Below are 144,179 nucleotides of genomic sequence, written 5' to 3'. Positions count from 1 at the left end.
CACACGTGTCTCCAATATACAAAAAAACAACTCTTACACTTCCAACTACACATAAACACACACATAAATATACACCAGACCACATGGGAGCCCCCCCTCAACCTCACAGGAAGTGCTCCTCCCCTGGACTCCTATTGGCTTCCATAGTAGCCAATAGGAATGGAAGCCCAACTAGGAGTGGAGCTCTGGTTTTCTTTGAATATCTTATTTTTACTGTCAGTCTGTCTCCTCATCGCTCTGTCTGTCTCAGGGCTCGACTGTTTTTTTTTCTTCTGCATTTTTTTTCCAAGGCTCTTTCTGCCCAAAGGCATCATCTTTCTGTTTGGTTTTTATGTAACTGCCATTTAGGGTGAGGGAGCAGGAAGAAAGCAGCTGAGGAGAAACAGATAGCGACACAAAGAAGAGGAGTCAGCAAGAAGGGAGGAAGAGAGGCAGTGACAAAGACATGAGTGTTTTCTCTTGCTGGATGACTGGCAGCAGAACAGTGTCTGCGTTACCACTTACTCCAATGATTTTGGCTTTAAACATGTTTCAGTTTTTGACTGAGAAGAAACTTTTCACACAAAGTTTCGCATAAGACAAATGGTTTATTGCAAATACACAATGTCCATTTTCAAAGGAAAACTATCAGGTCAGTTGGTCTATCACCCTGAGCAGACTTTATACCATCTGTTAAAGTCATAATAAAAAAATTTAAAAAATCTCAAGTTTTCATTCTTCACACCCAATATGGCTCTTGGTCATATTAGATGCTCAGAGAAAGTGCTCCAGAATTAGGAGTTCCAAACTCTGCCTAAGGAAAGAGTTTGGGGTGGTGGATGGGTCAAACAAACAAGTCTTTCACAAAGGAGACTGCGGTTCTTGTCCCGTTCATGTCTGTTACTTAAGCTGCGCTACAAATGCACTTATTTAAACTCCACATGCAATCTTTCCCTAACTCTAACCAAGTCATTTTGTTGACTAAACCTAACCATGTAGTTTTATGTGAGCTCATAATGAAAAACAACCTGTTCCCCGTGTTTAAAACAGCTACCGGGAGCTTCACACGTTTTACCCGCAGGGCTGCCCAGGACATTGACAAGTGACATCAAAGGCTCCTGACAGAACGGCAGTAACGAGTTGGGATGGAGAAGGAGATTGGTAAATTTGTAAAACCTCACCTCAGTGAGTCTGACCGTGATTTGCAGCACACAGGAGAATATAGACTTATGTTAGGTTTTTTGATAGAAAGGGTTTATTTTAACCCGAATCACTATCTTTTCCTAAATTGAACTAAGTTGTTCTGTTGCCTAAACCTAAGAGATTTCTGGCAGAAAAGACTTTTTAGAACATTGCCCATGTGTCGACTTTCCGCAAGTCGTTTTATTCTATTACTAAGGCGCAGCTGCTCCAGGTATGTTTGCTGCCCGTGTTCACACACAAAACAAATGTTTCCACCTCTTTTTATTTTTCATCGGAGGCCTTAGAGATGGAAATACTGAGGGGTTTGTTTTTTAAGGCTAAAAAAACATCAGCCAGGATTCTATTGACCACTGAGTGCCAGTCAAACATCACCTCTTGGCATTTTCCTCCTGTGTTTGTTTGTATTAGGGGATACGGGTCACATAGGAAATGCAGCGCTTCAGGTTATTTGTTTGTCTGTAGGTGCTGAAGATAGGAGGGGGTGGTGGGCATGTCAGTGAATAGACTTATTATGTTTAGAGACAAATAAACGGTGGATACAACACAACATGTGCACATAAGCCCACACAAACTGGGTTAGAGTCGCTAATTCGGTGAACTTTGACATGGAAAAATAACAGGGCGGGGGCTGTTATCTACACACACACACACACACACACACACACACACACACACACACACACACACACATACATAAACACACACACACACACACACACACACACATACACACACACACACACACACACACACACACACACACACATTTCTGTCCGACTCACGCACATGCTGTAGGTCAACTGACCCTTGTTCTCTGCCCCATGGCTGCCTATCGTCCTGCTGACTGGCCTGTTATAAGCAAAGGTGACATGAGAAAAACACCTTGAATTGTAAGCGTTTGTGTGTCTCCGAGGATGATGCCGGTCTTTACATTTTGGTTGGACATGTGTTCTCATGGTGACAGGGCTAATAAGTACATAAGCAAAACTTGAAGGCTGTTCTGAGTCTCTCCAACAAACCTGTTCCCTGTTGAGTTCTTTATGTCACAACGGAGTGAAACCACATGTCATTTTAACACACCTCATCGTCCTTTTTGATCCTTCCTCTCTTTACCATCACATAAACGTCTTCCTGAAATCCACTTCCTGCATTCTGCTTTGACAGACAGATAGAATGGCTTAAAAAAATATGCACAGAGAATTCTACACAGAGGATTGTTATTGACTGGGGATAAAAAGGAGTAGTGGAATGTGTGTGTGTATTACACAATACTCTGATTATAGTCCTGTCAACACTAGTTCTGGTTTCAATCAAGACAAATGTGATGATCAAAGCGTCATCCCCCTATTATCCAATGGAGGGCAGCAGAATGGACGCCTCACTAATTGCTTGGCAGGATGTAAGCAGGAGTCCATTGTGTGTGCGTGCGTGTGTGTATGTGTGTGTGTGTGTATGTGTGTTTGTGTGTGTGTACTTTTTGAGACTCACTTTAAATTGTAGACCTTGAAGGTGAGGACATTTTTGAACAGTGAGGACTTTTGTCTTCTCCTCATTTCTTCAAAGGTAAACTGTGCTAAAATTCAGTTTTGAGCTACTTCTTCTTTTTTATTATCTAGATATGTATAGTTCTACTTTCACTACATAACAGAGGTAAATATACCTTTTTACTTTTTTTAACGGCTTAATGTCAGATTGACATTTTACATACAAAACATATGATCAGTTAGTAAACTATAATTCATTTTAATAGGTTAAACTCCCCTTTTTTAAACTCCACATTGACCAGCTACAACATTAAAATATTTCTTACTATTTCTTACACATTTATGCACAGGTGATAATAATCCAACAGTAGAAATATATAACACAAATCTGAGAAGTTCTTTAATTTGAATACCTTATGTGCATATAATTCAATGCTATATGTTTAGTTTGCTTGTGTTCATGTTTATATTTATGTAGGCACTGTCAAATCAAGTCAAATTACTTGTAATGAAAATTGCCTGGCAATAAACCTGATTCTGATTCTGATTCTGATTTTGCACATAATATCTCTGCAGAGCCTGTAAAACTCCATGAGCTTCAAACTACCAAATTATTTTAATCAAGTATTTATAAGAGTGATTTGCATGTGTGTCAGCGGTCTTTGACCTTTGACCTTTGATCTCTCTGTCTCAATGCCACCCATCAGCACAGAAAGTAACATTTATTTGTGTGTGTGTATGTGTGTGTGTGTGTGTGTGTGTGTGTGTGTGTGTGTGTGTGTCTACATTTGGTCTCCCATCTGTGAGTAGGAGAGAGAGAGTGGCAGTGATATCAGTTGACTCTCTGCATTCCTGACCGTAACCACATGGTGTAACGGAGTTTCCCATATCAATGACTCAGCCAGCTGGTCCCTCCGGCCCCTGCAGGGTCTTCCTGCAGAACCTTTTCGAAGAATCCCATTGAGCTTTTATAAGCTTGATATTATAAAGCTTTTGTTGCATTATTGCCACATTGATGGTCAAATAAAAGCATAACTATATGACTTTTGCTTTGGAATTTTCACAAAATCATGATTTCTATTTCAAGCCATTTAAAGGACACTTCTGGTTCACTACAACCCGGGTCTAGTTTTTGTAGTTTTGCCCACCATTACAGCTCTAATAGGAAAAATACTAACGTAACAAATTGACACTGTGTTTAGTTAAACAGATGTCTATATCATGAGGCAGATTTTGACAATGGCTACAAGTGTATGTCAGTAGTTATTTATGTGTGTGTGTGTGTGTCTGTGTGTGTGTGTGTGTGTGTGTGTGTGTGTGTGTGTGTGTGTGTGTGTGTGTGTGTGTGTGTGTGAGCCCTTAAACACCTGGTTCTCCTCTGATGTCAGACATGCTCAAAGAGTCTGTTGCATAAGAGTTTGACGTATGTTGTGTACTGTTATAGCATCCTTCAGCATGTTAAATACCCTTGAAGAAGAAATGTGTGCCAGACGTGTGTGTGTGTGTGTGTGTGTGTGTGTGTGTGTGTGTGTGTGTGTGTGTGTGTGTGTGTGTGTGTGTGTGTGTGTGTGTGTGTGTATTTGTGTGTGAGTGTGAGTGTGTGCCAGGTGGGTATGGTGTGTTCTCTAACACATTGCATGCTGTCATGGCAGCATTGCAAACACACACATAAACAGATATGTTCCTACTGTTAAGAGGCTGCTTTCTATAAAGTGGTGACTTCAGCTAACTTTAGTGTTGACAAGCAGGAATGGCATGTAAGTATGTAGAGTCTGAGTTTTCTTCCTGCTTTCTAGTGAACTTCAATCTCTTGAATATACAGCTCAGTCAGGCTAGTGTCAGGGAGACATCATATGGATCTGATTATTGTGACAGAAGATTTACAGTAATAGCTTCAGTGTACTGTACTGTAACTTTTCTTCATGCTTGAGTTTCAGACAGAAACGTAAGACTGCAGTTATGCTGCAGGTTACTGAACACTTTACACAACAGATAATTTGTGGCTCAGGTTAGCAAACATATCACTTCTCATCTAACTCATGGTAACTCAGCAAAGAAACCCACATTTTCCCCAAATGTACTCATTTATATTATATATAAAGTGAGATTTCCCATGTCTTTTTTATTAGATATAAAGCAGGTGTAGGCGCTTTATAAATAATAATAAAATAATAAAAATGATTAACAATTCCCCCCTGGGATTATTTAAGTATTTCTGATTTTGATTCTGATTCTGCTGTGAAAACGCTCAATCTACAGAGAAGGATTATTCACAAATTTTGCCACTTAACCAGCCGTCAGGAATTAATAATAATAAAAATGCTGCTACAGTGTCCTTATAGTCTTTACCCAGGTTGCAATGATTGTGGAGAGACACAGAGAGCAAATATGCAGAAATGCCGACCAATCAGAGCCGACTGGGCTTTTTCAGGAGGGAGGCTTAAAGAGACAGGCGCTTAAACAGAGCGTTTCAGACAGAGGGTGAATAGGTATATTGAGACAGACAGTATGAGAAAATATAATGTGTATTATGAACATAAAAGCATTTGAACATGTTCTGGTAGTACAAAATACAAGTATGAACCTGAAAATGAGCACAATAAAGGACCTTGAAGGGTTTTTTTCCCAAGAAGGCACACACGCATGCACGCATGCACGCACACGCACATGCACACGCACACACACACACACACACACACACACACACACACACACACACACACACACACACACACACACACACACACACACACACACACACCAATTCCTACGCCCTGCAATTAGGGGAGGAAATATACATGTGCTTTACACAATGGTATGTAAAAAGACCTTAATGACCTCTTGGATGATTTGTAGAGTTGTAAAAATTGACTACTTATTGTTGAGTGTTTGCCTGAAGTTTTTATCACAGGCGAGGCATGTTTGGAAAGTGGACGGCCTAAAGTCAAAGAGTCTTTGTGAGGACGAAGACAGCAGGAATAGCTGGAATTCCTTGTTTGTGTCTTTGTGGTGTTTAACCTATCATAAAAGGTGCATGTGGGTATACACTGTGTGAACCAGAACGTCACATATCCTGAAACGAGCCTGTTGCAGAAATAAACCTTTGTCAGTCATCTTACAATAACAAATCAGACCTAATAATAATGCAACAATGTTGTTATCGAGCTGTTAAATTGCTTTTTTTGCTTGCCACTATCTTACAGGAGATCAGAGGTCAACAGTGAGTTGCTCAGGGTCCCTTCATTAGTGCAGGTGCAGATGTTTGCTCCTGTGGAAGCTGGTTTGAGACTTTCACTTTGAAGGAATGTTGTTTCTAAACATGTGCCACTCCGCTGCTGCAGCGCACAGGTCATTCTGAAAGTGAAAAATCGTAAGAAACAAGGTATAGACTGAGATAGTTAAATGTTTCACTGAAAAAGAATGTAGGACTATTCTTACTCTCTCTCTCTATTCAGTATTCTTTCTCACTAAACGGCCTTCAGTGTTCTTGTGAAACGGACGTTTACGGGCGGTCTTTGCAACAATGCTGCAGTGCTGCATTCTAGGATGACAAAGGAGTGATGTTAAAAGTGTGGCATACTTTACAAAAAGGTTAAAAGTGCAGCTGTTGTGTTTTTCGCTGTAGAGCAACTTTACAGTCAAAGATAACGTAACATTCATTTAGGTGTCTTGAAAGATGTGAGATGTTGGATCGTTAAACTGTGGTCTCAGCTCACAGCATATTACTGTATGACCCTCATCTCGAAATATCTTGGTGAAACATTTTTATAGGTCTGTTTTATGATCCAAATGAAACAAATGCAACACCACATGAATTTAAACACAAAATTGCAACCTGGTATCACTCTTTAATTGATTTATAGGTATATCTGCACACAGACGTTTGTCCTGTGTTAGCTCATTTGGGCATTTTATTGGACTTGGTAAATGGAATTGTACTTCTATAGCGCCTTTCTAGTCTTCTGACTACTCAAGGCGCTTTCACAGTGTTTGTCACATTCACCCATTCACACAGACATTCACACTGATGGCAGTGGACATCTATATACCATCTAATCTAATGTAACCATTCACACCACATTTACACCACATTTACACACCAATGCGCAGCACAGGGAGCAATTCGGGGTTCAATGTCTTGCCCAAGGACACTTCGACATGTGGACCGGGGGAGGCAGGGAGCGAACCGCCAATCTTTCGAATGGAGGACAACCCACTCTCCCACTGATCCACAGTCGTGGATATTGTTATATGACTATTCAATTTTTTGTAGATGTGGAACAGCTGAAATTTTAATTTCTTGAATTCAGGATCAATAAAGGATCAATAAAGTTTCTATCTATCTATCTATCTATCTATCTATCTTTCTATCTATCTATCTATCTACTGTATCTATCTATCTATGTAAGGTTTTCAGAATATAAACACAGGCCTAATCTACGGTATATTGTCATTATAAACGTAAAGTCACACTGTACAGTATGTGCCTAGGCCTCTAAAATCATGAATATGACATGTCAGATTGATACAGGATTAAGTGAAAAAGAATTAATAGGCGAAAGAAAAAGGTTAGGGAGAGCATGAGGCTGGTGAGCAGGAGAAAACTAAAAAGGAAGAAGGAGAAAAGGAAGTGAACGAAGAGGAAAGATGGGGTGGTGGTGAAGTTAAAATCTAATAAGGTCCCTAAACTATTCCATTCCAACATATTCCACATTAAAATGACACCTCAACCACTTTTCCATGAATTTACTGAAAGCTTGTGTAAGTACTTCCACTCAAACTCACATAACAACACCTTTCATTGCTTTCAGTTTATTTTGCACTTTGTATTGTTCTTCTGTTCATTCATATAAAGTCAGTTCAGCTAGGATTTTGTCATATATGCAACCCTGAAAGAAAGAAATGTGATCAAATAATAAGCCAAGCTGTAGGATTGGAAAAAGTTACGATCGTATTATTTTGACATGTGGTGAAAGGAACCTCACCATGTTCTATCGTCACCCTCTTTCTAATTATTTTCATCCCAAGCTGTAAAAATGAATGTGGTTTGTCTGGAAAACACCAACAGACAGTTGGAAACTTAAATGGTAAACAAATCCCTCTTCTATCCTACAATTAACACCTACAATACCACGCTACTCCTGACATTTAAATAATGCAACACTTTACCTCCCAAATAAACTGATTGTGTGTAGCTGTGTATATCATACTGTAGGTATGACAACAACAAAAAAATCACTGAAGCATAAAAAAACAGCAACAAACTCGTTAAAAACCTCAATCACATGAGTCATAGAAGAATCAGGGCACACTGTAAAAACATGAACTGTAAATAAACCAACTGGCAGCAAAGTTTCCAGACGTATACTGTGAAATTACGGTAAATAACCGTAGTAAATTATAGTATGTATGCATTTATTAACAATAATATTCGGTAAAAACATGAACTGTAAAAAAAAAACAGTAAAATGACTGGCAGCAAATTTTCCAGATGGATACTGCAAAATGACAGTAAATAACCATGTTCAATTACAGTATATTTAATGTAATTGAACCGATCTGGCTTTTTTTTTTTTTTTTTTACAGTTTATTTCATTAATTTATACACTCTGTGATAAGGGTATTTACTGTAATTTCACGGTGTCCATCTGGGAACTTTGCTGCCAGTCTTTACCGTTTTACAATTTTGATTTTACAGATTTTCTTTTCCAGTGTACAGTAACAGCCACTGTGATTACATACCGTGTCCTAACAGTGTTTGTGGTTTGCTTTAATTATAATTCCATAGACACAAAAAGTCAGTTTGCCACAATATGATTGACACTGGAATGCCTGTATCCAAAACAAACACAACAGGGAGGGCGTGGAGGTAGGCTGCTGCAGGATGTGTGTGTGTGCTGATAATATACTGTAAATAGCTGTACATTACTGTGCATGTTGCTTTGTTTTGGAGTATAGCCTCAGGGGATGAGGCGTGGTGTGAACAGGTGCAATGAAAAGAACAGAAGATGGAAGAGTGACACACTGACGTATTGTCTTTGTTGTGTCACTCTCTCTTTCTGAAGCGCAATTTTTCTTTTTCCACGGATCAGTCGAAGTCTGTTCCGAGTTTAAACCAATCCTCAGGCACACAAGCTTTCAAGCTTTTAGGCCTGGGCCACGTGTGACATCACAGGACATTCCTCCAGGAGGCTTCCTGGCTTTTAACGGCCTTCATCACTATCCACAACACACGTTTCCTTCCTCTGTGTTTGTGTGCATGTGGGCATTCCCACTTCCCGAGTTCCACGAATGCCGCTGTTTTGTGCCAGAGCTGTGTCCCAAACCGTGCGACGTTTAAAGAGACAGGCAGATGTGAACAGTGCCTGCGGTTGAAAATATGTAAAAAATGTGGAAATCGGATCTCTGTGTATTATCAACAGATGAATTCTACGGAAGAATTTTAGCAGCTTTTATTTATATTCAAAGCATCAACAGTGAGCTTTTGAGAGACTGGAGGATGTCCTGTCCCTTAAGGGTACCATAACAAAATGGTGTCTCTTTAAAGACCTTTCATCAGTCACGAAGAGACAACACAGCACATAATAAACACTCAGCAACAAACGATAGTGAGTTGCAATCTAAGCGAGTAGTAAGTATTTTTTTCTGAGAAAGCCTAAGAAAAACACCCTCAATAAGAAGCGTCACAAGCTATAGGGGTGTGGAGTTTGAAATACCCCATTCCAGTATAATAATTTGCATGCATAAATGACATGGTGTTTGTTAGCGAATACACATTTAAGATAACTAATAGCCTCACTGTTAAAACTATTTTACGAGACGTATTTTACACTGCTGATGTGTCCTTGAGCAAAGAACTGAAAGGTTAGGAGGAGGGCTCAGGACTTGTCCTTTTTAACATGAACGGTAGTAAATAATAACTAGACACCAGGTTGTGATGGCCCCTTCCATTCCCTACTTTCTACCCCCCTACTTCTGACAGACGGGCAGACATACAAACACCTAAATACTCAAAACTGCCTCTACGGTATTTCCCGCAACAGCGTGTCATCATCATTTTGCCATGATGATGACACTCAACACACTCAATAAGCAGAAAAACTATGGTATTGTACTTTAAAGTTGGCATTTTGAATTTCCATCAACGCCCAGATGTGACAGAAATCTACTGACGTCAGAGGTTTGACAGGTGCTGTGTGCGCCTCTGTACACACCTGTCACCTGTACTTTGGATGCCTGCTCAACTAGTCAGATATGACCAACTATGCAGAGAGGTCACAGCCTTTTCCTTCCTGTTTACACACACCTGAACCTTTACTTGACTTTACTGTTACGAGTAATTCTGAAGTGTGATTGACACGACTAAGTTGTGTGTGACAAAATATATCATATCAAATCAATCTTAATCATATGGCACTTTTCATACTTTTTACAGTAGCACAAAGTGCCTTACATAAAATAAAAGCAGAACAAAAAAAAATGAAAGAAAACAGAGATACACAAAGACATACACACTCACACACATACATAGCTATACACACACACACACACACACACACACCCACACACATACCCTAGCTGTTGCTGAGGAGACATGGCTGGGCACCGAGATCTGAAGTGAGCAAGAATCCCCCCAGCCCAGGCAGACAGGAGGCTCCACACCACGGTGTTAAGCTCTCAAGCCACCCGGCCAGGGCCATCCACAGGACAGCAAACCATCGCTGGACCAGAAATAACTCCCGGTGTGTTAGGCCCCCAGGAAGAAACACTGGGAAACTGAGGGGCTATAACAGTCAAATAAGATAAAAGGTATAAAAGCTAAAAATAATAATAATAATAAAAAAAAAAGAAGCATAAAAGGAATGAGAAAGAATTAAACAGGTCGGTTTGAAGCCTGATTAAAAAGGTGGGCCTCTTTTTTTGTATAGGTAGATTTGTACCTATAGGACACTACCTGGAGGGGCGGAAGTGACACACACACATAGACTTTGAAGTTTCAAGACGCACCTGTACATAACATGTCAGCTCAGTAAACATACCCGTGTCACTGACACCTATGTAACTACTGCAATTCAGTAGCCTAAAGTATGTTCGTACATACATAAGGAAGTACGTAATTTATTATAGTAATAATTGCCATGATGATATACTGCACTGTGATAACTGTATGTTATTACAGTGACTGTAATCAGCACATATGCCCAAAGAAACACAAGAGAAGAGAAAAAAAAAATCACAGCTCCCTGGTTACCACAAGAGTTATTATTGCTGTGGCAATGTGGTAATGATCAACATGGATCTAAGAGCTCTCTGATCAAAGCTACTTCAACAGCTGCACGTGTAATTTCAAATGACCACAAGACTGTGATGTAGTTCCACTGTTGGGAATGAATGTGTTTAATCGTCATGACGGAAGTTTTCCACAGAGACCAACCTCTCAATATTCGGTGCCATGTCTGTTTTCACTAACAGTTAACAGGGTAATAACCAGCTAACAAAAATATGTAGGTAAATGTCAGTGATGCATTACCATCCAATGGACCAGTGTACCCTACATGCAGACAGTTGTAAATGAAATTCACCAGAATAACAAATCGAAGCGTTCGATCGTCACGGAATGATAATTTATACAAAAGTATGTACGGAAAATCAGTTTTTAAAAGATACATTTCGTCCTCACTCAAGACCATTTACTAGGCCACACCCCTGTGACCTCTCAACCACAGTCACATAGTTTCGTCAAGTCAGCTAGCTAGTTTATCCGGGAACGTACATATGTTCCCTGGGTCCTATGTTCCCCGCTTTGTATGTGACTGAGCAACATAGGACCCTTTATGCTTAACAAACATAGGACCTAACCGTAACCCGAACCCGTTAAGGACTTGTGGGAAACATAGGACCCTTTTTCTAAAAAAAAAAGGGTCCTATGTTTCCCAGTATGTATTGCAACCGGGGAACATCGGGATGACTCTGTTTAGGCTCATTATCCTTGTTTTGCATCATTATATCGTGAATGAAGTGACATGTCTAAGAGAGGTATATGTGCTATACACACACACACACACACACACACACACACAATATATATATATATATATATATATATATATATATATATATATATATGTAAGGACATAAATATACTGTATATATAAGGACAGGTCAAATCTCAGCCAGAATGTGTCATTTGCGGTGAGAAGCTAGTTAACGACAGCAGGTAGCCACGCAAAAATCAAACAACACCAATGAATGGAAATTGATTTTGACCTGATGACGGCACTATATGAAAAGTCAGGGGATCATCCGCTGGGGACCATGAATGCGTGGAGCGCATTTCACAGCAATCCATTTCACAGCAATCCATCAAGATATTTTGATGAATAACAAAAATATCAACCTGCTGTGGAAACTAGAGAAAAAGAGGATCATAAAGTCACTAGAATGTGTGTATGTATGTGAGAAGAAGTAAATGGCTGTTTGTCGAAGGGAAGTTACTGCTGTTTATTTTCACTGGAGAGGTCAAAGGGTAGATGGATATTCCTGCACGCACGCACGCACGCACGCACGCACGCACACACGCACACACACACACACACACACACACACACACACACACACACACACACACACACACACACACACACACACACACTCAAACATGAATGCAATATATCAGTAAAGGTGACCCGACCTCAGCTGGGGCATTTAATTATGTCCACAGAGGCTGCTAAACATGATGTGTATGTTTGCACAAATAGGCTTATGTAGACAGAATCCTGAGAAACAAATACTGTGAAACATTTTATGTGTCCGGTCATGCGGAAGTTTTAAAATACAACATGTGAGATGAGAGCTATATGCGTGTTAATAGCCAAAATATAGATTTATATAATAATATATGCATCTATAACTCCTAATTAGCAACTTCATTACCATATTTGTTTGATACAAAAGCTGTCCGCATCCGTGTGCACGTATGCAATGATTTTTAAATGAACTAAACACTAGTGAAAATAGAAAATGTATTCCAGACTTGGACGATGCCTTTGTGGTTTCACACAGAGAACAATTAACAACAGAGAGCCTTTGTTTCACTTTTAACGTGATCTCATTGTGTTAAAATCAACAATAGTCCCACGAGCACCAGAGGCACCGGAGGACATCAGCGACCGAGACTGGATGAGGTATGACAGAACCTCACCCACGTCCCCCCACACACTCGTCTATCCACCAACCCGGCCCTGCTCCTACTTTTTTTCCCCCCCTGTAATACATTTGAAATCACAAATGACCTCACACAGCTACATCATTCTATTGCGTTAACTGAATTGCAACAGTTGTATGCTGCACAAACCGTGAAGTGATGCTGTTATGTCCTGGACCCCTATACACACACTGGCAGCCACGCGAGCCACACGATTCCATGTGCACAAACATGCAATGTACAGGACAGTTTATACATACACATGCAAGGTTTGTATTTACCTTTAGATTCACACAAACACACACACACACATACCCCATACTGGCTAGCAGCCCGCCGCATAGCAACACGCTCTATCAACAAACACAAGAGGTCAGATTCTGTGTGTGTGTGTGTGTGTGTGTGTGTGTCTCAGTTTGTAGATTTTCCTGATTTCTCGCTCTCCTCCCCCTTTTTTCTGTTTTCTATCAATACGCCCTCTCACTTTCTTGTTTGATGCTAAGGAATAGTTCAACATCCAAGTATTAAATGAAAGATAAACATTGAAATCATTGTCACATCTGTGCGTCAATTTAGAGGTTTAGAGCAACTGCTACTGTGAAGCTGTAAGATGACGTCGTATGAAGAGCGAATGTAAGTTAAAAGTATAAATAGTGAAAGTCAACATAAGGAGGAAGGTTAGGGTGAAACAAACACGTGACTTACACCCAGGAGACTTGTGTTTGTGTCCCATGTGAAACTAAAAGTCAATGTTGACTTTTTTAGGCAAACTAAAACTTACTTCCTTAGCTAACGGCACAAACGTGAATATTTTAAACCAAACATGGTCTTTTCCTTAACCTATCCAAGCAAGATAGTTTTATTTTAATTCAAACTGGGCATTACTATACGACACTGTCACTTTATACCACCACTACATCACTTTATTTATTTATTAATGGTTTACTGTAACTATCTGCTGATACACTTACTGTGCTTTAGGACATGCTGCTACATTTCACTGTGGTTTACTGTAACTTACTTAAGTACGAAATGCTGCTACACTCCACTGTGCCATACTGTCACTTTAGTTCTGTAGGACATGCTGCTACATTTTTAGCATTTTCAATATTTTTAACACTTATAACTTATCGCTCCTTCTCACTTATCTAGTTTGTACTTATTTTATTTCAATCTGCTGCTAAACTGCACGCTGCATATTGTTGTATATTGTATATACCTACGCTTAACCACAATGTCTGTTGCACTCTGTCACACTTGGTTCATTGCTTGATTTATTTTACGTTAGCTTTATTTTGATTTGATTTATGTTTTATGCTTATTGTTACTATGATCCTTTTCCGCCTTTGTATTGAAACTGTTGCAAAATAATTTCCCTCGGGATAAATAAAGCTTCTTGAATCTTGAATTGAATCTTGAATAAATGAACCAAGGGTTCCTGATGACTATTATGTGAATAGATGATAACAGCCCTCTGAACCTACTGGGAGAGCCTTTTTCACCTATGAACCCTGGGCAATGTCAGGAGAATCAGGTCCAGAGATAGCCTGTAGTTTCTCTTTCACACATGCAGCACACAACTGGAGATTCGCCGTGTCAGACGCATTCTCGTTGACTGGAAATACTGCTACATTTGGTTTAGGCGGGGGGCTGGGTAGAACATGCAGGGGGGGAGGACACGAGGAGGATTACAGGCTGTTCATGGAATTTGTCAGATGATTTTAGCGATTTCGGCCCTTACCACCAGAAGTTCCTGAACCTCCTAGTTTCTCCAGTTAGATATTTTTGTTACAGTCTTTGTGTTTATTTTCTTTTGCACCATAGAAACACCATCAACACAACCCATTCAACCTGTGTGAATACACCAGAGAATGAGCCGCTGCATTCACACACGGGCCCACTCCGAGATTAAACTGTCTTTTTACTAAGGAGCTGGGTGGTGAAATTCGGCTTCATGCCTGGTCTGACTGACTCGGACATTTGCATGCTCACAAACAGCCCCGCCGGTGTAATGTCTAGATAATGTCAGGTTTGCAGTGCATGTGTGAAAGGGCCTTAGTTGTAGTGGGTGGCCCGCTGCAGGCCCCTTCCAGCCCATGCGACTGATAACCCCCGGATAAAGCCCATTCAAAGCAGTGTTAACATTTGAAACGGCTGGTATTAACTCCTACTAAATGCACAGTCTTTGTGCATTATATCCCCACTACTCAAATTCTCTAAAGCATACACCTTATGTTTATGGTATTGTGTATGTTTATGTCTATCTTCTGTGCCTTTACACAGATGTGTGTCCACAAAGTGTGTGGCTGTGTCTATATGTGTTTTGCTGTGATGCAGCCCAATGCAGTAGACCTCTGTGAGTTACAGATTTAAAGGAAGTGCAAGGCACCGCAAATTATGCACAGTTGATAAGAAACAATTCTCTGAAAATAAATCCATCATTATGAATTCTAAGAGAAACATTTTACAGCTACATGTTTTAATGAGAAGGGTGTGTGAAAAGACTGACACAAAGTGAACTTGAATTTCTAAGTCTGGCGTGCATTTTTGATTTATGTGTATCTGTGTGTGAGTTACAGTGTTGTGAGTTATGGTATCCCAGCAGGGGAGCCTCAGCACTAAAGAGGGGGTTTCCTGTACTTTCCAGGCGAATAGGACTAGAGCAAGTGGATGAGGAACAAAAGTGTGACACAATACTCTTGGCCTAAAGCTGCAGCTAGTGATTTATTTGTGTAGTAATCAGATCAAGGTTTTAAAGTTGATTGTTCAGTTAGTTTGACAAAAACTGTCTTTTGGTAGTATATCATGCAGAGTCTTTCAGTGAATATAACAGTTCGGGAGATGTTAGGGTCAATTTTAAATCCTGCTCAAGTGGAAGTAAAGAAGTTGTGTCTATGATGACAATGGTTGGGCTTTATATCTGCTGTGTTTCACTCTGTGACACAATAATTGTGGGTTTGTCAAAGAGAGAAAGAGAGAGAGAGAGAGAGAGAGAGAGTGACAGAGAGAGAGAAAGAGAGAGAGGGCAGGAGACACAGAGTCTGGTCTGTGTGTGTGATAATTTAATTGTTTATATCTGGTGGGATCTAAGGATCTAAAGTTTCGTCTGGTATCACTCATTGTGGCTCTTTTTGCACACGCTCGAAACCTTTCTTAAAACCTTTTCACGTTTTTGCAAACAAGTGGCAGCGAGTTGGGCTCTATTCCCTTAAAGCTGTTTCAGATTCAAACCGAGCCGGCTGTCATTTCCCTCCAAAAATGAAAAGAAAATACCCCACCCCCCCAGACAGAGGAAGAAGACGAACAGGGGGGATGACAAGAGGAATGTTAATACAGAAAAATAGAGAAGAAAGTGAAGACGATGAAAGAGAGAGTGAATTGAAGAAAGAACATAATGTATATACGTATATATGTATAAAGAAAAGCAAAAAAGAAGACATAAAGTACTGTGTATTCACCTTAAAAATGGTATTTTCTCACTGGCACACACACAAAAAAACACAAATTGATAAATTCTCCTGCTTGGCAATAATGTTAAAGGGTCCCTACTGTAATAAATGAGATCTCCCTGTCTTTTTTATTATTATAAAGCAGATTGAGGTGCTATATAAATACTGTGAAAGTATCAAAACACTCAATCCACAGAGAAATGCTCACAGCCTGTATCCAGAAACTGTGTCTTTAAACGAGCGGTTAGGACTTCTGTTGGATTGTGATGTCACTACTGAAGACGCCTAGAGTGCAGATGCAAAAGACCCAGAAAGACCCTGACTAATCAGAGCAGACTGGTGTTTTTGACAGTATGAGAAAAAAACTGTGTTTTTTGAACATTGAAGCATGTATACGTGTTCTAGTTTAAACCAAAAATAGAAGTACGACCCTGACAATGGGTATTATTTATCCCCTTTATGAAGCCAGTATGACAGTATAGCTGATTACGCAATACAGGTGACATATGTTTCTGTTATATGATGACTGTGGGGACAACAACAACAACGCAATGTGGCAAAAAGAAAAAAAAACATGAATCTGTAATACTGTTTATTATTTGTGTAGATTGGTGAAGACATTTTGGTCGTGAAAAAAACTAAACAATTAAATGAGGAATAGTCCAGGACTCCAAATATGTTACTGGGTGTTTTATTAGGTGTGTCGTTCGATTCATTCAACAACACTTTTGGAAAATTGGATCGTCCAACCCTTTTAATTTTGCAGAGAGAGGAAAAAAATCGATCAGAATGGAGAGTTTCATTATTCAGCCTCAGCTCAAGGTCCACTTAGTCTTTTTCCTATCAACTGTATTACACATCAGATTGAAAGCTCAACAACAACTAACAACAACGAGAATAAGCTTACCTTAAAGCCAACAGGGACAAAAAGTCCTAAAAATGCTATGACAAAGAAGTACTTACAACTGATTAATCTCCATGGCAACTGAGAAAACTCCATACGCTGATGGAAGACAGGTGAAAGCAAATCTGGTAACAAGTCACATGGGACAGACTTGAGACATATTCTGATGATGAAGTGGGAATTAGTCAATCCCAACTGCGCACATCAGGTAATCTGGACATTAGACACTACAGTACACTCACACTGTAGCTATATATTCTGTTTATGTCTAAACATACAATGACTGACATACTCACACACAGCCTGAAAAATATACTATGTACTATGGGGAAACCGCAAATATGACATGATGACACACCAATTACACAGCAACATTCATTTAAAGGCTCAGTTGAGTCTCGGAGGAAAGTTCCCGGAATCACACACATGCGCACACACACACTTTCTCGTACTTCACACCCACATGGCAAATGTGGCATTTGCCATGTAGGGGCCAAGAAGGGGTTACACACACACACACACACACACACACACACACACATACACACACACACACACACACACACACACACACAATGCCAAAGAGAGGCAGCAATGTATTCTGAGAGGTGAGAGAAGTTGAAAGGAGATGAGAGGGACGGTGGTCATGGAGGGACACACAGCACCAGACGCTAGAACAAAAAAATATTCCGGTAGGCAAGTTGTTTATTCAGAAGAAACTGGATTCAGGAGGAACAACACCTGAGAATACAGATAATTACAGTGGTAACAATTGTTGTGACCGGATTTTAGTGACAACACAAAAGTTAAGTTACATTATACCATCCATATCTCTGTGAGGAAAGTAAACAAACGTCTAAAGGCAAGAGGCAATGAGGTCGGAAAACAAACTTGTTAGATCAGGTAACATTTTCTTTAGCTCCTTAGTTTGTTTGCATTGATGTTTGCACACGCAAGGCAAATACCATTAGTTCTTTCACCATCAGGTTGTGTTTTTAATATGCTAACTGGCTAACTAGTGCCTTGAGCCGTCCTGTTGGCCTTCCAGTTTCCCTTTTGGAATCACGAATACAGACTACTGCGGCCTACTCGTTTGAATCATGGACTGTATAAAACCAAATGGACGTAGCCTCTACGTTCTCTCAACTTGATCCTATTGTCCTCACCTACGAGAGTCGCTGTCTTGTCAGACTTTGACTCTGTCTCATTTCCTCTTACCAAAAAAGGGCGTTGATGGGATGTTGGGGGGAGGGGGATACGTCCATCTTGCTGACGTAAACCTCCGAGGTTAAGTGAGGGATAATTATTTAGAAACTTTAACCTCAAATAAAATCAAAACTAGCCAAGTACAAAAAAAGTTAATATATGACCTAAACATAAAGACTAGGATGTTTTTTTGTACCAGGCCTTAAATGCGTTTAATTACACTGTGAAAAACAGCCTGTTTAACATGGGGGTCAATGGGGAAACTCACTATTATGAAACCTACTCCTAGTGGCCACTAGGTGAACTACAATTTTTGGCACTTCGGTATTGGATCAACTAGGATTTCGCTGTGGTTGGGGCTTGTTATGAATTCAATACCTCTCATGCAGCCAGAGAATGTACAAACTGGTCGGCTGTCGGCTCTAATCTTTGCGCTGTGTTTTACTGCTTCGTTGGTGAGACACAGGCGACATGAGGCGACCCAACTGTCGGTCTTCGTCGGCTCAAGCTCTTTAAAGTCAGCTCAGTTTGTCCCTGCCTTTACACCATGATGGGCTCTATTAAAGCTATTTCACTCTATTTATTATTAAAAGGACCCTAAAGTAGTTTACTTAGGCTCGGGATCAGGGCCATGCCTCAATCCCACCTCCCATTACCTGTCAAACCTATACCTTGTTAACCCTTACTGCTCTGTTTGTCATTTGACCCACCCTCCCTATCCACATCCTTTCTTCCTGGGGGCCTGAAATTTCCTCAGGGGGGCTGATGCACACTGAGTTTACGACATCCTTCTTTCTCCTTCACCCCACCCCTAGAGACATTGTTGTGGCCTGGTCCTTGCTAGTGTGAACAAATATCAAACATAAGTGGTGTTCTTATCTTTTACAGTGTCATTTAACCACTAACGGACCACCTAAGTGTGAGCATTCTCTGTCTGCTTGAAGAGCCTATGATTCAGCACTCCACGCCCTGTTGCTGTGCTCTATACATAGAGGTGTAAAGCCTTCGCACCATAGAAATAGATTCATCATGGCAGCTTCACCAAGACCCTAATTGAAAAGCTCATAAATCCAATTTTAGCAAATTACATACTTTCCTTTGGACGTGATTTAAAGCTACAGAGTGCATATTGCATAGATGTTGAGATGTCACAAACTCAGAAGAATCCATTCAAAATCAAGCAGATCAAATAGAAATCCACCAGCAGCAAGCTGTATTTGAAATCTAGTTTCTAGTTTCATATTCCAGCTCATATTCTAACAGTAAATGCAGATTGTTTTGGTAAATTTAATTGTGTAACAAAAATCTATATAGACATAACAACAAAATATGTGGACTATGAGCACTGTTTAATAACCCTAACCCCCCATGTGGGTTAAATCCAGGTAGAAAGAGGCTCAGGTGAGGGAAATTAGGTAATTAGACCGGAAAACAGGCAGGGAGCTGATTGGCTGGATGAAAGCAGGAGAGGACTATCAAGGCTAATTCAGAGCAGCTGAAAAGATGGGCAAAGGAGGGGAAGGCAGGAACACAGGAAAAACACAGAAAACTCAAACTCAAAACCTAGAAAAGAAAATGAGCACAAGCTGTGCCGCTTCAGATCGGAGCAAAAACAAAGGCATAGCAACCAATATAGACCTGACCACAATGTTTGTTTACAAGAACTTCCAGGTAGAAAACCCCTGTGTTCTGTACAGACAATTCAACGGGGCTTAGCAAACGGGAGCGACGAACAACTGGATACTCTCAGTCTCATTCATCTAAAACACATGTTTGATGCTGTCTCATTAATAGCAGCACTTGCACTAACATTATGTAGGAGACTTAATTTACCTGTTGGGCCACAGACTAAAGAAGAGCTGTTGCTGTTCGTAATGCTAGATTTGGTTGGTAAATAGCTCATAGCCAATCGTATCAATTATATCAGATGACGTATGTAGAGCGACAGTCAAAGACATCCTTCTTGGTAATAAAATAGTTTAGTGCCAAAAGTTTCTCTTTTTTCAACGTCGTCATCATCTTGCCGTCCCTCTCCGTTCTGTGATTGGTTCCCTGGCTGAGGCGAAAATTGAATTCATGGAATCCAAGCCGCTGACCAGGGGTGAAATGAAATCACGCGCAAGGCAGCATGGGTATAGCCTAGAAAACAGCAGGAGTGGAAAACTAAATCAGCACCTGCTCCACTCTCATTATGTCCCTTTTGATCATATCACTTGATCTTCTCATCCAGTTGATTTACAGTAAAAGTTGATAGAAAGTTCATTCTTCACCTTCCAAACAACAGTCATGGTTGTTTATGCCATCAGCAAATTTTAAAATTCGATCACATGTGATGTCAACAAGCTTAAATACTTGCCATATCAACTGTAGGTATAAAATACTGTGCAATACCAGTGGTGTTAGATTGTAAGTAAAACCACATCTAATTATATAGCCAGTATTCTCACACTCTACATCTCTGGTTCTTACTCTAAATATAACACACCACTAGACCTGCTGCATCCTAAGCCGTAAGTATGGCAAAGACATATGTGCAATGTGATGATGGCTTCAATCATGCACATACAAACCACTAGCATCATCTGGCATTGACATACAGGATGTGTATCATGCTGATAGAGCGATTTTCAAACACATGCAAGTGCAAACGCATACACTCATTTCCACTTTTCTGGGGATCGCGTATTTCTCTCTTCACATCTGCCAGCATGATGAAGCAACCAGAGTTGAAATTAATAGTTGTGGCGTGGACTTGGCATCTGTGAACGTAAACATTTACATTCTGAGCCACATGATATGATCATTACTGCCATAGCTAGTGGATGATGGTGACCAAATGGTGCTATATGCTCTCAGCTTATCTGTGATTAAGGGTGTTATTTTATAGGCCTCCGGCTCTGCCAACAGTTGCGGAAGTCTTTATAATCAATCATCCATGTTAGTTATTATAATTCTTGCTAATTGCTGCTAAAACATAAACCAGCTACTGTAACAGCATCCTGTGGTAACAGTTCTAACTGACATAAATTACATTACAGACACTACAGATATACTCTATTTTCATAAATAGTAATGTTGTTCAAGGTCTCACTGATGTCCAAGTGTGACTCATCAAAACACAAGAGGGGAACTCAAAGTGCATGTGTGTCCATGAGTCCTGTCCAGGAGCCCAGAAAGGCCTCTTCAGACTCGCCTAGGCCAGTGATACAGGCCAGTCCATTGAATGAATGAACAGAACCAGCATTCATGAGTGGTAAATTTGGACATGGTTAACAAGCAGCAACGCTATTTTTACTATATACATTTAACCAAGTAGATGCCACTGAAGTGAAAGTTGAATTTTTTACTTTTTATCACTTATTACATATATAATCTATTACAACTTTTTATTTCCTTTGTAAGGTTTTTTGTGAAAATGACCCAAAATAAAATATGAAGGTCAGACACATACACGATATTCACAAAAAATAAAAAAGTATATTTCGGAAGAAAACTGATCTAATTTTGCAAACTCACCAGAGACAATTCACAATAAATCGTATTTGAAGTTTAATTTTTGCTTTAGGTTTCATATCATCAATAAAACTTTAAAGTACGGTATGTTCAATATGGATGACCCTGAGCGAATGGGACTTCAACATATCATACATACCTACACCCACTCAGCTACACCTTTTCTACCACATCTGTCACTGTCTCACTTACTCACTCTCTCTCTCACACACACACACACACACACACACACACACACACACACACACACACACACACACACACACACACACTCACTAAGAGCCTCCCATGAGTAATAGCACGTTCTTCACTGGAGACTGTGTAGCTAAATATACCGGTAACTGATAGCCCTGCTGGCTGATGGGCAGGAACACTCCTGGCCCTGACACTGATACAGAAGATGAATCGTAACAGACCCCAGGGTGTGTGTGTGTGTGTGTGTGTGTGTGTGTGTGTGTGTGTGTATGTGTGTGAAAACGGCAGTCAGAAAAACTACAAAATCTGATGATTCAAAAATAATACAAAATATGCCTTAAGAAGAAAAAAGTGTATTCTCAAAAATGATCAGGTCCCCAACCCTTGACCCCTATTCTTTGCATTTGTGAGTACCTGCTCTGTTGACCTGTTGCTACATTAGAGGACTATATTAGCCTTTGCACCCAGGCCCTAATTGATATTTGATGGATGTTGCGATTGTAACTTGGTCCCAGAATAGAGTACGGACATTCAGCCGAAACCCAGAGAGGCACACAGCAGCCCTATGATCCTCAGCTCTCACATAGGCAGGACATACCACAGCTCTGTGGCAAAGCTAAGACAGGAGCAGCGATTCAGAATCATATAGATAGACAGGGGGCTGAGAGGAAGGCAGATGAAAAAGAGTGAAGGGAAGAGGGGAAAAACAGAAAGAAAGAGAAAGAGAGAGAAGTAGGAAAGGCCATTGCTAAACCGACAGAAAAATGAAGCTATATTACAACTTAATTCACATTATTTATTCTGTCTGCCCCCTTTGTCCCCCGTCTCTCCCTCTTCTTCACACAGTTACTCTCTCTTTTTGGGTGCACTAACCTGCAGAGGGCCGCTGGCTGGCATGGTGGATCTCAGCGACGCCAGGTCGATGTCTCGGCCCTGCTCTCCTCTCTCTGTCTTCCCAAGTCCCTGCATAATAAGGCCCGAAGCGAGTTACCAAGCAGGCGCACACACACACTTGAATGATACCCCCACAGTGGTGAAAATGCTAATGCAAGGATGGCAGTGGTCGTTATGAAAGGAAATGACCCTGGACGGCAGGCACCAAGCACCAGGCAAGGCCAGGGAGGACAGCTGAGGGAAAAACAAACGGCTTATTCAAACCATCCTGGTCTCCCCCACTCCCTCTCTCTCTCACTTTCCACTCTTTCAGCCTGTCTCTTTCCCCCTCTATTCTCCCCGGTACCAAATCTAGGTGGTAAAAGTGCTGAAATACCAAATTAACCATCATGCGGAAAACCAGGCAAATGTTATCCAAGTGTTAGACTGTTACCATATTTAAAGTTAGTCTTGTCCATATATATGACTCACTGACCAAATCAATGCACACCAAGTTGTGTCTATTTGTGCTTGTTTGCTCAACAAAAACATTCTGCTGTATTTCTGTTAAGTTAACTGAGGTCAGACGTCTTCTCGTAAAAAGCACTGAGACTCCACTGTTAGGAGTTTACAGCTCTCTAAATCTGGGAACCCCAGCCTCTGTAACAGGGATCCAAAGATGCGACGTGTGTAGGGATGGAGGCCAAGTGATATCAGGAGTTAGAGATCTCAAATCCTGCATGCTATACAACTACAGGTGAGTAAAAAAGTAGCCTATGTTGTGTAATTTACAGAGACAATCTAGTCAGTGAAGTGACTCTGGAACATCCATGGATACAGCAGTATCTGTCTAAAGTTTGCTAAAATAAGCCACCATAAGCTACTGGTCCCACCAGACTAAGTATGACTAGAATAGCAAAACCTAGAAGGGGTAATGGTGCATTGTAATGCTTACGAACTCTTTTTTTTATTTTATTTGTAAGTATACTGTAGACTGCATAAAAGAAGTGGACAAAGCCACCGTGATTTCACCCATTTGTTTGTGGACTATTGTTTAGCATTCTGGCCATCTTGTTTTTTGGAGCCAGAAGTGACCATCTTTGGACGAGAGGGTTGAGGGAAATTTATTAGCTAACACTAATGCTAGCTAGCTAACTCGGTTGGCAAGGTGCATCCATAATTCATGGTAACTATGATAGATGCTTATTTTGGCTAGCGAAAGAGCTCCATTGTGTTTTACTCTCAGATCAGTCTGGTAACCTGCGGCAGAGAAAATCTGGAGAAGGTTGCCCAAGTGACCGAACCAATCAGCGTTGGTTTTGAGGCGGCTCGAAGTGTGATGCAACAAGAAGTGACTGTTAGTGTAAACAACGGGGGCGTCCGCGGAGGAGATGAGTGCAACTATCGAGCAAGCTGCTCACTAATGCTTTTTTTCTCTTGGATCCTTCTGTTGGAATATGGACCGGCACCTGAAATTGTGCCTTTTATCCGTAAATTCACGTTACACAAACGGCAAATATCCTTTAGTGTTTACTTTGCCTCAACGCGCTGGTAGTAAGTCATACGCTTTATTGATCTGATTGGTAGTTTTGGCCTGTCTATCATCAGCATAGGTGGTGATAGACAGATTATTTATCTAATCAGCAACCAGTATTTCCGCCTCTTCCCAAAAGATCTCCAACGGAGAGTTCCAAGATGGATATGCTGAGCAAATGCGTATCATGCAAATCAATCCATCTGGCGGAGTCAGTATAGCGAAAATAGGCTTTAAAAAATGATTAATATAATATAGGCTATTTCCTGGAAAAACAAACAAACATCCGACACCGTAGTGTGTTTTTTAGAACGCTGATAAAGACATCTTTAGCCGACAAAAATGTTACATTTAACATTTAAGATGATAACATACCAAAAACAAGTTTGCCTATTTAAATGTACATAGTGCTGGATGGATTTGCTTTGCTAGGTCTCTATCATGAGCCCTAAAGCATACCCTGCTTAATCGTCTGTTAATCTCTAAATGGGAAGATAATTTACTAAATGAACATCATGCTGTAGCGATTTAGACCATGAACGCATTAGAAACATGTTTAGCCTCCTGATGTAAAAAACCAAGTGGGGTCATTTTCCCATTGACTTCTATACAAGAAGACTAATTTTTGCAACAAGTGGAGACGCCCCCCTGCTGTCATTAAAAAGAGTTTCAGCACTTCCGAATTGGCTTCACTTTTCAGACCCGGAGGCTGCGTGGACTTCTTTTATACTGTCTATGTAAGATGAAGAATGTGTTATCTCGCTTAAATGTAAAACAAGCGTAGACATGTGTGAGACTATATAAGAAAAATATAAAATGTTTTGAAATGAAAATTAAATTTTTATTAGATTATCAGAGTGAATGGCCTTTTGTAAAACTGAGGAGACACAGGAATGTGCTGCAAGGAAAAGGGAAAGAAAGACAGACAGAAACCCTTCAAACCCAGTTACTGACCTGTCAGCATGGCTGGGAAATGCTGAAACTGGAAAAAAGGCTCTTAGTAGACACACAAAAATAACACACCACAAACAAATACAAATGTCACCCATTTATACAGGAATTATTGGTCTCTTTTTTCGTCTCTCTCCTTCTTGTTTAAATAGAAACACATACGGAGTGTCCTGAGGGAAAGGATGGTTGTCAAGGGTGATTAAAGACTCACTGACTCACAGAAGCTCATAATCCTCAAAAAATGAGCTCTTCAATGGCAGAAATTTCATTAGGTTAAGTGTACAGAACATCACACACACACACACACACACACACACACACACACACACATACACACACGCACACATACACACACACACACACACACACACACACACACACACACACACACACACACACACACACACACACACACACACACACACACACACACACACACACACACAGCGACTACAGCAAACCTTTGACCCACTTTGTAAAGACCAGTGCTACGGGTGAAAAAGGAATGGTTTCAGTGTTTGGCCCCCAGGTAACTATTTTTTTAGGTTTTTTAGATTATGAAAATATATAGCTCCCCTATTCCACATCTATCTATATATTTAAATGATATCACATCCAGGCGTGTGGCCTTATGCAATCATAAAGAATTGAAGAGCACTGTAATTAATTCCTGACATCAGCATAGCTTAACATCCATTAGCTGCAAAATCAGTTTGAAGCACCCTAATATGCTTTATAATGAACTGTAAACAACTTCATACAACATCTATGGTAAGCACAAGTAAAAATATGTTGTGCAACATACCAGTTTTTCAACAATATTTCTATTGCAATTCATTTCTACCATTTATTCATTCCTTTTAGCTACCTGTTTAAACTTCTGTGCTCGCTTGCTAACTAGTTTTTACACACTTACATAACTGCAACACGTAGTGTTCAGGTGTTACAGTTGATCTAATGGCAATATGTGGATATATTATGTTAATCAAATCATGATTTCTATTTTGTCAAATGAATACAATCTTTCCTACCTACCCCCTGGCAACTGCCGAAGTACTCTTTGTTGGGAATCACTTAAGGGACTGAGCTGTTGTCAGTTTTTTCTCCTGAGTGGATAATGTGTTTTCTCTCCCTGTGGCGTAAAAGTTTAAACATCTGTCCTTTCAGTTCTTTTTTTTGTTCTTGGTACATTTGCATTATAAAGCTTCCAGGAACTGTCAGCTGACACCAAGAAGTTATTTTGTTTTTGCGGTTTTCTAAAATTACTCTCCTGCTGTCTTTCATTTAACCATTAGTGGCACATAACTGACTTCTGCATGGATTGATGGACTATTTGAGCAATAGATTTCCAGCTGATCCCAAAATGAGAGGTTAAAAAAAATCACGCCTACATGAGTTACTCAGCCAAAACCTCTTCATTCTTCAGTTCCTAGAACCAGAGTCTTCAGAAGATGCCAATTACAGCGTGCACCGACTCTCCCCAGTGCTTACTTGAAAGAATAACTGCTGTGTATAGATAAAAATTTGAGCTACATGGTAAACAAACTTTACTCCCTCCCCTGGCTCACATAGATTTAAAGGATTTGGTTTTGACAGCTAACGGTGTAATCCTGTTCTTGACAAAGTTGCTCAGGTTGGTACACAGTGTTAGGATGAACAGGTGGGGGGAAGACTGTGCTTTGAAAAGACAAAGTTAACAAAGGGCATTATGTCTGTTCTGTGCATGTTTCTATATGTGGAAGCTAAAGCAGAAGCTGTAAAGCCCGGACCTGTAATTTAATTTAATCCTTGATAACATTTATGTCTATAAATAAAACATTTGTGCTGCTTTTGCCCTTGATGTAGCAGTTTTGCTTGACAGTAAACAAAGTTGCGAGGTGTTGCGAAACACTAGCAAAACCTGCAACACAGGCTTTTTGTTTCATTGTCCGCTCAGATGGATGAATGGGAATGACTTTCATTTGTGTACAACATAGAGGTTAACAATACTCTCCATGAAAGCATATTTCTGTTGTGATTTGCCTCCACTGAGATATTGATTTGTGCTGATTGTGAAGGTTAGAGTGAATTCAAAGTTAAGTGAAATAATGGAGGTTAACGTGTATGGAAATGAGTGGATTCCTACTAACATAACAACTTCAGGAACTCGCCGGTGGTTGTATTATACACAGCGTCACCCCGTTTCTTCTTCTCATAAACTGTATAAAAATTGGATGTTGCATACCCAACTCTCTCAACTTGATCCAATCATTTCTCGTCTACTGGAGTCGCCATCTTGTATTGAACTCTTACCAAAAAAGGGCCTTGATGTGACGTTGGAATACATCCATCTGGCTGACGTATACCTCGGAGGCGAAATGAAGGCCAGTGGCTAGCTGCCACTCAAGAGGCAGCGCCCCGAATTATTCAAAACTTTAACCCTACAATAAAATAAAAACTAGGCTGGTACAAAAAAATTCACCCCCCTCAGTTTTGTCATGGAGATATGACCTAAACATACAGACTAAAATGCTTTTTTTTGTACCAGGTTTAATTATGCTGCGAAAACGGCCTCTTTAACATGTGGTCCAATGAGAAATTGCTCTTTTATGCAAACTACTTCTACTGGACACTCAGAGAACTGCAGTTTTTTGGCACTTCTGCACTTCTGTACTCTTCTTGAGTTGAGGTTGTGTGGATGAAAAACTTTTTAAGAATGACGGGGTTGTTTTCGATTGTGTGGACGTACCCTAAGCTAAGTTTTAAGCGTTCTATAATATAGCCATCAGGTGCACATTACTTACAGGGTTCCCTTTTTAGAATAAGTCAACTTGAAATGGTGACAGCCTTTTCATCTAACGCGTGTAGCTAATGTATCTAGCTACAGCTAATACAATCTGCCAACATTTCTTTCACTGTTGAAAGAAACGTGGTAAAAAATAATCAATTATATTGCCACCATTATCTTCGTAAACTGCAGATGGGCCATGTGAGAATGCAAAGCTTGACAGGCATAGCAACAGTAACTATGGGTGGCAAATGGCGAATGGACTTGGAATGGACGACACGAGACATTGTGCAATGATACTGGCTGGGACCTATACAATCCTCCATCTTTGTCATTCTGTGTTTGCTGTACTCTCATTCTCTGTCACTATCTATCCCTGGCTTTCTTTCTCACACATACAATTGCGCGCACACACACACACACACACACACACACACACACACACACACACACACACACACACACATACACGCACACACACACACACACACACACGCACACACAAAGATAGGGCTTCAGCAGTTGAGTACCAGGCTGAGATGACCTCTCGCCTTCTACCTCTGTCTGCCAGACACACATGCACATGCAGACACACATAAGTCGGACAGTACCAGTCACTCATTCTGGCAATGATAAAAGGGCCTTTATGCTCCAGGAATTTTTAATGTGATGCGGACACACACACACACACACACACACACACACACACACACACACACACACACACACACACACACACACACACAAACTGACTCAACAGGTAACCAACTTCAAAGTTCATAGAGCGACATCTAAGCTTCTGATACCAGCTGATAACATTATCAGGCCAAACACTCACGTTCCCGCACACACACACACTAGCAGATATGTAAACACCTATTATCACGCCCACATGCACATGCAAACATATACAAGTAAAGGAGCAGAGTACCATGATGAGGGTCTAACAAATAGCAGGATCCAAACATACAACATCAGGCTCTCTTCTTCATCGTCGAGGCTAAACAAGGCATTACAGTATATGAATACTGTGAAAGTATCAAAACATTCAATCCACAGAGAAATTCTCACAACCAGTATTCAGAAACTGGCTTTAACCAAGGCGTCTAGTCTTCTGTATGGCTGTGATGTCCCAACTATCCTATATAAAGGGAGAAAGTGCTGCTACAGTGCCTTTAGAGTCATTCTCTGGGTGTGTGTACATGCATGATACTCAACCAACAACAAATAAAAAGCTTTTTTCCCCCTCTCTCCCATTTCCTGTCAACCTCCAGTTGTACTGCTGAAATAAAGGCCTGAGCGGTCAATACAGTTAAAACATCCCGTGGCTTTAAAATGATTCCTTTCCAGGAATACGTCACTTGTTTTCCTGGGAAACAGGAAATTATATTTTAAAGCCTAATCAGAAAATTGTGTTTTCTGGTCATTTGCAAATACTTTATGCAGTAATATTGTCCACTTGATGAATACCCCTCTGTAATCTAATGGTGGAGATGGACACATGCATGTCTTATTGACCCACTTGTACATTTTATCTTCCACTTACAGATTTTTTTTTCATATATTTTTCAAGCGAGAGCTGCAAGCTGCCGTTTTAGCATTAAAAGTAATTGAAGGAAGCAGCTGCTGACTGAAATGTTTAGCCTTGCATTACCCTAATAACTGAATTTCAAGACCATACAGCATGCATGACAAACGACAACTGTGATAGTGCTAAGTGTATCTCCAGTCATAATGCTGGGTTCCCACAGTTTCCCATGGAGAAAAAGAGTGATTTTTTCGAAGGGGGGGAATCCCTTAAATAATTTGCAATACTTCAAAATTGGTTCCAAAGAGGTAAAAATAAACAGACCACAGGCAATTCATTACACTGAACTTCCATGGAAAGTAGTTAGAAACAAAGCCATTTCCAGGCAATGGGACTAAATCAAAGTATGTAATTACTGTATCTTCTGTTTTCTCTTTTTTTTAATTACTCTCCATGTTTAATGACTTTTCTCTCCTCTCTTCTCCTCCTCTCCTCTCAGGCATTTCCTTCTTATATAACTGTATTTAATTACAGTTCAGAACCAAACCACCATGTCATATTTAACCTACTCCTCTCCCCTCAGGGAAATAGAGAGAGAGACCTCATTTACGTTAATTGCCTCCAATTTGGACTGTCACCGGGGGGAATTAGAACGGGTCGATAAATTTTGTCTGGCACCAGAAGAATAATAGGTTTCTCACAGGTCCATGGGGAGAAATGTGGAACCACGGAGGGAATCAGAGGTGGAAAGGTGGAGAATGAAGGTTTACAGTCAGATCAGGTGAAATGTGTCAAACCTCCCCTCTGGACTCTTTAGTGACACTATCTGGTAAAAGTATGTACTGCTGAGTGATGGGGCCCTGATCTTTGTTCTATACAATGCCACAACAGTTACATAGGTTTTTATTTGGTATGTTAAGTTCCCTTTATTGTGTTATACATACTTTGAATAAACCAAGGAATATCCCTGTATAATATACCCATATATTACTGTGTCACTATAAATGTAACCATTGCTATATGGAAGCAAAGATTAAAATTATGTTCATGTGCATTAAACATAACACCAATACCAAAGTAACTCACCTGTTTGCATCAAAAGATGCCCTGATTTGTATAGGCTCAAAACCACAAACAATAAAATACAGTATGACCTTAAACTAATAGATTTATTTATTATATAGTGACATTGCATATTTTGCTCTCTGGTATCCAAGCTTCCATCATTTATCTTTTGCAGGTTCATACTTGTATTTTTTGTTTCTACTAGAACACATTTACATGATTTAATGGTCATCAAAACACATTCTCCCACCCTCTGTCTGAATATACCTGTATTCACCCTCTGTCTGAAACGCTCCATTTAAATGCCTGTCTCTTTAAGACCACCTCCCAAAAAAGCCCAGTCTGCTCTGATTGGTCAGCATTTCTGGGTCTTCCACATCTGCACTCCCTACACCCTCAGTGCGGCTGGGGAATGACTGTAACGGCATCCTTTTTTATAATATTGTTGTGACATCACAATAATAACCTCCTGACAGCTTGTTCAAAGACACTTTTTCTGTGCATTTCTCTGTGGATTGAGATTAATGATACTTTCACAGCAGCTGGACCTGCTTCATAAAAAAAAGACATGGAAATCTCACTTTTTACAATATGGGACCTTTAAGATGAAGAACGAGGATGTATGCAGGCCCTAGGGGAAACGTTGAAAATGACTGTAAAATGGCCAAATACTTAATCACTATCACTGTGAAGAAGAAGAATTCCTTTATTAGTCCCGCGAATGGAGAAATTCAATTTTCACACACAGGCCCGAAATACACACACATGCACAGACAGGACCTTTATACATGCAACCAATGGAGAGATGTTAGAGCGAGGGGGCTGCCAGTGACCGGTGCCCAGAGCAGTTGGGGATTCGGTGCCTTGCTCAACAGCACCACGGCAGTGGCCAGGAGATGAATTGGCACCTCTCCAGCCACCAGTCCACACTCCCTTCATGGTCCACACAGGGACTCAAACCAGCAACGCTCTGGTTCCCAGCCCAGTCACCTATGGACTGAGCTACTACCGCTGCACAGTGCTAAAATACTACCATAGTTTCAGCACAGTAGTTGAGTCTACAATTATTTTCTTCAATGTGACTTCTAAATGTCAGCATGAGCATCATATATCCTACAACACGCTGTGGTCTCGAGAATTATGTGTCTACAAGACTTCTCCGTGGCATGCATTGTCACACAGAAGGGAAGTGACAGGTTCCCTGTTGCAACATGAGATATTTTAAAACACATCCTCAGCCCTCACCACACATACAGCACAGTGAGTTATTGGCATGCCACTCAAAATGGAAGAGATAGAGCGAAGTTGAAGATTAAATGCCTGGGGGGGGCTCGATCAAGGCGCTGAACCAGCTGCTTGACTTGTTGAATTTAGTTGTACCACAGAGCTCTTTGGTGTGTGTGCCAATAATGCGTTGAAACTTAAGGTAGAGTGATATGTAATAGGTCAAAGTTTCAGTCTCTAAACAACTGCAGGGATATTTCCTTCAGTGTCCACAGCAGCAGGTGGTTTGAATGATTCTCCAGCTAATTTACGATCATTTGGTGTTCTTATTTTATTAAACAATAGCTCTATCTCTCCCACAGGAACCATTCCCAGCCAGGGTCCCATTTTTTTATTCAGAGGTAAATTCACCTCACAGATGAATTGAATTGACTGTCAAATGTCTGTGAATGCATGTTTATGTGCAACAAAGAAGAAGTACATGCATGACAGTCTGGGTTTTGATTTTCAGGTAGTTTTTTACATTTTTCATCATTTGAGAAAATGATCTGAGACACAGTGCAGCAAATATATTACAGAATACTGTATATACAAAAATCATTTTATTATATCACATTCTCTTTATCACTGTAAAATTGCACCTTTAATGGTGTTATATGATGCCTAATAATGTTTAGTTATCTGGTCAAAGTCAAAGAAAGAGAGAAAGAGGGATGGAAAGTAAGGGACAGGTGGGGGACAGGAAGTGAGAAAGATATCAGGACAGAGAGGGAAACGTGTTTATTTGAGAGAGAGAGAGAGAGAAATAAAGAGAGAGAGAGAGAGAGAGAGAGAGAGAGAGACAGAAAGAGAAATAAAGAGAGAGAGAGAGAGAGAGAGAGAGAGACAGACAGAAAGAGAAATAAAGAGAGAGAGAGAGAGAGAGAGAGAGAGAGAGAGAGAGAGAGAGAGAGAGAGAGAGAGAGAGAGAGAGAGAGAGAGAGAAGGCTAATTTGCCTGCCTGAGCTGAGTTTGAACAAGTTCTCCGACCTGTTGTAGCTTGTGAGAAAAGGTAAATTCTCAGAAAGATGGGTCACTACAGGTTACACTTAAAGAAGAGACTGTCAGTTCTCTAACTTCCATCCACACACACACACACACACACACACACACACACACACACACACACGCACACGCACACACACACGCACACGGAAAAAAAAATGTAAAATGTTTTTCTATTGTCAGTGAGGCATGACATTAATTTGTTGAAATTCGTCACCATTTCCATTTAAAATAATTGGTCTTTCTTCAATTTTTAAGTCTAAAAGAATGCACGCCTTCTGTGGAAGATGGCAAAATAAGTCGGAGTTACAGCGTGTTTGACGAGAGGAAAAATAAAACTAGGTGACAAAAGGGGAAGAGGTCAAAATGTCCCTTTTGGTTTATTTCTCAAAGCCTTCCAAGTCAGTGAGCGAAAGCTTATGTTGTCAGAACCCCTCAGCTAATGAAATCCAGCTGTTTGAGTCAGTCAAGCTAACGAGACCTGTTGCTTACAAGTCCTGTGACTGCCTGCAACACGGGACAGCCGTGAAAGACATTTCTATTGACTCAAAAGCTGTACATGCCATTTGGATTTCAGGCATTACACTGGCATCCAAAGTGGCTTGCAATGAAATAAATGAGCTTCAGTTTCTAGGTTGCTCAAATACAGTATAAACCAATGACAGGTCATTCCTGAGTCAGCTAAAGATTAACATCGTTACCAGTAAAATGTGATTCACACTGAAATCTTCTGCTCTGTTGGACACACATTTAGAGCATCATTTGCAGGTTCATACTTGTATTTTGGGTTTCGACTAGAACATGTTAACATATTCAAACAATGCATTATTTCTCTCAAACTTCTTGATACCACTCATGTGTGTACGTTCAATATAAAGCTACAGCCAGGAGTCACTTAGCTTAGTATAAAGACTGGAGACAGGGGATTACATATAGCCTGGCTCTGTCCAACACTTTGCACTTTGGTTTTTGTAAACAAACAAGATATATGAGGTTGATTAGTGGGCATTTGAGTGTAGAGAATTAAGTTGCACTGTATAGCGGAGTAAGGTCAGGCTGTCTCCTTCAGAAAGAAAGACATTCAGGTGCAGTTTTCTAGTGTACTCAAGGAAGAGTCGAAGGTGGTGTGTGTGTGTGTGTGTGTGTGCGTGTGCGTGTGCGTGTGCGTGTGCGTGTGCGTGTGCGTGTGTGTGTGTACACTGAATAAATATTGAGGCCAAATTCTTCCAAGCACGTTCATGCTGCTTTCCAGGATTTTTGGTGCAATTGTTGACTAATAAATGCCAATGTGAGGCAGTGTGATGATCTTATATCCAAGGCCCTTGTGCATCTAATTTAATATAATACTAAATATTTAAATGTACATTTACAGTACCATGGTGAAAGACCAACAGAGACAGAGTTATATTTAGTTGTCGTTTTTGGACACATGCCACCTGTCCAGCCAGGGGTTTTTAAAGTGAGATGTGATGCGTGAAATGCAAAACAGACCAAATTTGAATAAAGTGTATCAGCATGGTCCTAAAAATAAATGAAATATTACTTGTACAATGAATCTCTCAATATGCCAACATATACAGTAGGTTGATATTATTTCTATATTTTACATTACCTTATACTGTATGTACATTTTATGCATTCACTAATGCCTTTGTGCACTCTCCAAAAGTGTGTTCAGTCCTGACTTGCTGTCATGCTGTTGTGGCAACCTCGCATACTGTTTCACCGCCTTAAGCAAAGTGCAGGATAAACATGTGCAGCGTGTGTGTGCACACACACAAAGCAGCACACACTCACACGCATCACACTCCTTTTTCAGGTCAAGACTGAAGACCCGCAACTGAATGAATTGCTCTGTACAGAAACACAAAGACTATTATCAAACTCTTGGTGGTCATGTCATGTGAAGATCCAAAACAACAAGTCCATGACCCAGTTTGTGTCCTCGCCTACACGGTTAACACTGGAGTGTCTGAGAGGCGCAGGTAGGAGAATGTTCACAGGTACTCTTTATCAGCAATTTATCTCGCTATTAGCAGTGGAAGCCTAGATAACAGCTATATTTGATAAGATATGACAATGATTGTATACATTTGTCAGTGTGGTTTACAGCCCATAGTCAAGTGGGGATACTTATGGCATTTTCACAATGTTTGCCATTGTGAAAGAACATTTGCATAAATATCTGTACTAAGGGCCAAGTGTGAAGTATGTTAGTGTTAATAAAGCTAAAAGCTACCGAGGGAGTTTTAAGCCAGCTGTTAAAGTATTCACCATTTCATGGGAAATAAGTCATTATTGTAAACAAAAGGGGTAATCACAGGCCTACATTTGAGAAAGAATTCTCAGGTTCTGTGCCAACATAGTCATATTTAAAATTAAACACCAATAAACTTTTAAAAGATGAACCCATGAAAGAGTTGAATGACTGATAAGACGTGGTTAGAGCTAAAAATGGCTGCTCTTTATTGAAATATTTTAATTTATTCAAAGGGACATCAGTGATCCACTTTGGTTTATGTTCATTTCAAAGGCCTTGGTGTTAAATAGTTTGGACCCTTGCTGTTAAATACAAACATAAGTCCCACAGAGGAAATGAACAAAAGTATGAACAGGAACTCTTCCTCCTTTTTTTTTTTAGGAAGGAAGGATGAGCAGTTAAAAAACATTATCCTGTTTTGATTATTCTTGCCAGAGGTGCTGATAGATGAAATGTCAGATACTTGTTAAGTAAGTATGTGACATCTTGCACGATTATCCGACAAGTGACACAAAGTGAGGGGCCCCTTGCTCAGATCACACCCGTTTTCTTAATCGGCCTTAATTTTCGATCTAAACTACACCTGTGAGGTTTCATGACTAGATCATGATAGGACGCTCTGTGTTTAGTCTGCCCACAGACTTATGAACATATAAACACAATGCAAAATACTCAAAACGGCCACTATGTTAGTTCCTGCTACAGTAAGTGTCTCCAGGATAACATTTGGCTATGATGACACACACACACACACAGACACACACAGACACAGACACACACACACACACACACACACACACACACACACACACGCACGCACGCACACACACACACACACACACACACACACACACACACACACACACACACACGCACGCACGCACACACACACACACACGCACACACACACACACACATACTATACTAGCGGCTGACAATAATAAATAAGCTAAAATCCACCAATTAACAACATTTCTGGATATTCCACTCCCCCTTTTGAGACGCATTCTAAGTCTGAACTTAATATTGTGGAGATCTTTCATGAGGAGTAAAGAGCTTGTCTCATACTAAAAGTGATGATGAGGGTCTAAAGAGTGAGAGAGAGAGAAGGCCACACACACACACAACATACTGAAGTTTTGTCAAGATAACCACAATAATCAATAGGACTTCCGGTTTGACCTTTCAACATAAATGGTAAATGGTAAATGGACAAGTACTTATAGAGCGCCTTTATAGTCTCCTGACTACTCAAGGCGCTTTCACAGTGTTTGTCACATTCACCCATTCACACAGACATTTACACTGATGGAAGTAGACATCTACAGACCATCTAATCTAATTTAACCATTCACACCACATTTACACACACGTGCATAGCACATATAATTCTTATGAATTCATTTGTTGCTGTCACCAAAAATAATAATAATGATAACAATTACTGTGATTGACTGCAGCTTTTTTTGGATCAGCAAGGATAAGTTCACTAAAACAAATGCTTTTACTAAAACAACAATCGTGCAAGTAGTTTCCCCTCTTTTCTAATTTTAGTCAAGACCAATTCCCTCTCTGAAAAATAAAAACAAGTTATATACCCACTGATCAGGGATCAATTCCTAATGGGTTTTTTTTTCAAAATAAAAGAAATTTTCTTTCTCAACGACCTTTACTCAACCTAAAGACCTAAACCTTAAACCTTACCCTCAAGACTAAAATGGCATATCCACACATATTAGTGTTAATAATAATAATAATAATAATAATAATAATAATAATAGATACATTTTATATAGTGCTTTTCTCAGTACTCAAAGCATCTTTGAGTACTGAGAAAAGCACTCCCGGTATATAAAATGTCTTTGAGTACTGAGAAAATGCATTGTTAGCTGTATAGGCTATAACTTTAACTGTTGTAGCACACCAGGGGAAAAAAGGTGAGAGATGCTTCCTCTCCTTCCTCTGCTCTGTTTGTTGGACACAGCAGGGGCACAGCTGGGTCTCTGTCAGATCAAACAGATGCAGACTGCTGTCTCTATGAAATAATAACACAGGACAAATAAGAGGTGTGGCGCAAGTAAATGGCGTGAGAGCTGCAGGATGTACTCACAAACACTCACTGCCTAAAAAAATGGGATTATGTATTCAACAATAGCACAGTTCACTAGATTACACACGCTTAGATGGGTTTATGTGACTTCATTGTTAGCTGTTGGTGGAAAGTACATTCCTCACACTTGAGTACAATTCTGTGAGACTTATACTTTACTTGAGTTTAAATTGTATGCTAATTTATACTTTTACTCCACTAAAGACGGAAATATTGTACTTTTTATTCCACTACATTAATTTAATACCTTTATTTTTTGCTTTACAGATCCAAATTAATGATACAAACTATATTCAAGAAATAAACTGTGACGTATTAGTAGGGATAAAGATAAAACTTCAAAAAATTAATGCGCTATAAAAAAATAAAACAAGCCTTATTTTTACCAACAGCAAGTGGTGGAAGAAGAACTCAGAACTTCTATTTAAGTAAAAGTAGTAAAACCACACTGTAGAAATACTCTGTTACAAGTAAAAGTCCTAGATTCAAATGTTACTAAAGTAAAAGTACAAAAGTATCAGCATCAAAATGTACTTTCACTGCAAAAAGTAAAACTTGAATGCAGAATGGCCCGTTTAAGAGTATTATTGTGTTATAATTATTGATAAATGAATGTAAATATCACTTTAATGTTGCACCTGATTAAAGTGGGGTTAATTGTATTTCCGGCATAAAGTGCTACCTAGCTTAATCTATAACACTAAATTTTATGTAATTTGTTAGTAATATTTTGTATTAATGGTTAAATATGGAGAAAGAGCAGAAAATTGCCATCTAGTGTCTCAAGATCGTGGTCGCAACAAAAAGAAATAGTTTAAAGCAGTCACGTTGCCAGGTTGGTCAGAAACGGCCCAGTAGTCTACAACAGACCAGAGTTTGTTTGAACCTGTTTGAGTCCATTCCCTCGCGAAATCACATCATAAAAGTATCCGGCTGTTAAGTCTGACGTGACACCCTTTCAAAATACGATTTTTCGGGTTAACCGCTCCGTTGAAACAAAACAGACACAACAGCCGAACATGTGAACAATTATGATCACCTCTTTTGTCTTTCATCGATAAGAAAGAGGTAAAATGACAATTATGTTGTTTTCAGATAAGTTTAAACAACAGGGAACACAGCGTTCGGTGTTGTAGAAATACGAGGCTTGGAACGGCTTGGACCCGGAAATCATATTTTGAGAGGGCGTTACGTCACAACTTAACAGCCGGATTGCAGAAGAGTTTGACTGCAGCCGTCACAGCTAAAGGAGTAACGTTGCCATTTGGGCATGCGTTTTAATGCTGTTGAACTCCTTTATCTCAGTCCATCCAGTGAATGCTCGGCCTATATCGACTCTGGTTTTTGCCCGTCCCCGGTTACTCAGCTGCTGGGACAAATAACGCAGCTGCAGGATTGGCAAACTCCATTTCACCCAGTGCCAGCCTACAGTAGCTGCACCAAACAACAGACAACTCTGGCAATCCGCAATGCCGGCCGCTATTGGCTGGTACAATGTAAACAGGGCGTCATTGTCAAACCCTTCAAAAAACGCCCCATAGGTGTATTTATTATTTATTTTTAAATTTAATTCTACATATTCAACCTTTAATAATCCAAATCTGTGAAGTAACTTGTAACTAAAGTTGCCAAATAAATGTAGTGGAGTAAAAAGTACAATATTTACTCTGAAATGTAGTGGAGTAGAAATATGAAGTCGATTAAAATGGAATTACTCAAGAAAAGTACCTCAAAATTGTACTGAAGTGCAGTACTTGAGTAAATGTAGTTTGCTACTTTCCACCGCTGCGCAGACCACATCACAGTGTCTGGTTTGGAGGATGAAGCGCGTTTTTGTTTTAATTTGAAAGAACACCTCTCTTTTCCTGTATCATCCGGGTTAACGGTGCGTGGTTTGACGCGGCACGTCCGCGTGAAAGCCCTGCCGTCGCCTTGTCGAGTCATCGCCAGAGAAGAGCAGAGAGCACACGGAGCCGTGGTCCGATGGGCTTGAAACAGGGAATAACTGTGGATTTATTTGCGCCAAGGGAACCAAGAGGAGCAGAAACGGCGGTCACAGGAGCGGACTGGACGCTGACACGGATAAGGACATAAGCATCTGTGAGTGAGACTGTTGCAGACCCGGACACAGACACAGACAGAAACAAGTACCAGAGCCGTCGCGACACCAGCGAGCGAACTTGGCTCCTCTACCCAGTGGGAGGTGTCTGTCTGTCGGCTGCGGCTTGCTGCACGTACCGCTCAACCATAACACGCTTGTTTGGACCTTTTTTTCTTCTTTTTTTAGAAGGACAAGGTTGTAGTTATGTTTTTGTAAATAGCTTCTTTTTCGGGGGGTTTCGACAACCAACTGTGGCTTTAATGTGACGCACTATACTTGCATTTGTGCTGCTGTGTCGGAGCGGACCCCCTCTGCAGAGGAGTTCAAAGGCTTTTTATAAATCAAGTTTTTTTTGTTTTACCTTCATATTTCTACGGTGCAAACACAGCCCACACCAATGTAAAGGTAACATTGCTTTTTGTTCTATTGTTTTATTATATGCCTTTATACAAATCGTGACTGGTTGTTGCTTGTGTCTTGTTTCTGCCTCGTTTTTTGGAGTTCCTCAACAGGCAGCAGGGAACCCCTCACTGCACAGTTGGATGCTCAGTTTTCCTACAAAGCTGTCGGTTCATGACATGTATCACTGGTTTGCAACTTGCATCTTGCACACTGTTTTTTTACCCAGTTAAAATTCATACTGTTACACAACTTGAATATACATGTTGCAATTAGTTACCCTAAATGAACAATGAGCTCCTTTAGTGTCTTTTCTCCCAAGACTTTTAATTGCTCCTGGGCTCATTTTTACAGTGTGACCATATTTCTTCTCCATTAAGTTTTAATGAGCCGAACAAATGTAATTGTAATTGTATTTTTTTAATACTGGCCATCTATTTCTACATGATAAGTGAGTTTGACCATCCAATTGAGGCCATGCTTGAATGTTTGTGTGCATGATAGTTGGCAGGGCGTCTGTTAACTGAGGAATTGACACCTGTAAAATACAATATTGGTAAAAAAAAACAGTTTTATTTAGCTTACACTGTAATTTAATTCTTTATAAGTGCTTTAAATGAATATTTATATAGTATTTTTGGGCGGTTGCAATACATTTCAACATGTGTGCTAAAGTGTAAGTCATCCAGACTGGTCTGAGCATCACACCTGTGATAATTATGTATCCATACTTGCATGTCACGCAATAATCAGGCAGTATTTATGTTAATTAAAGTTCCAATGATGCACACTTTACCTTTTTAAAATTGTTATAGGGTATTATTGCTGTTATTTTGGATTTACATTTTATTTGGCGTTTCTGTTCGGGTTCTTGGCTGCCTTAATTGTTAAAGTTTTTACACTGCATGGAAGAGGAGTTATACCTAAAAACACCCCTTAGCTGTTGCGAAATCACTGCACAACAAGAAATAAATATGGTCAAAATACATGACTTCTCTTAACCCGTAGAGCAGCCATAAGAGGTGCTATGCAATGCAAAATAGACTCTGATAGCCACCCTCCCTGGTGGCCTTAAGGCACATACCTACTGTGACCTCTTCTGTGCTCCTTCACCCACTCGTGGGTAATGGAGATGATATACAGTTGCAAGTAGCAATCTCTGGTGTTGTGCATGGTCACCAGTAGGAAACCATCAGGGTAAATTTAACCCAGTTTACTCATTTAAAGTATCCCTTGACATACTTCAGATATTTCTGGTTTTCTTGCAGACATTGCGGCTCATGTTTTAGCATAAAGTAGTCTTTACAGAGACACTCAAAGTCACTTAGTGCAGCTAAAGTCCCCCTTCGTAGGGAACAGATTTAACTGAAGAAACTATACATGACTAAACAAAAATGTGACAATCTGCGTGTTTCTTTGTGCGTAAGTGTCGAAAAGACATGTGAAAATGTTTTTAAACATGAATATTAATGGACTGTGAATGAAGCGTATTTCTTACCGCTTTCTTAATATCTGTAATGCAGTAATCCAAATGCTGCCATCATACTGTGTGTACACTGTCCGCAGACGTACATTTCTGTGTAGTGGTTCAATCTGTCACTCTAAGTACCCCCTCCACTGTCATGCTAAGCTGCTGAATTGCCCCGGAGTAGCCTAACCTTGAGGTCAGCCCGTCAGTGGTGACTTTGGGCTAAATTTGGAGCATGGAGCAATTAGGCCCACACTCTCCTGCATCACTCCACTGCATTAATTACACAGAGGCAATTGGGAGGGAAAGTTTGGGGCGATCTCTCTTGTTAACAGTTGTAGTTGGAGATTAAAGATTGTGCCTGGCTCGAACCAAGTCAAACATTCACTGATAAATCCCAAACAAAGACTTTTATGCGGGCACAAAGTCTGACTGAATCCCCTAAAAGACACTTTTTGGTGCATGTAACCCTACTGTCTCTCATACCGATGTAGTTTTGTGACTTTTTTACCAACCAAATTGTTTTCGGAAAAGAACATCCAAATGAGGGTAAACTTTTTTTGCTTAGTGGTTGGAGGGACTGACAGATTAGTCAACTAAAACCAAAAATGATGGTAGCATTTGGCTGATTTTCACCCCCCCCCCCCCCCCCCCAACCCCCGTCACTCATACTGCTGATTACTTGCCAAATGGTGGTAAAAATGTTACATCTGATAGCTTGTATGTTCTTTCAGCCATATTGGCAGCGAACCAAGTGGCTTATCACTTAGGCGTTCCTTGAATTTGGTTGGGTCGGTTAGTCAAGTGAAAGCAGATGGTGAATTTGGTTAAGTATGGTTATATATATATATATATATATATATATATATATATATATATAAAGAAAATACAGTTTTATCACACAACTCTCTCTCTCTCTTCTCTTTTTTTATTTCCAGGGACAGGGGCCGAAGCAGATCAAGCTGGGCCAGGCTAGGCCAGGCTTATCTAGCCTTCTGTCTGGCCTTACCAGACGGGCCAGTGACCTCTCCAGGGAGTCCTATCATCAGCGAGCAGTGGGGCCTGTTCTTACAGAAGCTTCACTCGACCTCCACGTCAAGCTGTAACGGATTGGATTCCTGTCATACTTTGTTTTATAGGCCATACTGGTCTGTTATCTCCAGTCCTTCCATGTCGTGGATGTCCCTCTCTGGATTGTGGCAGCAGGATGGATTCGAGTGTTAATTTGACAGTTGTCACCTCATTGCAGCGCTTGCACCCCCCCTCATTTGACTGGCTTTCGTCCCTTCCCTCCCCAGTCTTTAAGCGAAAGCCCCTGCTTCTCTCTTGGGGCTTCCCTGAGCCCTGTACAGAAGGGCCTTGCAGGAACTGTAGGTTGTCTTATTGAAACAATTGGCATTTCAAAGAGGAAGTAGAGTTATCCCTTTTCTTTTCCCGGAGTTTCATTGGAGATTGGGAAGCTTTTCGTTTGAAAGAGAGGGATTTGTGCCTACTCTCACAGTTTACACATAAGTTGGTCTGATTACTCCAACTTCCCTATTTATACATACAGAATTCCTTTTTTCGTGGTCTGAACCTCAGGGTGGAATGTCTGAAAGCAACAGCAGCAGCAAGGCGGTGAAATTCATTGCCCCGGCCGCCCCTCCTCCCTCTGCCTCTCCCTGTCCATCACCCCAAACCCCCCATAAGAATGTGAACGGCTCTGCCAGTTCAGACACGCATGTGGTGGAGAAGCTCAGCGGACACCCTGAGGTCCAACGTCGGCGGCACACGATGGATAGAGACTCTAAAATAGCAGAGCACCGTTTCTTCCGCCGGAGTGTCATTTGTGACTCCAATGTGACAGCTTTGGATCTGCCCAGCAAAGCAGCCGTGATACTCACCTCGCCGCCGGACTGTGGAGGGCCTCCAGTGTTCCTCCTTCCACAGCCCTCAGGTCCTGGACCCGGGGTACGAGATGCTGAAGGCGGGGAGATCCCAACAGGTGCCTATGTGCAAAGCTTGATCCTTCAGCCTGGACTTGGGCTTGGCGGGGCAGTTGCGGAGGGGCACATAGAAAATGCAGAGGAAGATTTAGGTGAGGGCAGTGTTACGATTGCTGCTCCCACCAGTAGTATTGTTGAAGAACATAGCGCAGTAAAAGAGCCCAGCCCGACAGTATTGGATGTTACAGACAAAACGATAAGCAAACAGCCTGCCGTCACATTGCGTCCCAGAGGGTCAGAAGACAAACAGCAGGCGGCAAAAGACGGAAAAGCAATAGAACATGTGGACGGGGGTAGTGTTAGTAGTCCGACCGAGGAGAAAGATAGGGAGACTGAAGAGGAGAGGGAGCTGGCGAAAGCGCGGGCAGAGCAGAGGGAGGCCGAGAAACGAGTGCAAGATGATATAGAGGAGGTGGAGACAAAAGCTGTAGGGACATCTCCAGATGGGCGCTTCCTAAAATTTGACATTGAGATTGGAAGAGGGTCCTTTAAGACTGTATACAAGGGACTGGATACAGAGACTACTGTGGAAGTGGCATGGTGTGAGCTTCAGGTGAGTCCAGACTCATTAAACTGTCACCTCTTCAGTGTCTTTGCTCTCTGTCTCCTCCTGCTCATCCGACTGTAATTAGCCTAAATGTCAGTTTGTTGTTGTGGTCATCCCTGAGGTGTCCAGGTGCTGTCCTCTTTTTTTATTATTTCTTTGGATGTGCTATTTTTACCTTGAGATCACAGGAACTTCCTGCTCGCCCACATGCTTTCCTGTAGAAATGTTGACGAAATGATCGAGATTGAGATACTGGTGCAGAATACATCCTGGCTAAAGTGGGCTTTTGATGTTTTGAATTTTGCTGCGCTTTCAACAAAAAATATGACTAGGTAAGAATAGGCGTATAGTCCTAACAGCAGACAGATAAGTGCAACTGTTTTATGCACCAACAATGAGATAGTTCAGGCTCAGAACAGGAATCAGGATTAATTTGGTTTGAATCAATTCGTCTCACTTTTGAGTTGTATTTCCTTTTAGGTTGTGTGTCATGAGTTAAGTTTTTGTTTCAGTGGATATCACTCTGACTCTGACTACTCTGACATCACAGACCACCTCTGGAAATTAGTTGCTTAACTGGTTATTCGTTTTTTATAAATGTATATTGACCTGTACCTGTAACAACTCTTTGGGTCAAATTTGTGTTCGCAAAATGTTGAGACATATTTGTGAGATGCAACATTTTGCCAAAACCATCTCCTTCGTTACTCAGAAAAATATGGTATGGTGCAACTTGACCGCATGTCACTGTGGCTCAGGTACTTCTTTTCTTATTACTCATGGTTTTGTTTTGTCATTGCCACATCCCTACAGTTTACCTGCTCAGAGTCTCTGGTACTAAAGTTTATTTATTCTTTTAAAATGTGTGTGAACGGATGCTGTGGTGCGTCTACCATCACTACAAGTCACATAAATGAGTATTGAATGACGGAAAGGATGTTGAACAATGAAGGCCTAAATCTAAGCGTGACCTGAATGCTGTGGCAGCTTGATATCTGTAGAATGTAGGAGGAATTTGTCGGACAGCACAACATTATCTTTAAGGTTAGTTAATGACTTGAAACTTCAGGGAAATTTAGGGTTACTGTAAGAGAATCAGCACTGTTGCATCTGTTACCTTCATGTCCCACTTAGGTGCCCTTGAGCAGGACAGATAACTTCCTGGCTGCTACAGTATAGTTTCTTTGTGGTTATAACCAGACCAACCAGCTCTCAGTCTGTAGACACATGAAGGTTAACAAAAAAAGGATGACATCTTGCACAGCGTGTGAAACATGAGACAGGATGGCACACAGTTCACCACAGGATGCTCTTGCTACATTACGGTGCGTTGATGCAACTTCTGCAGTGAGTGTGTTTGTTAGAAAGAAAGAGAGGGATAGAGAGTGTGAACAAGACATGGAGAGGACTTATATGTGTGTTGGTGGGCAGACAGAAAGTGGCAAAATAGTGTCTTTGCAGCTCATCTTGTTGACAAGTTTAGTGTTAGAGGTGTAGAATCACAGTCTCAGCTGGTCATACGACATCCAATGACTGAGCTGAGGTTTTAGCACAGGAAGAAAACAGCAGAACTGCTTGCCCTGATGAAACACATGCTACTGTGCCAGAGAAGCAAGTGTACAAGATTACATTTTTCTTTTTCTTTATCTGTTATTCTGCAGTTATCCACTTACTAAGGCTAATTTGGAATAGAAATCAAACATTGATTTAAAGGCATGGGTATTAGGCTAGCTTTAGTTGTCTGCTGCATCTTTTATCAGTAGTTAAATGAATTAGAACCAGAAAAGTCAAAGGTGAGACACGTTTTCTGTGCAGATCTGCACATGTTTGTATTTCTTAGTGTGCAGTTATTTCCTGCGGGGGTGCACAGTTGCTTTCCTGTCATCTCCATCACAAGATGCTCCTTGAGTCCTCCTGAATCCCAGGAGCTAAAATCAGCTTCGCCTGATGCCCTGCGTCAAGTGAACGGCAGTTTGCTTATCAGAAAACAAACTTCTAGTTCCGATTTAGACCTCAGATTGATTTTGAATGAGATTTTTTTTAAAGTTTTGTGAAATAATCAGAATGTCAAGTGGTTGATACACTTTGCTTTGATGCAAGTATGTTATTTAATAATGCCCTGGATTACTGGAATGAAAGGTTCCATTAAACATTGTATACTGCTAGGTTATATAAGTGTATTGAAGGCCTGTGGTGATGAGGCCTTATGCATGCAGAGACAAGTACTTTTCTACAGGGCCTAGCTGTAATCCTGTGAATATTAGTGTGTGTCTCTGTGTCAAAGATGACTGAGCAACTGCTGACATGTGGCAGAATGGTGGGAGTTAAATTACATACGCACACATGCACGTACACAGACACACATATCAACCAATCACATTCACTCACTGGGTGGGCATGGGAACTAGAGATCTGTGGGAGTCAGGATCATCTGGAACTTGTCGGTGTGTTTGTGCACGCGCATGTGTGCATTCGTGCGTGTGTGCGTGCGTGGGTGTGTTTGTGCGCGCGTGTCCCCCTTTCCATCACTTTCACCCACTGCAGTATGCATATGTTTAAATTTGTGTGTTTGTGTGTGTGTGTGTGTGTGTGTGTGTGTGTGTGTGTGTTTTCAAGATAGATGGGGGGGGGCTGTCCTTACATTCTTTGGCATCTGATCCAAAGCAGGTTAACTTCTGTTTGTGGGACAATCCAGAGATGGATGGAAACGGAGGAGGAGGAGGAGGGAGATGAAGAAAGTTAGCCTAAACGTTAGTGGAGAAATGGATTGATGAATAGATAGAGGGAGTGGAGCGAAAGGGGAGGAAGGTCACTCAGTAGCTTATCTTAAGGTGCCTTTTGAAACTGGATGGGAGATGATGGATGGGAAAAGAAGAGGCTGACGCAGTTCTCTTGGAATGAGAGAAAATGGAGGAGGGGAAACTTTTAATCTTTAGTTACTGGCCTAGAAATAGTTAATAGAATCATTAACACTAAAATTATTTTAAATAACTTGAAAGACCACAGTCATGCGAGGGGAAAAAAGGATGCTGGTAAATGTTTGGTCAATGTTAAAGTCTCTGAGGCAGGTATCCATGCATCATTGTGCTTTCTGTTTCTTCATGACTTATGGAATGATGAGTGGTGGAAATGTAAGACTTTGCTACTTTTTTTCCATTTTGTAGCACAGTAATCTGAATATTTTTGAGTGTAGGACTGGTTGTTCTGACAAAACGAGCAATTTCTTATCCCTGCGGCGTGTGTTGTAAAATATTTCCGGTCTCATCTTGACATGAGTAGCGCTTAAGAACAGAAGTGAGCTGTTAGGGTGAAGCATACAATCAAAACAACTACCACCAAGTGACAACAGATTTGCATACCATGAAATTGGTAGTTCAGAGAGTACAAGGCAGTGAGGAGGTAAAAGAAAGGAGAAAGTATGGCGGGAAAGGAGAGAAATTATCTATAAGAGGGCAAGGATGGAGGGAGGAGGGGGTAAAGGTCAGAGTTCACCCCTCTTGTGTGCAAGGCGATCACTAGGAGCCTATCCAGTGTGAGGCTACCTTTAGTAGAAGGGGCAGAGTGAGACGATGCGTAAGAGCAAAGGGAAGATTAAGTTGAATACATTTCAAAAACAAATAATTTAGTGTATTTGAGAACTTTTGGAGGAAAAGTTTTTAGAGGGGGTTAGGAAGAGGAGAAGGAGGAGGGAGACGGCAGTGGGAAAGATGAGGAGCGGGAGGAAGAGGTAGGTGATCGTGCAAGGAGTTCAGTGAGAGAAATGGGGAAACATGGGGAGGCGGGAGTGAGGAAAAAAGTGGGAGAGGAAAGACAAAGGGAATGAAAAGGGAGGAAGAGGGGGAGGGAGAGGAGCAGAGAAACCGCGGAAGAAAAGAAGAGGGACCCGTGTGTGTGTGTGTGTGACCTTAGGCTCTTGGCTCCACTGGCACTCAAAGACCTTGAAATTTTGCTCTCAACAGCAGCACAAGGCGGATTAGCCCCCCCTCATCCTCACACACATACAAGCACACACACACTTTTGGGGCTTTGAGGTTTGGGGCTCTCCTCCAATAACGGTCATTCAATCAGTGTCTTAGGAGGTATCTGGCCTCCCACCAAGCATCGCACCAATGCAGAATATTTGTGTTTCGTCATTAAAATGATAAATACTTTTTAATCTTTTTATATTACATTATCACAGTACTACAGTGAAACGTTACAGAATTCACATCACTGACCTAGACAAAATGAATCACCTCTAACAAGGCTAATAAATATGGCTCACCGTGTCCAATTTTAGCGTTGCGGCAAATTGTTTATAGTGATGACCCATTTTAACCTGGTAGTGGCGTGAAATCTGTCCGTGTGTTGGTGAAAGGCCAGAGTAAAAGCAGAAGGAAGGAAGAGTGTATTCAGATCTTTGTCAAGAGTGGTTATCAGGCATTTTTCACTGAATAATCGATTCTCTGTTGTAATTTAGATCATGTAACAAATGAGGCTATGCCTTAAAGCTGTAGTCTGTACGATTTTCATCTAGTTAATTGTCTGTTAAGCGACCATCTTTCAAAGAGGGCGTTAAAACAATGGTGAATGAGCATCTAACCTACTGATGAAAGTGCTTGTATTTTCTGCTTTGCCGAGAAATACGATTTGAGTGTCTGTGGCGACATTCCTGAGCTAAAGTCAAATGTGGCGCACAGTAAGTGATGCTTTTTACATCGCTCTCCTTCTCTAATCTGACGTCCTATCAGTGCGAAGCATGTGAAGGTATCGCACCGCATCACGCTGGTGAGAGCTGCCAATCTACGGGCGCCATACAGTAGACACGGTTCGGTTTCTAAAGGAACTGTGGGAGATGAGGTCCTAGAGGCGCACTTTCGTCTATAATTTGACTTAGGCTATTATAGGTATAAACCACCCTGTTGCCCAGTTTCTAAGCTCAAACTACACTGGAATTGGTGAAATATTACATGCTAATATATTGAGTTGGAGATTATATTATAAAAGAGAGTAAGAGCCGCGTCCTGTATTTTTTAGGAACGATACGTATCCCCAGATTACTCCAGGGCAGCAAAGATGAGGTGAAACTGTTTGACTTTCCAGAGGTTCAGATTTCCATGACAAAACAGCACACTACAGCTGTGTGAAGCCTTCGACAGAGGCAGGTTCTCACTGCTGATTGATTCTGAAGTTGCTATAAAGTAGTATTAACCACTACACACACACACACACACACACACACACACACACACACACACACACACACACACACACACACACACACACACACACACACACACACACACACACATACACACACACACTGACAAAAGGAATGTGTCTGCAGCTGAAACATTTCCTCCTAAATGTGTTTAATGCTGGCTACAAATAATTTACTCAGTTTTTCCTTATTAGCAATTAAGCTAATGCCGATGTGCATGTAAACAAAAGTCTGTTTGTGAGGTTGTGTGTTCGTAGTGGGGGTGTGGCTACGTGTGTGTGCACGTACTGCAACTAGCATTGGGGATTGTTAACTTATTAATTTGGCTGAGGCTCGCTGCAGATGAGCTCAACTGTTTAAAAATAGAAAAGTTGAAATGTTTTTTTAAACTTGCAGGATATTCCCTGTGTGATGGTGAGACAGATGAATGTTGAGTAGTTTAAAGGTCCCATATGATACTAATTTTCAGGTTCATACTTGTATTTTGTGTTCCTTTTTTTCTTGTATTTTTTTTATTTCACAATGTTACCAGCAACATGTGATTCATACTGATGTGTTCTGCTGTAGGGCACATAGACATTTACACAGGGAGCACAATCCATAATTTAGAAAGTTCATACTCGTGTTTGGGTTTATACTAGAACATGTGTGTTAGAATTACATGCTTTAATGTTAAAAAAACATTTATTCTAAATAAATCTGTATTCAACTTCTATCCGAAACACTGTGTTTTGGTACCCGTCTCTTTTTAGTCAGCGTTTCAGGGTCTTCCACATCTGTGCACAGCACTTAAGTTGTACTTTCTACCTATATTTCGTATAGCTGTGACATCACAACCGTACAGAAGTCCTAACCGCTCATTTGAAGGTACAGTTTCTGAACGGGCTATGTGCATTTTTCTGTGGAGTGAGTATTTTGATACTATACAATATTTTTATAGCACTTCGATCTGGTTTATAATAAAAAACAACATGGAAATCTGACTTTTGCTGAATTGTCCAAAAAGCCAAAACAGTGCGGAAATCTCCGCAAACACTAGGCAGATGGATGCTCACCGTCAGCCCAACTTTGAATGACAACTGACTGTTGTGTCACAGCCTTTAGAACTACTTGAGAACATAATTTATAGCTGAAATGAGCACTTTCTCTTCTGTAGTCAGAATGGGAAATCACCACCAGCTGCAAGACAGTTGTTGTTAAATGGCTTTTTGGTGTGTGCAGATCACCTATCAATCATCATGATAACATCAGTCATAAAGCTTTTAGCCTTCTCTAACAAATACAGCTATGAAAAAGGCGAATATTGCATCTCAACTAAGGAATCTAGCAGGTGCCAAACAAGTTTGTTTCCTGTCATGCAACTCTTAATAGCTGAATGTTTTACACACACAGCATTCCAACAGATAAAACCCTGACACAATCTTGTGCGTTAACACACAAGGCAAAGATGAATAGTTCAGATATGAAAAGGCTCCAAAGCTCAGCCAGTTGGTAATACGAGTGATAAAACAGAATAAAAACGCCACGGGCCGAGGTCGCCGGGTGTTCACCTTCTCATGAGGATAAGAAGAGCGCACAGAGAGAATCTTCATTAATTTTATTGCTTATTTTCTCACACACTCAGTCAGTGTGTTTACATGCAGTTTAAGAACCTGATTATAATCAGATTAAGGGCATACCTCGGTTTCGTAAACACTATACCCAGAGTAAAATTGGGGTTTTCATACCCCGGTTAACAGACCTAGAGAACTCCTTCAGTTCCACGAATATTCATGCATGATCCGTAAATAGAATAAACCAGGAAGCAACAGCGCCTAAAACAACGTGAACAAAACAACAATAATAGAGCATTACCTCCTAAGGGAGGACTTCACAACGGCAAGTAACATTACTAACAAGAAGTCCCGTTTCGGCCGTAGTTCTGTCCAAAAGTCAGCCATTTGTGATTTTGACAGGGGTAAACCAGAAAAAAAATTGCATATTTATTCATACTTATTCAGTCCAGCTGTATGTTGGCGGAGCGCCTCCTACTGTACCGGAGGCAGAGTTACTCTGTCATTTTCCCATTCAACCCCTGCTCATGTAACCAGGGTAAGGCCATTTTCGGGTTACCAAGTCTTGAATCCCACTTGCTTTGTCCTTGTCCCGCCACAGTTCGTACTCACACTCTGCCTCACTCACTCGGTGTCCCTGTCATGTGTCAGTAACCAGCTGTGAGCAACAAAGGAAGGGAGACCGAGAAGCTGACACTTCCTCATATGCAAACCGTCCTTGTGCTTCCTTCCGTGTTATGAGTGTGTGTGTGTTTACACCAGAGTTTCCCCTAATGTTAAGGTCAGGCCACCCTGCCTTTAAGAATTTCATTAGTATCAATTTCAGTGGGAGGCTAAAGTGTCACACGGCCTAGGTGCTGTTTCCTGGTGCGTGATTAGTGACCTTCAAATGGAAAAAAATGCAATAGGCGCGATAAACAAAATCATGTTGTAAATAAGCATACAGTGTGCAGAGTCTTTCAAATATAGTTAAAAATACTGCATGTAGTCTAGACCTTCCACCCATGGGAGTGAGGCATTTTTATCACACACGCATAAATCTCACTTGATAGCTTTCAGGCCGTGATATGTGTGCTAACAGTGTGACTGTGTCTGTGCTCAGAGTGAAAAATGACTGACCTTTCTCCCTCCCACTCCCTGCGTTTATTTAGAAAAAACAAGAAGGAAGTGTAATCCTGAACCCAGTCGTGTGTGTGTGTGTGTGTGTGTGTGTGTGTGTGTGTGTGTGTGTGTGTGTGTGTGTGTGTGTGTGTGTGTGTGTGTGTGTGTGTGTGTGTGTGTGTGTGTGTGTGTGTGTGTGTGTGTGTGTGTGTGTGTGTGTGTGTGTGTGTGTGTGTGTGTGTGTGTGTGTGTGTGTGTGTGTGTGTGTGTGTGTGTGTGTGTGTGTGTGTGTGTGTGTGTGTGTGTGTGTGTGTGTGTGTGTGTGTGTGTGTGTGTGTGTGTGTGTGTGTGTGTGTGTGTGTAAGTAATACAAAGAGTTGAAGATGCTGAAGTGTTTTGGCATCTTCTTTTTAAATAATATAGAGAGCGAAGCGCTAAGAGAGATTGAAAGATGCGAGGGTTATATCACATTGAATGCATCACGTGTGAATGCGATAAGCATGTAGTAGTGTGCTTTATGATAATTATAGTGTGGCTTTATTGGAAACGGGGTGTGTGTGTGGACTCATGGAAAATAAATGTGTGCTTACAGCTGATATAGAGATTGTGTGTGTGTGTTGAGTGAGTTGAGCCAGGGACATTGAATGCATCAGGCAGATGTTAGATGACTTGCACGGTGAGACAATGATGACGTAGCCCACTGTTTTTCTGTTCTGTCTCATGAGGTCTCACTGTCTTCTTCCCCACCTCAGCTTTGCGCTTTCCAATCAGATCCACTCCTCCCTCTCTTTATCTCATCCATCCATTCCTGGTTTTCTCATTATTTCCCTTCTCTGATCTGTTTCTCTCTCCATCTTAATCCCCTGACATCAATATCTTTCGCTCCTTAAATTTCACACGCTAAAAGGAGGAATTATGTTTCTTTTTGTCTGATCCCTCCTTCATTGCTGCTTACTCATTCAGTCGATCATTGATTTCTTGGACTTTTTGTAATCTTCACTTTGAAGATTATTGTCAAGGCATCTCTGATCTTCTAGATAGATTGCTGAGAGAGACAGAGAGAGAAACGTGGAAACATTATATATTGTGTGTGTTGAAATACAGGACAGTACTATTAAATCAGAATTATCTTCATGAAGCTCTGAATCTCTGTTGTCATTTGAACGGATGGACGGACACACACACACACACACACACACACAGACACACACACACACACACACACACACACACACACACACACACACACACACACACACACACACACACACACACACACACACACACACACACACACACACACACACACACACACACACACACACACACACACAGACACACACACACACACAGTAGCCTGACTAAACGCAAGTGTGTGCCTGATTAGTGAAAAGAGGGCTATTGTGTTTCTGCTGCTTTTATATGTTTTCTTTTTGCCAGGAAACTGCAAAACAATACTTACATTGTAAGAATAATCACTTCCTGGAAATTCCGAGCCACGATTGGCCAACAACTGCGGATCAGAAGCAGGGGATTTGGTCACGTTGTTTAGAGCCAGAAATGACAAATCTGGGATCAGATGTAAAGCGTCTACTTCCTCAAACACACTGTAACTACAGTGGAGGCAGCAAGAAAAACCTAAGAAACTACATTATGATGTTACTATTTAGCTTAATCAATAGGAATTCAGTGTCTAACTAAACAGCACATTTCCCCAGGACAGGTTTGATGTGGCTCTGGTTGAAATTAAACCTCTTGTATTTCAATATAGGGCATTAAATTTAACACCCTATAATTGACTGGAATAAATTCAACATCTTTACGTATAAAACAAAGGTAGAATGACTAGATGGAATGACAGAGGAAGTGGGGATATGGTGAAGAGTTTCTGTGCCAGATGCATATGCAAAAAACAAGTACAGCAGGTTTTTATGAATTTAGTGGCATCACCACACTAATGCCAACATCAGTGGGGTTCAGCGAGCAGCAGTTACGATAATTCATCAAAAAAAGAAGAGAGTACAGCGTTTAATTTCCAAGTCTTTCACGTCTGAGTTTCTCAACTACATTTCACTTTCACCTCCTCTGTTAGGTTCATTTTCTCTCCATTTCACCTGAATGCCTTTTGTCTATTCAGTAAAACATTTATTGCAGGTCCGTCTCCGTCCTGGAAAAGGGATCTCTTTTCTGTCACCTGATGTTTCTTTAACACACATCATTTTACCGGACTTCACGACCCTCCTGATGCTGATGCTACTCTGCATTGATTCGCAGATGTCTCTATTTGGGAATTTGATTAAATACTAATCACATTACATTAAACTGACTCATGACTGACTCTGGGCAAGAGAACAGCACTCCAGCTGCAGACTAGTATCTCTGATGATCACAGATAAAACAGAGACAGCAGGGATGAATGCATGCTCAATGGACCGGCGGTGCACCTCTTGTACAGTACGAAAGGGCTTGTGCGTGTGTCAGCTCAGTCTAAAATAGATTGAGTCTCCTCTGCAGGTCATCTTCATCAGCGTAAAGTGACCTGGGCTGCACATCTAAGCTGCTCTACAGCACTGTGTGCCTGTCAATGCCTTTTCTCTATGTGTGTGTTTAGTCTACCCTTGCTTTTGTCTGTGCACTGGCTCTGCAGACGAGAGGTGTGTGTGTGTGCACGTGTGTGTGCTGAGTCTTTATATAATGTGTATGTGCAAGTGAGCTCGTGTTTCTTTGGAGGAGGGCTCCCTGGTTTTATTGTATCTCTCCCAGATTCCCCGAATTCCAATGATAATATGTCATTCAATATTGAAATGGGGACGGTATATAATAAATGTGTGTGTGTCTGTAGGAATGCTTTACAAGTCAGAATCCTTGCTCCCTATGCATCAACATGTTATACCCTTCATCTGATGATGTTATTTTACACACTACTTTGATTTTTGTGCTCATTTAGCTAGCTAGAATTTAATTGAATTACTGTCATAATGTAGCCTGAGGACCAGGCGAATCTACCGAGCTCAGTTTCATTGGCATTCATCTGGCCCCTCTCCCACTAAGACACATTTCCAGGCCCTGGGCAAGTCAGTCACAAGCATTATATCTCATACGCGGCGGGTTTGAGATGACGACCGACAGTCGTCAAGTGCAGTGCGTTTGAGTATAGTTACCGAACTAGGCAACGTTCATCAAATACAAGTCAAGATTCGTTTGCCTATTTCCCGCCTAAAATGTTTTCAGAAACACATTTTAGTGAACTGTTTAGCAGTTATTTGAGAAAGTTTGTGACCCGGCCCCCCGTTTTTTTCCATGCTTCATAACAGACCAAGCAGCGTCCCAACTTGCATGTCTCTTAAGCCTACTTCTTTCCATTGCTCTGACTGGTTGTAATTCACATTTCATCGCTCTGATTGGTTATAGTCTATCCAATTGGGTCCAGAGGCATTTTAGTCTGCACTGTTGAAAACACCACTTGGGAATCACACGAGGTTACAGACTAATCCATCTTTTCTGTAATTACAGCAAACCAAGTACAACACGCACCAACACACAGTCCCAAAGGTAGACAGACAGGCAGATGTTTATTGCTCTTCTCTGTTATGTCTATATTAGGGGGCTCAAGTAAAACCAATTGATGCTCAAGATACAAAACAACCCAACAGGAAAGGTTTTAGTTTTAACAGGTTCACTTGCGTCTGGAAATAGAACCGAGACTGAAAGAACAAAGTGTTGTATTGATGCTCTCTGTCTGTGTGCAACTGTCTGTGTGTCTTTGTTTGTCACTTTCTCTCCCTCCCATTCTATGTCTCTCTCTGTTTCCAGCTTCCTCTCTCACTCTGTGTTTCTCCCTCCATCCATCCTCCATGACCTTAAATATCGCCTTTGGGGGAAAAGAGGAGAGAGAGAGACAGAGACGGAGCAAACAGAGAGACAGGATGGGATTTTTCCCTCTTTCTCCCCCTTTCTGTTCTATAAATAGCAGGAGAGCAGCAGTGTGTCATCTGCTGAGCCATAACTAGAGCTGAATGAGTGGAGACTGTGTCTGGCTGTATGTGTCAAAGTAGATATACTGCATGCGTGTCATTGTCTCTGTCACAGTAAAGGATTCAAGTGCTGAATTCTGCCTTTTGAAATATTTACTCGACTCTTTTCAGTCTCCCAAAAATCTGAAACGGTTTTCACGAGTACTGATAATGTAGTAAAGATTTTAGGGGCTTTTAGCATAATGTAGGATGTACGTTTTTAATATTTAATTCAAGAAATATTTCTCCCCAAAACATGTTTTTAGTAATAAACACTTGGCTTAAAAGGTAAAAATGTATAAGAGCGTACAGGTGAGCAGTGGTGTACAGGATTATGTTAAATGGCTGCTATGATCATTTCCATTACTGATTTATCTGCCAATTATTTTCTTGATGAATAATCTTGCCTATGAAATGTAAAAAACTCCTTTTAAATGAAATGTAAAAAACTCCTTTTAAAATGTCCCACAGCTCAGATAGATGTATTCAAATAGCTTGTTTTATTCAATCATTAAAGACTACATTTACATGCACAAAATATTCCGTTTTTAATATTCCTTTTTTTTACCCTACGGGAAACATATTCATACTTATATTAGATAATACTCTTACTAAGCTGTTTACATGGCTAATGCAAATTAATATTCCACTTATATTCCAGTTTACCTGAAGTTTACAGAACTTTCAAAGTGTTCCACTGTGTACAATACACAGAGCGGACCCGTAAACAGGCGTGTCGCAAACTGAACTGGGGTCAGTTAGGTAGGAAGTTCTCCCCAACAGATTAGGAGTCAATCCCTCATAAACCAGTCTGCATGATGTAATCACCGCAGAGCGGGGTCACATGGACGGTATGCGATGTTCAATGCCATTTGAATTGAATGGGAAAGAAAAGCGCCTTCTGTTCTTTTAATAGTGTGGTCGGCTGTGAGGATGAACAGCTGCATCATTTGCAACCATCATCTGCTGCAAATCGTTTTAATATGTAATGAACTATGATATTATGAGACACTTTGCCAGTTCTGTTTTCATAGTGCCACATCCTGTGAAAACAACGGAAAGAACTTTAGAAGTCTTTAAGCTATGGAAATGTTGCAGTTAATGTACCGTCCCCTGTCAATCCCTGTCACTGATGAAGGCGATAAATCCTGACTGTATTTTATGCAATAGTTGTAGTATATCACAATTTTGTGTCCAGAGTGGCGCTCCATAAGCTGGGTGGTTTAAGTCACCAAGTTCACTTAGATGATGAGTTTCTTGATGTAGCAAGTGTTAGCCAGATTCAGCTGATTGCAGCTTTTATGTTCCCCTCCAGTGGTGGTGCATATATCTGAGAAATTAGTTTCTGTGATGAGATAAGACGGGCTGTCTTATCTCAGAATCGAAGGGTCAAATCTAGGGTTATTGCAGCAGATGGTGCTGTGTCCTGTTAAAATGTCCTTTTCTGGTAAATTCCCTGTATTTATATTTTTGGTCTTATTTTTCGTGCAAAAAATAACAAATAAACAAGAATGCAGCAGCAATGATTATACAATATTACCTGTGAGCAAAAGAAGTACTGGCGACGTACTGTAACTTTGGAAAATGCTAATTTAAATGAACTTAGACTGTGGGAATGAGTAAAGTTAAGTCAAGGTAGAATGTTCAAAGCTACTTTTTAAGTCAAATAGCTCTGCCAAATCTAATAGGCGTTAACAATTGACAATTTGATTAATAACTTGGATGTTTGCCTTGATTTTCAACCCCAAGTCTGGAGTTTATGATATGGTTATATCAAGGGATTATTAAGGTAGCATTATGTTATCACGTTAAAAGCAATGACACCCACACACAGGGGTTTTCACTTAGTATAGTAATGTGATTAGGAGCCTGATTGCTACTACAGGGGTGGTTTGCAAAACACTTTTTAAAACTTTTTTTTAATATATATATATATATATATCTCGTTAAAAGAGAAAGAATGGACTGCTTTTGTTACTGTACTGATGTGTTTGTTTGAGTCATGTTAATACTGTACGTACACAATGCATTTTAACATGTCACAGTAGGTCTGGGCAGAAAAAAAGCTATTTTGTGTTAACATTATTTACATATGCAATTAGGTATATATGAATAACAGATTTTGGGGAAAAAAGGAAATGCACCTGTAAATAAGGAAATCAATGATTTAAATGTATTTTACTTTTAGATTACGCCATTTAGCTGTTCTGATATGCTGACAGAGATATTAGTAACACTATGACAAGTCACCAAGTCTGCCTGTCTGCTCCATCAATTATGGACTGATTAGCATCAGCTGCGGAAGACCACTTCTATGCACTGGAACACTCAGCTCTCATTGGCACGACTCAGTGTTTACAACAGCACACAACTAAAAAAACCAAACTAGTAATCATGAAAGTTATAAGAAATATGTCATTACAAATATTCCTAAAGTTACAGTAGAGATATTTTCACATTGATTATTTTGGGCTGAGCTAGATTGTATTATTGTATTATTTAACACGATTACTCATTGACTTTGCATTTAATGAACTTATAAAACAATCCTAATCCCTTTACCAGTGTAAAAATAAAAATAAAAAAAATGTTAGTAAATAAATAAAATGAATATCCAATAATATGTGATAAACATGTAGATATATTTAAAAAGAAATAAGATCAAAAATAAATAAGATCAACTATGTTGTATTGTTGCACTGTTGCACTGTCACAACCTATGCATGTCCTAAACATATTTCCAACCTTTTTTAAAATTACATTCAACATATTCCATGCAATAACTCAGCAAAACACACAAGGCAAAACAAGAGCATCATTGTGAAACAGAATGCCACACAAAAATAATTTTATCTTGAATATTTTGTTTCAAAATATCTTGGAAGTAATTGAAAATAAAATGAGGGTTTTGATCACCCAGCCCTAATGTGGAATATTGTTAAGAATTAACAAAATTAGATTTTATTGACATGACTTGTGCCTGAGGTCATACATCTGACTCGTAATGACCTGTTATGACTACAATGTCTCACAATACATTCATATTTTTGTTATAGCTATCACACACGCACAAGCCAAACTGTGTCCCACCCATCTTTCCTGCCCGCACAAACATGTGTGCAGCAACACACACACACACACAAACACAAATTATAACAAAGCAGGGTTGAGAGAAAGGTCAGGTCTGTTTGTTTACTGTTGTCCTTCCCTTGTGTACTTGAATGTGTGCGTGTTGTGGTGCGTTGTCTATTCATTGTGTTATGGGTAATAAACAGCCCACCTCTGTCACCCTGTTGTTGACTCCGGCTTAGTGACACTGAGAAGAGGGCGGCGCTGAGCGAGCAAGAAAGTCACAGAAAAGGAAAGCTGGAGAAAGAGAGAGAGCAAGAAGGAGAGATGAGCTATATATATAGATATAGAATAGATATAGATATAGAATAGCATAGTTTTGAATAGAGTTTGTTTGAGGTGTTTCTAGTGTATACACGTGTGTGTGTGTGTGTTTCCCCGGCCTTATCTGAAAGCCTCTGTTCATTCTCACTCCATCAATATTTGATTGGCAATATCTCTTCTCTTATCTAGATCACTAATGGAGTTACATGCAGTAAATACTCACTAACACAGGTACATTTAACAGTATGCATGGTAGTCTCTGTACATACAGTAACATATTAGTACTGCTACTACTTATATGCAACTAAAATTACTTTCCTTTTTATCAATGAATCTTCGCAGTATTTTTTCAGATGCATTTATCTATAAAATGTGCATCACGATTTTGCAGAGCCCAAGTTAATATCTTCATATTCATTATCAGATTTTGTATGTGCAATGTGTTTCTCACTTTTCGTCAGTCTTTGTTTTTGCTTCCACTAGTTTGAGTGTATTGATTAAAGGTCCCATATTATTTTCAATTTTTGAATATTTTGGGTGTCTACTGGAACATGTTCGCATGCTATAATGTTCAAAAAACATATTTTTCTTATACTGTCCGTCTGAAGATATATTGACTGGCTTCATAATTCAAAAAAAGAATACAGGACCTTTAAATCTGTATTCAGTGTAAAACTGGATCTACAAATGTTGACTTCTATTAGAAGTTATGGCTTAGTGTCAGTTTAAGGGAATATGCAGCCGGAAAAGTCACCCAAATGTAGTTTAAAAAAGCCATTGCTAGTAAAAGAGGCGGAAAGGCAAATATAGTAACAGAAAATCTGAGGTAGAAACTGGAACAAAATCTCAATGAACATAGTACAAAGAGATAAGTCATGACAGCTATGCACAACAGAAAGAGATGAAGGCAGAGATAGGACAGAGAGAGAGACAGACAATAAAAGGGCTGATGAAAAAACAACCCGGAAAGAGTGTGATATTCACGGAGATAAACGCAGACAGGCAGAGAGGGGGAGATAAAAAAAGAGAGATGGAGGCAAAGTGAGAGATATACAGGCAGACAGAGGAGAGAAAGTGAGGGTGACGCAGACGGGGAGAGGGAGACAGGAAGCTAATAGGGAGCTTTAGAAGGTAATGGACTGTGGATCCCCTGTGGTCTGATGGTAGTCCCATTCAACGTGTGTACTTTAGGCATTGTCTGCCCCATTGTATATTCAATATCCAGATGCTCTCCATCCCTGGGGCTTTTCCAGAAGAGTCCTCTACAGCTCACACAGCCATCCATGGTAGTGCCGCAGTTGAGTTTCAAACCCACAGAAGAATTATTTGAATTGTTAGGTTGAATTGAATTAACCAGTTTAGTTCAAGGAAGTTGGAACAAGCAGGGTATGTGAGGTTACATACAAGGATTACCCTATAAACCTGTGTCAATATACTTGTGCATTAGGCCTCACTGAGCCTCTGTGTGTATTGTTTGTGTGTTTGATGTGTGGGTGGCCATGCATGCATGCATAGCCATGCCGCTTTGTTTGCATAAGAACAGGTTAAGTTGTTTGCTCGTCAATGCTTTGTATTTATTGTTGTGACAAAAAAAGCAGATCCACATTGGGAGAATAAACTTTTAGAGGCGCCAAAACTTTGCAGCTTTGCAGCTTAAATTGCAGGCGGCAGTAAACCACATCCATGTCTACAGCATATCCACATGCTGTGGTTGCTGCTAGTGCACACACACTCTTCACCGTGCCATTTCTGTATGTTAAGAAGCGGGCGCAGTATTTCGGCAAGCCACCAGCTATATCAGCTACCTGTGCACCTATCTACATAGCTCTGGTATACTTTAACATTGCTTCCAACAGATTGACTGACACAGGGCTTTGACCGTCGTTCTTATCTTATTTCCCGTTCTTATTTTCTTTTTCAGATATTTAAGTTGCCATAATTGGCTCAAACAGTGAAGGGACTCCAGATTTACAGTATTATACTTGTCTTATTGATACTCTTTGTTGTAAGAGATACTGGAGATACACATTGCTCTTCCAGGTCATTCTACTAGTCTGTGCTTATGCTAGTTAGCATTTGTGAGCATTATAAAATGCTGTATGTTGATAGCGCATAGCCAAATACGTAAGTTAACGCTGCCTCTAATAACAGCATAGCAAGATACTTTGGCGTTTAGTCTTACCTTCTGGTATAATAATGCTTGCAACAGAGCTTGGCTTTGTTTAGAGGTGGGTTGTGACCTGAGAAGGCTAAGAACTGCTGGCATTTCTAGTAAGCATCTTCCGGCACATTTTAGAGAGGCTTTAACTCTAAACTCTTTAGAAGGCTTCCTTTTTGGTGAAACAGCAAATCTGTTCGGACTGCAGTGGTGGAGAATGTCCTTAATTAGCCCAAACATTAGCTCTGTTTCAGCTCAGTAGCTTGAAGCGGGCACGAGGGAAGGATGAGAAGAAGTAGATCCAAAAGGGCAAAGAGGTGAAAAGGGGGCAGCGGAGGGGGGATGGAGACAGGAGAGAAGGAAGGAGGAGGCAGGGAAAGAGAAAGAGCTACCGAAAAGCTGCAATGAAACCGCTTCTGATGCTACCTCATACTGGCGGTTTTAACACTATTACAGGCATATGTGCACATCATGTTGTCAGCACTTGTCTTTGACAACTGTAACACTGGTGCAATTGTGGAAAAAAAACGATGTGGGGACACTTGCAAATCCCATACCTGGCTCATCTCTCTTTCACCATAGAGTACTGAGAAATTCATCTAGGTGGTTTGGTTAAATATTGAGCAACAGCTAAATGTGTTTATATGAGAAAGAGCAGGTAACAGCTCATGGGAATGGCCATCACCCAAGCCAAACATTATCACCGTGAATTCTGTTGTCACCGACTATGTCTATACTTGTCTGTTGATATTTTTATCTGCATTTGGTCTCTGGTCTGAGGTTATCTCTTTCCAAGAATTCCTAGGTGTGTCGGACAGTTAATGTTGAAAAAGACTCCCGTCTCTTGTTTTGGTAAACAATTTATGTCCTCTTTTTGTCTTGCTCATAAAAATGTCTATGTTTTTTAGCAAGTTTTTTTTTCAACCCAACCAGGTCCTACCAACAAATGTTTCTGCTTCTGTTAACAAAACAAAATGAGCAGTAATCTCTCTTCTTTTATCCTGTCTGTTATTGTGCACACACACAAACACACCTTCCTTTGTTTGGCACACCATATCGTGGCTTGTGTTCCGTTAGGGTGCCAACTGTGAAGTGTGTGATACTTCAAAAGACAGATGCGGCATTTGTGTATGAATGGGTGTGTAAAAACGTCTTTGTGGGTGTGTATTCATGAATGTGAAGCAAGTGGATAACTTATCCCTTTGTTTTTGTTCATATCTATCCTCAACTATTGAAAAAGTTAACCGCCCAACTAGGGGTGTGACAAGATATCGTCCCAAGAGATCTCGTAATATTCAAACGTGACAATATTTCTCGTCGAGGTGCAAAGTGGTCTTGCGTTATCAATATGTAAGTGGATGAACAGCAACAGCAACAGTGACAGGTAGACATGAACAATATGTAAGCACTCTAAGGAGATAGTGCTGTCAGCACCGTAACACAAGCACGTAACACGTGAGCTTGCAGCTTCTGTAACATCAGGCTATAGCTTCCAAAGTCTCAATATGTGACGAGTAGAGAACACGTTGGTCTCTGCCGCCTGTTAGCTGCTCCTGAGCCGAGTGGCAGCCGCTGGATAACCTGCCTTCACCATCTGACTGACAGAAATTTACTAAACCAAAACACAGTATAGTTATATACAGTAATATAATTTTCACGATGGCTCCATGGGAAGAAATTAGCACTGTTAACTGAGTCATTGACTTTATTTCTCCGCCTAGCACAGAGAGTGAAGTCTGTAGTGACACACACAGACTGAGCTGATTAGTCAATATAGATACTGTTGATATGTTCCAAACACATACAGTGGGAGTAAGCGGGTCGACATATTTAATAAAAAATAAATGCATCTGTTCTGTAAGATGAGCAAGAGGCGGCAACATCACACGATTTAATGATGTCCATATTTGAGTTTGAATAAGCAGATATAAATATATTGGCAAGCGATTTTGGCTCTCATGCAGGTCGTATCTTAACCGATCCAAACAAAGCTCCATTTAAAAAAACTACTTGTCCTCTCATGTTTCATGTTGGCACGCTGCCTTTTCCCACTGACTCAGGCCTTAAACAGGTACACACACCTGTCTGAGGCGGGAGGGGGATAACACGCAGTTCTCAGAAACAAACAAAATTTTGCATCATCCAATTTCCTTGTATTTCTCTTGCTGCCTCCATATTTTTCTCTCTTTTTTACTTTGTCATTCCATCCTCCCTCCAGACAACCGCAGCTTGACCCTGGTATTTTCTCAGTCTGGTGCACAATCCATCGTCCATCTCTTTATTCAATTGTCCAAGATTTTAGCCACTCTGTTCCTCTCTGGTGTTGTCTACTCTCCCTTTAACTGACGCTTCCTCTCCTCTCTCCTTTTTTCTTTCCCTCCTCTTACTGCTGTCTACTGTGTTAGGCTGTTTGTCTCTGAACTTGTCTTCATCTGTGCTATCAATTTGCTCTCACCCCTCTCTCTCTCTCTCTGCCTCTTTCTGTCCCATCTATAAATAGCAGTCTCGTGGGCTGGAGGTGTTCGCAGCAGCAGCAACAGCAGCGCATGATTCATATTTTAGCTCTGCCTTTTTATTTACCTTCACTAGCCTCTAGATCTCTTCTCTTCTCTTCTCTTCTCTTCTCTTCTCTTCTCTTCTCTTCTCTTCTCTTCTCTTCTCTTCTCGATATTCAAATTACTTTCACCCCAGTAAACTCTGTTTGTGTGTGTAAGTGTGCTCCATGAATAGAGGCCACGAACAATCACAGCCTCCATTCATCAAGCAGTCTCCTCTATAAACTCCCACATAAACTCAGACTCCTCCTGTTCTCTATGGTCAAACATGGAAGTAACCGGTTGCAGGGAAGCTAGATTGATGAATCTGAAGCACGTATCAGCAAGTCATCCTCAGCGAGTTTAAGAGAGGGACCAAGAGACGTCTGTCAGCAGTGTTTACAACTGTGTAAAGTTTATTTCTCTTACCTCATTGACCGAAAACTCACATAAAGGTATACGGCAGAACAGTATGTTACACGTAACCCAATCAGAAGCAAAATATCTCTTGTGAGTGTTAGGGTCCATTAGCATCAGCTGTAGCAACATGAAGAAAAAATAAATCTATAAAAGTTTTTATCTGCAAATTGTGCAGTTGCAATTGCGCAGAAATAAATATGCTTTTTTGATAGAAAAAAACTTATGTTTAGTAATATATTTTGCAAAAGTTAAAGGGATAGTTGGGGTTTTTTTTAAGTGGGGTTGTATGAGGCACTTTGGAGAAGCAGACAGGAGGACAGCGATGGAAGCTAAGCAATGTACTGCTGTGGATAGGGCCACACAGCAAGACGTATTACAGCCACCTAAGAAAAATCAAAATCTGTTTGTGCATACAATATGTTTACATTTTTTTCACCACTTTATCGTGCAGACCTTTCTGATGAGGAACTGAAGTCTTTCTTTGCTTTCTTAAAGCCCTCATACTCTATTGTTTAACACAGTCATTTTATGCAGCAGAAAACGGGAGTTGCTTGTCTACCGCTGCCTTGATCGGTTAGTTTGTGTTTGTTTATGGCTTCGGTGAATCCATACTGACCATTTAAAAACCATCGATAGCATGGCCCATAACAAAATCTGGCATTGGTTTGGCTCTATTGCAAAAAAAATGTATTGTATGCCGGCCTTTCTACGTATGTGTTGTATGTGTGCATCTTTTAAGTCAAGCATTCGTAACACTAATACGTATTGTAGAAACTTGGCAACTTTAATGTGTGACAAAGGGGGGCTGATCATATGAACCATTTGTGTAAAAGGCGCTATGAATTATTTAATGCTCCATGTTGTATGAATGACCTGAACAGTCTGAGAGAGAAGAGAGAGGAAGAGCTTAAGTGTTAGAGTGGCTGCCTGCCTTTACAGGCTGTCTATCTATTAGTCTTTTTAAATGGACTACAGCTGCTTTTTAAAGGATTTTACCCACCTACGGTATTTTGAAGAGGACTGGTTGCTTTAATAATTGTATACAATACATATTTGTCATATGAACGTTACTGGTTTCCAGTTAGTCTGTGTTTGCACTACAGACTGCCTGATTACATATTGACCATTTAATATATGCTCATAATAGAAGACGTTATATGTATACGGATGTTTTTCACAGTGGTCGTAAAGAGATACATGTTTTTGTAAATATATCCTACCTATGTATGCAGTTAAATACATGCGCAACAGTATGACAAACACACTGCAACCATATGCATCAGTGCACACCAATGTGGCTTGAAACACACACAGGGAGAAAGATTGAGGTTCCCATTAAGAAGGGGGTCTGAGGTCAGATTTAGGGTCAGCGTTTGGGGTCTAAAGGGGACTATTGGATGAGACCTTCTGAATGATGACAGATTGGTAGAGACAGATAGAAGAAAAGGAGAAGAATAAAAAAAGCTCACCAAACACATGAATCATGTCTAATGTGCTGACTTCACAGGATGTGAGCCTTCAGTCTCATAGTCATTTCTGGTAAATGTGCGTGTGTATATGTGTGTGCATGCATGCCAATCCCTCATCACTCTTCCTTATCACTGCTTGGCCCTGTGGTAAACTGATGAGGCAAACAGTTTTGTGTTCAGTAAGAGAACATTAAAGCATTGGTAAATGTGGGTTCTACTGCTGAGGCTTTGCAGGCACGCCACCATTATTTAAAGGTTCTGTTTAAATGGGTAATTGTGGTCGGATGGTTAAATTAAAAAAGGAAAGCTGTTTGTTGGAAGTTTGATTCTGTCTCCATGGTAACCTTTACTACTTCTTCTCCTCCCCTCCTTCAGAATCAGAAACTCTTAAATAATCCCAGGGGGAAATGATTTATTTACTATTATTTATTTATACTTATTTCTACTTGTACTTTTGTCTTCTTTAGTTCCTCTTTTCTTTCCTTCATAAATCATTTACTTGATACACAGAAAAACAAACTCAAGTCTGTCTGTATACTGATGACACACTTCACTTCCTTCCTTTTGAAGGTGCTATACTGAAGCTTTAATCTTCGATATCCCCTCCATGGAAGCTCTACTACTATATACTCTATACTTTCGGTTTCTATCTGTAGCAGTTACAGGTTCAAAAAAGTCAGTTGTTCAACAGCCGTGGATGACTCCCAGTTTCCAGCCAGACACGTTCGTTCACACCTGAAGTTCTGTAACATAGAGGCATTTTTACGACAGCAGTATAAATCTAGATAATAACAGTGTAATGTTCACCTGTCAGTGAACTATTTCAGTACACAGTAGCATTAGTTCCACTGGTGAAAGATTTGTGAAGATTAGAAACACGCCTTTGCTTTGTCCATCTATCAAGTTTGTGCATAACATATCACAATATTGCCATGGAAACATGGGACTGATTTTCTAGTTGAGCTTAGCACCAACCTTTCAAGTTTAGGTACGCTGCATTGACAAAAATACATTCCAGGAAGTAACAAGGGGACTTAAGGAACAAAAATATTGCCCATTTGGTGTGTTTTTGTCTGTTGGACTGTATAACTGCAAATTGACAGGACATACTACAAGATCAGGTTTTGCATTCGCTTCTCTGCGGGGGAACGATAGCAGTGATGTCTTCAGAGGGTGGGGTTCAGACAGCAAAGCAGGCCTAGTTGAAAGTTTAATTTCCTGTGCCTGTGATACAGCCAGTGTTGTTTGAAGTCTCATTTATGAGCCCTGCTCCTACATGATATTTTCAGGGTTTTATCAGAGGAATTAATGATTCACCCCACACCTCCAACCACAACAGTCATTCACAGTGATGCTGCAGTTGGCCCAGCACTTAGTATGGACAAGTGTGGGAAGTCTTTTGAACGTGTATCTCTGATGGATCATCGTACACACACTTCCCTCTCCTCTCCTGGGCTTTGCACCTGAATGGCTGCCAGTCGGCTGTTTGAACAGGCAGCGGATGAAGCTGCCTTATCAAAAACCAAATGTATTCATCAATGCAAACATCCTGCTAGAGCAGCCCCTCCATTGCCCCTGTACCCACATGTGTCATGTGTGCCCGAGTTTTACTGTGTCTTTATACTTTCAGCCATTCTTACCTACTGTACTTTCATCCTCCCTCTAGCTTCATCCCTGTTTTTCTGACCTCTCATAAACCTCCAGCAGCATGATGTAATGCATGTTTGTGTATGTGTACACGTGCTTTTGTGTGTTTTCATCTCAGCCAGAGAGCTTAGTAGAGGCATTTCTGTTGACATTAGCCACTCTTTCTCTGTTCATGCCCCCCGTTCCCCCTCGCTGAAACAAGGTTTCCAGATTTTTCTTTAGTCATTCCATGTCCCAGTGTTTGTTTGTACCTTATTGACCTATGTCTTGTATGGTGTGTGTTTATGGTTTATTTATACACACAGGAAAAACGGGTATTTTGGTTCATGGCCGTGATATAATAACCACATACAGCAGGTATGACATCTTAGTCGCTTGCACGATTGTATCATTCCATGTCTGAGAAAACCTTGTTGTCAGACAACCCTTTCCGACAGGGAACTGAAGCCGTTATCAATGCTCTCTTCAAAGCCACCTGACTCTTTTAACAAAAACTGTAAACTACACAGGAATTGCTGGTCTACTGCTGCACTACTTGGTTTGTTTGTCTTTGTTATTGTGTGACTTGCTGCTAGCTGCCCATAGCAACCACACTTAGGAAGGCTTATTTTATTGTGAACATTATTATTTATCAAAAAAAGAGTTATTTAAATTTGACTGTGTCTGAAGCTTTCATATTGCCATATTTGATGACCGTTTTATAAAAAACAGCTTTGCGTCAGGCTGAACGGCGCCCCTTAGCTGTGATATAATCACAACATACCACAACCTGTGGTGAGCTATTTCTTAAATATGTATTCTTAATCTGTTATATAATCATTTAAAATGAGTGTAATCCGCAAATAAGTAGCAAAAATTAGTCAGTTAGTACAAAAAGTATTTTGGTTCTTGTGATAATAGATTGATTGTTGTAATTGTCCAATCTTGTCTCACATTGTACAAAACTAAATATCTTAGGCTTTTTGACATTGAAAAATTCCGCACTTGGCTCTGAGAAATTGTGATAGACAATTCTTTTAAAATCAATTTCTGTATCTGCAGACTAAATGATAATGAAAAAGAATCCTTAGTTCCAGCCCTACTAGGATCCATTTAGATTTTTTGAATGCAGTTTTGTAATGTAATAAAAGCTTTTTTTCATCCACTACATTACCTGTCAGTATGGTAGTTAAAAGGGGGCAGGGAACGTTACACCCATGCATGCAGTTGGTCACTGCAGCTGCAGCAGCTGCTCAAACGTCGCCCAGATTTGCTCACCCATACTCACCTTACTAGAATTCAGACCTGAAAATTTCATAGCTCTACTCGTGTTACTTTCACAGAGTTGCTGCTGTGTCAGCAATCTGAAACATGAAAGAAGGTATTCAATGTATCTTTCTTCCTTTACCTGACCCTTATGTAATCTTATGCTTCATTGTATTGATTTCACGCAGAAATTGTCTTTGGCTTGGAAATCATATTGTCATCGCTCATTGTTGTCATTGTTCCCAAGAAAGAAGGTTCTTTTATACCTGCCTTCACCTACAACCTCTATTCAGGCGTACTCCAGGCTTCTTGAGTATGTATATGCATACACACACACATGGTACATTTGTGTGTGTGTGTGTATGTGTGCGCACAGTGACATTGATAGTTCAGCTATTGTACAGGTCTTTGTAAAGCTAATCGCAGCCAGATGTACTGTGTGATTAATTATAGGCTTTCCTTTCAGAGGCGTCAGAGCTGTACATTATTGTAATTATCCAGCTTCTTGCCCCATAAGAAAGTCTGCCAACCATTACACTAAAGCAGAGACAGCTGAAATAGCAAACTAGTTTGGGTCGGGACCAAAAATGGCTCATAAGTTGAACTCTGGTGGGAATTCAAAAATTTAGCTAGGAATGCATCTGTCAAGATAACTATTAAAACCTGTAGTCCGAATATGTGAAATGTTGTCTTTAGTAGTGAAATGTAGCTGATTGTTTCGAGCAGGTGTCAGAGCAACATGCAAAATAACAAATCACACATTTTACTGTATATGCGCATTGAATGCTCAAACTTTCTTAAATATACTTTAAGAAAAGCTGTAGCTGTGAAAGAAACCAGCAGCGACTGAACATAATAAGAAGAAACCTTTTCAACTAAAAAAAGAAGTTCATTTTATGCCTAAGGGCCATCGATTCTTCCCGTCACTTTCCAAATAAACCTTCTAACTTCCTCCTTTTATATAAGTGTCATTGTTAAAACTTTTAATCAGGCCTTTGTGATTATCTTAGTACAATAGTTTGCTCGGGGAAAAGGTTGTTAAATAGTGTGTGAATTAGTGTAGTCTAATTAGTGAGGCCTCGTTGTCATTATTACACTTTCATTATGAAGTTATACAATTCTGCTTTTGTCTCAAATGACAACTCATTATCGGAGCTGTCTTCCCTCCCACCTCCTCTCATCTCTCCCCTTCTCCTCCTCAAATCCCTCCTTTTCTTCAGCTCTCCTTCTCCCTATTGTAGGGGAGGGTACCCTGTACTCTTTTTCCTTATTAACATCTGCTAGTCTCCTACTTTCCTCTCATCTCCATCTCTACTTCTGCTCACTCCCATCTGTCCTCTTCCCCTATCCCCTCCTGTTTTTTTTAACTTTCATAACACATTTTCCCATATTTCTCACTTCCATCCTCTCTTTAAGCAACTCCCTTCTCCCATTCTTCTACAGCTTCCTGTTGCCTCCTGCTACTCCGTTATCTCCCCTCTTTTCTCACTTATCTATAAATATGATGGATTCATATAAAATATCTTGCAAGATCTATAATAAAATTCCCATTCAGCATAAAAAGTGTATAAATGGAAAGTCATCCAGCAGCATCAAACGCTCCTGTCCTGCAGTGATTGTGTCTGGTTGATGTAAGAATTAGACTGACTCAGCCTTGTGACATCGACATCTCTGTCTCTCGGCGAGGCATTACTGAGACAGAGAGGCACCTCTGCAGTAACCCTACACTGTGTATGTGTGTGTGTGTGTGTGTGTGTGTGTGCACATGATGTTCAAGCAGTTATTGCATCATCGTGTCATATTATCCGACCCCCATTTTTTGCCTCCCTTGTCTTCTCTCCTCTGTCCATCTGATTTTGCAGCTCGACTGAAAACTGCCCCGCATATGGTCGTCCAGTTTTACTTTTTCAGTTAAATGACTCTAGTCAAACACATAGGCTATAACTCAACTTGGTATGTGTTTATGATGAGAGAGATCAGGGACTGTAAGGAACATTTCTGCATGTGTTGTCACGACAGGAAAGACTTCAGAGGATAAATATGCCCATTTCCTCTTCCTGTAACCTCACTTCCGCCCTCCCTTCTGCTCTCGACCCTCCTCTCTTCCCTCCTGTTTTGTCAGTCGTATGTGTGCAGTCTCTTTTTGCAACTCACCACATAATTATTCATGCATTTATTGTGTCCTTGTAAGTAAAAAGGAAGAAAAGGACAGTAAAAAGGTTTTATGTGAGCTTGTGTGTGGGAGTAGACCCAAATGTAGCCGTCTTTTTTGACGATGTTAACATATTTTTTTGACATTCTTTAGTTTAAATCTGTCTGCTTTAAATCATCTGAGTGTCTGAGATAAAAAAACTAAAAAAAAACTAGGCTAATGTCTTGTAGCAGTGCATGCAGTAATGGACTCTCATCTGGAACAAATTAACCCCAAAACCTGCATGTAACAAAACCACAGTCGCTCATCAGACAAACCCAGAGAGGAACACGCACAAAGCATATGCACACCAACACACACATTTGTACATTTGGCTGCTGGACGGTTCTGGAGCCCCTTCAGTCGTCCGTCACAGATTATTCAGTTTCTAGCACACGGCTCTATCGGTAGCCTGTATCTGTTTAACTTCTCCGATTACCGTGTCAGAGATGGAGCCTAAATCAGTTTCCCTCCCTCGTGTTCCCTAACCAGCTGCAGAGGAAATATAGGCCACAGCGTGGGGAGGAAAAGGGCAGAGAGACATAGATGGGAGCACTGAAAGGGACACAGAGACACGGAGGGGGGGGGGGGGGGGGGGAGGGGGGGGATTTTTGACTGATATGTTTGATGTTTCAACTTGTTTGTTCTGTAATCTTTTATTTTTCTGCCTCTTCACCAGATTCATTTTCAGCTCTCCCTCTGCCTCATTCCCTCTGAGCTTTATCCACTCTTCTCTTGACATGAGCTAATCCCCCTTTTATGATCATTGTATATACAGGGCTTGTGGAGTGTATTTTTTTTTTTTTGCATGTGGGTTTGAACAGTGTGCGTATGTGTGTCATATGTGCATGTTTGTTTAATATCTCTTCAGGGTTTTTCTTAATCTGTTGACAACCTGAAGGGCTTGTGGAGGACACACACACACACACACACACACACACACACACACACACACGCATGCAGTATTCTGAGAGGCAGTGTGTGTTTGTGCCAAAGCAACACTGTGTACATGTAAACAGACAGTTGGTTACTCTCACTGAAGTAGTTATTAGGCTGACTGAGCACAAATATTGACTGCTTTAAATACTCAACACGCAGTTTTAATTGCACACTTTTAGTCTCCTCTCTGTCTGTGACCTAATAATCTATTTTGCATGTAAAAAGTCTCATTCGGTGCATCTTCTTCTGTCACATAAAATTGATTAAAAGTAACAAAAAAAGCCTAGTGGTATAGGCCACATACCATGTACAGTAGTAATAGTTTGCTTCTGGTTTAGGGGAGTAATCTCCATGACCACCTTTCAAAATAAAGTCAAAAATATATAAACTTCAAGTTTGAGGGGATAGTTTGATGTTTTTGACCGATTTTTTTTCTAACCGAAACAAAAATGATGGAATAGTTGTCCCTGTCACCTCTGCACCCTCCGGCTTCATATCTCAAATCTGCTCTGCCTTTTTTTTCTTTCTACTGCACGTTCACACTTTCTAAATAAACACTATTAAAAAAAAATCATTTTTCAACCAACTGCCTGAAACCATCTGAGCACTTCAGTCAATCATCCGTATTATTTGCAGCAGTAAACTATAGACACAGCATGCCACTACTTGATTGGATGCCAATGGCTATTGATGCTCTTTAAAGTGAAACCTGAGAGTGCTAAAGTTCAGCCTGGGCCTTAATAGTGAAGGGAGGCATGATTTAAAGGAGGGTAAAAGGATCGTTCTTACAGATTATGTAATAGTTTTATCTGGGACAGCCCTCGTCCTCTCTCTCTCTAGCGCTGGCCTAACCGTCTGTTAGATCATCAGTTACTGTAACAGTGTCAGGACCTCGCTTTAAGACGTCATTGACACCCTTAGGAATCCAGGGGGGTGTATACATAAGCGCACAGAAACACTCACCACACGCAGATGTGGATATATAATGTTTCTTGGTAATGAACTTGGAAGCAGCTGTTGGTGTATAAGGGATTTTATCCATGATCCTCCTACCGTATATACGATGTTATACAGAGCTTCGCAGTAGTCATTTAGATGTTGTGGAAGTGAAAAGGATTTAAAGGTCTGAGCAGTAGACACTTTTGGAATGGGTCATATCTGTTTCTTTATGATGTGTTAATAGAGAGGCAGATGGGCGCACACTATATTAAGACTGAAACCTTTTACACGCAAATACCCCCATCCCCCCACCCACCCACACACAGTCTTGCAGAAAGAAAGCTTTATTCATACCTGACATGACACACTTAAGCTGCATGAACACCTTGTGGCCTCCTCTGCAAAAAGGGTCAGATTCTTAAAAGTTTCAAGGGAGGCCGGATTGCTGATATATGTAGGCCATTACTTTCAAATGTCTCATGTTTCAAATGATTCCTTGTTACAGTTCAAAGAGCGTTTTACAGCCTAATCAATCAAACAAGACACGTTTTTCTTAGGCATTTTTGATGTTTAGAATAAATATTTCTGTGCTTTTTAATGAGAAAAGGATGAGAATTACTTTTTTCTTCTCACGTATATATGTATATATAAACGTATATATATAAATACATTCTGTGCAATTCAGATCACAGCATGTGAGCGTGAGCGAGTGGAGAGGCCGAGTATTTAGGACGGAGCACAGAGTGAGCGTTGCCTAAGTCTCCCGCTCCAATTTCGCTCACGAACACCATGAGTTTGAAGCAGGCAAAGCTTGTCTTGGGCCGTCCATCTGATGAATCCAACAAAGCCTCGAGGGAGGAGCGAAAAAAAACATATTTTAAAATGACTCCTGATAATCAATCAAGCAATGTTAATGCAGTGATTTGGATCCACTCCAAAATGGAACAGGTTCTTCCTTGGCCCATGGTACACCCTTCCACCAAGTTGGACTGGTAGTTTTTCCGTAATCCTGCTGACAGACAAAAAACAGAAAAACCAAAGAGGTAGAGGTATTAATGAAGCTGAAGCAAATAATAAAAAAAAATCCTTTTCATGTGACCAATGGTAACCTTTTGACTGTAAAACATTGGATCCTTGTTTTCTCCACCTGACTTCGTTTTATCTTTGTTTTCAGGTTTATGTGACAAAGGAAGCCATTGTTGGTTAGTAATGATTTAAATCAAAACCACAGTAAATGAATAGAGCTTTATAAGAGTCCTGGATTTTGGAACAGGTTGGCTCAGCTGATTCAGGATTTGGTTTTAGAATAATAGCCTTGGACTGAGAGACGGCTACACTGACATGTTTTGATTAAGAGCTACTGTGAACTATGGAACCTGGCATGCCATCATTTTTACCTATTAGCTCCAAATTTGGGATAATTCCTGGCATAATGTAACACGTTGTGCATGGCAAGCTGTTCTCTTATGGATTAACACTTCTGAGGGGAAGTTCCACTCATTATCGTCAGATTTCCTCTCATTATCCTCGGATCAAGAACGCTGGATCAAGTGGCTGAACCGAAGGGTGAAGAGACAGGGGCTGCTTTAGAAATGCATCCTGCTTGTATTGTTGGGGAATCCCATGAATGGAAAAGACAGGAGAGTTAAAAAAAAGAGCAACCACAGGAAAAGATAGAAAAAGATGGGAGGAGTGAAAAAGCAAGATGAAAGAGGAGCAGTGAGGAGACAGAGTAGAGTAGAGGAGGGGAGGTGAGGCGTGACCGGCAGAGCAGAGGGTAATGACTGGCACATGGTGTGTGTGTGTGTGTGTGTGTGTGTGTGTGTGTGTGTGTGTGTGTGTGTGTGTGTGTGTGTGTGTGTGTGTGTGTGTGTGTGTGTGTGTGTGTGTGTGTGTGTGTGTGTGTGTGTGTGTGTGTGTGTGTGTGTGTGTGTGTGTGTGTGTGTGTGTGTGTGTGTGTGTGTGTGTGTGTGTGTGTGTGTGTGTGTGTGTGTGTGTGTGTGTGTGTGTGTGTGTGTGTGTGTGTGTGTGTGTGTGTGTGTGTGTGTGTGTGTGTGTGTGTGCGCGTGTGGCACAGAGAGCTGAGACAATAGGATGCATAGTGAGTGGCGGGCTGAGATGGCACCTATTGTTACGCACAACATGTGCACTCACACAAACACATTGGTGTTGTTATTGAACCGATCCTGATGACTGGGTTTGTTTGTTACACATCAGACAAAGAAATTTTAAAAAATCAATATGCCTCTCCTACAGAAGATTGATACCTTATCATGCATCTATTCTCAACAGGTTTGTATGATATCTTACAAATAGTTATGCACAGAAATAGGTATATCTAATGAAATATGGCACATTTAACACTGTGAAATGTTGCTAAATGTTGAATACTTTTAGTTGTTACTGTATATATATATACAGTTTTTGTAAAAAAAAAATGTTTTTGTCACTGGATATGAAGCCACACAAAAGTAATATAGGTCTCCATAGGACATACATAACCATAATGTATGTACCTTACCTTACCTAACCAATTTTCAGCCACAACTAGGTCAGATTACAACACGCACACATGTACGTGGACACATGGCCCTGCTTAATACTGCAATATGTAGAGTGGTGATTGATGGGAAACCAAAAACCGCCTAAATAGGAGAAAAGAAAGAAGGAGGGAGGGGTGGGGGTGATGGAGAGAGAGACAAAGAGTGAGCGAGGCAGTTGGAAAGACAAACAAGAGGGGAAAGAACAAGATAAAGCAAACACGAGGGGGATATAAGAGGAGGGTGTGAACAAGTGAAGTCAAATCTTGGTGTTTCCTCCGTTTCTGCTGAAATGTCGAATTAAACTATGAGATCAGTCTCCATCACTTTCTCTCCCTCTCCGACATTTACTGGAACCTATTCATCCTCTTTTCAATCATCCTTATTCATAACAGATGCTCTCCCTCTCCCTTTCTCTCTATTTCCCTCCTTCTCTCGCTCATGTGCTGGCTAACCATAACAAGCTGTGGTAAAGGTCTTGGAGAGGTTTTGGTTTGTGTGTGCAAGTGAAACATGCTCATATGTGTGTCTTTTTGGTGCACGTTAATGAGGTGTGTGTGTGTGTGTGTGTGTGTGTGTGCTCACTGTTCTTTGCAGGAGAGCATTTCCAGAGTGTGGGGGGTCTGAGAGACACTTTGGCTACATACTAATGGAACACACCGGGCCTTTTTTCTTGCACTTGCGGATATATGCACATATACCCCTCCCCAGCATGCACCCCCCCGTCCACCACCACTGTAGGTCTTTAATGCGTATTGAAACAAATCAGCTCATTCACTCAACCGAGAGGCTTAATGTAATCAAGATTTACAGGTCCAAATTTCTCTCTCAAGTTACAGACCAGCATTCTTCGAAATTTGGGTCAGGACTAGAAGGTTGATCGGGGGGCCATCGAAGTGGGTCAGCAACATATTCTGTAGAAACTGGGATGAAAAGTTTGTAATTCAGTTAGGCTTTCAAAAATGGTTGCTTGATTATGCCAAAAAAGGTATGTTGGCAGTTGTTTTCTCTGTGTTGGAATAATGATTTTAAAGTCAAACTAGTCATGCATGGTTTTAGGGGGAAAAAATGGTTGTCAAAGCATCTGCAGCTCGTCTTTTTAACACTCGCTGTCATACTCCATATTGTGTTCTTCATCTACAAAGTTTATTTTATACCTTGGCCAGAGTGTGTGTCTTTTTGATCGTCTGGTTTAAAACCAAATATTCTCTTTATGCTTGCAGCGATAAAAGCTTTTCATTAATGATAAGAAATTATTAACTTTGCTCTTCAGTTTTTTAAAAATGTCATATGTTGCACGTTTACACAGGAACCAATGAGGTGAATGATAAATATAACTGATCCATCCTTTTGATGATCAGCTGTGGAAAATCACTATAAACAATTAGTTAGTGCTGGCAGCGCATTATCATAATCATGCATACAAACACTTTTGAAGTTTGATGGTTTATAATTGGCTTTAAAATGATTACTTCCTGGAAGAATATGGCTCTTTTTGTGGGATGCCCTGGACTGCTCATGTTCACACATGAATTAAGTTAAAAGTTGAACTGCAGGTAATTAAAACATCAATTTTCCCATGTTATTATTTCATAGTTGACAGATGTGGTATAGTTTTTAAGAGCACTATTTTTGATGTGTAAAAAAACACAATGCCAACTGTACAGAGTCATTTGATCGGAAGTTATCCTCCAAACAATCCATCGCATGTAGCCATTTTGGCGTGTTATTTTGGTGGTTAGAGGGCTGGGCATCAATAAAAAAATTACAGTACCAGTAGCCTTAAAGTCATACAGATACCAATAGAGTAGCCTATTTCATTGGATACCTTCTATTCCAACTGCATTTGATGCCATCATGTAAATGCAAGCATTGAGTTGTGTAAAATGCCACCACCACTCTTTCCCATCAAAATTATTTTCACACAAACATATTTTGAAAGTCCGCTCGGCTTCACACACACCACACACTGTATGGGTTGCAGCATCTGTGGGCAAATCACACGTCGCTAGATCTGGGTACAGAACAGATTGAATGCTGGTGTTGTTTGACTGGAGAAGTTTCCATACTACCCGGTACTGGGTTATTTCGGTCAATACCTTAAAGCCCCTGAACACCCACACAGGTGTTTTCAGTTATTCCGGTTGGTCAGACCTTTTCTTAGGACTGTGTGGGTGTGTATACTGTGATTGATTGAAGTCTTCCCGAGTCTCCTGTTAGCTTTGTTTTACCTGTTAAGGCGGGACAAAGTACACCTTTGTCATTCCTAATGGTAGACGGACATTTATGACCTCATAAATTCCCATCAAATTCTCTTCAAAGCCCCGCCTACGTTCAACCCAGGCAGAGATCTAATCAGCTAGAATAACTGAAAAATCCTGTGTGGGTGTTCAGGGGCTTTGAAGGTATTGAGTACCTATACCCTGCCCTGGTGTTTTGAAGACTTGTTAGCAGTATTCATCATGGCTCTTTAGTTGTAACGTTCAGACGATCTTCTTCATCTGATCTGAGTGCTGCCCCACTGCTCTGGTTTGAGATTGAGGGCAGCATATTTGATAGTCACTTCTTGTTTTCCCACTCCACTTAATTTTTTTGCAGAAGGTGAACAGGTGATCCAGTTATGTAACTGTAATGACGTCGGTGTCAGTTTGATTGAAGTATGGGGTTGGAAAAGGCGTCTTTTGTTTCAGTAAATATGATAATCCTCAGAATCCAAATGCACAGACGCAACAAGTACATGCATGCTATACAGTATGTATATGGGATATTCAACACCTGCCAGGTATGATTGTAAACTCTGCCAAAGCTCTTCAGCATGTAACTGTAAAGCCTACTAAAAACCTAAAAACCTACTTGGATGAAGAAGAAGAAGAAGAAGAAGAAGAATTACTTTATTTATCCCGCACGGGGAAATTGAATTTTGGTGAAATAGTAAACATTTCTTTACCAATCACTGAATCGGGTTGTCTTTCTTATTTTATTCCCTTATGGATTTAATTCCCTTCCATAAACACATTTAAATTGCTGTTATATAATGGGAAGCCTGAGAAACAGACGCAGAAAAACATATGCTATTATGTATGCTATGTTTAGGCTTCCACTTTCCCCAGGAGAATTTAGGCACTTTGGTCAACATCCTGTAACTTTTGGTACCCAGAAACTCTAAAGACCTTATGTGTTGCAACACAGAGTACCAGTTTACCATGTCAGAGTGTGTATTTTCTGAAATTTCTGGCACTCGCAGAGTTGTCTTCTCTTGCAACCTCCATCCATCTGGTGCTGCTCGCTTGCTGGGGTGCAACAGACCAGCGAAGACGAGAGCAGATTATCGCCAAGTGTTAAAGCACAGTGGGATGTCCAGACTAGACGAGTTGATCAGAGGGTATCAGCTTTCAGCTTCTCAGCAGGAAGCTGCATAATGCTTTTACAGTGCTGATCCTGTTTCTGCTCGCCTGTCTGGCTGCCTAGTCATGTATGTGGGTGTATGTATGCTTGTGTGTGTTTGTGTGTCTCCTCAGTTGGATTTTACAAAACAGAAATAGGGAGGAAAGACTTGGAGCTGTCACCAACGCAGGGATGTAGGTGGCTTCTTTCAAGTCCTAATATAGGTTTGAAAGAAGGAAGATAGAGAGAAAGCGAAGCTAGGCTTAGAGAGAGGTCCCCGTTTCGAAAAGGTGTGTGCGCGTGTGCGCGTGTGTCAGATAAGAGGCTACAAATTTGAGTGCATAGGCTTGTCTCGCTTAGGTGTGTGTTTGCCTGTGTGTGTGCGTGTATGACGGAGAGAGAGAGAGGCTTGGATGGAGAGAGGGTATTTTTGAGTCTGACAAACTCAAGTCTCATGATGTTTTGAAGCCTGGAGCAGAAAAGAAAGGATAGAGGGTAAGAAAACAAGCACTCAACAGGAAGACTCATGTGCCAGAAATCAAATTAATTCCTTAAATGCCCACATGACAACAACAATTTTGTTTTTTTTAGATACATTTCTTGTCTACTGTCTCTTGCAATGCCTCTACTGCATATGTGAGGGTTGTGCGCCCATTTCTACACTCGAATGAAGAAGGAAACATTAATAATGGATTATGAAGCCCCCTTAGACTTGCAGTGCTTTCTCTGCTTACATCTGTGGGCACACACACACGCACACGCACACACACACACACACACACATACATACAGTAAGAGAGAAGACGCAAGATGAAAGTATAGAGAGAGAGAGAGAGAGAGGAATAATCTTCTAGTGCCCTGAGGGAGGTGTCTATGTGTGGTCAGGGTCTTTTCTAAGTGCTGCTGGGAAATGGAATGTTAGCTTCCAATCAGTCAGGTGACCTACAGCTATTGTCATGTGACCACCCACAGGGTCATGTGATCATATTATGAAAATGAGTGAGACAATAGAGTGGTAAAGTCCCTCCCCTTCCGGTGGAGCACCACAGAGCCTTATTTCAGAAAAAAAATGATGTATGGTATAATGTGCAAGAGGCCATATGTAGTTTACTGAAGGGTTTCACGCAAAACTAACTGCCCTTTTCTACCGTATGTTTTTTCAAAATAAGATCCTGTGGTGGGCACCAGAAGGGGAGGGACTTCCTTTCTCTTTGGGAGTATGAGTCAGTAAGCACATACATGGTCGTTTCAGTGCATTAGTTATTAATGGGCCATCATCAGTGGAGTGGTTATTGCAGGATGAAAGGATAAGCTGGTACGGGCCCTGACACACAAACACAAACAGATTCTACACACATTAATGCACTTAAAACATACTCTCTCTCCCTCTCTCTCTCTCTCTCCCTCTCCCTCTCCCTCTCCCTCTCCCTTTCCCTCTCCCTCTCCCTCTCTCTCTGTGTAAGTCATATGATATACAGTAGATGAGGCCCCAGGTTACACAATGTGACAATATGAGATCATCACTTCAGAGATTGTCCTAATCCCTGAAGCTGCTCACAAGGTTTTCTAATAGCTAACATCAATAACATCAAAAAGACTTATGGCAAAATCTTCAGTGGTGAATTGTTGATTGGTTGTTGTCGTGGATATTGATCATCAAAGTAGGATAAATAAAATGATGATTTAGATGTCCCCCACTCAATAGTACCACCTTATAATAATGGGATTTGATGGCAATGTATTTTTAAACACTATGAATAATTGAAGCTGAGCTTGGGGTTTGCCTCAGATAGTTTGCACTAATGTGCTGCTGGATGCTTAATTCAAATTAAATTCCATATTCAAATGAAGTCCTCGAATAAAACAATACAATGCTGTAACAAATGAAAGCTCTGACTCACAAATGTTATCTGAAAGATGTCACAGTATTGTGGATTTATTGAATGAAACAATGAAACAGCTGAATTGGAGGCAAAATGCCCCTCATTGGACCTCTATGTAAAACTAGTTGCTATGGTAATAGTCCTGATAATGTTGCCCAGAGTAGGTGTCTAACCTCCAACGTCTGATCTTGCATCACCTTAAAAATACTGTGGCTTCTTTATATACAATATAAAACTGTGATGTCTCACTTTGTGTCATATTTCAACACACAGCCTTGTGGTGTTTGTCAGCAGACCAATCTGTCTGTTCACCTTTCTGTAATTTCATCCTCACAGGCATCATCAAACATTGTTGTTTCCTCTGAAAACACAAATTGCAGTTTGTTCAATGTTATATGAATCATCTCTTTAATATTTGGTTCAATCTTTTTTTCATATCTCTTACCCACTACCTTTGATGTTCAAAAGACATGTTATTTTTCTCATACAGTCTGTCTGAATATACCTGTATTCACCCTCTGTCTGAAATGCTCTGTTTTAGCACCTGTCTCTTTAAGCCCCACCTCCCGAAAAAGCCCAGTCTGCTCTGATTGGTCAGCGTTTCTGGGTCTTCTGCATTGCTGCCAGGGAATGACTGTAACGGCATTTTTTTACTAACTAATATATATTAATCGTGACATCACAACCATACAGAAGTCCTGACGGCTCATTTCAAGACACAGGTTGTGTGCATTTCACAGTATTTCTATAGCACCTCAACCTGCTTTATAATGAAAAGAAAAAGACATGGAAAATCACTTTTTACCGTATGGGACCTACAATTCACAAAGGAAGCTGCAGCCATATTTAGGCTTAAATCCTCTGGGTATTGAGATTTTGTCACCTTTTTTTATCGCCATCAGGCAGCTCTGATCCTCTTTATTTTTGAGACGGTGTTCTGAATGTGTCGGCTCCGTTTTGACACAGAGCTCGAGAAAAAAATAGAAACATCAATGTGCCAACACATCGCAACAAAGCAAATAACCAGACACACTTAACACAAAATACAGTAAACAAATACACAGGCTGAACACAGTTGAACGCATGACACCTTTTACACACGTTCATGTATAAATGCACTCACACATGCACACTTCTTTACAAGGTCTGATCCGCCCACACTGCCCTTTTCATCAGTGTTTATTGAGGTATCGGTGTTAAAGCTGGAATGCCCATTAAACTGTGTGTGTATGCTCGTAGGACTTTTCTAAGACGCTATTCGTCCACAGGATGGAAGAATGTAGACAGTAACTTCAGCTTGTTTTGGTCACACTGGGTGGCTCAGCCACTGCTAATAAAGACTCAGTTAAAGCTTGGTGTGAGTGTTATAGGCCACGATTCACATCACAACAACAGAAACATGAAGGACAATTGTAAGGAGGAGCTGGTACCTGAGGATTTGATGTTTCAGTTAATAATCGGGAGTACGAAGTGGGAAGCCATTGGGGGATCATGTCCTTTACTCACAACATAGGGTGGTGGGATCTGAGGGGATAGCATGTTACACCCTGCTCTCATTCCTTATATAACAGACATTCTGTTAGAGCTAAAACAATATGTAATCAATCAATGAGTTGTAAGTAAGGAACTGGTTCCAGCGTCTCAAATGTAAATGTAATGTAAGTTTTGAGGTTATACAGTTGCCATGAACAGTCACACGTTACACTCAATTTGAACATCTAAAAGAAATGGCGGAAAGTAAATATAGTGTACTATGTAGTTAATAAAGAATAATTTGAGACAAGGCCTATTTGTACAGGAGGAGACACACTGCTGTCTACAACCTCCCCACAAGTTAACAGTGGTAAAGTGAGAATTACAGTAAAGAGAAATATATGCACACATACGTACCCACTAGCAGTTCACATAATTATGCCTCCTGCATAAAGTCAAATCAGTTTATTTATAATTCACAAAGCACTTTCTTTGAGTAAAGATGAAAGGACAGTCTACTGTTTTATTCTCATCCTTCTCTAGTGCTGTATTTTAATGTAATGTGGTGCTATTTTCTGATCGTACTTGGTTTCATAGTTCATCTGCGTTTGGGTTCGAGCAGCATGATTAGATGTAGAAAACATGTTTTAAGCATTTATTATTCCTGCTCTGCTCTCTCTTTTCCACCTAACTTGTTTTTTTCCCTATGTTGATTAGCTCCCCCTCCACCCTCTTTCCGCTTAATTTGATTTTAATAACACTCATTATATTAGTGTTGTACTAATACAACATGTTTTGTTTGGGTAAATGCCCTCTTATTTCAGATGAAGAATGTTTCCTTATGAACGTATGACTAACCTTCCTTTTCTGTCTTGTCTGTAGGATCGCAAGCTGTCCAAGTCAGAGCGTCAGCGCTTCAAAGAGGAGGCCGGGATGTTGAAGGGTCTCCAGCATCCTAACATTGTCCGCTTCTATGACTCCTGGGAGGGACCATGCAAAGGAAAGAAATGTATTGTTCTGGTCACTGAGCTCATGACATCTGGCACACTTAAAACGTGAGTACACAAGAGAGAAAAATAATTTTCCAAGATGTTCTGCCCCTACTACTACTACTACTACTACTACTACTCCCTGTTATTTGGACACATAGATCAGATGAATGGACAGGAAGCTATAGACTGATACTAGAACTTATTGGCATGGAAAACAAAGACTCTTCCTGAATTTGCAGTATTCAGTTCAGGTTTTATCATGTGAAACACAATTTGCAAACAATATGCACAAACACAAGCACACACTCCTGCTTCAGAAGAGCGCTGTCATTACAGCTAATGACTCAACTCCAGTTTTTTTGTTGCAATATAGAAATTACACACACACGTCCTCGTTCCTGTCAAACTAATAGGCAGTTTTTGTCTGTTTTCAACTTCAAAACAGCCTTTCGCTGTGGTGTCGTAAGCATCCCACCTGGTTTTTCAGTGCCAATTGCAGCTGTTGGCGGTTCAATTAGTGTGTCTGACTCATTACCATTACATTGTGCAGTATGTGTCTTTGTGTGTTACCAAAATATATATATATATATACCATTGACTGAGCACATATGTGACTTTAAAGAGTGAAATGAAGGAACTGCACAAACACAGTGACATGTAGCAATATCAATCCACCTCCAAAATAAAGTGTTTTAGCATCAAATGCACACAAAAAAAGTTGGTAAAGCTCAGGAATCATGGGGGGACTTTCCTAAGTGTGTCACCAACTGTAGGTCTGCGGTTTGCATTTCAATACCAGGGGCATCTGTCAGTCTTTCCCCTCCCCAGTCCCCACTGTGGACAAGTGATGCATCTGTGGCTGTCATTGTCCACGCGCTGACTGCATGCCTGTCCTTCTGCTGTACAGAATAGATGTGTGTCTGTGAATGTGATTGTTGAGCTCCTGATACAATAAAAGGCTAACTGTGGGGCGTGTGGGGCACGCCGTGCTCCACACGGTGCATCGTGGGACATCGGCCCACCTGCCAGCTGCTGCTGCTGCTGCTTCTGCTGCAGATTCCTCTCATTCCTGAAAGAAAGACAGCCAGAGGGAGAGACCAAATGAGGCGTGTGGGGGGGCAGACAGCGAGAGAGGTAGATGGATGATGGATGACTAGACTGTTAGTTAATTTTATGCAGAGTCACAGAAAGAGGGGGAGAGAAAATCAACTGATGAGCAACTGATAGTGAGACAGTCAGTTGAAAAGTCAAATAGAAAAACGAGTTACCAGTTTATTGGTTTGTCAGTGTGACTGTTTGACTGACAAACCAATGAACCACCTGTCATCCCAGAGTGAGTGTTAATCCAGAAGCCCAGGACTACCAAGGACCGTAGCACCCTCCACTGGAAGACTGAAAAAGCTTCATGCATTTATTCAGATGCTCTCCGTTCTGCATCCGGCCAGCATGTTTGACACAGTAAAATTAAGTTTGATAAGTTTTCTGTTAATTCGCCCAACCTTCGATGTAAAAAAAGAAGGAATGTAAATATGTAAGAAATATGTAAGAGATGTAAATATTGAGACCTTGGACAAAATGAGTCACCAGAATGCAAAAATTAATGTAGGGCAAGTATGATAAATATTACTTAGATCCTTCATTATTAGAATAAAAACCATATGCGTTATATAGTAAGTAAGTACCCTGTACAGTAGTTTATAAACTTATTTTTATGGCACCAAAAAAATAAGCTAGTTCAGAGATAAACATTTTTTTGGGGGGGTGATGATGAGTAAATGCATTATAGAATAGAATAGAAATTAGAACAGACTGTTTTTGATGTACCTGGTGTAGTCTGAAGTACCCTGTACATATATGAACAGGATCGAGGCTGCACAGAGATTTGGCTGTCATCCAGATGAAGACTCAGAAAGGAGAGGGACTCCAGTACGCTGAAGTGGTGGAAAAAGAAAGAGATGGTGAGAGGGAGGACTGATAGGAAGGGAGAGAGATGGTGAGGGTGGAAATACTGACCAACGTGGGTTCAGGGTATTAGAGGCCCCTTATCTCTGTGCGTGTGCTCGTGCTTGTGTGCGCGTTCACATACTGTACATTTGTATCCGCATATTTCCCACAATGCAAATGTATATCTATGTGTTTAGGCATGTGTGTTGAAAAGGGAGCACAGATGAATGATTGTGCTGGAGAGATGCTTTGTGCTTTGTCACCTCTGCACCTCTGCATCGCAGCATGCCACAGGGTTTAACTTGTCTGTCATCACTGTTCTGACTTGGGAAATGGAGAGAAAGAAAAGCAGAGGAGACAGGCAAGGGAGAGGAGGGCGGCCAGGTAGGTAAAGGGAATGAATGTACAGAGGGAGGAAGAAGAGAACGCTGCCCCTTAAAAGATACGTGGGAAGTTGAAATAAAGTGAGAGATGGAGTGATGGAAATGGGATGCATGTGAGAAAGGGAGAGGAAATTAAAGGTTTTAGTATAAACACTTAAATTATGCAGATGGAAATTAGGAGGTAAGTTAACTTAAAAAGTCCCAAAAAGATTATTTTTAGTCTTTAAAGTGTTTCGAGCACTGAAACTCTTAATGAAAATACGTGAATCCACCTAGATCTCCCTGTTTTATAAACTGAATAGATAATAGACTGATAATAGATACAGTAAATGGCAACAGCATATGTAAGAGACAAAGTCACCATATTATTATTAGTTGCAACCCTACTTTGGTCATACTCCATTGTTGGTATGCGGCGGCTGTGGCTCAGAGACAGAGCGGGTAGTCTTCCTTTCGTGAAATGGGCGGTTTGATCCCTGACTCCTCTGAACCAACCCAAAAAAAAATGCTTTCACACTAGAAACAAACTGGTTCACTTTAATCCAGGCCGAGACCACCTCTTCTCATCAGACCGAGGTTCAACTCTTTGGTAACAAAGAAAAACAAATGAAAAGTTTAAGAGATGTATGACAAGTAATTGGTGATTAGACCTCATCATGATGTCATCGTTTTACAGGTGTAGTCACAATGAAACTGTACAGTAAAATCACTCCAATGAACATTGGGACCATGACATGATGGCTGATGGCTGCAGCTGTAACATGCATGCGGAAGAGTAAGAACTACAATATTTTCCTGTTAAACGAAGAGTAGATGTATAAAGTAGCAGCAAATTAAAATACTGGAATATTAATGAAATACCACTGGGCAGTGACTTAGGTCTACTCTGATACCGACATAGGGTCTTTAACTAACACTGCAGCTTCTACCAGCAGTCTGGATCTGGGCCGGAGCGGACAGGTCTGTGATGCTGAGCCTAGAGTCGTCTGAATGGCTCCCCTTCAGTAAAGACAGATTTGCAGGGTCACTGGACGGTTCAGTCAGCTGCCCGTTATTCACCACGGTCATGGGCAGATTTAATTTGAGTTTAAGTTTAAAGGACATTAAATTAAATGCAGTAAATAGATCAAGGACAAGATCATTTTTAACCTCTAAAAACCATAGCACCTTTACAAAAAACAGTGACTTAAATCGAACTATTATGCCTGTGTGATGCAAGGAAATTACAGCACATACCTACAAATCAAACAAGATGGTGAGTAATGGAACCTCCTTTGAATCCTGTTAATGGTCTAGATGAGCAGAAGATGACTAGCCCGGCGTCTCCTCCGTCTGTTCTTTGCTCTGTACTTGAATTTAGTTGAAGAGCTGAGGAGAGAAAGGCAGACAAGGTCCCCAGCTGACGGGAAATAATTGGAAAACACTTTGCTTTGAATTCAAACAATGATTTTAAATTCGTTAATCTAAAGTGACAGTCAAATGGATTTTGAATGAGTTCTCAAAGCTCTTAAAAGAGAACTTTTGACCGAAGCATTTTCATCAGATTTAATAAATAAAAAAAAAACAACTGCTTGTTTAAGTTATTTGACTGAAAGTGACAGATGTTCAATCTAGAGGAGGGGTTGTCTAGATAACTGAAATACATCTCACAGTAAGATTTTTGCAGTGCTGCAAAGTTTCCTCCCACATTCCACAGACTTAGGAACTGGTGGACTGGAGACCCCAGGTCCCCCACAGGTGTGGATCTTTGTTCGTTCTGTGAACACCTGGCGACCAGTCAAAGGGTGTCTCCCTGCTTTTTACGCCTAGGGGAACAGGTCGGGATAGGTTTCGAAGTGGGAAAAGATATTACGCAGCTCAAACCCCAATAAAAAGAGTTTCTGATGCTCCACAAAGACTTTTAATAAAGTATGGAATCCCTTTCTTAACCATATTAAAAACGGAAATCCAATTACCCGCTGTTCCGTAAAGAGGAAAAGTCAGAATAAGCCATTCTCATTTAATAGAGCTCTCGCTGCTCTGAAAGTTGTTTTCTTACATTTTTACAAACTAAGACCTACTTCATTTTATTTTTATTTTTATGTGTATTTATTTTTAATTTAAAATTCTTATCCTGTAATTTTATTTTATTGACACTATGTTCCATTCAGTTTTTCTCGTCATTTTGTGTACATAATAGGAATATATTATACAAAGTAAACAATGTAATATATATATATATATATATATATATATATATATATTTATATATCAGCAAGGCTACTATTGATAGATGAGAAGTTAACAATTCTTTTTTTTTTTTTTTACAGACATTTACATGACGTTGTGATTGGCTATTTTTGCTTTATGCAGTGTGAAAATGACTGAGATAAATGTTTGAAAAAGCTGAATGCCTGCTTTGATATGGTCAAATAAATAAACCCTAAAGTTCATTCAGTTTTCAACCGCCATTCTCTTGAATCAAGCTCTTTCAGACCTATTTGCATCCAGCTTAAAATAAATATCTGGGTCCAAAAATAGGTTTAAATGTCATTTTGTCTCAGTATTCCAGTGGAATGCATGCGATGTCAGTCTCCAACCATGCAGACGCCAGCATGTCTGCGAGTGACTGCCTGCCATTCATGAATGTATGAGCACTTACTATGTATGATTTTTAAGCTGGAATTGTCTGACAGTAATCCCCTTTGGTTGTGAAAGCTTTCATCTTTAATTGAAGCATTATCCCTGTGTCCGACCATTGCGGCATCTTATCTGGCAATTGTCTGCCTCTCAATGCTTTGCTTTGGAATAATGAAGTCCCTCTTGGATGTTTTTTAGTTTCCTGCAATAATAACATACTGTATAACACATACAAGTGTCTTATAAGTGCCCTTAAAGCTGATAAAAAGATGCTACAGATAATAAGATATGACATGCATAGTTTTGGCTGGTGTCTCTTTTATGGAGTGACTTTCAAAGAGAAAAGTAGTAGGCAGTTATAGTCACAAAGGCCACTTAAACAGGATACATGGCTGTTTGAAAAGCTGTAATGACGTTGAACCTGCTGCTCTCTGTATAATTTTGTACACTTAATCTTGCTTTGTTGAATGATGTGCCGTTTCGTGTGTGATTTATTTGTCCCGCAGCTACCTGAAGCGCTTCAAGGTGATGAAAATCAAGGTCCTGCGTTCATGGTGCAGACAGATCCTCAAAGGCCTTCACTTCCTGCACACCAGAGCCCCGCCCATTATTCACAGGGACCTGAAATGCGACAACATCTTCATCACGGGGCCCACGGGCTCGGTGAAAATAGGGGACCTTGGATTGGCCACGCTGAAGAGGGCCTCCTTTGCCAAGAGTGTCATAGGTAGGGAAAAGGACACAAATTCCTTATTTCTTGTACCTCACAAACAGCGGTCCGTTGTAAGACACTAAGCTGTATAGCTGAATGAAATTTTTAGATCTGTGTGCCATAACAATAAGCGTTTTACGTACACACGTCCACACACGCTGTCTCGTATAAGCAAAGACATGAACACGTACACATCGCGCACAACTACACACACACACACACACACACACACACACACACACACACACACACACACACACACACACACACACACACACACACACACACACACACACACACACACACACACACGCCTACTGTGGATTAATTTTACTGCCTTTAAAATGCCTGGTTGTAAAAGCAAACCACAGGTATTTAAAATGCGAAATACACACCACTCAGTCTGCTATTAAGATAGGATTAAGCTGTCTGGAGATGTGATGGCTACATACACACACACCAAAGAATACACACCAAGCAATGTAAAATACACACTTGAACAAAAGTCAAGTAAAAAGTGTCTGCTGTGCTCTATATAACAACATGGCTGCCATTCAGTTGTATAGTTAACCACAGATATCCTGGTATTCCTACACGTTTGCGCACCAGTCCATTATTGTGCATTTTCTCAAACACTTGAGGCAAGAATGATATGCTTTGTAAATCTCACAGCTGCTTTGTAGTAATTAAGCAGACCTCAAGGATTTGGACACTTGCAGCAATCCACACATACACACACATGCATGAATGTGCAAACATACACAACTAGCTAAGTTATTTATTTAAACTTCACAGTTTGCAACCATTGTGTTATATAGCATTTAAAGGTCCCATGTTGTAAGAAGGGAGATTCCCATGTCTTTTTTTAATCATAAAGCAGTTTGAGGTATTAAATAAATACTGTGAAAGTTTCAGAATCAGAAATAAAGAAAACAAACAATCAACAGATAAATGCACACAGCCTGTATTCAGAAACTGTGTGTTTAAACGAACCGGCAGGACTTCTACACGCTTGTGATGTTGTTAGTTATTCCCCAGCTGTAGTGACAGTGCAAAGATGGCGAGAGTCTGATATGAGATATCTAAAGTAAATTCCCAGCACAATGTCCTTTAATAAGTCATTGTTTTCTCTTTCATGTTAATCAGGAACCCCAGAGTTTATGGCTCCAGAGATGTATGAGGAGAAGTATGATGAATCCGTAGATGTTTACGCCTTTGGGATGTGTATGCTGGAGATGGCTACCTCAGAGTACCCCTACTCTGAATGTCAAAACGCTGCCCAGATCTACAGGCGTGTTACTAGTGTAAGTCTGCATTCTCTGTACAGTACGGGTGAAACTATTTCCTTTGAATGCCTCAGCTGTGAATGACTGCGGAAACAAGAAGTGGTAGCATTCATGTGTTGCATCTAACAGCCTTGTTTTTCTCTTTTGTCTCTAATGTCTACCCTCCTCTCTGTCACTAACCCCATACTTGTTTACTGACTGTATTAATAAGTTTAGCATGAGCTGTGGGAGATCCAGTCTTATGACTGTGTTTTTGAACTGATTAGTCTCTCTTGCTTATTCTCTCTCCCTCCCTGCCTCCTTCTTTTGCTCTCTCTTGTAAAAGGAAAAACACAGCGTTATGGGAAAGCCTTTTTTTTGGCTGTACTTTTTTCTCCACCACTAGAGAGCAATACCAAGCAAGCCATGTTATATAAAAGGTCAAAACAAATCAAAAACTTCAAAACCCTTAAATAATATTAAGGCACATTAATCCTGGAGCATCTCCCAGTTTTCACAGAATACGACATATGGCAGACAAAACACTCTTGTGTGCATCCATCTGATTGGAATGAACTCACTTTCTGTTCACTTTTAGTTTTGTAACATTTCTAGCATTTGCTAAAAATACAGTTGACAGTTGGCTGGAGACACTGTGGGGGGAAAAATGGGACAGAGCAAAACACAGACAACAGATGCAACCAGAGGCTGTTTTAAGTTGAGTGCTGCCGAGGTCATCACCCCAACACACACAAACACACACACACACACACACACACACACACACACACACACACACACACAGGCAGATGAGAGCTGTCTCTCTACTTTCCTCACAGGACTGAGATCAGCTTTGTAGTAGCTGACAGAGACGGTTAATGGACCAGAGGAATTTACTAGAAATCTCTCTTTCTTCCCTCTCTTTATCTCTCTTTATCCTCGTCGAGTGCCTCCATTATCACCCTGTTCTCTCTGCATCTATCTCTAATATCACATCTTTTATTTCAGCTTTATTTGAAACAAAATGATAAAATGATTCTTCAGTGCAAATCAGAAGAGATGCTCAAACATGTAGGCTTGTTTACTTACTTAATTGAACACTATTTTTTCAAAATAGGGAAGGATAGGAAGTGCAACGGCACTTGTGCTCAAAAATGTTACTTTTTACCGGTTTTGTTATCTTATATTGTATATGCTTTGATGTCTATTTAGTCTCAGTTCAGTAATGGAATTTATCAAATCCTTTCAGTGTCCATCCGTACTATTTGAGCAGCAAATTCAAATTGAAGGGATTTGGATTAAGATTCTCTAAACCACTGTGAGAGAAAAGAGCCAGTCCTCTGTCTTTCTCTCTCTCGGTCATCTCTTTGAATCTCAATATAATTTAACAAGCTTTATGTGCAGAATACATTTAGATGGTATTTTTCAATCCATACGCCAGTCTGGCCCTCTCGCCTCGCTATCCTTCCCATCCCTCTTCTAATCCCTCCACTCACTCACAAAATTGAAATCACCCCCAATTTGATCAAAACCCTATTTGATTATCGTTGTGACATAAGCATCTGGGTTCACAACTGTTTATGTTTTATAATTTAATAGCAGTAACTCAATTCCAACTTTAACTTCATGTAAGGACACAGCTCATGGGTGGTCCATGGCACAATAAAAAAACAAAGAAGAGAAGCAAAAAAAAAAGAATATACATATATATATATATATATATATATATATATTGAAATAGATAAATAAAATAAATCAACAATTATCATCATACATTTACATACATATGTATGTATATATATATATATATATATATATATATATATATATATATATTTGTGTTACAGCAGAGCAGGTGGGTACATAAACATTAACAAACATTTGGCTTGCACTGCAGCTTTTTGGAGCTTTAAGCAGCAGCCTCACACTGTCATTATAAGCCACTTTGAGTCTTCACATGATGCCTTTTTTGTAACTACGCCACAGTGTGGGGAGTGCATAGTGAGTAGTGCAGATCTTCACAGTCACTGAACACATACTAACTTTAACATAGCATGTTGTCTTCCTTCAGTAAAGGTTAATTTTGTCTTACCATACACGAGAGTGATAGGGCATTATGTTTCAAAGATCATTTAATCAAATAGACACACACACACACACACACACACACACACACACACACACACACACACACACACACACACACACACACACACACACACACACACACACACACACACACACACACACACACACACACACACACACACACACACACACACACACACAGCCTTGTGACAACCCCAGGGGTCCTAGTCACCTGCTTCCTTTCATTTCACTGCCTAATCCATCTTTACAGCTCTCTACCCTCCATCTCTCACAAAGTTTGAGATCTCAATTAATGTGTTTAACCGCAACATTAGAAAATAAAATAAAATAGAAGTAGAAGTCTTTATTGTCATTGTAGCAGAGCAAACAACGCAATTAGAGATGCAACTCCACTTGGTGTAGAGTAAAATACACATTTAAAATTCAAAACACCACCTAACACCACCCCTAGTCCAGGTAATAACTCATAGAGATATGGAACTGTTCACAATGAGTGACAGGTAAACAGGGCTTTATTTGAAGGGGTCACAAGCCAAAAAGGTTGTGCAACGAAGGGAAAATACACTTCAATGAACAATTCTACTACAAAAACTGTATGTTCTTTCACTTCAGTGTTTTACTCATAATGTGCATCCTATTTTACTTTGTGTGACTGTAAGGCAGGACCCTCTGAAAGCACAAGCTGTGTGGACATACACTTAAAGTAGCTCCACATAGGATGTTGTTGTGTACTTTATGGTTCTTCTCCTTCTGGGACATTCCTGATCTCCAATCAGCCTCGTTAAACAGAAATCTTGCTCCCTCTGTCTTTCTCTCTCTCTCTCCTTCATCCTCCCGTCTTCTGTCAGACTTAATACCATTACTTCCTCCGTCAGTCCTAGACCCAGAATCACGTGTGTGTGTGTGTGTGTGTGTGTGTGTGTGTGTGTGTGTGGGGGGGGGGGGGGGCTGTTATGTAATGGTAAACTGGGGGGTTGACAGAGAGAAACAGGCCAAGAAAGTAAAGAAAGACGGAGCTGTAGGACAAGAGTAGAAGTAGGTGGTCATTTGCTGGCGTAACAGTTTGAGATAAACAGTCCTCTCTCAGTTAAGCAAGTCTCCAGTCTTCTTTTCTCAGTACTTACTAGGTAAGTCACCAATTTTTATTTGACAAATTAACTATTTATTTTTCTCTTTTGCTTTGATATTCTCATGTTCTTCCTTTCAATTTAAACCTTTTTTGTGTTGAGGAAACCTGTGAGAAAAAAGTTTGGATCTGTGCTGATTTCTCCATTTCTTTTATTTTTTAAGAACTGCATTTCAGACGGGCTGTACTCAGCGAGCAAGCGAATGCATTGAGTTGATTTGTTGACATAAATCAACATGACACTGTAGCATCCTCCATTCAGGTGTATAACAGAGGGAGCGATTGAAGTATTTTCTGGAGCATGTCATTTTCTTCTGCTACCTTTTTATGTATTCAAGATTTAGCCGCAGCTTTGCTTCAGTCTCTATTTCGTTCCTCCATTATTTGAACCAAGAGGTTGGTCATTAAGATGCCTTCTGTCGAACAGTGTAGCTGAACTTGGGTTCAGTGTCGGGTGCACCTAAAAAACTGATGGGCCTTTAGAGGTTTCTTGTTCTTAGTATAAAAAGTTGTTTACTATAACCATTTTGTTCTATCAATGACTAAAACCCTGCATTATATTTTGCTGCATCATGCTAATATGTTGTATCATATGGTATCTTAAATTATAGCTGTTGTTTTCCAGTGTTTCCATTTTCCAATATTATCCATTAGAAGTGCCTTTTCTCAGTACCTAACTGCAGCGTGCGTGCGTGCGTGCGTGCGTGCGTGCGTGCGTGCGTGCGTGCGTGCGTGCGTGCGTGCGCACGCATGCATGCTGTGTGCGTGCGTGTCTGTGTGTGATCGGCTCCTTGTCTTCCTCTGAAAGGCTCCTTGTCTTCACTGCTCTTCTTTTTGTGTGTGTGCAGGGAGTGAAGCCTGGGAGTTTTGACAAGGTAGCCATTCCTGAGGTAAAAGAAATTATAGAGGGCTGCATCAGAACAAACAAGGATGAGAGGTGAGAAAGACACACACAGACAGGACATTGTTGGATGTTATATGGACTCTCTATCGTAACATTGTGAGAAATATAGGCAACATTTCAATTTCTATTTTTTTACTTTTTAAAAACAAGATAGATTGCAATATCACCACCACACCCAATCATGTCTAGGAGCAAAATCACCCTTAAATCCTGTTCTGATTTCACAGCTTCTTGGTCACAAATAACAAGTCCTCTGTTCTCTGTCAAAACATCCATCGTACCCTCATGTGTACTGCTTTAGAAACTCAGCTTGTGTCCTTCTCTTGCACTCATTGCCTCACAGAATTCTTTGGTGATTGGTGGTCTGTGATACAGTTTTTTTTTTTTTTTTTGTCACAATGTGAAATATATGTGTGCCCGGACTAATTGTCAACATGTTGTTTTGACATCGATAAATGAAATACCATGTCTGTCCTATTAGCTGGAGACCAGCTAACAATGCATCACTGGTCTTGAACAAATTGGTATAAATAAGTACCGTAAATCCTCTCTTACATATTTTTTTCTTGTTCCTCTAGGTATGCTATAAAGATCCTGTTGAACCATGCGTTCTTCCAGGAGGACACGGGGGTGAGGGTTGAACTGGCAGAAGAGGATGATGGGGAGATGATTGCCATCAAACTCTGGCTCAGGATAGAAGACGTCAAGAAGCTCAAAGGCAAGGAATGATATTTTTCATCAAATTTTTTTTGTATATGGTAGAGTTTGTAATGGAAATATGTTTTGTCATCCCTAAAGCCCAAGTACGTACTTTTAACCATATCTGTCATCATTTGGCAGATAACAGCAGCTTTTCTTATCTGCTCAAAAATCCCTATTTAGCTGCTTATTCTGGTAGTGATAAGCAGTAACATATTTACACCATAGATTTTAATTACAGAGAGGCAGCTGCCTGACCAGCCATTCGTTTACTTGTTTGCAGGCAAATACAAAGACAACGAAGCCATCGAGTTTTCTTTCGACCTGAGCAAGGATGTCCCTGAAGATGTGGCCCAGGAAATGGTATGTACAACGAAAGGAAGCAACTGGATGAGTAGATGGTACAGGAAGTGGGAGAAGTGATGCATTTTTTCAAAAAGAGAATAGACAGAAGGGAAGAATGGTGGATTGAACTCTATTATGATATGACAAATCAAAGGGTTGGGGTTTCTTGGGCCTGTTTGTTAAAAAGAGAATCTGTGTGACTTCACCTAACTCCCCAGGTCGAGTCTGGCTATGTTGCTGAGGGTGACCACAAGACCATGGCCAAGGCGATCAAGGACCGTGTGTCTCTGATCCGACGGAAGAGAGAACAGAGGCAGCTGGTACGAGAGGAACAGGAAAAGAGAAAACTGGAGACTGAACTACTGCAGCAACAACAACAGCAACAACAACAGCAACAGCAGCAGCAGCAGCAACAACAGCAACAACAACAACAACAGCAGCAGCAGCAACAACAACAACAACAGCAACAACAACAACAACAACAGCAGCAACAACAACAACAACAACAACAACAGCAGCAACAGCAGCTACAACAACAACAGCAGCAGCAGCAGCAGCAGCAACAAGAGGCACTCAAACCTTCACACACACAGGTTTGTTGAACAGCAAGCCAGTTAGCATAGTTTAAAGGTCCCATATTAGGTCTGAATATACCTGTATTCACCTTCTGTCTGAAACACACAGTTTTAGCCCCCTCTCCCGAAAAAGGCCCAGTCTGCTCTGATTGGTCAGTGTTTCTGGGTCTTCCCACAACGTCCCTGCACCATCATTGCAGCCGGGGAATATAGTCCTGACAGCTCGTTTAAAGGCACATTTTCTGATGGTGGTGCAATGAGATACACTGGATTTAAGGGCGTGCATTTCTCTGTTAACTGAGTGTTTTTATACTCGCTTTGTTTGTATTTGTATAGCACCTCAACCTGGTTTATAATAAAAAACAGGCATGGCAATCTCAGTTTAACAATATGGGATATTTAATGTTATTAATTTCAATCAGTTTGTTGTATATTTGTATCTTCGTAACATTGAATGATTGTTGGCCAGCAGACTGATGAGTAAATAAAGTCATCACAGAGACATTCAATTCGGCACTATGCATTCATCACACAACAAATGATGTATCAATTTATGATTTATGTTCAGTGACATTTGCACATTTGCACCTGGCAGTCAGTCCTTTTTTGTCTAATTGTAGAATTTGAATGTGTACCATGTGGACTCTTGTCACATAAAAATGTGAGGTTTCTTTGTTTTGTTCATTTTTCATTAGTTGATCCTAGCTTGTGATTGTGTGTCTGCAGGTCGAAGCAGAGGAGACGGAAGTGGAGCAACAGCAGCTTCACTATCAGCAGAGCAGCATCTCACACACATGTAAGACAAACCACAAATAGCAGGTAGAGTGTTTATCGTAAAGCCCGGCATCATCGCATTCCGCACAGATCTTACGTTATTTCCATGGTATTCTTATGATTGATTCATAAAAGGTAATGTATTCATCAACATCTGTAATGTATGAGTGCAAAGAGATATAGATTATTCTCATGTTGCCTCCTGATGTCTTTACACATCTCTTTCTGTCCCTCAGCTGAAGGAGGTCTGGACAGTGGCCAGGGTTCCACAGTTTTCTCCTCAGACTCCCCCCACCTGGGTCAGCTGACCATGTCGTACAGCTGCCCCCCTTCCTCCCACCCCCCTTCCCAGCCCCAAACCCCCTACCCCTCAACCCCCTCTGCTAACCCGCTGCAGCACCCAGGCTACGCCCAGCCGCCGCAGCCAATGGTGAGTGGTGACGTCATCTAAATTAGACATTACACAAATGTAGGTTTCACTTGCACATCTGAGGTCGTGCTTTACACATCTGTGAGTGGTCTTATGCTCACAGTTGTGCTGAAAATGACTGTTGAGCATGGAGTGAGCACTGCATTGTGTTTTGGAGTGGGAGTGAGTAGGAATGAAGCTTGCAGTGTTCCTGAGTAGGATGGGAATTGCGGTTATTTGTTGGACTAAATACACTAGAGCATGCGGCTGATGGGTTTTTATTTGGAGATGATCACCTCTGACCTGATAAAGAGGAGTACTAGAAGGTATTTGATTTTTTTTTTCTTGCCTATTGGCAGGATTCAGATAAAAAGCAACATAATCTCAGCCAATATTTAAGATACTTGGAGCCCTATTTAGACGATCTATGGTGCATGGTATGAAGTGCATGGCGTAAGTACATTTAGGATGTTTCCAACTCCACTTTTGCTAGTTAGATGGCAAATATTCTGGGCGCAAAGTAAGGCAGAAGGGGCAAAGGGATTGATTTAGTCTCTTTATTAGCCATGGGTTTGTTTTCAGTGTAACATGAATTAAACCAATCAGAGTGTCATCTCCCATTTTAAATGCCAGGCGCACCTCAGCAGTCACATTTCTATTTAAACAGCAGGTTCAGGGAATTGGAGAAGCGAGCGGTTTTCTGCTGAGTAAATGTGTCTGCTAGTGGGCAAAGCAGCAGACCCTCCGCCATCTCCCAATCTTCTCTCCCAGCAACAACTTAATTTTACTGCATATAGGGTAGGCCTATTTAACTAGGGAGGACGAAGGCTGCTTTCAGTCATTGTAAATGTTACAGTACACACAGTAATTTCTCTGCAGCAAATATCGTGGGACATTCAAATCATTGGATTAATATTATCCTTATTAATGATGTATTTCACCCATCCGCTTTTAATCAGAATATTTATTTTTTTGACCGATCCGTGGATTGACCAAGGAGCCACGAATATATATCTGTAGTCTGTGAATCACTAGTCTTGCTATGACTAACGCGCCCTGTAATAGGCAGGAAAATATTGCGGCATTGACTTTAGACCAGGTTTTTGTTGGTCAGTGGTGTTGGTCACTTTCTGCTGCCTCAAGATAACAATGTGGCAACAATGCGCCTGACCACACTTCCTTTTAAGATCAGCACACCCATGGGTGCACAGACGGGCGCAAGTACACTTGCTACTTACACAACGTGGACGCTGGCCGTGAAAAAGACAACTGTGTCGGTCTGAAACGAGCAATGACAGAAGCACTCTGCACTGCGCCGCTTTGCGCCGGGTGCAAGCTAGAGCCCCATGGCAGTTAATTACACAATCACAAACTAAGTAATCAGTTATTCACTTACTTTCATAGTTTGCCAGCTAACCATTCATATTCTATTGTATTCCATCTCAGAAGTCTCTAAGTCACTCTCTCTCCAGCCTACCAGATGGCAGGCATCCCTCTGTGCCTCAATTCTGCCATTTTTCTCAGCCACTTTCTTTTGTTCTTCCCTTAGTCCTACTTGTTTTATGTTAAAATCCTTATTTTTTTTTAAAGGTCACTCAACTACGCAGTTGTTGCATCTGTTGCATCTGTTGTTTATTCAGTTACTATTCTTTTTCTTATGTAATATGTTGAATATTTCTTTATGTTTGTATTTTGAGTTTGAGTTTTAAGTTAATGGGGAGCCAAGTACTTCTTTTTGAATCTAGGGTGGGAACCCTAGACTTGTTGTTTAGTGACCTTTAGGCTACAAATGTTCTTGTCTAGATGAGAATTCAGTTTGTTGGTTGATTGATTGAATAATTTAATAATGTTTTGGGATATATTTTTAGGACAATTCTCAGTCAACTTATTTCCTCATCAAAGGTAATTTCTATGCACCGACAGACTGGTTTATCAAATTTAATAACCACTTAATTGAATATCTTGCGTAACCATTCTCTCCTTTTATGTAATATTGGGTTTATTTTTTATTTTTTTAAATGTTTTTAATTGGATTTTCTAAGGTTTCTTTTGTCAATGTTGTGTTTCAGCCTGTATTAAATTTGTCTTGGCTGCAACTGTTTTATAAGTTGATGTATATCTCTTTGTGTTATTGTGCTATGTGTGTTGTTATACTTTACACATTATGTTACAGGACATGTTAAGGTTTCACTAGAAATTTGTTATGAAACAGTTACTGCTACAAAGTCGATAATCTGAAAATTGAGTTTTCCCCTTTATTTAATTGTATAAATCATTTAAGTTGAGTTGTTATTTTGTTTGTTTATGTATTAAGTTATGGAAAATATTTAAACTGAAATGCTAAACTGTGACTTAGTATCTCTATTTACTTGGTCATTTTTTTCATCAGAGTTTTACTTAATCTCTAAGATTCATTTGTGTTTCTTTTGGTTGCGTTTTCATTTTACTTCTGTTGTCTTTGTTTGGGTCATTTTGTGTGTGTTTTAATTTCTTTGTGTTTGTTTTTCATGTTGGTCCTACCCTCTTCTATCACCCCTCTGTGGCCTACAGCCTGCGTTGCGCCGTCGTCGAAGTCGTAGCATGTCTGTTTGCGTCCCCCCCTCTTCTTACTCCTTTTACCATGCTCCTTCGCCCCTGGTCGTTCCTCCAAAGCATCCCTCCACCCCTCCTCCAGACCTGTCCTCCTCATCCTCCTACACCACCACCTCCCCCTGCATGCCTCTCACAGCTGAGAGGGACACATTCGCCGGGCGCCTCTCCAAGGCCCTGGAGACAGTCCTACCCCTTCACTCTGCCACCTCTCTGCCCAGGGCCAGACAACGGAGGGCCAGCCTACCTGCCCTGTTCTCCACCCCTGTAGGTTCACAATCTGAATCCCCAGAGGCCACAGTGGTGGTGACAACCAGAGAGGAAGGAATAGAGAGAAAGATGAGGGATATGACCCACACTGGTGTCTAAAAGTGAAAAAGCTCAAAAAGGTGTTTCTCTATTTCCAGAAGAGACAGCCCAGTGAGACAGTGATTGAAAGGATTGTTAATGAAACAGATTGTATTACTCATGCAGTTATTTTTTCACAGATGTGTACAACTAGCCAAATGAGAAACCCATAAACAACCACATGAAATCTGGAAATGTAATTACTTTGCTAATTCATTTAAAATTCAAGATGAGATGCAACATCTTTTAGTATCTGCCCTCTTCGTAGTTAATATACTGATTGAATATACTAGTATAATGAAAAATGAGCTAAATATGTAAAAAGGTTTAAAATACATGGTGCCAATTTTGTATGTGGGCTAACATACTTTGTACAATATTAAGTTATTAAAAACATCTGCAGTATCTTCTTTAAGGCATTTTAAAAGGCGTCTTTATCTTGAGTAAGTAGATTAGTGTGACCTCAATGTTTGTTAGTTTGCTTTCAGACACTGCTGTTAGTCTGTCAGTCTCACTTGCACCTCTCTTTAGCTCTCTCTTACTCCCTCTGTTAGACCACCATGTGTTCATATTGAATACAGATTGACTGGCGTGGCTCTACCTTTAACTCTGCTCTATGATACTACAAATGTCCAATATCATGTGCATCTGCCATCAGGAAAACTTCTCATTTGACAGCCAACAAATATTAAAGTTGTGACTTTCAAGTAAGACAGTGTTGGTCATCAGAAAGCTTGTACATCCAAAATGTAAATGAATAATTGAGAATGAATGAAATGGCTTTAAGGGGTAATACACCCTTTTTCCATTTTTCCTTTCTGCTCTAGAGTGACACAAGCAACCTGGGCCTTCTTATTTAAGACATTTTTGGGCAATTTGTGCCCTTATTAGGCAGCTGACGGTAGATAAATGTCATAGATAAAGACAGGGAATGAGTGGAGAGAAATATGGCAGGTGTTATGCAACTATGGTTGTGGCTCATAGTCAACGTTTTAACACCTAGGCCCCCTTTTCAGTGTTTTTACTTCACAAATGAAGACAACATGCTTAACACCAAGCATGTCTGGATAGTCAGTTTGCATCTTCTTAGTTAGAAGTAACTAAAAGTAACATTTTGTGGGGAGAATATTTAATAAAAGACAGTTTTCTGAGTGCAGATGCGTCAGGATATTATTGAGTTGAGAGCCAGCATTTGGCCTTTCTTTGCTATTTGTATTATACTATATACTACCCCACTGCATATCTACCTGTGAGCGCTCATTGTTTCTCCCACCTTTACTGTTGTCTTTGCATTGTCTGCTTGTCTTCGTGCTGTATCAGTCTGTCACTTGGCCTGTCTGCCTGTTTTACGGCAGCTTTGTTTCTTAACATTAACATTACTTCATCTCTTCACTCCTTTTTACAGCTGTTTGGTATATTCTGTCCAATCTTAACCACACCATTTTGTTTCTAGTGTGGAGAGAGAATATACGTCTAATTTTTCTCTTGGTATTGCTATGAATTGATGCTCTTTAATATACAATTATCTCCATTTGATGTGGACCTTTGCTGTGGTTCTCTCTCTCATTCTCTAAATCTCATTCTTAAATCCATTGTATCTCACTGTCGCAGCAGCATTCAATGCCACACCCCTACAGTGGAGGAGGAAACACAGGAGGAACAGGAGGGAGCATCCCTCTCCAAACTCTCCCAGACCCCCCTTCTATTTTCTTCCCCTCCATCCCCGAGCGCCCCATTTCCTTCTCGCCCCCTCCCACTGGGCCTCCTAAGGCATACAACACCCAAAGACGCAAGAGCACATCCATTCTCGAGGCACATACCCGACATTTCCAGCCTGCCTACACTCGCTATGGGAGCAGCTTACATCCCTTTTCTGGGATGGAGGGTGTTGAGACCCCTTCTCTCTTCATGGTAAATCCCAGTTTTGCAGCAGCTGCTCAAAGACTTGGCGTTGGGGAGCAGTTGCATCTCCAAGGACAATCTGACCCAAGTTTGTATGGCTATAAAGACATGAGAGCAGAGCATGAGGAAGCAGTGAGGAGACTAAGTCTAAATCAAGCTGCCCTATTGGACCATTATGAAGCGATGGCATATGGAGGATACCCAATGACTGCACACCAGCTTGGCCACTTGAGTTTCCATCAGCAGAGGCAAGCAGCAGCTGCAGCTGCTAGTTTGGGTTATGATCCAGTCCCTCCACCTCAAGCAGGGTTCTTGCACACACACTTAATGCAAAGAATGAGTGCACACAGCCCAATCCCTCAACCTTTACCTCCCATGGGTGCACCCACTGGTGGTTCTTCTTCATCATCTGATGGATGCTATCCTCCACCACAGCATGCTTCCTCTTCCGCTTATTCTATTTCTGCACCTCCAGTAATGGCTGAAGCCCCACCACCAACTGGAAGTGTTTTCGAGTACCATTTAGCTGCAGCTGCCGCCGCTGCAGCTGCTGCCGGAGACCCTAGCCTCTTGGCATCCAGACTTTACCGTGCCCGAAGGAGCTCCATGGACCTCCCTCTAGAGGACAACACTGGAACTGGAGCAAGCGGTTCAGGCACGTACAGCCGCCTCCAGCCAGTGACAGAAGAGCTGTACGCATATATTAGTCCAGAGCTCCCCTTACCTCCAGGAAGTCTACTTCTTCACCACATAGCTGCCGCCACAAAAGACAGAAGCCCAGAACCTTCTAGTGACTCTGTGGCCTCCTCTGATGCCGGGGAGTTCCAGTCCCCTCCTCCCCCACCACTCCTCCCTCCCTTCGACTTCTCAGCCGCTCAGTCCATCCCTCACTCCTCCTCCGCTGTACACTACGATTCATCTGGAGGAGTGTTCCCCATAGAGCCCCAGGGACATCCACCCTCCATGCAAGGCTTTCTCCCTGCCACTCCATCCACTGAGCTCGGGGGAGCATCATCAACACAGGTGGAGTGTCTGATCCAAAATGCCTGGGCCCGGCATGGAGGGGTGATACCAGCCCAACCCGATATGACGTACCATGAGTCATTGCTGGCCATGCAGGCTGCTAACCCCACTCTGGTACTAAGTTTAGATCTTAAAAACACCCCTACACCCCTGGGTCAGTTACTAGTTAAAATTGCATACCTTGCTTTTTTAGCAAATATCCACAAACAGATGTTGATATATTGCAATTGCTATATTATGGCATTATGTGCCTTCCAATTTCATATTATATACACAGGAGATCAACATTAGAGGACAAAGTATTAATACTGAATGTATTCTGAAATACTGTTATATGTAATTGTTCAGAATTTGATAGAAAATCTGCTGTGGCTATACCACTGCTGTACTGGCATGTTTTTTTAAAAAAACCAAGGCACTTCAACACAAATCTTTATTTTGTGAAAAAAAGCACTGAGCAGAAGCATTGTGTCAGAAGAGAAGATTTAAACAATGTTTTCTTCGGGCTATAGGACTAAATAATGAATTGGAAGTGTAGAGGCCACAGCTTTGAATGACTTCAGCACATCTGCGCCCACAGGGCAACACTAGTTTCCCACACTGCTCTGGTTTGATCTTGGTCCATTCTTCTTGCAGTCTCTTCAACAGGTCGGTTACTGTAGTGGGTTTTTAACCATTACTTTGTAACCAAGGACTTTCCAGAGATTCTCTATGGGGTTTAGATCTTTTTTTTTCACAAAATAAAGGTTTTTGTTGAAGTGCCTTGGTTATTTAAAAAACATGCTAATGCAGCAGTGCAGTAGTACAGCCACAGTTGATATTCTATCAAATTCTGAACAATAAAAAAATATCAATTTTTCAGAATAATTACAGTATTAATACTTAATTTTGATCTCCAATGTATGTTGCCATATACCTAATTGTTCATGATTTTGCACACAAAAGGTCATTTGCCAGTGTGTAATTGTAAAACAGCGAACTTATGGTTAGAGTAGATATATAGATAGAAAGATACTGGTGTTATCCGTGAAGTAGATTGAATCCTCCTCTAAAAGGATCTGGATTCATTTATAAAAGTAATTTGACCCAAGGGCCATTATACCAATCCCTGTTGTTCTTTTTACCCTACAATACCAGGAGCCTCAGCTGATGCTTACTTGTCATCATGTAGTCTTTGTCATTTTAATCCCCTCCAGTCATATCAACACGACAGAGAGAGTCTCATGGTCTGCCTTCCAAATGTCTCACATTATTCATTCCCTGGACAATGTTTGTTTGTAGAAAAATGTTAATTAAGAGTACGGCTTTAGTCGGCACTACTTTAGTAAGAATTGAACAGCATGGAAAAGAAACATTTGGTTTCAAGTCCAACACAAGACTCAATATTGTGAGTGGAATCCTAATTATTTTCAGAGCAACATTCAGAAGGTAGTGTTTGAGACAAACTCTGGTGTACGAGCTTTATAAGCAGTCTAAGCCCCCTCCTTTCTGTGTTCATGTTATGTATTTGATTTATTTGTCAATACCAGTAAGTAATATTTTGTCTGTATGTTCATATATGGATGTATATGAGAAATGCGTGTTTGTATGGGTATACTGTATGTATGGTATACTTACATTTTTGCATGTACAAATCCAAAGTCTTTTTTGGTCCTCAGAGATCATGTATATGTAAAAACTTTTCAAATATAGCCGTATATTCTAGACACCGGCACACTGATTTGTAGGACATAAATTTAAGAAAATCATAAACCTGCGAGACTTTGTTGATTTGTATGGGCAAACACACAGAAACATACAACAAAACCAATGGGGGCTTAGACAAACCTTGCAATGTAACCACACAGACAGACAGACATTTATATATTTTCGATCCTTCCTGTTGTTTTGTGTTGTAATTGCAAAAGATCTTGGCTTCAAGTCAGTTCTTTATTGTAGCATAGTGTGTTGTCATTTCCTGACCAGACTTGAAATCGACTTCCTACACAAGGTTCAAAAGTCACCGCTGAAATCCATTCAAACCCTTAGAACGCTGATATTATCAGTGTCACCATCATTGTTTACCACTTCTGATCGCTGACCTTCTCATTTCTTAAGTCTTTATCTTTCATTACCTGTGTTTTTTTTGTTTCATGTCAGTTTTTTTAAAAGTTTTATATCTCCCTATACGTTTTATTTATTAGATATCTGTGAAATGATTTGTCTTGTGACTGCCTTTGATGTTAGGAAAAGGTAGGTAGCAGTGTGTCTGGTGCAACATACTTTTGTGAGCCTCCACCACACTGTGTGAGGGTTGGCTTCATCAAAAGTACAAAGTTCCACTCAGCCTTCTAAGGGTTCGGTTTCTAGAACAGGCATAATCTGTTTTAATGCATACAGAAATTATCCAGTTTTTAAACTATTTCAGTGTAAAGAAATCAATGACAACACAAGTCACTGACCAAGAGTGCTTTTTTCTCGATCCTTTAAAATGGACTTAAATTCCCCCGTAGTAATCAGCTCTGATAATTGCAGGTCCTTCTGAACATCATTCAAGGAAGAAGGTGCAGCATATTCATTAGCTTTTTTGCCTTCTGTAGTTCTGTTCTAACTCTGGGGACTTTGAGGACCAGCATCTGCAGCGTATTATGAGAATGCAGGCCGTTCTGTGTGCTGCTGTCTGTAGTGCTGTAGATAATTCGAAGGATTCAGGAAGGAAACCTACAGCTCTGTTTGGCTTGAGAGCTCAATAGGAGTGTACAAGGATCGAATAATTCAAAGTTTGATTTAGGGCTTTTCACACTGCATTCTCATCTAAGGACAACCCTTGACTAACTTAGGCCTGTTTCACACACATTGTTAAACCAGGGTTAACCTAAGCCCAGGGCTATATGATGGGTAGAGCATGCAAGAGGTATGACAGAACGTTGGTTACACTACACAGATGGAGACGGTCTTTGTTCTAGGTAGCTGGGAGGGTAAACTACTAACTATTTGATGCCCAGTCCGATAAAATTGGTCATTTGCGTTCTCACATGCAGCCCTGCGAGGTAATGTCTAGATATTTTCAGGTTTGCGGCGCATGTGAAAGGTTGTTAATTCACTTAAGATTGTCGCAACTTTCTGAACACGATAATATCCTGCAAATGTGTCAACTAAACATGACCTCAGGCATATTTGCAGTTTCAAGTAGTTAAATTACTTAAAATACTAGTTTAAAGTTTATCAAAACACCAAACACCAGTGAGTTGTTCAAAGTGTTTGATGTCAGTATTCCAGCTTCTACTCTGTGCTTCATTGACTTTTTATCACTACCAATCACTTAGGGTCTGACCTGCATGTATAAAAGTAAATCCCTGTACTTACACCCTGCCTAACCCCTGTACTGTTGTACATGCTACTCTACAAAATGTGTATATGCATACAGTTGGTATTGGTGTGCATATATCTGTTGTCATATAGATGAATGAACATATGTGTTGTTTGTGTGCATATGTGCATACACAAGAAGAAAACCTAGACTAAAAACTGATCACTAGAGAACCGCAGAAGTACCTTGTGTTTGCACCAATGTACAATGTTTCTGCTACAAGCTACAAACATGTTCTGATTATTTTCCTGTTTTTCTTTCTCCTTGTTGACAATCTTTCTTGATATCCCATCTCTTCCCTCTACCCTTTTATATCCTACAACATCTCTTCTTCTCTGGCCATCTATCTGTCTGTCTTTCTCTAAATGTGTTCAAAAGCAGCAGATTCAGGCCTCCATCCCTCAGCCCACTCCGGGACCCCCTCTGGTCCCTGCCAACACCCAGCCAGCTCCTCCTGGGACCCCCCAACAGGTAAGACAACTAGAAAAAAAAAATTAAGCAATCCAAACTTCCCTCCTCTTTTTTTCTCATTTCATCACTTCTCTCCCCCTTTTAATCGCACATCCCCTCGATGTCCAAACCCCATAAAGATAAAATACAAAAATAAGTCTCCCTATTTTTTTGCTTATGCAGCAATTACTCGGCTCTCTCTTTGACGTTGTTGCCTTGGCTTCAAGGTAACCACTCCCACAGAGCTGGCACTTTGCCCGCAGTTATACCACAGTTCTTTCTGAACTAGACAAGAACTGTGTTTTCTCCGTAGCTCAAACTACTGTGATCAACTAATTGCAGCCCTAAACTGATTTGATTGAGCATGAAATTGGATGCTAAAATCAGATCAAATGTTTCTTGTCAGAAAAAGATGGAATGTATGGAAGTTTCATGAGCTACAGCAAAAAAACAATTACTACCTTCACAGTTGTATTCCTAATCTAGATATGGCATTCACACTTAAAAAAATACTTTTTATTGTAATATTGTTAAACATCCTATCAGAAAATTAACAATAAAGCAGATAATATATAATTTAAAGGTCCCATATTGTAAAAAGTAAGATTTCCTTGTCTTTTTGGATTATAAAGCAGGTGGAGGTGCTATACAAATACTGTTAGTATTAGAACGCTCAATCCACAGAGAAATGCACACAGTCTGTTTTCATAAACTGTGACTTCAAATAAGCCGTCAGGACTTCTGTACAGTTGGAAGACAGGGTGAATAAATGTATATTCAGACAGACATACAGAGAAAAATACTGTGTTTTGAACATTAAAGCATATAGGATAAAGCCAAAAGACAAGTATGAAATTGAAAATGCGCACAATATGGGACCTTTAATGAGATATAATTGATTTTCCCAGCTGGCATTTTCCAACTAACTCCCGTTTCTCATAACTGGAATTTAAGTTAATCCAGTTTATTATAGGCAGGACATGACTAGGAATTGCCCTACCTAAAAAAAAGTATCAAACCTAAACAGGATATTGGTATGCATGTATATGTTCTCAAATATATTCAATTTCCTCTCTTCTTTTCTCTCTCTCTCTCTCTCTCTCTCTCTCTCTCTCTCTCTCTCTCTCTCTCTCTCTCTCTCTTTCTTTCTCTAGGTTGTTTCATCCAGTCACAGTATTACATCAGTTCAGAGCCCCACACACACATCTCTGCCGCAGGCGTCTTCACAGGTACGTAAAGTGCAGCTGCTAATTGAAACATATACTATATATAACAATACTTCATAAACACATCCCTAATGCGCACAAGCTGGTGCTAGTTATTTGTCTGCATTCACTTTTACACACACACACACACACACACACACACACACACACACACACACACACACACACACCTGCTTGTACATATAGTAATTATGTAGATTTTCTCACACATGCTAAAATCTAAGCTTACTCATTACCGTCTTCATGAATCCACCTCAGGGTTGGTTTAAGTTCCAAACAACTCTCTGTTGGCTGTGTGTGTTGTTTTCCCATGCACTCTACTGTAGATGTATTTAGACATAGAAACGTACACAGTCTTCATATTCAATGCCATTCTTGGCCTACAGTATGTGTTGTTATTGCATGTCTTGCTCGTCTCGAATTGCTTCTTTTTTCAGTGTAAACTTCTTCTTCGTCAGCTCAGATTGTTTCTTTCCTTTTTCTTTCCACTCTCCGGCTCGCTCATCGGCATGCTGCCTGCACTTATCACCGGGTTTGTCTTTATGTTTGTTTATTCACACCTACCTGTCTGTATTCTCGCGTGTATATGTGCTTGTATGTTTGGTGTGTAGTTTTTTGAACTCAGTCCGTCTCCCAGCATAGAACACCTTTATCTTCTATACCAAGCTGCTCATCTAGCTCTGGTTCAGGTATGATAATATATGGCAGTGTATGCAGATATACTGTATACTTTTATGTCCGTAAGTGATTGTGGACCTATGTGGGTTGGTCAGTGAATGTTTCCCTTTTGTTTTTGTGCTTGTTGGATATAGCTCTGTCTTTTATTGGTGCCTATCGTTTGTAATTGTCCTTTGTCCATCCCAGATGGTCCGGCTGTACTAACCATCTGATCAGAAGGGTGGATCGTAAATACATGAGCACATTTTTAGGAAGTGGGGATGGGTAATGTTTCCTGGCACAGAACTTATAAACAGTAAAAGGAGAATTTTTGTTACAGTCAGCAGTGAATCATTTTAAAGGGTATGTAGTGTCAGTGTCCAGGTCAGTATCCTGTATGGTATTGTTTTAAAGAAACAAAAGAAATATTCATCTTGTTAAGATTTCTACCATCTGAGGATTTACAGGTTGACGGGTCAGCGTGCAAAATATTTCAGTTTGAGGCTTGAAATTATTAGATAAATAATAACATTACGGTTGTTATGTTCATCAATGTTAGTTATTTAAAGGGACCCTGTGGAGTTTTTGACTTTCTTTTGTGAGTGGATCCTTGTGTTGGTCTTGGGCACGGGCATGAGAAAGCATATGCACGCGGGTGACGCTTCACACAATTGTTAGTGGTTACACACTATTGACAGCCAATACTGCACCAAGAGGCAGGGAGCAAGAAGACTCCAAGCTAATAAACATGCATGTAAACCTGAGGAGGGTACTGTATTTGACATTTTGTTAGCCCTAAAGGACACTCACCGTGCCTGCGGACTCAATGTAGACTTCCTGCTGCATTAAATCACTTTATGAAGGCTTTGTGTGAGAAAATATCTCTAGGTAGGTTTTTAGTCTAGTTTCTCCATTTTTATATGGCGTTAAGAGTGTTGCCCATCCACAGGGTACAAAGACTTAGCTTGTACTACCTGTAAAGCTGTGCTGTACGTTGTCTGTAGAGATCCAAGCTGTTTGTGGGTGCGTGATCGTAGAGTGGTGTGTGTTTTACACAATCATCCTGTCACAACGTTTGTTAAATTTCAGAAGTTGTCACTAATAGGCTTGATCAATGTTCCAGATGTCTTGCTCCGAAAGTTGTTTGTTGAGGATCAGTAATGGGTCAGTGAACTATGGATGGCTCTTTCTCCTGATGTCTTTTTTTTACCATGATCTGTCATGGAGATCAATAAAGACTCAGACTCACAAGCTAAAAGGCTGTTTATTTATTTTTAAAGCACACTCATCCTTTGATGTGAAGAATTTAAGGTGAACCAACAGTTAAACTAAAGCTTTAGCTCACTGTTCCATTACTAAGGCGACTGACGTTAAATCTGTCTGTTCTCATCACATCTGGTCACTTGCCGCCGGGTTTATCTACCCCCTCATCCTCCCTATGACGCTGTTTCTTCCATTTACTTTCCGCCTGTGCTCGGCCTTATCTACCTTCTTCTTTCTCCCTTCTTTTTTTTTTCTTTCTGCCTCTTCCTCTTCCTCCTACTGGCCCTTTCCCCTCTTCTCAGCCCAGTGTAACCCCGTCTACCGTTTCCTTGGTGACCCTGCCCTCTCCGTCGCCATCCCTCCCTGTTACCCTGCCATCAGCGGCCGTGACTTCCTCTCCCTCTTCTCTGCCACTCCCTGTTGGGGTGGTTTCTTCTATTGTTTCCCCTTCTCCTCCTCCTGTGCCCACACCTGTGCCTCAGCCATTGGCCACGGTGGTGCCAATCATCAGTGTAGTCACCGCCCCGCCTGATACTCCCATGGAAGCCCCTCCCCAGGTACTGGTTAAAGACAGTCAGACCCACCACGTGGATGCTGTAGGCTGTTTTGTTTTGTAGAGCCTTGGATTATAAGTTAGGATTTTTGACATTGTTTTTATTCCTCGAGTCCCAGATACGTTGTCAGAAATCAAATTTAGCAGTTTCTAGAGTGGTATTGGAGGATCCAAAATAATTCAGTATTGAAGAGGTACTGCACACTGCACACTGCACACACAGCAAAGCTGTATATGATGATAATATGAGATAATATGAGAAGTGGTAAAGTGTATGTATGAGGTGAGAAAATATGCTACATGTCGGTGCAAAAGAAGATAAGGGACCTGCATAAAGACCCAGAGGCAGCTGCTTGAGCATTTTCCAATTGACTACAGAAATGTCTACGCTTCTCTGTCGAAATATGCCAGTAAAAAACATTAAAAACCTAAATGGGCAAACCATGATGTGGTAAACAGAATTAGGCATTATGATTATTAGGGCTTACCCTCTTTAGAGAGTAGCAGACTAGTTTAGGGTCTGGACTACTCATGAATTTGCGTGTACCTCAGAGAGAATTTGAATACCCTTTTACTTGTGAAGAGGTGCAGCTGTCTAAGTTTGCATTTGCAGTACATGAATTTAAGTGATAAGTAATGAAGACTGTGTGGCAGTGATACAGATCATATGCTGATAATATGCTGGTTTGCAGTCTGTTTGGATAGAATAACAAGTTTGATGTGACTTTTAGTGTAGCTACACCAACAATAATTGTTGGGAAGAACTCCTGAGTTGTTGGTTCGATGTCTCAGAATGTGAAAACTGAAAGAGGCTGTTTTGATTGGTCTGTGTGGAAACAATGTCTTACAGAAACGATGACTCACTGTCCCCAGATTTCTTTTTAGTCCAAGTGCAAGAGTTGAACTCTCTTCTAACTCTTACTGTACCATTTGTTTCTAAGTTCAAAGTCCTTATTTATAGTCTTTAATTATGAGACAGGGTTTCATGTGTTGTTGGAGATGCTGAATGCACATAATGGATACAATCTGGTTTATTTTCTCTTTTGTTGCAGTGCGTGATTTGTTCCTTTTGCTCCATGCTTGTGTATTAGATGTTCTATATACAGTAGTTTGATAAAAATGAGTCCTTGTTAATCCACAAGCGTGCACACATTTCTTGCAATCTATTAAGTTTTCTCTTATACTTTTGTCACACTTTGCCTAAATTTCGTGGCCCCCCAAATGTCTCTGGTGTAGGTGTTGATAGTGATCACATTGATTGTTTGTGTATTTGCATTTTCATGTGCCTGTGTGTGTTTCAGTCTGCCTCTCAGTCTTCAGAGCTGTGTCAGTCCCAACTACAGCCACCGCAAGTTCTTTCATCTATAGAGAGGTAATAAATGCAAGCAGACTCTCTCACACACAATGTCTGAACGGCGCCATCGTTTTAATCACATTTAATCTTTGTGATGCTGTCGCTCACTCTGTTCCTGTTGACCTCTTTTTCTTTAATTACATTTGGCCTCTATTTCTCCTCTGTACCTCAGTGGCCACTCTGAGGCTTCAGGTCTGAGTGACGGCAACGGGGGAGGAGGTCGCCATGAAGGGCGCTCCACCAAGCGTCATCAGAGACGTTCTGTGCGAAGTCGCTCACGGCATGAGAAGATCTGCAAGGCGAAACTCAATGTCCTCAATGTAATAGCACATTCAATGAATCTATTTGAACAATTGAGATACTCATCTTTTTCCCTTCTTTCTAATTGTATTTTCTTTCTAATTGTATTTTGTGTGTGTGTGTCTGTGTGTGTCTGTGCGTGTGTGTAGATCTCCAATCGAGGAGACAGAGTAGCAGAGTGTCAGCTCGAGACCCACAACAGGAAGATGGTGACTTTCAGGTTTGACCTGGATGGAGACAACCCTGAGGAGATTGCCCAGATCATGGTACACACACCGTCACTGCTCTTTTGATCCATGTACTCTCTTTCTAACTGTTTTTTGAACATTAAAGAAAGTAAACATGCTCTAGTAGAAGCCCAAAATACAAGTAAGAACCTGAAAATGAGCACAATAACAATAACACAAAGGCTGGAATATGCTTCAAATGCTAGTGTTCGTGCCATCTACTCTTTGTCACCCAAAACCACTGAAGTACGTGTAATTGCTGTGCCCTTGTCCTTTCATTGAGAGAGTCATCAACAGGTTCCCACACAAGGCAGAATTATACCTCTACGGCCGTGCACTGGTGTAGGCAGTTTAAAACAGGCAATGGCTTTGTTTCTGTCACACATTTTAAACACACATACACAGATCTTAATCTTTATCTTTTTCTACTCCAGGTCCAGAGCGAGTTTATCCTGGAGAATGAGCGAGAGTCCTTCATTGAGCAGGTCAGAGAGGTGATTGAGAACGCAGATGAGAAGGGTCTGGAGAGAGACTCAAACAGCCAGGTAAATACAACACTTTATTTCAACAGTCTTTATTTCATCCTCTTTGTGTGTATATGTGTGTGTGTGTTTTTTATTAATTATTTTTAGGAGTTGCTGGTTTTGGTTTCTGATATAAAAATGCTAAAATAGCTGCTAATATATTGTTAAATAGTTACAGTGGAGTGGGCAGATTTTAAGGTCTGATCCCAGGCAAATACAGTATAGCACCTTTATTTTATTTTTTTACAGTATTTATCTTTCAGTGTTTATGTCATGTTGTGTTGTTGATCTACAGATGGCAGGTGATATGGCGCAGCAGATTCCTGTTATATCTGTCCCCATGCCAGGTAAAACTAACATAATAAAAAGCCTTCGAATGACAGCAAGCGCCAGTTTGAGTGTCAGTTGAACAACAGGGTGGCACAGGAAAATGTAATAGCTGACTTTTAGCATCTGTCAGCAAACATTCACACCGCAGAAGTGAAGTATATAGGCGAGACAGAATCTGATGTAGAGATTTTCCATTTTTTTCTCTTTGAAGCTTCTGATTCGTATCCACAAAGCTTCATGTTGCTTATTTGCTGTTAAACAGTAGTGTAGAATAGTAGTTTGCATATTATTCTCTCAGCGGTTAACGAATAACAATATTATGTACTGACATTCATCTCTTCTCAGATATCCCTCCCAGTGCATCAGCACAAGTGGTCCATTCAGCAGGTCGGAGGTTCATCGTCAGCCCCGTACCTGAAGCCAGGCTGAAGGAACAAATGTTTCCCACGTCTCCTTCTCCTGCCCCTGCACCTCCTGTTGAAACAGGTAGGGATTGTGTGTGTGTAGGACTCTCAAAAGTCAGTTAACAACCTGTCCACTAATGACCAATAATGTTACCTATACTTTTGGACTCCCAGATAAGCGGTTGGTTGCAACATTTTGGTTGCATGCTATTATAATGATGGCCAAAAAAAGAAAGAAATACTATCATAAGACCCAGATTGTAAAAGAAGCAGAGTTTTGCTTCAATTTAACTTAAAACACACCCACAGAAATACACACTAAATGACAGTGTACTTGTGTCACACGCTCTCATAAGATTAGGCTCTAATGCTTTTAGAGGTAATTGCCCAAATGTTTCTGTTCAAATGCAATAATACTCTGGCATTTGTTTAATTTGATACAACAGGGTTTCGCAGTAGAACACTGGAATATAAATAGCTGTATTCTTCATTTGGATATTGTTTATATATACATAAAAAATACCCTTTGCATTATGCAGTATTGGAATATTATATTAAGTGTTTCATAAAATACCTAATGCAGTGGTTCAGAAACTTTTAGTTCTCCTTAGTCCTTCACAATCTTCTGAATCATGGGACCCAATGGTATATTTTGTTTCCATGGAGACAAATCCAATCAGGACCACTAAACTGAAGGTAGCCAAACTCATAAGTGGTTTACCATCTTTTCCCCTCCACACTCTGACCTTGATACATGCTGAAGCCTGTCCATCTGTAACACAGTAAAGCGTACACATTTCTTAATGAACCCAAATTGACATTCACTGCCATAACTTCCACATGACATCTTTCTCTGTAACCCACAAATTGCATTTAAAAGAATACCCCAGCAAGGTAGAATTGCACTCCTTTAACATTGTTGGAGTGGAGTTGCCCTTTAAATACTGTACCTCGTTTGAAAGATAGGCATATGACCTGTCCGAATTCCAATGTCTGAGTCATTGGAAACAAACAAGGAAAAGTATTATACCTACTGTTATGTCATCTTACAGTAAACAGGATGGACTGGGGGTTAAAACAGTGTGTTTTTTCCAGTTCCTCCATCTCAGACTCCAGGCCAAGGTGTGGGGTTATCCCAGTCTGCTGGATCAGTCAGTTTACAACAAGCCTTCTCTGAGATCAGACAGAACCAGAATCAGTTTGATCCCGGACCCAGCACTGCCCCAGCATCCATCCACTCCACCCATCCTCTTTTGCAGCCTGCAGCAGCCTCTGTCCCTTCACAGGCTAGCACAGTCATTCCTACTGCGGATCCTACGGCTGGACTTGTCCCTTCTAATTTGAACCATGCACAGGAGCAGGTCTTGGATGCCTCTCTTACTCCCCCTTCCTCCTGCTCCACCCCCTCCTCCATGCCTGCTCAGAGTCTCAGCCCTCCTTGCTCCACCTCTCCTCCTCCTACTGTGGCAAATCAGTCCATCCTTCAGTCACAGCTGGGGATACAGGCTGTGCCCCAACCCCAGGGACAGGTGCAGGTCCAGGGTCAAGCACAAATTCAGCCTCAGGCTTTCAGCCAGTCTCAGTCTCAAACTGTCTCTGCTACTTCACTACCCTCCACTTTACCACCTGCCAGCATCTCCAACATCCCCGCAACAATGCTCACCTCCACCTCCCAGACTCTTTTATCCTCAACTCTTCTAGCCAGTGAAGTCTCCTCTGATCACCCGTCAGCCTCTCCCACCTCTTCCTCTATTCCTTCCCTCTCGTCCTCTGTCATCCCCACCACTGCCATCCCTGGCCCTCAGCTTGCTCCTTCTGCCAGCACCCACCCCACCACTCCTCCCTCCTCTTCCTCCTCTCCTGTTGGGCTCCAGCCAGTGACAACCAATGTTCCTTCAGTCCAACCAACCTTGGTCCACTCCCAGCCGCAGACGGCAGCCATGCCTGGGCAGACCCACACGCACTGTGGGGAATGTGATGCAAGGTGAGAGAAGTTTATTGAATTATAAGGACTTGGTACGTGTGTGACTTCTTTTTGGTACTGAAGGAAATGTGTCTCATAGCAAAAGTTGGAATGGATAGCTTGCTTGTTTCATACTCTTCTTTTCTTATTCTCTTATCACACAGTTATTGATTTAACTCATCATTTTTCCAGTTTAAGTATTAAGGCAAAGATCTCCATTTTTTATAATCTTAATCTTCTGCCAACGTTAGAACATATTTGTATTTTCTCTGGGTTTAAAATGGGCAGGGCGTACTTGGATGAAGCATGATGCCATGACTTTTATATACTAATCAGGACTTCGAAAGTTTCAAGGGGCTCGATTTACAGAGAAATGCACACAGGCTGTATTCAGAGACTGTGTCTTTAAACAAGCCGTCAGGACTTCTGTACAGTTGTGATGTTACATTACATTTCATTCAGCTCATGCTTTTGTCCAAAGCGACTTCCACCTAGTGCATTCAACAATTAGGGTACAATCCAGAAGAGCAAGTTATTAAGTCAGTGAGGCTATATATAGTTAGAAAGTGCTGCTACAGTCATTCCCAAGCTGCAATGACGGTGCAGAGATGCTGAGAAGGAAGATGTGGAAGACCAGAAGGAGCAGACAGGGCTTTTTAATGAGGGGGCTTAAAGAGACAGGTGCTGAAAGTGAGCATTTCAGATAGCAAGTGCATACAGGTATATTAAAACAGACAGTATGAGAAAATTAATGTGTTTTTGAACAATAAAACGTGTAAATTCATTGAAGTAGAAACACAAAATACGAGTATGAACCTGAAAATGAGCATAGTATGCCCCCTTTAAGTAATTTTTTGTGCATAAAACATTAATTTATATCTTTCTCAGGTGTGAGGCATTCTCTGAGTCCCAAGGTAAACCAGACGACATCCAAGCTCTGGAGAAGAAGCTGCGGTCTCTCTTCATGGATCTTGGTGGAGGGGTTCCATCCCCCCAGGGGGACATTTTAGCCGTTGACCCTGCTTCTGGAGTCCACGTGGCAGGTACCTCATCCCCAATAGGCGCCTGCTCTACCTCCATCACATCTGTCACCACGCCTGGCGCCAGCCAACCAGCCAACCCTCCTCAGCCCCCCACCAGCCTGTCGCTGGGGTCACCTGCTCCAATCCAGGGCTCTGTAACACCTATCTCCACCCCTGCACCGATTGGTATGTAGATGAATATGTTTGTGTTTCTGCATAGATGCTAGTGTCAGTTAAGCTAGGTTTTAATAATACTGCTTACTGACTTTATGATTTCAGTGTCTACAGTCATACCGGCTTCATCCTTTGGCCAGACCACTCCATCCAAACCCCCTTTATCCAGGGCACCGGTGAGTGATCCAGTGTAGCTGTAGATAGCATTACTAGTAATTTCGATGTAGTTAAGCACTAGCCATTGTATTTATTCAGCTAGCAGACCAGTGTTTTTTAAGAGAAACTGCCCAGGTGATTGAAAGTACTACATCTTTAAAGGTTTAGAAGTCACAGATAATTTGATCTTTAAAAAAAATATAGGTGTTCCAAGTTATTTCTTCTCATAACTCATCGGGCATGGAAATTTCTTTTAACATTTTCCACACAAACACTGTTCTTATAACCTCCTCTACACATCTTTTCTCTCTCGTCTCCCACTCTGTCTTTTCATCACCTCTCTTTCTCTGGGATTAGGCCAGTTCTCCTCCTTCAGAACTCCTGCCATCCTTCCCTGGACCTTGTCTAATTCAGGTTTTTGTTTTCTCTTTGTTTTTTTGCAAATTTTTTAGAGTTCTATTTCCTATTCAATGAACACTGAGCCTATAATGCATAGAAGTGCAGTTCTATGCCTTAACATTGTGTATAAATAATGCTTCTGCTGTGAAAAAGACATTTCATTTATAGTGCATAGTGTTTTAATAGCTTGTAAAATAGAGAGGCATAGACAGGTATATTCACACAGTATGAAAAAATGTGTTTAAACATTAAACTCCAAAGACACTAAACATGTTCTAGTAAAAACCCAAAATACAAGTATGGACATGAAAATACATGAAAGCTTAATATGGGAACCTTAAACTAAAAAGAAATCCCTATACTTTACTTTAAATGAAGAGTAATGATGGATGATAAAAGGAAGTAGGATCGGAGAGAAGATGCTTAAGCGAAAGGATGAGAGACATGGAAACTCGATTGGACAGAGTGAGACAAAGGTTTCAGGCGTTCAGGGACCTCAAAGCAGAGAAGACATTGAACTGACTCTAGTTTCCAAACAGTTTTGTCAGGTCTGGGAATGCTGCACTGTAGGAATAGTCCCTCCACTCAATAGTGAAATATGACCTGTAGCTCTTTTAGGAAAAATCTGACCTGGAAAGTTACAAGTACATTCACTTCCTGTGTCTTATGTAACACTCATGGGCGAAACGTGTCCCGTTTGATTAAGATTATCCTGCTGCAGTTGAAGCTCTCGAGGAATTTGACTTCAATGAAATACTTAATAACTGTAGAAATGCTCAGGAGAATAGAATACCTTGCATGCCTTTTACAAATGCTCTGACTTCATATAAAGTACACACACTCAAAACTACTGAATGTCTGTAAGAAATCATATTAAATTGGCGTCCAGCCCTAGTAACGGTACATGTGCGCTTTTGGCTGATCTGTGATTATGATGCTTATCAACTTCAGTGGCCGATTCTGTGCGTGTGTGTTTATTATTTTTTTTATACATGTGTGTGTCTAAAAGTGTATGTGTCTTTTTCCAGTCTCAGCAGCCTCTGGAAGATCTGGATGCTCAGTTGAGGAGAGCACTGAGCCCAGAGACTGTTCCTGTCAGCACACACACACAGGTTAACACACATGTTTGAATATTATATACCCTTCTGATTCACTTGCACTGCTCAGCTCTAACCCACTTTCTTCTCTCTCCATGCTAACCCCAGGCTTCTCACAGTGGCATAGCTGGACTACCAAGTAAGTATATTAATACATCTTTTAATCAATCTTTCTGTCTCTTTTCTTATTTTATCGGTCTATCTTATATTTGTAACATCTATCTTTCAGTCCCCTTCTCTATTGAGGAAGCAACTGGGTCCTCCTCTGGTCCACCTCCTCCTTCAGGTGCAGTTAAACTGGGAAGATTTCAGGTAAGATTCCCCTCACACTACAGACCAATTATGAATACCTACATATTTACTTTTTCATGGGTCAAAAAGTATGACTAGGTTAAAAGTCTATTTTAATGTTGTGAGCACTTTTTTGTCTGAATTTGTTGATTGAAGTTTCTCCATATATTCAAGAAATTGTTAGCAGCTAAGTGCATTGTCCCCTTTCCCTCCCTCTTCTCGCTGATTAGGTCTCATTGGCTACTGAAGCACGTCCGGTCCAACGCCCGGCCTGCACTGAGTCTTCCTCCACCACCTCCTCCTCCTCATCTTCTTCCTCCTCGACCTCCTCCAGTCTCTCCAGCCCGGAGAATACACTGCACAAGGACTCCTCGTCTCCTCTGAGACGGGGAGGGGGAAAAGGCGGAGATGTCGTGGACGGACTCCCCCAACGGGCTTTGGGAGGGTCCCACCACCCCTCCCCCCTCACCTCACCATGTCCCTCTCCTAAGCCCACCACTACCATCGGACGCTTCCAGGTATTTCCTGTCTTTGAGCTTGTCGTTTAATGGGTGAGGGGCTTCTTTGCTTTATTTCTGAACAAACAGTCCTTCCCTCTTTTGTCTGTCCCACCTTCCATTCAATAATTATTTCATCTAATATTTTGTTCTTTTGTTTCAGGTTACCACCAACCCAGAGGCTCGTGTTGGTAGATTCTCAGTCAGTCGTGCCCAGGAGCAGAGCCTCGAGTGCAGGCAGAACCCTCCAGCTGCTGACCAGGCTGCTAACGGACCCAGTAATCCTGTGCAGATTTTGAGTCCAGACCCCACTCATAAAGCCTCGCTGCCGAGTCTTAACAACAACTCCTTCAATAACTCCTACATCAGCAGTGACAATGACTCCGAATTTGAGGATGAAGACTTCAAACTTGAAGTCAGCCACCTCAGAGAAAAGTAAGTTATCCCTTCCTCTCTTCCTTAACGTCTCAAAACACTCTCCTGTTTCACCCTCAGTCACATCTTCTTTATTAAGTTGAGCTGCGTTAAAGAAATCTAGATTTTGCTCTCTTCTGTCTTCTATTTCTGTTCCCCCCAAAATAGTAGGCTGTGCTCTGCTTCTGTTTTCTCCTCTTCCTCTTTCCTCACCCTCGAGAATGAGGTTAACCACCCGCTTTCCTTCATTACTTGTTTCTCTTGCTTCTTCCTCTTTTCTAGAAAAGAGATGTTAATCACTTCAAAGAACATGTGACCTTCCTCTGCTCTCCTTGCTTCCTCACCATTATCTCTTTCTTTCTTTTGCCTGTCTATATTTTATTCCCTCTTTCATCTGCCAGGCACATGCGTGAGATTCAGGCCCTGCACTCCCGCCAGAAGGAGGAAATAGACAGTCTCTTTACAAGGCTGGGAAAGGTAACTTGACTGCGTAACCTCTGCCAAGGGAATTTAAACATCATGTCATACCGAACGTAGCAGGTACCTCTCTTACTCTGATCTTGTCGCAGGTTCCTCCAGCTGCAGTGCTGCCTCCAGTTATAGGCTTGTCTGGCAGGAGGAGAAGACCGACCAAAAGCAAATCCTCCAAATCATCAAGAACTAGCTCCACACACAGCAGCAAGAGTCCGTTACAGCCAGGTAGGCACTCAAACTCAAAAGCAAAATGATTGTTACTTACATTAGGGGTAACTACAGTAGCCATGCAGGGGTTTGTTTGATTTGTTCAGGATTTGAGATTTCTGCCTCCACCCCAACACAATGATGGTGAATAAAATGTAGTTTATGTTGCTCACAGCACTTGATATAGACATTTAAATAAAAATACAACATCCCTTCTCAGAAACAATGTCTCGGTCAACTGTAAATAGTTGACATTGATCATTATTATCTAGCGCTAACTTCAGGTCAAAATTTAAAATCAGAAACTTTGGCTTTAAACAAGCTGTCAGGCCTTCTGTACAGCTGTGTTCTCACAACTATACTATAAATATAGGTAGAAAGGGTAGAGAAGACGGATGCAGAACACTAGGAAACACTGACCAATCAGAGCAGACTGGGCTTTTTCAGGAGGGGGGCTTAAAGAAACAGTTGCTAAAAGTGAGTGCTTCAGACAGAGGGTGAATACAGGTCTATAGAAACCCAAAAGTATGTACCTGAAAATGAGCATTATATGGGACATTTAAACATCACCTATCAGCACATTAACATTGGAATTGTGAGTATGTTAGCATGTTGACTTTAGCATTTAGCTCAAGCAACGCTGTGCCTACAGAAAGTAGCTGCTAGCATGGCTGGAGAGTCTTAATCTTGTTAAGGTTTAGGTTTTAATGTTGTGAGCAACATAAATTAAATTCATCTCACCTCCACAGGGAAAATGTGTCATTTTTGTTATTGACAGTACCTCACTACCCAACATATACCTGAATCTTGAGCACCACAGTCAGGATGGTCAAAAGCCTTTACCCTAACATTACAATGTCTCTGTGTTTATGCATCCGTGTGTGTGTGTGTGTGTGTGTGTGTGTGTGTGTGTGTGTGTGTGTGTGTGTGTGTGTGTGTGTGTGTGTGTGTGTGTGTGTGTGTGTGTGTGTGTGTGTGTGTGTGTGTGTGTGTGTGTGTGTGTGTGTGTGTGTGTGTGTGTGTGTGTGTGTGTGTGTGTGTGTGTGTGTGTGTGTGTGTGTGTGTGTGTGTGTGTGTGTGTGTGTGTGTGTGTGTGTGTGTGTGTGTGTTGGATCTGCTTGGTTACACGTGCATGTGGTGTGTATGCTGGTGCAGGGTCAGAGCTTGAACATTTCTGACTGCTTTCTCCGTCTGTCTCTGTGTGTGTAAATATATGTGGTGGCTGGTGTCTTATCGGTCCATTATCTTTGTGGGTGTATGTGTGTGTCTCTGGTCTCCGTGGTGTGTGTCCTTCCTGCTCTATCCTCTCCTGCCTATACCTTGTGCTATCTCCAGGCAGCACTTTATCCGCCCAGAGCGTCCCAACCATGTACCCCGGCCAGCTGGCTCTGTTAGCCCCAGGAGGATTAGCCGATTCAGGCAGCAGTACTCTGCTCGAGCCACTCAAACCTTCTCCCTCCTGCAACAACCTGTGTTCGGCCTACACCAGCGAGGCGGGGCTCTCCGTACCCAGCTTGTGCGCTCCCACCCCAGGTAGGCACGTGATTGTGAATCCCAGTCTGCAGCAGGCTTCACGAGCTCCCCCACAACAAAAATACTTTGCACACACAAATGCATGCAGTTGGTTTGCCTTCACACCCTCACAACACTTCTTACAATAGTTTCTATCTTTCTCTAATTGTTTCTCTCTCTGTGTAAAGCAGTGTGATGACTAACTGACTGTTACATTCTTCCTTTGTATTCCTTCACCTGTGTCTCTCTCTCCTTCCCTCTCTTCTATACCTATCTTTGTTTTCCTCTTGTACTGTCAATATTTCCCTGCTTTTCCATTGTTGCTCTCCTCTTTACCTCTCCCTTTCTCTACATCTCCCTTCTCTTCTCTGCGCTCTCCTTTTCTGGTTCTTTGTCTCTTCTCTCCTCCTCTTCCTCCCTCCCCTCTCTTCAGGCTGTGTAAAGTTCAGCTGGGGTTCGGAGCGTCTGGCCCTCAAGCCTGGCGGCAGAAGGACGCGCTTTCTGAGTACGCCCTGCTTGGCTCTTTGTGTGTAACGCTTTATTTCTTTGCTCTTCTCTTTTTTCCCGTCGTCTTTACTTACTTATGTTCTTATTGTTTTACTCCGATATTTGTCAAGTCACGGTCGTCCTGTCTTCCCTTGGGTTTCCTTCTTTGCTGGATGAAGACACTCTTGATGTCACCAGTGTCCTGCAGAAAACTTTACAGGCGTTTAGACTTCTCTTTATTGATCCTTTGGGATGACTCCCGCAAGGAAATTAAGAAACTAGTAGTAGTTAGTTGTTAGTAGTAAACATAATTCAACTAGAGGAGCATGGCTTTTACACACTTTTGCACATGAGAGCTTTCTTGCTGCAGCAGTCAGGGTCCAAGTACTTGGCTCAAAATAATCAGCCAAACCCCATTTCTGGCTTAAATCGGGGCCTTCAAACAGGGTTTGCTGCCTTGTGCAGATAAAACCAGCAGTCAGCAGCTTATTACTGTTTATTCTAACATTTATTACTCAACTGTATATTGGAAAATAAAATGTTTCGATTTAGAAGAAAAAGGAAAAATTTGAGATAAGAGCTTGCTGCAGGACACAGAAAGTTAGCACAATGACAAACATCCCAGAGCTTCCAATAGTTCTCATCACTTACTCTCTGTCTTTCTCCAAGCATGTTTTTTCTCCTTTCCTTTCTTCCCTTTGAAATAGTCATCCTTGACAAACAAGTCTTAACTTTACATTAAATGCCAACCTTGTGCACTTTTGGCTGTGAGGAATAGCCGCATCGTCGAAAAAAAAAATGGAACCATAATTAATAGAAAGGACACAGCAAAGTGTTGACTGTCTAAAGTAACACTTTAAAAGGCTGTCAACAAATTGCAATGCCATTTTCATCTTAAAGTGTTTTAGATTTTTAGAGGCCATGTGAGTGCACCAGCCAAAACACAGAACAGCAGCTATGATGTCCCATAACATAAAACTTCTATATATTAACCAGCACCAATGACTACGCATGCACAACATATCCCGGTTTTTGCCCTTATTCCGAAAAACACAATATTTCTACAGAGCTGTTTTTTCCACCAATAACGGAAATGATCGACCATGCAAACCTATTGTTAGGTTGTGTGGGATTTTTTTTTCGACCATGCATCTCTACTCCAGACTTCCAAATTGTTGACTGTGTGGGATTTTTTTTTCGACCATGCATCTCTACTCCAGACTTCCAAATTGTTGACTGTGTGGGATTTTTTTTTTCGACCATGCATCTCTACTCCAGACTTCCAAATTGTTGACTAGATGGTTTGCGAGAGGCCGTAAACTGATTGAGATGCATATTTGGAATGTGCTGTATACATGTCCAAAGAATGCTCATAAAACCCAAATAATAACAATATATCCGTCATGAGAATGCTATATTCAGAAATGACCTTGTCATATTGTGAATAATAGTGAAACATTAGTGTACATTTAAACATAGTCATTGGTGGCAGGACACTGATTTTCACCAATGTGTTTAAAGTTATAATCCATACTATTTCAGTCCTGGATGATTGGGCAACGCCTAGGATTACTGCTGATGAGTCAATCAAAAGTGAGGGCAATTTAATAAATTAGTGTATGAATGCAAGTCAGGTTTTCCAGGGAAGTGAAACGGCAGCTAAATGCACATGGTTTTAATCAGTAGCTTCATTGTGTGGTAGCTGTTAACTGTCAAGTCCAAGTTGACACCTGATACAGTACAGTTTTGTTTTTAATAGAAGATTTATAATTTCTTTTGATTAAACTTGATTCATTGCATTGACTCTTTCAGTTAAGCACAGTTCTGTTTAAATGCTGTGTATCCATCTTTATTTATATATTTTTGTGATTACGAAAGTGTTTTCCTCAAATCATATTATAAGCATTACATGTAGTGTCGGTTAACTGTTTTGTGCTTGATAATGCGATGTTTATGAATGCTTCTGAACCCTCTGCAGCTCAAACCCTTTCTCTCCCTTCCTTACTCCTTTCCCTCACCCCCTTTCCTCACCCCTCTCTCCCTCACCCATCCCCCTGTCACTGCACAGCCAGGAGGGGAGAGAGACAGACCTGGGTCTTATTGATCGCAACTAGTTCTTGTTTGTAAAAAAGGAACATTGGCATTTAATGAATTATTTATTCATGTAAATGACTTTGAAAATAAGTCTCCAATGCCATTTTATTTCGCAATTTAAATCGCTCACTAAATCAGAGATGTGTGCAGGGATTCAGAGGTCTGGAAACAGGGTACTTTGATGTACAGTATATGAATCCTAATTTGGACCCAGTTCTGGTACGGCCCTGTGAGCTGTAGAGAGGACTCAGAATCACATCAGAACCAGGGGTTGGTTACCCAAAAGCATCTTCAAGCCACAGTACACAGGCAAGACTTTTAGGCAGTGTGCAAGACCTCAGTTTGGTTTGCTGTACATTTTAAGTTATCTTTAAGACTTTTGGCTACAAAATATTTTTATTCCAGTATGAACTGTTCTGTTGCTACTGCAGTAAGTTTGCCTAAAGTTGGTGTCTGCACTTCCTCAGAAGGTTTCCTACATAAAATAATAATGTTGATAATAATACAAGTATGAACTTGAAAATGAGAACAATATAGGACCTTTACGTCTACTTTACAGTCAATGTGTGACAGGGATTGATCTCAGTGTTAAGATGGTATTGGGTAACTCAACCCCCAAAATGTTGTTTATTGACTTCTTCAAGTTGAAATAATCATACTCGGATGCATTGTGTTTGGTTGTCTGGTGTTGTGGGCGTGGGTTTAACTCTGACTCTCTCCCAATCCTCCAATCGTTGTCTTCCGGCCGCACAGGGAAGATGGTGAAAAAAGTCTGCCCCTGCAACCAGCTCTGTAGTAATTATCTCTCTTTTTGGTCTTTCCTCCCTTCATCGATCCCCTCTTTCATCCTTGCACTTGCTCTCTCACGCTTCCTCCGTTTGATCCTGATTCAAGATTTAAAATCAGTTCCCTTCAGTTATTTCAGTCACTAAAACATTTTTTTTTTTTTTATTTGGACATTTTGATAATGAAGGGTCAAAGAACACGCAGTTTGAGGACTGAAATGACTGAAGTGACCAGCCATCACAGACTCAAACAGTGCATGCACCCGCAAACTCTCACACACAGACACTCCAACAAACACTAATACACCTGAACAGCTGTTTGCCACTCTGCCCCCCTCCCTTTCCTCTCCTCCCTCGTCATGGCTTGAAGTCTTGACTACATTCCCCAGAATTCCATGCTGCTGCAGGCAGACATGACACGGCATCTCCTCATTCTTCTTATTTCCTCCATTTTATTTAGCATGACATGCCAGTTTTTGTCAGACCACCTGTGTGATTAGTTTTTACTGTATAATTCATGCATATTATGTCTTTTCCTGTGTAATATCTGATATGAACAGATCAGACTAATGTTACTTTGGTCTGGATTTAAGGTAAAGGAATGATGATAAAGAAACGTGAGGAAATGTTTTCTATGTCATATTAATGACAGTAAAATAACAATAGCAATTCCTAATAATCCTAATGTTAAAACTGTACATTTGTGAAAAATACACATGCATACTGTCAGGGCTATGTCTGCAATATTGATTTAAGTGGAAGCTTTAATTCTGAAACCAAATGTGTAGCAAAGAGCTGAAGTATATAAAATAACCTCTCAGCATATACTGAGTCAGAGAGGCACTGGCGTGGAGCAGTGTCGTCTTGGAACATGCTATGATCATGGTGCTGGTTTCATGTAAAAGTTAACTTGAACAGAGGCTACCACAGCAAAGCACCTACATGCAGACACTCAGTTTCAGGTCAGTTTGCAGTGTGCTTTTTAGTCTTGCAGTGAATTTGCTCTGATCAGTTTGATGTTCAGGGTCAGCAGAAGGCACACTGCCAGCTCTTACAGAGCTTGAGTGACATCTAATGGTCAAAAAGTAGATAAAAATACAAGATCAGTGCTACAAGGGGCAACTGGGATCAACCGCAGGCCTGGCTCAGTATTGCTTCTTTCGTGTCGGAGCATCTTGTGGGTGAATGCTGCTGGGCATATCAGCTTTTCAGGCTCTCCAGTGTATCACTATCCCAAAGCAATGGGATTTTTTAAGAGAACACAATATTTAAAATGATACATTCTGAAACAGGCTCACTTGTTGTCATATTTGTTGGTAAAAGTGACCATGTTCTGTTTTAAAAAGTTGCTCTGGTATCATAGTTCTCCATCTTTCATCAATATTTCCATCATTACAATTTAACAATATAATGACCATGTCGACATGCTTACCTACCCTACTCTAAACTCTGTCCAGACCAGCCTCTGTCACCATCTAACAGCCCTGTACATGGTCAAGAGAGGAAGTGCATTCTCATTCATCAAGATCAAATCAGCTATCAATTGTAGTTTGAACAATATCTCTCATCTTTTGCACTCCTCTTCCTTTCTCTCTCTCTCTCTCTACAGGGACTAACAGCACCAATGCAGTGAGCGGTTCAGGTGGTTTGGGTCAGAGCCAGGGTGGTTCTCAGTCTCTGCCACCCAGCAGTTCAGCCCCCCACCAGAGGAAAGGAACATTCACCGATGACCTCCATAAACTGGTGGACAACTGGGCCAGAGATGCCATGAGCCTCTCACAGGTTTACTGCTGTTTTATGATTCATCTTACTGTAGCACAAGTTGTTTGGACAAAGGATATGTCCCTTCAGCAACCACTCAGTTAGAGGAAAGAAACTAAAGGCAATATGTTGGAAGCCATAGTGCCAGAAGTTTTGAACGTTTTGCGACTGTTTACACAAAAATATTTTTTTGTGTAAACAGTCGCAAAACATTCAAAACTTCTGGCATTCTTTTTTTAAATTCTCAACCAGATCCTGGCACTTGTGTGTTTAAAGTAACCAAAACATCTGTTAACTGGAAACTGTGTCAGAGTTTTAGGACAAAGACAGCCTATGCATGGTTTTCCTGTATTTTAGTTCAAGCTCTGGGAACATCCAGTAGTAGTACAATGTACATTGTCTTTATCTTACTATCCTTGAGGTTTAGAAAATAGCTATTTTCTGGGATCTATTTTAGTGTTTAATAAAGCAATGTACAGGTGTGTAAACTGAACTAATTACTTAACTTTTTCAGGGGAAAAGGAGTGCCAAACAGCTGCAGCAGGCCCCAGCACAGGGACATAGCTATGAGGTTAGTTTAAAAAACATACACTATATGACATCATGGCCCGATTAATCTGTTAGGGGGTCCCAAGGGCAGAAATGAGCTTTTGTGCCCTTACCTCTCACTAAGTACTTTGGACACAGCAGACTATACAGGGCAGACAAACAGAAACCACCCACTGCTTCAATGCTGTAACAACTGGCCACTGGTTTACGTGTCTCAATTAGTTTGATTAAAGATAACTAAAATGCTAAAGGTCTTGTATCTAGATTCTACCACATAACCCCCTCTACAAGACAGGTTTAGCTACTAATTCAAAACCTGCGTAATTTGAAATTGTATTTTATTGGTGCATATTATTAAATCTTGGCACTTTTGGGGCCCCTGAGGGTGTAGCAGGTACCTGCTTGGACCGGTTGGTAATCAAGCCTTACATCACACACAAGTTGCTTATAGTTTTTTGAAAAATGTCATGTTATTTCCTGAGATGCATGTTTTTTGTGCCTTGGTCAGTCTTAAGCCCAGTTCATACCAAAGGTTTGCAACAAGAGGAATTGAAACTTGCAACTACTTGCAATGTGCCGGTCTGCTACGTTCTGTAATCTGCTAGTCTACAGCAATGCCACGAGACGGTGTATCTTCTCCATAGCATTGACTCCGCATTATTTCCTTGACAAGTTGAGTCGCGTAACTGGGAAACTGTTCCGTCTTGTCGCAAATCTTGGGTCTGAAATTGTATTATGTAAGTCCTTAAGGGGGACACACAGGTATCTACTAAATGAAATGGAGAATTAATTTTTTTTTAAAAGGTCATTAAAAATAATGTGTTGAATGAATGTTTCCTCATGTAAAATATCCATCTCTTCAGGTGATCCAGTCAGCCAGTCTGGGCAGGAAGTACTCTGCTCCCAGCCAGCTGTGTCCCAGTAACATCGGCGGTTCAGCCCACCTCCCGACAAACTCCACCACTGCTACCTCTCTGGCTGCCCGCAAGGGCTCCCTGTGCCACCCTCCTGCCTCCTCCACTCCACCTCAATCCCAACCTCCCCAGTTCATCCACTACACCCCCTCCGCTGCCTACAGTGCACAATGGTCTGGTCCAGCCCAGGGCCTGTCAACCCCCCACCAGGCACAAGCACAGCCTGGGCCTCTACTGGTCAGCACCTCCCAGCCCCTGGGCCCCTACCCCACCACGGTAGGTGGACAGGGCCAGATTCCCGGGCAGGGGCCACTCCAGGCTTTCCATCTGACCAACTCTCTCCAGAAGTCGGTCAGCAACCCAGGAGGACCCAACCTGAGGACCACGTAGGGCTGGGGGTGAGGGCTGGTTTGAATCACAGCCCGACTGGACTGGACTTGACTGGTGTGGAACAGAGTGTTACAGGCTTGACGGACTGGAAGAACTGGAGGAAAGACAGAAGCTAATCTGTTCAAGAGGAGAAAATAAAAATGGAAATGAAGATCAGTGAGGAAGTCAGGAATGTAGTATTTGTGGTCAAGTCTCCGCAGCTTGTGTGATCTATCTCACCTCTGCTTTCATCCGTGTGTGTTGGTGTGTGTGAGAAGCTGTCACAGACATGAATGCAGTTACACAATCTTCCTTTCTGCTGTTTGACCGTGGGCTTGTGACACATTTGTGACAGCCAGCCAAATGCTCAATGAAACTGGAACACTGATGAGTGCAATGTTAAAGAGGCCAAAGAGGTTTTGGGAGGCTGCGGGATGGGTGTTAGTTGTTTGTGTTTGAGGTATTGTGTGCGCGCTTACAGCTCGGTCACACTTGTTCCATTTCATGCTCAATTGAGTGAACAAGTCTTTACAAGGCAGATCACACAGTCACACATGTGAGACAGTGAAGGTCATGAGGTTGAGGGGGAGGAATGTGGCGGCCAGCTTAAACAAAACCATCTCTGTGTCCACGAAGCACCTGTTGCAATGCTGTAAGAATTAAAAAAAAAACATCAGCACTCATGTTGCACTCATAAAGAGGTAACTGGTGGATACAGAGGGGGAGCATGGCTGCACAAGAGGCTATACCACTCTGAAATCAAGCAGTGGTGTGGAGGTGTTTAGAGCCGAATGTTAAGTTAAGGAAGTGTTTTTTCTTCACTGTGCAGAATTTGGACATTTTTTCTCAACCATTCAAAGCACAAAAAAAAGAACAAATCAAACGCACGTTGAGAATTTGACCTCCTTGAGCTGAGCTGACCTCGAGCCTGGTCCAGAGCGGGCGCAGTCCAGCACTGTTTGGGGTTTTGACTCGTCAGCTCGCGGAAAAATTGTGACAGCTACTCCTCCGTTACCTTCTGTGTCTTGTTCCTCACTTGTTCTGACAAACCGTTCAAACAGATGGAGAGAGATGGAGGAAAGAAAGTGGATGAAGAGGGAGAGGAGCACGAGGGTGTTTGTATTAAGTAACAGTCAAACGCCTCATCTGTTTCCTGTTCCACTGCTTACTTTAGGAATGGACAGGACAGATGCCTCTGCACACCAAACGCCTCTTCACCATCACGACTCCACCTCTTCCTCCATCCCTCTCGCCGCCTCTCTGTTGCCATTTGAAGCAATAACAGCAGAAACCTTTTAGAGAGAAAAAAGTCCAAACATGAGCGTGAAAAGTGGCCTTGTTATCAGAATAATATCAGAGTCCCTGTACAGTTTGTGTCTCTGTTTGTTTTTTAGAATGTCAGCCATGATGATTCCATTTTGTTTAATTTTTTTTTCTTTTTGTTTGGATGGGTTTGTTTTGCTTGTTGCCCCCAGCTAGCAATCTGACACAAACACACACACACACACACACACACACACACAGTCATGCACAGACTCACACATACACACACACACACATACACATACAGTCATGCACAGACTCACACATACATACACACACATTGTTGGAGACGTAGCAGCCGTTTAACAAACAGATTCAGACTAATGCCTCAGTTTTAGTGTCATCATTAGGGTTGGTTTCAACATTTGTTGAAATGATTGCAATGTACATTGTTATTGTTGTCGGTGATTATTATTCTATTTAAAAAGAAACAAAAATGTGTTCTGTCGATGGACTTGTTATACACGCACATCCATGTACGATGTGGAAACACTGTGATTATTGTTGTTTATTATTAGCAAATGTTGTTGGACAACATTAGTTTTAGAGGTGAAATATCTCAAATTAAAAAAAAACAGAAGCAAACAGAGGACGGTTTGGGGTCGTTTCACTTTCAATTCACTGCGTTCAGCAAATGGATTCTGGTCAAAATGTGAAAACTGAGAACACCTCTTTTCAATAATCGTCCTCACATCCAGTTACTGAGGACACGCTCCAAAACAAATGCCTTACCGACAACTAATCAACTGCAGTTTCAGTTCCTTTTTTTAGAACTGATAGAGTTGAAAGTGGAAACTGACCTCCAAGCCCGAAGACAAAACCGGAGTGAACAGCAGGATAGTTGATATGTAGATAATAAAGTAATGCTAGCTATTTTTTTTCTTAATACAGTACTTATATATCAGACACTTTAAATAGCCCTCCTCTTCCCTTTCTCCCTGGATTTGTTAGATGAATGTGAATGTATAAACCAATGGTGTCCATTTTAATGTACTTGAAAAAAAAAAAAGTCTGTCTTATATTTTTGCTTTTCGGCTTCCCCCTCACCCTACCCTAGAGCCTCCGGTGAACACTGGAGGTACCTTTAGTGCCTTGCATCCTTCTTGTTGCTTGTTTCGTTGGGGGTTGAGGACTCGGGTTAAAGTAAGCACACTTGACAGCACGTGTGGAGAGTTTTGAGGGTGTCAATCTGAAGTCAGTGGTGATGATAGGACTAGTGGAGCAGGCATGCAGTAGATTGGTGTAGATGCAGTAATAACGGCTGTCGTTGGCTTCTACTGTGTGCGCTACTGCTGCTTTGTGGTTAATTCTCTTTGATTTCAACGAATTGAGATTGTGTTTTGCCCAAAAAGCAAGAATGTTTCCCCAGTTTAGCTCTTTGAATTGATTGAAAGATGAATGGACCCCCTGGTCCCATTTAAACCAATGCGATTGACCACGTACGACTGAAAAAGGCCACCATTTGAAGTCAGTGTTGTTTTGTGAAGTGAGGCCCATTGCTGTGTTTTATCTACACATGAGCCCCGGGTATACGCCGCCAACATGATGGAAGATGGAGAGAACATGAGAGCTTATCAGTGCCATTTTTTTTCAGGGTTTTAAATGTAAATAGTGGGGTAATATTTTTTTCAGTTTTAAGGAGGGAGTTGTTGAAGATTGTATTTGAAGCTTGGACCACCCTGTATTTTAGATGCACTGGCCCAGGTGCAGCATAAAGTCAGCAGAGGATACAGTGAACTAAATTTACTATCTTTTCATGTCAACATAACTTTGGAGACAGGCAAGTCAGATTATTATTATTTTTTTGGTTTTCTGAGTCTGATCTGAATTGTTTTCTCTCCTTAGTTTGTGGCTTGAGAACAGTTGAAAAAAGGTTTTGCTAGGATCAATTTTTTGGTCATCACCCTTCAGAAAAAAAGGTTTGGAAGGGGATTTTTGTGTGTGCACTGTTGTGGCCAAAACATCAAATGCACAAAAAAGCAACCTCCCTAAACTTTTATTTTCACAGATTATTTTCCAGCTGTTTTTAAGTCATGAATACAGAAGAGAAAACAATTTCACCTGATTCAGAGATTGCTGAATCCTGATTGGTGCACTCCGACTGAGCCCCACCCGATTCAAATTATGAGGAGAAAACCAGGAAATACAGAAATCTCTCACATAAAATAACCAAAACTGTTCAAACTTTGGCATGAAATAGTGTTTTTATGAACCCATCACTCAGTAAGAAGTGAACCGTGAGTTTTGATCTTACTCCTCTAGTGTAAACCATTGTTATTCAACTTTTATCACACTAAGAAACATGTTGGCCATCTAACCTTTTTATAGTCAAAATCCATTTACAAACCCAGCAGAACTATACTGTCTTTTTAACAGATTTGGTTGGGAATGCCTCCTCATCTGAGAATTGCTGCTATTTGGCAAAAAAGTCTGCACAAGGTATGAATATTATCTCATCAACTCCTATTCCCACTGTATGTTTCTGAAGCTGCACCATTGGGGGTCGATACAAACCAAAAAGGTGTGAACATAAGGTTGCCACAGTGCTAGATGTGGTGTTGGTGGTGGTTAGAATGACTGTGAGCACAGTGGTGGTGATGGTGGTTAAAATGATGGAGTGATAATGGCAGTTTTTAGATTCAAGGCCTTTGACACCCTGTTCTCTTTTCATTTGTCCGTGCAAATGAAACATATCTGGTACAAACTTTTAACATTCACTTCAGTTTTTGTTTTTGTTGGTTGTTCTCGATTCACTAAAAAACATGGATCGGTTACTTTGTAAAGTTTGTACAAAGAAAACTCACTGCTTTGGCTTGTTTTGTTTTTTTTTGGGGGGGGGTGGTATTTTCTATTTCTCATGAATAATAATGCAACATTTTTACTACTAGGCAAGTTTGGTTGAAGCTGTGAATAATCATTGAGCCACTTTGCTTTAGTTCTGGTTATCATGATCTGTTAAAAGAAGTCAAACCTTTAATGATGCCACCAACTCAGTGCCATTGGACTTTTTGTCACAGGAGTGGAAACGACAGAGGTAAAGAATTTAAAAAAAGGAAATTCAGTGTATTCTCACTGCTTTTACTCACTGGAGCTGTTTTGGTTGCCAGGTAACACCCTGGATTTTCACTTTGCAATTGCTCGAGCCTCAAATGATTTCCACAGTAGAAGTTTGGTCTTATTTTTGCTGTCTCTTCTGCATAAATACAATGAAAGGAACGCCTACTGTGCAGCGGCTACAATGCAATATTATTTAAAGTTACAGTATGCTATCAAGCTCTGAGGTTACAGTTGGGTTTGACAGTTAGGACGCCTGCTGGAGGACTCTTTGAGTTAAACATCAGTGGGTGCAATTATTGTGAAGTTTCATTTTTAGAGTTGTGGTGGAGGACTCTTACTGTGAAAGGCTTGAGAGTTATCCAATGCGGGCACTCTTATTGAAGTTTCCCGAAGTTAAAAAGTAGGATTCTTTTCCTGGTGAGACATACAGCGTAGCAATAGTTGTTTTTTGCTCTAGCTCGCATTAGATTCAGTTTGAGCCTGGACTCGCTAACCTTTATGCTTTTTACTGTAGAAGTGCCCACTGAAAAAAAAAAAATAAATGCCTTCAGATCCACACATACATGCCAACAGATCCACACATACAGATTGAATCTGCTTGCTGTTTTCATGTAGCTTGCTCCTGTGGAATGATGTCGAGTCTCAAGCACAGCAATATTTTCTCTGACTGTCAGTGAACACATTTTTCTCAACATGTTTATGATGTTTCTGGTTTCTTTGATGCTCTCGTGTTATTTTTGTTTTTTTTATTTCTCACTTGTTTTATCAGCAGTTTTAATGTCTCTAGCTGCACCTCACTTAATTCAGTGGTTTCATTTTTCTGTATCGTGATTGTACAAAGTGGTTGGATAAGAAAAAAAAAAACACATGAATGAATGAAAGAAAAAAACAAAAAATAAATGTAGGGAGTCATTGGCAGCCTTTAACGGTATGTTTTGCACTAAGTATAGAGTGTTCAAGCTTCATATTAAAGAAAACTTTGCGCTACAATACAATGACATTTGTTACTTTATTTGTAAAAACTTAATAAATAAAAGTTGATTAAATTAATTACAGTGACTGGACCTCAATCAATATGAAGAATTCAATACATTGTGTTTTTAGCAGGCCTCTGGGTCAGGATGAACCAGAACAGATGGACAGACAGGTACACAGAGCGTAGTACTGACAAGGTTCCATAATCTTGTTTTGTAAGTAATTTAAAGTTTTTTACATCAGTAATTACATGGCATCAAAGGTCCTATATTATTCTCATTTTCACGTTCAAACGTGTATTTTGGGTTTCTAGTAAAACATGTTTACATGCTTTAATGTTAAAAAAAATGTATTTATCTATTTTCCTCCTACTGTCTTTCTAAATATAGCTGTATTCACTCTTTGTTTGAAACGCTCTGTTTTAGCCCCTGTCTCTTTTTACACAGTCTGCTCTGATTGGTCAGCAGTTCCGGGTCTTCCACATCTGTGCGTCTCTGCACCATCATTGCACCTGGGGAATGACTGTAACAGCACTGTAGCAGCACTTCTTCACCTTTTATATAGTACAGTTGTGACATCACAACTGTACAGAAGTCCTGACAGCTCATTTAAAGGCACAGTTTCTCAATACGGGCTGTGTGCCTTTCTCTGTGGATTGAGTGTTTCGATTCTCTCACAGTATTTAGGCAGTGCCTTGATCTGCTTTAGAACACACAGGTTTGTTCTTCCGTTTTGCTGCAGTACTTGTCTGTTCCACATGGCTGCAGCACTTATCTTTATTTACTGGACTACTGTATAAAGCGGCAACCAATTCCCTTCCTGTTATCCCGTCCATATTAAAACTCTTCTTGCATCGAGGCCAATCAGGAAACAGCTCATTGTGAGGTGTGAATCTGTGTTCCTTAATTGTCACCATGGAGACAATGAAAATAACATGGTCGGTCCAGAGAAAGAGAGGCCAGAGGAAGGAAAGGAGGAAGGAAAATGAAACTTACCGGTACATTATAACAATAAATTTTCCATCATGCAGTTTTCCTGCTGTGATATGGATACTGCACTGTGTGAAGTGGGATTCTTTTTCTTTTTGCAGTGTGGGGCTTGGTCATCAGCCTACTGTGAACCACAAGTGATTACATTTGAAAACACAAGACGTAGAGGTAAGATTACTCACGTTTAGTGTGCTGTTATTGCTGTTCTGCTCATGTTTTTTTAATGATTATAAATGCTTCCCTGTTGATTAGATTAATCGAAGATCGGTGAAGATGGAAATAAACCATGAGGCGAAACCAAACCCACAGCTACACGCAGCTGCACACAAACTGTTCACACCATAAACTACACTGTCTCATATTCCTCTTTCAACACAGATCTCCCACATATATTTGACTTTTTAGTCAAATAAACATATCTACTGTAGATAAATGCAAGAGGCAAACAGAGTAGGAAAAACTTAACTCACTTCACGACATGCTGGTTCATTTTGACTGCGACTACAACCGATGATACAGCAGCGTATGATGCTTTTTTTGTTTCATGTATAGAAACCGACAACATTTAGGAGTCCTGTTTGGCTGAGCGGGGAGTGAACTATGGAAGTAACCCTTCACTGTGGCCTGAGGACAAGAATGACCCTGCTCACACCAGAAGGTGAATAATTAAGTAACAGTCTGTCTCAGCACCACTGAGCACTTCGTGGGGTATTGAAGACAATGAGATGGACATGACAGAGGTCTACTATTGTTTGGCATACATATTTCTTAAAGAGATGTAAGATTACCAGTGCTTAAGATATTCCTTTAGTAATCCAACAAAGGGGACATTTCCTTCTTACAGTAGCAAAGTGGATAGCAAACATAGAAGAAGCATAAATAAGAAACAATTAATTGTAACAACCAATATAAACAAGAAAATATAAAATATAAGAACAATAGGAACAGTACACTATATACAAGATTTGGCACATCCAATTTACCATCCAACTGTCAAGGCCGATGTATCATCTGATATCATAAATATGTAGAGGTGATGTAGAAACAATGTTGTTGTTATTACATAGTTTGTCCACCAGTGAGCACTGACAAGTTAATTTAAAATGATCTGCTCACTGCATAACATAGTTACAATCTTTTAATTACCTAATTTATATTAATAATCGCGAAGAACACAATGGGGATTTAACCTAATGGTCCAATAATGGAAGCCCTTGCATTTGCAGTATTATGAACTGGCTGTCTGTGACGACATTCCTGTGAAAAATCAATACAAGGCCACACTGTATGGATCTCTGGGACGTGAGATCCAAACACCTGAAATTATCACTTATCCCCATAGTTACAAAAGAGAAGAGAACAAAATGTAGATCTTCGAAATTGTATCTTTTTTAAGGGATCCTTATCAAAAACGGTTGCTCCAGCTGTGCGTTTCTTTTATTTTTCAGACCTAAAATCTCAAATATAGTATGGGTATCAGATTCACACATCCAGTATGTGACAGGGCTTTAGAAAAGTACTAAAGTCCTAAAGTAGATTTGAGTGAGAATTAGTCACATCTGATCACAATACAAGACTTCTGACTAACTCTCTCAGCATCCAAGGTGATGATTATGTTTTGTTGATAAGAGAGAGATACAAAACACACACACAGAAAATAACACAGTCCACTTGCGCAACACATAAATACAGGAAGTGACCCTTTTCAGTTCTGCACACACACGCACACCTTCACTCATCACAAGAAGGATTCACCTACATGAACGTTAGAATAGAAAAAGTGATTAGACTATGAGTCGCCTCCGTCCATTCATCCTGCTGTCGTGTCCAATTAGTAGACTTTCATCAGAGTGGCTGTTTTTTTCTACAGCTGCATGAAATAAAAGCACACTCTGAGAGCGAAAGAGAGGGAGGGGAGAGAGAAACGGTGGTGAGGGAAACGGGGGGGGGGGGGTTGTGTCTTCAGATGTTGTGTGTGGGAGAAATGCAGAATGCAGACAGCAAGAACAGCCAGTTCCATGCTTCAGTTTATGTAAATGTAACAAGAATAAGCTTTAGAAACCATTTCCCTGAGTGAATCTATATAGAAGGCTTCTTATCTTGACATTCAGATTTAGACAAAGACAGAACATTTGATTTGTTCATGTTAAACGTGTTTTTTATAAGTTTAGCATAAGTAAGTCGTATTACTTTTGGAGCATTTTATTTAGAATTAGCATAAACAAGGAAAAGCTTGGCTGAGAAGATTGGAATCAATCATATTATTCTAAGACTAATACCAATCTTATTGGACAAATTGAAATTTTGACCTGTTGATTGTGCTAGATGGAAGATCAGGGTATCACTGATGTTGTTACAATTCATCCTGAGGGTAACATGAAGTTATGTACCAAATTTCATGACAATCCAGTCCATAGTTGTTAAGACAGTTCACTTAAAACCACAAATTTCAACCCTTATGTGGCAAGAAAAGGCAAGTGGGGTCCTCGTCTGGGAACAATGAATATACCAAATGTGGCAATCCATTGAGTAGACGTGAAGGCATTTCTGTGGATAAGTGAAAACTATAACCAGCTGGTGCTAAATGAAAAGTCATGGGATCCCTAAAGTCAGTAGCAGTCATCCTCTGGGGACCGTCTTTCAATTCTTTCAATAGTCGTCAAGATATTTCAATCTAATAATAATAATAACACTTAAAGTACTACTAGGAAGTGTTTACATGCTGTAATGTTCATGAAACACACTTTTCCTAAGACAAACACGTACTGAGAAATCCAAGGGGTAGGAAAAGCATTTTCTTTGAGACAGAGTTTACGGAAATGTTAGCCTTTAAATTAACACGTGACAGTTGCGTTGACAATGATATATGACTGCTTAACTACTACACAAACAATCTGTGATTTCTTGAGTTTCACTTTTAAACATCTGCAGTGTCAGCTGAACCGAAACAGCATGGGACCGATTCCTGATATCATAACATGGCAACATTCACTACATCGGCATCATATGTCGAAACTGGTTATTATTGCACTGGAGGCATCAACCCCTGACTTTTCTAGTGTGTGTGCGTGTGCTCGTGCGTGCGTGCGTGTGCGCGTACGTGCGTGCGTGGGTGTTGCTGTTTACTCAACAGTGGTCACTCTTGCATTTCTTACCTCTACAAACACACCCTCAGGATCTGGAGTGGAGTGTCTGTCTCTGATAGTTTGTGTTGTGGCTTTAAAATGATCCTCTAATGGCAAAAATCCAATATCTTGTTAAGAGCGAATCAGTGGCTTCTATACTGTATATTCCCCAAAGGTCATCAAAATCAAATATATGTATTTATATCTTTTAACATAGAATTTATTTTTCTTAAATCACAAGTTAGATCTGGATTTTTCTCATTGGCACTAGGTTTTTTCCATGAATACATTGACATAGCTGCCATGTTCCCACCCCTCTTCTTTCTTCTTACGCGTTCATTTATTTGTTAATATATTCATTGCTGTCCCGCTACCTTTAGCTGCCCTTGAATGAAGCATTTAACCTTTGACTGTGATGCTACTGGGGCGGAACAACTGGTGATCTGGTAAATAAACACTGGTTAGTATTGAACTTCTGAATTACTTTCCTAGGTGGTCAGTCGAGATAAAAGTTGTTCTGCTATAATCGTAAAGGAGGAGATAACAAGAATCAGATGAATTACAGGTGAAGTTCTGAAAGAACTGAGGATCAGATTATTTTCAGATTAAGTGCATTGTTATTGTGAAAATATTTAGTTAACAGTCCCATGTTGTTAAAAATGGTATTTCGATGTCTTTTTAAAAAATGTTGAGGTCCTATATAAATACTGTAAAAGTATGAAAACACTCATTGCACAGAGAAATGCACACAGCCTGTATTCAGAAACTGTGTCTTTAAACAAGCCTTTAGGACAGGGGTCCTGTGGGCCACTGTCCTGCAGGTTTCTCTCTGCTCTAACACACCTGATTCTTATGCTCTGCTCGTTATCAAGCAGCTGAAGCTTGTGAGGGGTTTAATAGTCGTTAGACTCAAGTGTGTTAGAGCAGGGAGAAACCTTAAACATCAGGACTTTGCTTTAGGACTTCTGTAAGGTTGTGATGTCTATATACTATACTTTATTTAGGTAGAAATTGCAGCTACAGTGCTTTTACAGTCATTACCCTGATGCAATGACAGCACAGAGATGCTGAGAACGAAGATGTGGAAGACCGGAAATGCCGACCAATCAGAGCAGACTGGGCTTTTTCAGGAGGGGGACTTAAAGAGACAGGCGCTAAAACGGAGCATTTCAGAAAGAAGGTGAATACAGGTTTATTTAGACAGAAATGACCGTGTGTTTGAACATTACATTTTTGATAAAGCATGTGTGGTAATACAAGTATGAACCTGAAAATGAGCATAATACGGCACCTTTAAAATGATGTGAGGTCATTTTAATTTGGTGCTGACACTGACATAAGAGACACCCCTCACTGTTTCAATATAAAACAAAGAAAAAAGAGCTTAATGTTTGCAGTTGGATTGATTTTAAGGAAAATGCCATCCCTCCCCTATAATATGCAGTAGCGATGATGTTACAACCTGGCCGTGTTTAGTGTTAACATCTAGCTGTGTAAGCAGAGACTGCAGGTTTGTGCTGGGCGATGAGGGCTCCTGTGTCGAGTCATTACAGGTCCCTGCTGCTGTTTCTTTTGGCTTTTCTCCCCGCGTCTGTTTACACAGCCCAGATTAACGTGGCACAGAGTTTTAAATGATACACCAGTTTGTCTGCGGACACAGCGTGTGTGCATGTGTGTACACTCTGTGTACATGTGTATTTCAGTACATTTTTGGTAAAAGTGCACCTAAGTGCTTTTCCTGTCCACATGTGGTCTTGGCTGTGTGTGTTTTGTGTCCCCTGTGTGTGTGTGTGTGTGTTTATTTGTGTCAGCCTAATGTGAGTTTGTGTGTGTTAAAATAGACTGGAGGAGATGGAGAGTTGCTGAACCGAGCTGAACACAAACAAACGTTGTGTATCTCTATACAGACCATCCGTCCTGTAACCAAAAGGTCACCAGTCAACAGACATGCCCTGAAAAAAGTGCCCTTGAGCGAGGCATTGCATTTTTATCTGCTCCTTCAGTGAAAAAAAATGTAAGTCAGAGCATCAGTTACTTGAATGTCTTCATATACATTTGATATGATGTGGAGAAGTGAGTTTAGGTGTACACGTGATGAAATAATATTCAAAACGGAACAGTTACCAGGAAGAGGAAACCATCTGAAACTAAAGTGGGTTTTTTTAGAGAGTGAGGTGTGTGTGTATGTGTGTGTCGGAGAGGAAATGAAAACCAAACTAGGGAGTCGGAGAGAAACTCGTCCTGATATAAGCGTACAAGTTTCACACGTATAAGGATCCACACACAATTCTAATTTGAGTGACCTCAAACACCCACTTTGATAACATAAAGATATGACACTGAAAAAAGCTTTTGTCTCTAGGAAATAAACGGCATGCATCTCATATCATCATGTGCACTCTTACAGTCTGCTTTGTGTTTTTTTTTAACCTACAGCTTCCTCATTAAAATCAACTTCAAAGTGTGCTGTAAAAGTGCAAATTGGCAGCAATAAAGCATTATGAGATAGAGGTTGTGAAAGAGAAACAGAAAAGCAGTTTCGCTGCAGAAAGAAATGAGCATCAAAATTGTTTTTCACTTACGGGGTTAACCTTTAACCTTGTGCTCTTTCCATAAAAGCGAGCAATACATTATAGCATCCAAAGACTACATCCCATCAATCAGGTTGATGAAAGGCATAATAATGTATCTTATCTACAAATGGGTTTTAGTAGCTAACTACAGTTTACAGAATAATGTGGATGTTCAAGACGCTAGTGTTCTGTTAGAGGGAATGTAGGTTCATCCTGTATTTCCTGATATCAAGATACACACTTAACACAGATACACATTATCCAACACACACACACACACACATACAGACACACAAACTAGTTGTAAGCAGGTTCTCTTCAAGTCACAAGTGTCAGAGAATGTCCCTAAACCAACACTCGCTAACTGCAAGAAAAACTAACGTCATTCATTTACTGCAGGTATTTGGTGGTCACATGTGGTTGCTTAAACGCACGCACACGCACACACACACACACACACACATACACACACACACAATCTAGAAACTGATTAATATGGGGTGCGTCGTATGCCAATCTGCATTAAATATGTATTTGTGAGCATGTCTGCAGTATCTGTAGAGTACAGTCTGTATGTGAGATGCTTAGAGGGACATTAGTAACACTGCTTATATCATGTTAAGTGATTAGTGAACTCTTCCAGGTGTGTGTGTGCGTGTGTTGTTGTTTTATGGTCCTGAGAACGTTTAAGATACAATCTGGCCTTGACCAGTAGACTTTGCTATTATAAACATGTTCCTTATTACAGGGGGAGTGACGTGTGTGTGTGTGTGTGTGTGTGTGTGTGTGTGTGTGTGTGTGTGTGTGTGTGTGTGTGTGTGTGTGTGTGTGTGTGTGTGTGTGTGTGTGTGTGTGTGTGTGTGTGTGTGTGTGTGTGTGCGCGTGTGCGTGTGCGCGCGTGTGCGTGTGCGTGCGTGTGCGTGCGCGCGCGTGCCGTGTGTGTGTGTTTCACTATCAGTAATTGCGTCCATTCCATTCTGCAGACAGAGTGCAGTTTGTTTGTCTGATGTGAAACGGTGAGCTCTGTGGTTAATGTAATGATCTTCACATTAGATATATGTGCAGTGTAAGGCTGATCACTTGGAAATGCAAGTTGGCTCTGAAGTGAAAACACACACACACACACACACACACAGGGAAAGCTGTGTAGCTGCTGAGTGGCCTCCTCTGCTGGGCAGTAAAAGCACTCAGTGTAATGTCCAGTGTTTGGAGTGGGCTGCTGTTGTATTGGTTTGGCTATGAATTATTTCACTATGAATTAAACATGGTGGGAATCCAATCTGCTGACGACAAAGACTCCCAATGTTTCCAAAAGCTGCTGACAAAGCTGCGTCTAATCGGCAGTAAAAAGTAATGTTCTTTCTTTCTTTCTGTCTTGGGGATGGTTGAATATTTTCCACAAATCTATCTGGATGTCATGGTGCAGTGTTCTCTTTATTCATAAACATATCAGCACAGTAACATGTCGTTTCACTCTGTAAAATAGCATGTCTTTAGTTATTGGTTCTTTTTGTGATGGAACCCCTCTTTCATCACCCCGGCAACATATTTTCCAGATCTACCTTTGAAAGTGCAACATTAAAGTTTGAGCATCTCAAAAATGTTGTAAATGTTGTAACTCTCCACCACTGGCATTAGGTGTCATATGTTAATAGTATAAAAGTAGCATCAGTAGAATTACAATATGGGGTAACGGATGTGAAAGCCCTAGAAGGAACGAATAACAGGGTTTCTTCCTTCATTCGTTGCTTTTCATCTTTCTTTTCAACTGTTCCTTACACTTTAACACTTCACACAAACACGCACTAAAAAAAACACACACACCTTCAACAGGTTACATCTCCCACCCACCGACCTCTGCACACACAAAGCCTCACCCACACACACTCTCTCTCTCTCTCTCTCTCTCTCTCTCTCTCTCTCTCTCTCTCTCTCTCCCTCCCTCCCTATCTCTCTCTGTCTCTCCCTCACTCTCTCTGTCTCTCCCTCCCTCCCTCCCTCCCTCACTCACTCACTCACTCACTCACTCACTCACTCACTCACTCTCTCTCTGACGCTCGCGGAGAGTCCTGAAAAGCCGCGCTGACAGCTCGCGCGGGTTCAGGTCTCGGACGTTTCTGGAGAAGAAGGTGCACAGCCCCTCGCGCTCAGTCTTGTTATCTGCTGCGACGGCGGGCCGGTTTACCACCGCGTACAGACCTCCAGCCTTCACACACATACAGGAATTACTTTTGTTTGTTTTTGCGGAATTTAAACACGGAGAATACATGTTATTAAAGGGCGCGAGGGTTACTGCCGAAAAAGTGAGTATACTGGACGAAAACCTTACAGAGAAAACTTGAGAAAAGCAACTGTCGTCTAGTCATTTCATATACCAGCGTATGAATACATAGCTAAACTTTAAGCCATCAAATGACAGCTTAATTTCCCCTTAAATCCCTGAACGTAACTTAATACTTCTTACATCTTTACTCTATGGGATGATGGTTTGTCTTAAGAGGCATTTGATCTCCTAGTTTAGCCTAAGTGTTATTAATATGTCTTCACTGACATAGTCCTGGATTTGTTTGCGTTGCATCGTTTAAAAGTGTTGCATTGCACACTAGGCACTAAAGCTCTTAAAAACAGACAGCAATGATTTGTAGACTACAGCAGGAACTCCAACTTGTGGTTTGGTTTTTTGCCAGAGGCTGGCCGACAAACCTGCTGCAAGACACAGACGACACTTACTTTAGCACTTGTGTGGTGCAGGGGGTAATTTCCTTGTAGAGCTGCCAGTCTGCAGAAGTGTGTGTGTGTGTGTGTGTGTGTGTGTGTGTGTGTGTGTGTGTGTGTGTGTGTGTGTGTGTGTGTGTGTGTGTGTGTGTGTGTGTGTGTGTGTGTGTGTGTGTGTGTGTGTGTGTGTGTGTGTGTGTGTGTGTGTGTGTGTGTGTGTGTGTGTGTGTGTGTGTGTGTGTGTGTGTGTGTGTGTGTTGAAGCAGATTATAGGTGTTAATTTTCAGCAGTGGACTTAAAATGTAAACTGTCTGCTGCAGAGATAGAGAGAGAGAGAGACTGGTGGTGTTGGTGGAGGACAACTCTAAATGAGTGGGAGCTTGCTGGTTTCATTCCCTACATGGACTGCTTATGTAAATCAGGCCAAAGGCTGTATGAGAAACACTCAAAATCCCACAACAACAATCCATGAAGCCTAAGAGCCGTTGAGCAAGACATTGAACCAATCTAGTCAGAGACAGCCACAGTACAGTATCTACAGTGTCCAGACAAATGGCTATAGTATCAATCATACACGTTTTTTTTAGACTAGGTAACGCATATAACTGTAGCCGCCAGGCAACAGCAGATCATGTTTTATATAGCATAGCGACAAATACAACCAGGAAGTCAAGTCTGAACCACTGGAAACAGTTTCCCCCTGGGATTATTAAAGTATTTCTGATTCTGATTCTGGAGAGTAAAGCAGACAAACACATTACAGTTTTCATCCAGACTGTGTTTATCCTGATCATGACTTCAAAACTTCTCCAGGTCCCTCAATCAGTA

The 144,179-nt window shown here is 40.8% G+C and overlaps 4 protein-coding genes across 10 annotated transcripts in view; 3 read left to right on the top strand and 1 right to left on the bottom strand.

Annotated features, from left to right (window-relative positions):
• LOC310963032 (ninjurin-2-like) overlaps positions 1-23,143 on the bottom strand; it is a 32,321-nt gene extending 9,178 nt beyond the window's left edge. For both annotated transcript variants that reach the window (XM_083935667.1, XM_083935668.1), the window contains exon 1: positions 23,011-23,143. In XM_083935667.1, the coding sequence (XP_083791793.1) occupies positions 23,011-23,106 (96 nt within the window). In that variant the 5' untranslated portion in view covers positions 23,107-23,143. The remainder of the gene's footprint in view (positions 1-23,010) is intronic.
• A 16,315-nt stretch (positions 23,144-39,458) lies between these two features.
• Positions 39,459-134,018, top strand: LOC310962738 (serine/threonine-protein kinase WNK1-like). 6 transcript variants are annotated; one of them, XM_083935290.1, is made up of 36 exons: positions 39,459-39,999; positions 42,400-43,999; positions 82,958-83,130; positions 88,520-88,740; positions 89,872-90,029; positions 94,074-94,162; positions 94,708-94,847; positions 95,112-95,191; positions 95,392-95,766; positions 96,475-96,544; positions 96,759-96,952; positions 106,521-106,613; positions 107,747-107,821; positions 110,041-110,295; positions 111,593-111,663; positions 111,818-111,965; positions 112,095-112,211; positions 112,607-112,717; positions 112,992-113,043; positions 113,372-113,512; positions 114,526-115,414; positions 116,282-116,601; positions 116,695-116,765; positions 117,103-117,159; positions 118,173-118,256; positions 118,350-118,380; positions 118,471-118,553; positions 118,763-119,050; positions 119,193-119,464; positions 119,845-119,920; positions 120,013-120,142; positions 121,460-121,657; positions 122,070-122,141; positions 126,611-126,783; positions 127,277-127,333; positions 128,175-134,018. In XM_083935290.1, the coding sequence occupies exons 2-36, from the start codon at positions 43,049-43,051 to the stop codon at positions 128,613-128,615; spliced, it is 6,756 nt and encodes a 2,251-aa protein (XP_083791416.1). In that variant the 5' UTR covers positions 39,459-39,999; positions 42,400-43,048; the 3' UTR covers positions 128,616-134,018. The 6 variants fall into 6 exon arrangements, with proteins under 6 accessions (XP_083791416.1, XP_083791415.1, XP_083791417.1 ...); XM_083935289.1 differs by having other exon boundaries at positions 122,070-122,162; XM_083935291.1 differs by lacking the exon at positions 122,070-122,141.
• On the top strand, positions 101,489-103,455 carry LOC310962526 (uncharacterized protein; the record flags this gene model as incomplete). The annotated part of the gene is made up of 2 exons (XM_083935032.1): positions 101,489-102,947; positions 103,430-103,455. The coding sequence occupies 2 exons, from the start codon at positions 101,489-101,491 to the stop codon at positions 103,453-103,455; spliced, it is 1,485 nt and encodes a 494-aa protein (XP_083791158.1).
• Positions 134,019-142,712: 8,694 nt separating the features above from the next.
• Positions 142,713-144,179, top strand: part of LOC310962902 (proline-rich protein 5-like) — a 14,543-nt gene continuing 13,076 nt past the window's right edge. Inside the window, exon 1 of the mRNA XM_083935512.1 lies at positions 142,713-142,939. The gene's annotated coding sequence lies outside the window, so the exon portion shown is untranslated. The remainder of the gene's footprint in view (positions 142,940-144,179) is intronic.

Source organism: Echiichthys vipera, assembly GCF_963691815.1.
Source record: "Echiichthys vipera genome assembly, chromosome: 20".
Classification (NCBI taxonomy): domain Eukaryota; kingdom Metazoa; phylum Chordata; class Actinopteri; order Perciformes; family Trachinidae; genus Echiichthys; species Echiichthys vipera.
The sequence above is the reverse complement of the archived record's forward strand: the minus strand, read 5'-3'. Positions and strand labels throughout refer to the sequence as shown.

Excerpts from the sequence above, each read along its gene's own strand:
- LOC310962738 (XM_083935289.1), top strand. The coding sequence starts at position 43,049 with ATGTCTGAAAGCAACAGCAGCAGCAAGGCGGTGAAATTCATTGCCCCG. Across the intron at positions 115,415-116,281 it reads TGTGGGGAATGTGATGCAAG|GTGTGAGGCATTCTCTGAGT; the intron begins GTGAGAGAAGTT and ends TATCTTTCTCAG. Across the intron at positions 116,602-116,694 it reads CTCCACCCCTGCACCGATTG|TGTCTACAGTCATACCGGCT; the intron begins GTATGTAGATGA and ends TTATGATTTCAG.